The sequence below is a fragment of the Motacilla alba genome, chromosome 10 (genome assembly GCF_015832195.1).
Source record: "Motacilla alba alba isolate MOTALB_02 chromosome 10, Motacilla_alba_V1.0_pri, whole genome shotgun sequence".
Classification (NCBI taxonomy): domain Eukaryota; kingdom Metazoa; phylum Chordata; class Aves; order Passeriformes; family Motacillidae; genus Motacilla; species Motacilla alba.
This window is the reverse complement of record NC_052025.1, coordinates 14,960,990-15,105,168: the sequence shown is the minus strand read 5'-3', so window position 1 is coordinate 15,105,168 and position 144,179 is coordinate 14,960,990.

The following is a 144,179-nucleotide window of genomic DNA, read 5'->3' as shown; positions in this document are numbered from 1 at the left end:
CCAGAGGTAAATACATGAAAATGCACCCCAAAAGTGGGAAGTCCGAGCATGGCACACACAGGGCAAAAGGAGAAGAAACCAAGCCCTCCTTCTCCCAGCTTTCTGATCCCTTAGAGAATCAAACAAGTACAAAACCATGAAAACAATAACCCCAGCTGCAAAGGCAATGAAGCAATTTGTTAGGGAGATGACATTTTTAATGAGAAACACTTGCTGGAGGAGAACAAAAGGCTCTGTTTGGTCAGAGAGATGCTCTTGATACTCTTCTGAAGTGCATGAAAAAGTAATTTCATTTAAGCGTCATACACAGAGCAGCTGAATTTCCTGGGGCTCCAGATGTTGTCCTGTGCAGATGCTGAACAAATGGAACTCTGTCTTGATGAAATGAAAAGAAAAAAGCAAGCCTTCCTAAACCAAAACCCATGCACCAGAGTATGTCGTGTCTTAAAAGAAGAAAAAGAGAAGACAAAAAAAGAGAGAAAGCCATGCAAAGTGGGTGAAAAGGAAGTTCTTGAACCCGGCAGCATTGCCCATAGGATGGACTGTTCTTAATCACCCGATGGATAATTGAAGGAGACGACAATCTGGATTTGCAAAATACCAAGATCTGGCTCTGTCGCCTCTTTTTCTTGGCTTTGCTCCGTTTCTCTTTGACAGTTATCTGGCTGTGATTACACTGAGTTTGTTCCCTAAGAAGGGACAGATTCTGCAAGCTTTCATTAGGCCAGAAGTTACTGGAACTTTCTGGGGTGAGTGACAGACTCAGAATCAACAACTGCAAAGCTACAATCAATATTTCACTGTACTGACAAAGGGTAAAAGCTCCTAGTTGAAATGACACAAGTTTCTTCCCTGAATTTTGGGAAGGGCAAGGGGTTTGGTGCCTCAGCAATAAAAGCTTTTGAAATAAGAGATCAGACCAATATCAGCTCTCACGGTAATGAAGACTAATGAAGTATAATGACCTTGATATTCAGACACTTCATTCCTGAACTTTGGGGTGGGTGACAGAAGTGGATGGAGATGATTCCTAGGCTTTGGAAGCCTTACAGGGCCTATACAGATCCTGATGCAAATCAGAATAACCTTAGGCCTGCTGGCATATGCGCTCATTTTTTTCTTCTGCCTTTTTAGGCTCTGAAAAAATGGACACTATTCACTCTTTCTTCTAAGGCACAAGTCTCCTTCTGACACAACATTATCCCTCTGCTAAGTGGTAGCAGATGACAGAGTCCAAAGCACTGCACAAACACGAGAGCATTCCTGCCTCTTACACAGGGCCCCTTCCCAAGAAGGCAATGCTGTCACAGACAACTCTGCCTTTGAAAAGAAAAAAAAACCAAAACAGTAATAAAAGCCAGGTTTGTGATGCTGGTCCATCAGCAGGTGGTACTGTGTAGTCAGTTTATAGTGAGCGAAGTGAGAACAATAATATTGTTTTAAATTGGGATTTGGAAAGGTTAGCATCACATCTGACACCTCCCTGAAGGGCAAAACTGAAGAGTGACACACCAGAGTACACACCAGAGGAGGGGCAAGCAGGCAGTGGGTGTGGTAAGCAGATCTGAATAAGAATAGAGCTAAAAAAGTGAAAAAGAAAACAATGTAGTGCATGCAAGCTATGAGAAACTGGGGGGTGACCTTTTGCTTCTCTCTGCTGAGAGGCAGAGACAGGCAGAGAGCAGCTTCTCTCCTGCTCACAGGGAAGAAGCTGCTTCCAGTAAGCCTCACCAGTCATAAAGAAGTGATCTCAGAGTTCAGGCAAGAAGCAGATAAGAGGGTTGAAAAAGAACATTCCTTGTTACTTTTTAATAGCAATGCATCATAGGTCAAATGAGCTAGTTTTGTCCAAGCTCAGTAAAACCTAAATCTTAGATGACCTAATGTAAACATCAGCAAACCAGCCACGGTGCTGGTGGCTCACAGAGGAGCATTGTGCTTTGGAGAAACCTGCTTGAAGCAATGCAATAAAATGAATTGACTTTAGGATGGAAAAATCAATTTTTGCAGAATTATTGGGTGCGATCTAATGACTGCACTGAATAACCCAAATTCCAACAATGGGTAATGCTTTTAAGCACGTTACCAGGTTTTGTTTCATGTATGTGTTGCCAAAGTAATCCCTTTGCGCACACAGAAAGTAGTCAGTGAAACTTAACTTCTGGTGAGCACTCATGAGAGCCTTCCACAAGCAAGCAATCTGTTACTTTATATTCTGAAAAGGTTTGCCTTAAGGCCTGCCCCCACCAGCAGTCAGCAGCATACTGACAGTCTCCAAGGTCTGATTGCTAATGAGGAGAAAAAAAAATCACTGGGGAAGAGGGAAACTACAGATAAATAAGATATTTTGCCCTCATTTTTTCCTCCAAGCACACCCTACAGCAGAGCCACGCTCGAGCCATGTGGGACACAGGTTTGATCCCACTGAGTTTTTGCTGCAAGGATTTTTGGGGCGGGGAGCATCTTGGGATTTCCAGAGCAACAGCCAATGCTGCCACACGAGCCAGCATAAAGGAGACAAACAGAGAGTGGTGCTCAGGGGCTGGGGGCTTCAGGGCAGCGAGAATCAGGGTATTTTTAAGGGTGCATTTTTATGGGTGACCCTCTTATTAAGGATAACAATATTCCAGAGCAGGCACTCTTAAATCCTGCCCATGGGAGCAGACAATGCAGAATGTCACTGCCACCCCATGTTGCCTGTCTCCTGTGTTATTTTCCCCCAGGAATCCAAGGATCATCTGCATGACAGATGCTGGGTCTTCATCTGACAGAAAAGCCAGGGGAAATGGGCTGTGTGCCTCTCCTTAGAACCAAGGAATTATCTCTCCTTGTGCATCTCCAAGCAATGGACAGCCAGGCAAATCTTTGGTAGTGTAGCAGCCTCCAGGGTACCATTAAAAACAATCTGGATTCAAAATCCAAATTGTTCATATCCATCTTTTCAGGGACTTCTTGGCCTTCTCTGTATTTCTTTTGATATTTTAGAATAATTTTTAAAATTCCCCTAGGTGTAAATAGAAAATAATTTCTTAAAATCATCTGGAATACCCAGCTTCCTCACAGACTGCTAAATGAACACGCTTATCCCCTCAAAAACACCAGGGAATGATGATTTCCTCATTCAGGAATCGAATGTTCATTTTCATGGGTCATTAGAGATGGATAGCTCTAAAGGTAGTCTAAACCTTTAAACTCCCCTGTCTTTTAGTAAGGGGAGAAAACCAGGAGAAAGACAAAGAGAAAGGAAATAATGAACATTTGCAAAGCCACTAATGAGCTATTGTGGGTCTTTACTTTTATTTCCAATAGGAATTTAAATTACAAACTGTTTTGAGAATCACTTGCACTAGGCATTTACTTCATAATGAATGTGACTGCAATTTAAAAAAGCTGGTGTGCAGGATGGTAGAGAGGCCATAAAAAACCCAAGTTACATATTGAATTCAGCGTACACATAATGGCCATATTATTTCTAGGGAATTAACTTTTTTTTTCCCCCTAACTTTCCAGACTCTGAATCATTTTCTAATAGGATCTCAACAGGCAATAGTATTAAAAATGTGTTAGATGTTAGCATCTGGGCCAGAAAAAGCATGACAATCTAATACAGAGAATCTAACTAGGGCAATCATCCAAGCCTGCCATCCATCTTTCCATTCTCTGTGGTGTCTCTCCCACTTCGGGGTACATAGATTGAGCAAGTCCTAGGAATAATGGCATTTTAATGAGGTAAAACCTACCTGATGACATTTCCTTGCCAGGCAGGTTGCAGGTCCCAGAGAACTGATACCCAAACTACAATGTCTCCCTGTCAGTGATGCCAGTTTGAACACAGGAGTTGTTTCAATCCATGGAAGCAGATTAAAACCAACAATCTCATTCCATTAAAATGAAAAGAGAACCCCAAAGTGAACCTCAGCTGTCATGATCTTAAGACTTGATTTTCATTCCACAGTGGAACTAAAATGAAACCTTTCAACAATTCTCATGGAAACTTTCAGGGGAGAGAGACAAGCCAGAGTAATGAACTTGCTGGGTGGGTAAGATCAGCAAACTGGAACAGCCACGTTGGGATAAACTTAAAAAAAGAGGCTGATGCAACCTTTCTGTACGCAAGACAGAAGATTCAGATTCAGGATCGTTGTTTATATTAAACAAATCTAATCATGACAATAAAGCAGTCTCATCTGCAAAACTCATTCTTTTCCAGTTTCTGATAAAATGGCTTCTTTGATAGAAATATTTTTAGAAATACTTTTTTTTTCCCCTTTTTTTTTTTTTTGGTTATCCTAATCCTTAAGACTTTGGGGGAAAAAAAACCCCAAAATCTTATTTTGATTAGCATGAAATTCACTGTCTAGATTTAAGATGTCCATTTACCCTCATCCTGTTTTTCACAGTAGAACAAATGAGGTAAGGTTGGGAAAAGAACAGTAAATACGTCAGTGAAAAATACCTGCATCTTTCCAGTATGTCTACTTTTTCTGAGGTATCCAGGGAGGCTAAAAAGTAATCAGTCAGCTGCACAGTGTACAGCTGCACATCATATTTGGATGCTAGGGAGCTTGATTAAAGTCTTACTTCAGTAGGGCAGACTGCTAAGAAACCAAAGCTGTCTTTGAAGGCTGAAAATTGCCAAAGGCAACATAAAGAGAAAGAAGAAAAGGCATTTTAAACAAATTAGCCTGTTCACGTGTTTTAGCTTAGGAATCTTTGCAGAGAATAAAAGAAAGCAAATTACTCAAATACACTTCCAGTGGGTTCAGTATGCAATGGTTCTGTTCTCTCCTTTTGGGGTAGATTTACATAAAGGAGCTGAACTCAAGTTTTGTTCAAAACTTAAAACTAAAGCTTTAGTGTTTAGAGATATTTTGTTTTCCTACTCATACTCACAGAACATGGTCAGAACAATGGACAGGATCTCTTTGGACATTGTGTCCAGTCCCCTGCAGGTACTTATCATTTTATAGAATCATTCAGAAACAATAATTTTTTTGAAAAGCAATTTTAAAAGATCAATATAACATCAAGATGCTGCCTCTTTTTCTAACAGGGACATTCCACTTTATGCCAATCCACCTGCCTGCATTAAAAAGCAAATCTCTTGCAATCATTAATCTATAGGGAGACACAGAGAAACAAGTGAATTTGGCAAACATTTCCCTTCCAATTGCTGGGCTTCACTTATAATTTGCATGTCTGCTTGGATGACCCCATAAACACATTAGTCCAATTGAGCTGGGGCGCTCTAAAATCAAAATCTATTTAACTGAGTACAGATTGTGTGCTCAGTACCCCATTCTAGATGCCCCAGAACAGAAACATTTCTGTTTCTGATATCTCCAGTGGCCAATAGAAAGTAATTTCTGTGCTTAATTTAGTACTGACTCAGGAAATGCCTAAGCAAGACAGAATGGTTTTTGTTATTATCATTATTATTTATTATTTATAATTATTATTATTATTATTATTGTTTTAAGTAAAAGACAAAACAAGAGGGAACAAAAGTTGAAGCTATTGAGAGTGAATGGTGTTTATTTTCATTCCAAAGGAAAAAGATTTACTTCCAAGGCTTGAGTATTTGCAATGTCCTCATCAGTCAGAGTGCATGAAAACAACAGAGAGAGGAAACAACATCTGAGCTGGAAAAATGGGCTACCCAGATGTTACAGGACTTTGAATTCCTACCTGTGTGGTTATTACAGACACTAAGGTAAAAAGCAGTGCTCATTTTTATTGCAAGACAGACAACATAAGCATGTGCTTTATGCTCTAGCATGTTCCATCCATTATTCACTGATATTTTTGATGTACAACTTTGCTTCTGCCATGGATATTTACACCAAAACAACTTGTGAAGAAGATGCTGCATAAAGTACTCAAATTACTGGGAGTCCCAGGAAACATCAAACATTTGGTTCTGCATTTTGTTGAGAGTATTTTCAGAAAAACTCAAATTTTGGCCTGGTATTCTCATCTGAAAACATTCAGGCTCATAATGCTTCATAAGAACATTTACACAGAGCTGCTTTGGGGAAAAATAACCAAAAATGAGCAATAGAAACTTCATTTTGGCTTTAATTATAGTTATTATTGCAGATAAAGGGATATTAAAGTAGTCCACTGCAGACAGACTCACACATATATTGAATCAGAGGTTTGAAGGGAAATATTTCATTGGCAAATTGCCCACAACTCCTTATTGTTACACCACAGGGCAAGTCAGTCAGTAAGACAAAAATTATTAAAAACACTTTCTAAAGTTTTCATTCGGGGAGTAAAGAAGAGCACTCATTTTCTTATATTAATGTTTTATAAGTACACACTGAAGACTTCTCCCTAGATATTTGCTAAGGTGGAGGTGAGTCTCTTTATAGAACATTTTGGGAGTGTGATGCTGTGTCCACACTTCTGGCAAGGAGGGGAGGAAGGGGGAAAAAAAATGGTTTTGGACAACTTTTTGTACCTCCTAAACTATGCAGGTCTTGTACAACTGGAAAGTTGAGCAATAAAGATCTTCTCATTGGGATCTCTCTCTTGAACACCTCTCACAGCAGGAAAATGCTCATTCTCACAGATTCCTCTGTGGTGATTTATGGGGTTTATCTCCCAGCTGAGAAATCCCACAGCAGAATAAAGCATTGCTAGATCAAGTTCCTTGATCAACTGGTCAAAAATCAAAGATCTGGCTCGTAGAACCCCTCTCAAATTCAGATTTCATTACTAATGTGGAAGACTTGAGACACAACCACAGGCCTTCCTCACACATTTTTCTGTAATTAGTTACCTGCCCCCACAAAGAGATCCTTGCACAGTATTTGTAGAAAGACAAAGATGAGCAATGGAAACCACTCCCACACCTGGGGAATGGCATATCTGATTTTAAATTGTGTCCTACAAACTTCAGTACAGGAGCAGTGGATGAGAATTAGGTGGGTAAGTTTGGGATAAGGGAATGAGTTGCTGAGACAGATGAGGATTTAAAGAAAAACAACTTGATTGAGCAATTTGCTCTGCAGGAAGGGTCCAAAGATAGGACCAGAGCAAGAAGTCTGGGAGGTTGTTTTAGCAGATTGAAATAGCCAAACCAAGTCCTTCAGCCAGCATGAGCAGTCAGACAGAGCAATCTGAGAAGATAAATAGAAAAAAAGAATTTACATTTTCTCTCCTTCTGTGACTGCCTTGCTGATGTGATTTTGCATGTTTACTGCCATGCCCAAGCACATGTGGAGTGCAGTCAGAGGCAAAGAGGAGGAGGGAGAGGCACTAGGAAATCAAACAAAAGTCCTAAGAAAAGAAAGTCTGGAGTAAAAATAGCATGAAAGCTCTGTTCTGTTATCATGGGGCCAGATGTGGCAAGGCAACATATCTAGAAAGAGTGTGGGTCTCAGATGGTGTTTATGTGTCCATCTCTGTTTATGCTGGTGATATATTACCTTTATTACTGCACTCATGTGCACCCACAGTGCAGACTCTGAGCTATAGTGCAAACCTGAGTAATTACATTAATTTATCACACACACCTTTGGCTGCCTCAGCACCTCCTCCCTGCTAAATTATCTTTGCCTTCCAAACAACACTTTGTGTGAGAAAGTTTTCAAGTGTTTCAGAGGGAGGAAACCAGTGGGCTTCTATAAAATCTGAATAAGGTATTACAAAATGTACCCTGGAAATATGCTGGCTCCTTCCTTCTTCTCTAACAGTGCAAATCAAGAGTAACACCAGTGTAGTCACACTGCTGCTCCACAAGAGGACAACACCACAGGTCAGAGCCAAGAACCACAGGGTGAAATTGCCTCCAGCACTAATAAAGCTTAATATCTCTGGTAAAATTATTAACCCTAATTAGGGTCATTATAGCTCCTTAGCACTAGCACCTCACTCATTCATCTATGTTCCAAAAGCAGTCCAGTTTTTGTCACCACTGTTGGTGTTCAGGAGTTACTGAGAACACCTCTGTTGATGAAGAACTCCCTTAATTTTTACAGCCTAAATTAGCCATTGTTTTTTTTCTCTTCTTTAAATTGAGATTAAAAAGTGAGCTAATAAAACTCTCACAATAAAAAAAATCCCACTCCAAGCAGATCAGCCTTACACTTGCAACATCTAAGGGCAGACAACAAATAGCAGCACTGAGCTTTTACTGCTGTGGGGTTTGGGCAGTAGAAGCCACAAATAACTGGAAAACTACACCAGGAAGGACAGATAAAATTTGATATTTTCAAGAGTCCTCCCTAGCCCCCCACCACCTCTTTTGGTACTCACAGCTTCCCCAAGGGCAGGACAATGAAACAGGTCTTGCTATCAATTTCACATCTGCACCACAAAGGCTTCCTGGACACTGGCAGCAAGAAAACAGCTTGTTTTGGGTCAGGGATCCTCATCTTCTGAGCTTTCCTTCCACAGCCATCAGGTGAATGAGATTTTTCAATTGTCCCCCATCTCACACAGACCCCAGCACACCTGCAGAGTCATGGCTTTTACCTTTGTAAATCACTGGTTCTGGAGAAGGTCTTGGGTTGCTCAAAGCAATTCTGTGAATAAGATACATTTACATTTACATTCTGTGTGATACATTTACACACATAGATCCCAAAGAGATTTTTGGGTGCAAGGGGGAAAAATTCATCTGTTTCTTTGAATGCAAAATTATCTACAGACTCTTAGGCCTGCTTTAAATGTTCAGACAACCTTCCATACAGATACATCCTAAATTTCATTTTCCTCTGAATCATTAATCCATGATTCTGCCTGTAGCATTCCATCACTGACCAACATAATATTTTACACTCCAAAAATCAAATTAGAAACTTCCACAGATATCATTATCATTTTCCCCTTTTTCCTCATATAACATCTCTCCTTCATCCCTTTTTGAAAGTCCTTTTATCTCCTCTTAACAGTCATGAATGCAAACACAGAGAGAGGATGGTTCAGCTCTCTGTGCTCATGCCAGTTGAATTCATCCCACTTTTAAAGAAGTTTAATTCCAGTTCTAAAGAAGTTTAATCCTACTTTTAAAGAAGTTTCTTCTACTGTTCTCTATCTGCTGCAAGGTTACGTGACTGAAATTCTGAGATAAGAACCAGACACAGGAGCAATTTACTCAGCAAAGCAAGGGAACTATTTTAATATAAATCAAATATAACAGAGAGTGTGATTAGGTATCTAGTTTAATATCACACAGCAGGAAAGAAGATTGAATAGTAAGGATTTTGCATCTGAAATACACTGATAATTCAAATTCTTTGGGTTCTGATGGCTGGGCATGTTTGTGTATAATTTACCTTAGTCTGGCAGTCTCAGTTTAAGAAGAAATTAAAGAAGTCAGCCTATAAGAAACTAAGATCTTGTGATTTCCATCATCTTAAAGGGGAGATAAGGTGACAATTTGACAGCTCCGAGACAAGCAGGCACTTGGTTTAACATCAGTGCACAGAGGTCTGCCTCAGCTGGTGCTCAGGGTCACCCCCACAGCATCGCCCACCCAGAGGATTTCTCCTTGGGGACATTTAAGAGACAGGTGCTGGGGCCAGCTCAGCTTTCAGTGGGAAAAGGTCCCCATGGGAGAAGCAGGCACAGCAGAGCTGCACAGGATGGCTCTCAGTGCCACCTACAGCAGATCTTTCAAAAACATAGACTTTTAGCATCTAAACACTTTTAATCTTGAACAGTAACTTTCAAAGCTGATCAGACCGAGCCAAGGAGTTGTTTGATGCCTGAAACACCTGGAAGAAATTCCTGCTCCCCCCATTTGGTCATCATATTCAAGATGTTTCTCCCCTTTTCTGACTCTGTTTAGTCGTTAAACAAGAGAAATGCCCTTCAGTGATGCCATCACGCCGTGCTGCTGGATAAAACCTGGCAGCACAAATTCCAAGAAATCAATTTTGCACAGATGAATCCTGCCACCTTTGATATGCAGAATTTGTACATAGCAGAGGGGAAGTCTGGCAATGAATTCCTACTGCTTAAAATCTGATCTCGATGCACAAAGCGAAGCCGTGAGATTAGAAAAACGCATTTGCTTCTGGGAAATATTCTACATGCACAAACGTGCTCAGAAGGCAGCTTTTCCTAGCACAGGATTGTGATCTCTATCTGCAGCCCTTTGTTCAGAAGCAGAAAAAGGAGGGAAAAGTGGAGAGATCTGGGTAAGAGGCTTCAAACTTACTGATACAGCTCCAAAGCTTTCATAACTTGCTCCCACTCCTGCACAGGCAGGAGACCCACAGAAGCAATTCTCCAAGTGAACACTCAGAAATCATCTAATTAAAATCTCTTATGATCCATGTAATCCAAGAATAGCAGATGACAGAGCATTACTGTCCGCCTGTTTTAGTGTATAAACAGAAGTGGAACAAAAGACAGTTCAAGGGAAGATTTCCAAATATAGAGACATGCCCAGGTTCTACCTGATGATTTCTAAAGGTTGATTTAATCAGGGCTGACACTCTTTTAAGGACCCAGTCAACCTTTCTTAAGCGATGCAAAATAAATGGGGGCAAAACTCACATTAATCTGAAACTGAACTCATAGGCTTTATGAAAGCTGACATCTGCATACGAGAAAATTACACATGGGTGATCAAAGTTTCTCTCTGACATGATCTATTTCCACATTTATAGATTTGAGGATTTTATGTTTGCCAGCAGACACACATTCCTCACACATTCTGGGCACACTCCTCAAGGCCCATCCTGGAAAGATGTTCTGCAGACTCCAGGCCTGACCCTCCTGCTGCTGCCTGGACTGGGGAGCAGGATTTGGTGAGGGAAGGACTCACATTTGCTTCATGACCGTGTCCATCAAAGTGTCCATGCAGATCAGAGTCACTCAAGGGCTCAAGGTGCAAGTGCAGCATTCCCCAGCAGCTCACCTCCTCCAGGGTGACAGAACAGAAAACTCAAACTGTTGCCTGCAGAGGTTTATATTCACAAAACAGTGGCCAACTACTTTGAATTGATGTGAGCCTCCCGGTGCCAATGAAGATATTTAAGCAACCAAACCCCTGCAGCCAGGAATTACAGCTGTTTTCCTTACCCTGGGGACAATTAACTCCCATTAGCTGAGCAGGAGCTCAGGGAACAGGCAGTTTGAACAGAAAGGTTGTCCTGTGATGATGGGATTGATCTGTCTCTTAGGGCATGATGTCCCAGCAGCAACGCACAGAGCTCATCCCAAATTCCCTGAGTGACAGAAAGGCACAGAAAGGAAAACACCTGTATCTATCCAGATCCTCCTGAGCAGACACCGAAAGTCCTTCCAGCATCCTGATCCTGAATTCTGAACAGCCTCAGGAAACACACACAGTATCTAAGAAATCTCCCAATATCCAGCCATCCACAGGCACAAGACAGAAGCGTCCTGATGAAACACGCTCAAACTGGTCTCTCCAAAGTGTGCACAAGCACAGATGTTCTGACAAATATGTGCTGCAACTGGCAAAGTTGTTTCCTCTGCCTTCAGTACCACTGCATCCAAAATTACTTCCATATTGTTTTCTTAGACCAAGACCTTAAGGGAGAAATAGAAGGGAAGAAGTGAGGGGAGTGTAACAATCTCTCTGTTAAATCCACCTCATGTGCAAGCACATAAAGCCAGAGGAGTTTGCTGCCTCATGCTGTGAGTGTGAGTCTCAGCTTTTGGCAGTGGAACAAAACCCTGGGAGCAGTCTGGAGGCATTCATACGTTTTGCTGCTTGCTTTGGCTACTGTCGAAGCAGCCTAAGCCCTGTGTGCTCTTTACAGAAATATGTTTGCATGGCATTTTTCTGAAAAGGGTCACAATGAAAATACCTGCCATTTAGACACCTCCACCCCCTCCTTTAAAAAAAAAAAAAGTTAATAAAAAAGCTGATTTTCACATTTTTCAAATAACAACGGCAGCCTTATCCTTAAGGAAAATCAAGACAACTGGTTAAAATTATTCTTTTCCAGACTACCCTCTGCATGCCTCATTTTTTATTCATCACAGCACATATTCTCTCCTCTGTGAGATCTTACCAGGATATAAAATATATTCAGGCTTTGACTGCCGCCTAAGGAAGGCCTGAAAGCCTTCAGAGCTCTTCTAAGGCCGTGCATTTGACACGGGAGGAAGGCAGCACACCTGAACCAGCTCTTTCAGAAGTTACAAGGCAGCAGCAGATGGCTGTGGGGCATCAACCCAACACTCACTCTGCTTCTGAAGCTAATTTAGCAGCCTGCAATGACTTCTCTGCTGCCTTGGCTGGGCAGCCCCTGGTGTATTCTGAAGTTGTACTTTGACTTTTGATGCCACACTGAACACGTTCTGTTCCAGCTCTCCAAAATGCCTGGATTGGAAGTGGAGCTGCGATCAGCTGCCTAATTACCCTCAACACCTGACACTGCAACTCCCTGCTTTGTCTGGGCAATTCAGGGTTAGGAATGGTCACCAGTTATCTGAGTTAGATCCCCTCTGGAATGAGTGCTGAGGACAGTGGGAGCACATGGGAGAGGGAGGACTTTAATCATGAACCAAATTACAGCCTGGACCACCAGCCACTTGCTCTGAAGAGCTGTCTCAAGAGGGGCAGAAGAAAGGAAGCGAATCAAGAGCACATCACCTTGGAAATTTCCATCATCACCGAGATCACTTTACACCTGAAGTGACAGGAATTAAATTATCCTGCTGCTACTCCCCTAGTAGATCAGAAAGAGCTGTTAAAATGTCCCCATGAGTCCAAACCCAGTTTCTCTCAGTCCTATTCATTGCTGCAACTCCTCAAGTTTGCTCCAGCTTCCACTGGCTCAAACTTTCTCCTCGTGCTGTAGGAAGATGTGAAGTATGGCACAAAGGGCAAAGGAGCTGAATTTGATTGTTCTGGGTCTTTGCTCACAGTCTGATTGAAACATGAGGCATTATCTACTCTTCCTTCAGAGCAGAGGAGCCTCAAACCACTAGCTCTGAAATGAACCCCTTTGAGGCTCTCTGATAATGCACTTCTGCAAGTATTTCACAATCAAAATGAGTCTTGGTATTTCTGAAAGACGCCAGAATCATGCCAGCACATCTGCTTAGGCTGGATGACTGACTCATTTGGCCAAGTCCTGCTGCCTCTGTTTCCCTTTCCTAATAAAATAAGGATAAAAATTAAACCCTCAGTTGACTGAAGTACTCATCCCAGTTCCAAATATTTTTCCCTCCATTTTTTTAATGGCCTTCAAGAAAGAAGAATGCTTGTTTTTTGTTGTTTTTTTTTTTCACTGCTGTCATTCTCATGTGTTGTTCATCACAAAACAGATTGAGGGATTTTATTGATACTGATATATGTCTGATCTTTACTTATCAGAAATCAAGGCAGAAAAGCATTTTGGAATGTGGAAAATACAGGAAATATAAGGAGGGAACAGAATGGAATGGAATGGAATAGAAAAGGGAAAATTCTACGTGAAATACAGCTTATTAAGAAAAAAGCTGAGAGAACTCATCCTAAGCTTGAGATAACAATATGTATTAAATAAAATAAAGTGGCCTCTGCAAGTGGAATATAATGAGGAACACTAGGACCTTTCCTAAGGTATCAGCTATTCAGGAAAAGGACTGGAAGATATCACTCAATGAAACAGGTAGGAGAATATATTAAAGGGACATGTAACAGAGTTTTAATTTAATTACATCATGGCCTGTTGATGGGCACTGGCCCTTCATCTGCATGCTGCCTTGGTTTTAACTCCCTCTGGAAGGCAGAGAGTAGGGGAAATGGATTGGGTAGGTTGTCTTTAAGGCATAGAACAGAGAGAGCAACATCATCTGTAAAAAAAATCACAAGTGCAACAACTGCAAGACTGTCTTTGTTTCCCCAAATCTGTTGAAGCTGTGGTGTGTTTTACACATTAACCTCTCCATCCCATGGGCAGCACAGGGCCAGATGATGCTGAGGTGATAGGTCACTGAGGCAATAAAGCTATGCCTTATTAATGTCTGTGCTCCTAAAAAAATGCACCCCAAATTCCTTCCAGATATTCAACCGCGTGATGGAAGTTTTATTTGTGGGTTAAACCATAGAGCAAACTGCAACCCTTCTGCCCTCTTAAATCATGCAGCCTCCTTGGAATGACTAAAATTCCCTCTGAGTTGCATTACCCAGAGTTTGTAAATGTCTGGAAGGCATAAACCACTAATGCATGTAATTTTTCTTTTCTCTCCCGCAATTTCTCCAGCTTTCCCACACAGATCGCTGCTTTTTCCCAACCACTTCAAGAAGGGGATAGATTTCTGTCTCAAACCCCATGCACTATCTCTCCTGATCCAGGGAGTCAGATTTCACTGAGATTCAAAACATACTTCCTCGCTGAACAAATTGGACATTCCTTTTTGCCCTGCCAGGGGCTGTCTGCTCCAAACCAGGTGTGACTTGGAGTGGGCACCCCCAGGGTTTCCTTCAGGGAGGGTTGGAAAGCCTTGAAGAAAAGTCATTGATTGACTACAGCCAAGAGCAAATACCTCCATGCACGTGCAGTGCCCAGCACTGGATCACCTACCCTATTTCTCTGGATCCTCTCCTTGGATGAGGTGTTCCCATGCAAAGCTGGCTCTGCCTCTTCCCACAGCCCTCTGCAGGCTTCCTTCTGCCCAGCACTGAAGGTTTCCACCTGCAGAAGACACACAACAAACCTGTTCAGCAGTTCTATTCTGCTCCCCATCACTTCTGCCAGGTTCACTTTGCATAATGTCTAGCACTGGTTCCCAAGGATATTTTTCACATACAAGGAACTTCTATCCCCTCTGAATACTCTCAAGTTATTAGCATATTCAGAAGGCACTTATTTCTGTACTCTTCTTTCAAAGTCAGGCACTCAAAAGCCTCAAACACCAAAGCCAAAGTGATCTGGGCCACTTCACCTTTAATTTTGTGTCTCTCCAGCTCACTGAGATGACATGCTCTGTATCAAAAATCTGTAGCTTGGGTTTGAGCACTTGGATTAATTTTTATGCATAAGCTTTCCCTGGATCTCTCTCAAAAATAATTTTACAGACAACCTGTGGAGGAGCTTAGCATGAGCTCAGGCATAGCTTCTCATCCTTTTTAATGCAAACTCTGGTACATCGCAGACCTGTGTGCACCCAAGGCTTCTCTCTTAGTCACCAAATCCCTGCTCCATGCAAGAGTTATTCACAACCACCACACTAAAATCACTCTCACCTCTGAAGAGCACAGCTAAGAATTCTTGCATAAAATACCTCTGGTAAAAAGCAAAGGGGAAAAAAAATCCCTCTCCTCTCGGTTTTATACTCAGAGGGATGGCAATAGTAAAGTAACAATGTTTTTTATAAATCTGTGTGACATTTTAGCTGCCTCAGCTACTTATCCTTGAAATTTAAAATTCCACCTTATATTTTGTTCCAGGCTTAACCTCCAGAAACCTTTATAACAAGAAATTTACTTTTCTTAACTTCTTGTGGTGTTTACACCTCTGCAAGATGATGGCAGTGATTTCCAAAAAAGACAAAGATGATACTAAAGGTGGGTAAGAGAGGAAAGTAAATGAAACCCAAGATTGCTGATGCTGGAGTAGTTTGATATAAATGTAGCTTGGTGAATCTTGCAGGAGGTTGTTTTCAGCATGTGCTCCTTTGCTCCTGAACCTTTTTCCCCATCTTCTCAAGGTCAGTGATTTGTAACCACACAATCCAGTGTTAGCTTTGAACCTCAAAGCCCCATCTTTAATATTTTAGTTCTTGTTTACTTCAAAGGCAGGAACTATGCACAGCACTGCAGCTCCTGCCTTGGCTCTCACAAGTCTCTACCACCAGCTGGCAAATACCTGTGTGCCAATGAGCTCCTGTGTCTGTTGTATCTGGGACTCCTGTAGTGGATAAATAAACACTGAAGTGGCACAACTAGTTCTGCATGAGATCAGTGAATAGGCCTGATTTGGTATATGCTAACAAACTCTGCTCTGTTCGTTTCCTCCTCCTTCCTTCTGTTAAGAGGATTCCTCTCTCCTTGGGCGCTCTTTTTTAAATTATTATCCTGACTTTTTAAACAAGAGAGGATACTTCTCAACCCTGTGTATTTCTTTGAACCTCTGATCATTGCAGCTAATCACTTAATTGTGGGTTGGCTGGAGATACCAGGCATTCCAAATGAGCTTTTCCATGCACCAGGCAATCAAACCCTGCCAGATTTCCCAACTGCGCTCAGCTGGGTGGAGCAAACTCCGGTGGGTTTGGCAAGTCAGCTGCTCCCACCACCCACACCTGCGCACCCCTATTGGTGCCTTATTCCTTCTTTCTTCTCCCCCTCGTCCCACTCACCGTGGCAGCTGGGCCAGGAGGGGGATTTGTAGTTCAGCAGTTCAAAAGAAAGCTGGTTCATCCTGCCTGAGAGTGCTGTCGGGGCACGGCTGCCCTGTTCTGACTTGCCTGCAGTGAGCAAGATGCTCCAGCTCTGAGCTCCCATCTGGAATCCTCCTGCTGTCACACCAGGCAGTGCCTGGCATTCCAGGGCTGGGGCTGCCTCTTCATCCTGCAGATGAGCAGAATTCTCTGCTGACATCTGAAGGAACTTCATGCTGCCAGGCAGATGGGAACCAAGGCATCAAAAAAATCCACCCTCTCAGCTTTTCCAGAGCAACACAATAATACCACGCAGGCTCCATGGCTACATAAAGCTCCAGTGAATGTAGGATAAGAAACAAAATAAAAGCAAAGGCCTTCATCTTTGAAAGCACCTCAAACAATGTAAGGACTTATTTTTCCTGTTGTATTATTTTTATGACTGTTTTTATTCTCCTTACAAAATGCTCAGCATTCAAGCAATATTAAAAGCACCTGAACATTAAAAATTCAAAAGGACACAGCCAACACTTGAAACTTTTTTTCTTCCCCTTTTATCTACACCTATTTAAAAAAAAAAAAAAAAAAAAAGGAGAATAAAAACACAAGTTAATATTCCTGGAAAACCTTAAAAAAAAAAAAAAAAAGAAAGAAAGAAGCTTTTCTGCCTCTAGACTGCCAGCTGCCTTTCAACACAGCTACAAAAATGTACTACCTGAAGTCCTGCTGACACTATTTGTTGATTATGGTGCACAGGGATTACCTGACCTGATAAAGTGGGTTTCTTCCCCTCCTAGTGGGGCAGTGCTCATTTCTGGATGCAAATAGAGTTTTTCAAGAGAAGCACAGCAAAGACAGAAAAAAAAATTTGAATGGTATATTCCTTCCTACAGAGCATGGAAAATAAACAGGATATATAAGTGGAAAGTCATTCTTTCCTTCTATTTCCTTGCAAATCACCTCTATCTGCTGCAAACTCAGCATTTCAGCTGGCAAGCAGGCAAAAAACTGCCCAAGAAAATGTGATGCCCTGGTGCCCAAGTCATTTGGGCCATTTTCCCCAGGAGGTTCAGGCATTCATCTAAGGTCAGACATGTCCTGTGTGAAACTAATACAGGAAAGTTGGAGTCTCACCTACTTCTACCTCACCAACCATGGTTTGGAAACAAATATAATTAAAACTAAGGGAAGAAGCTAATTCCACTTTATTGTTGTGTGATGGTGTTCGTTTAGTGCTCAGCATTCCGCTCCCTCCAAAGGACACTCTCCCTCCATCTTTACAAGCCCATGGGATGAACAGAGGCCCAGGGATGGTGACAAATCAGACTGAATCCAGCTCGTGTTTATTATGTCCTCATTTACCCCCTGCCTTATCTGTAATTAAAATCTGTCAAATGTTTTGAACTTTCCTTTTCTCTTATCTCAGCCGTGGCACAGCCCCTGGATGTGATGAGTTGAAGCAACCTCTTGGAGGGATTTGGGCTGGCAAAAGGGAGGAATCTCTACCTGCTTATCATTTTTGTTTGGCAGGATGAAAAAATGATCGTAGCCAAGCACCGCTTGCAATCTTTCATATGAATGTTGTTTATTTTGGTCAGCAGGGTGAGCCTGTTTGGTTGTGGTTCAGTTCAAGCTGTGATTTTCCAAAGTGACTCACCAAGTTTCTCTCAGCAGTTTGCTTCTGCAATGATAAGTACATGCCAGTGTAACCCGAGACACTTCAGGGAGGTGTGAGGAGGGCTTTATGAACCAAACCAATCTGAGCAGTGCTGCTCTTGGCAGTGTCAAAATGCGACCCATGTGGCCGGTTTGATTCCTTGGTATGTCCACAAATTCCCCTCCATGGGGACTATAAAGCACAAACCAACATTTTAATTTGTGACAAACAGTTGCACAAAGTAATTTACTGTGAAAAGAGCCAAAGTAACGCAGCACCAGCCCTATTCTGATTTTTTAAAATTTTATTTCTACTATCTGTAATTACAGGCACGAAATCCAGGTAATAAGTGGGTTATATTTTCTGCTAAGAAAATGATGTCTATAATTACAGGCACATGTTCAGCTGAGATACTGTGGTATCCAGTGCTTCCACAAAGATGATAATTGTCAACCTTTGCACTGTAATTAAGTCTAAATGGGAATCCTAATCATTTTTCAAATGAGCAAACAGTAAGCCTATCTTGATTGGCTCTGTTGTGGCAATGAATGAAACTGATTTACTCTATGAGTTAATTAAGTTTTATGAAATCCCATGCCCCCCTCTCCTCAAAACCCACGTTGTCAGCAAATATTTGAGCTAATTAGTTCTGTATTGTTTTAGTGCTGTGTGGTAGTATTACCTGCATTATCCCATTAATTATCCCTTGGTTTTCTGCAACCTTGATTTCATATTTTCTCCCTTGGAGCAACTCCTTTGCCTTTGATTCACCTGTTCCTTGGGTTCACAGCCTTCCTTTGCCTTTGAGGCTCATGATTTCAGCAGGGCCCACAAACAAAAGGGGATGCTGTGCACTTTGGTGCTCAGCTTTCCTAACAAATGCTCTTTATGCCTCTAACAGTGACCTAAAGGCTCGGTGTAAGTGATCACATCTCCAGGCTTGCTGTACCCTCCCATCCATGGGGGATACTTTTTCCTATCAAATGCCAGGGCAGGCAGCCCAGCAGGACTCTGCTCAGCTGAGCCAGCCAGAACTAATGGAACCTGCCCTTGCCCTCTGTTCCCACATTAAACACAACATAATTGTTTTGAAAGCGTTCAAAACTTGTGTGGAAAACTTGGCGCTTGGGGATATGGTTTGGAGGTGCTGGGTTAACAGCTGGACTCGGTGATCTCACAGGTGTTTTCCAACCATAAAGATTCTATCATTCCATGTCATTAAATCAGCTGCAGTTAAAGAGGCCATTTGGAGTCTCAGGTTGATTTGCTCCATGCCTAGTAATTAGCATGTAACTGTGCAGAAGAGTCAAGAAACTCTTCCACATCACATCCTCAGTCTCCCAAGAAAGCCACAGACAGGTATGGGTTCAGGTAGAGGTTGGTAGGAGCTGCCACAGCTGAGGGTGGAGAAGAAGAGGAATTTTGGATACTCTCACCAGCCAGTACAGCAAAGGCACACTGAGGCAATACATGTACACTGATTTACTATCTGTGAAGACCAGGTTTTGTTTCCTACCATCTCTGCTCCCGTTGCTTTCTCCCCCCAGTTTTCCTACAAGAACATATTTATTCTTCCTTTCACGAAGGACTTCAACTGCAGAATAAATGCAGAGTAAAATGTTTCCAATGCACTTGCTCAAACATAAAGATTTGTGCAATTTAGTGGAAAAAATCACAGAGCTGAAAAAATATATGTGCTTCCTGTGGCAAGAGCACCTGAAAGGCAATGAAATTCCATTACCTGAAACAAGTCCATAAACAGCATTACATAGCAGCCACTTGTCAGTGCTGGATGCTGTTTGTGGGAAGCCACTAATTGCAGCTTTCATAAAAGGGTTTGACTCCCTTCCAGGCTGATGCACAGAGCATTCCAAGTGGGTGATTTAGGAGCTGCAGAAAGCCAAATGCCCCAGCCACAGGGGAAAGCTGCCACTTTCAGCCTCCCTCAGGAGAGCTCCCCAGCTGAGCAAGGTGTTGGCCACTTCCTGCCAACTGCCTTCCATCCTGTCAGGGTCTCCTCCTCCACCAGGGCCACCCTAAAAATCAGGGATCTGGGGGAGCAGGAGTGGTAGCAACCACAAGGGGCAGCCTGTGTGTCCAGCAGATTCCTGGGATTTAATATTATGGGAGAGCTAGTTAGAAAGACTAAGATTGCCATCTATTTGCCTAAACAGAGACAATTAACATCCCCTGAGATGTGATCCTCAAGAGTTTGTGGTACTAGCACAGAGAATACTGGACCTACAGAGACATCCTCCTTCCTGGAAAGACAGCTGGAGGTCAGGTGAGCATCCCAAGAAGTTTGGGATGGTTAGGCAACACCCATGGCACTAATTACTTTCCCATGGCCATACAATGAGCCTGCAGCAGAAGTTGCTTTTCCAGTCAAAAGACCTTTCTTCCTGATTACCTTTCTTCTTATGTAACCTGGGCTCCCTTGGAGAACAAATGCGGGAAATGAAATTCAAGTCAAACACATTATCTTCATTCTGAATCCAAAACACACAGGCCTCACCCCTGACCCCAGGATTGCTTCATACCTTGCCCCCTGGATCTATAGGGATGACACAATAGGACATGCCTGACTGGCAGGTGGGGAAGCTGGCATGCAGCAGTGTGATTCATCCATCCCTTCAGAGCACACACAGAAGACAATCTGCTGATGTTTGGATAGTTTGAATGTTCTTATCTCAGTGGAACTTGTTCACACAAGCAAGGTTTGATTATTATGTTATCTTAAGCCTTGCCCTATACTTGTCCTAGTAGCTGAAAACAAGTTCTTTTAGCCAAAGGCTCTGAAATTCTCACCCTTTTTTAAAAAATAAAAATAAACTGATCAGTGAATTTAAAAAAAAAATTAAAAATGAGAGAGAGGGGGGCAAAAAAAAGAAATAAAAAGGAAGAGAAAAAAACAGAACAGTATTTTCAGTGGCTCATGAGCTGGAAAACCAACATTTTTTAATGAGGGGAAAAAAAAAGATTAAGGCCACTCGGCAGCTGAAAAAGCAAGCACTTATTAAACCAAAATATTTAATGTTCACAGCCGTTCAATGGTTGGAAAAGCATGTTCTAATGACCATGTTTAATAATGTTTAGAGCCACCCAGGGCCTTGAAAAGCAACTTCTTGCCTAACTTTACAGAGCTGCTGATCCTAATAAATAACATGCATGTTGAACCCACATGTAGTGAATCAGATTCCCTGGCTCTTCTGGGGAGAAAAGGGTTAAAAACCTGAAGCAGAAGATGCCCCTCTACTTTACAGTACCTGGTAGAGAGAGGAGGGGAAGGAAGCAAGTGCTGCAGAAAGAAGCTAGAAGGGATTTTTGCTATTCCAGGATCCAGTCCACCACATTGACTCCATGTGAGAAATTGTAGAATAAATACAGGTTTTCTACTGCCAGGTTTGTGGTACTGCAAACACCCCCTGTGTTTTCACAAACAGGGAGCACTGGGGATTGCAACTGAGCAAAAGAGGCCAGGGACAGATTTTTATCCGTGTTCCTAAGCAACCTATAACATGAAATTCTTCTTCAGTTTGATAATCTAATGGCTTGTCCTGAGGCAGAGTCCCAGGTTCATTCAAATTTCATCATATTGGCACAGAGGATATTTGCTGGGGAATGGTCCTGCTTTAGCTGTTCCTTACTCAGAAACAGCCTGTACATATTGAAAATGGTCTTAATTCTGCTGCTCTGAAAAAAACACTCAGGGTTTGAGTATGAGCTGAGGTGCTGGGGACCTCTGAGCATTTCAGCAGCATGACTGCCTTGCGTTTGAACCAGTGCTGCAATTTGTTGTCAGTATTTCACACTCCTCTAATTTTCATTTGTGGAGAATGAGCGCTCAGAGCCTCGCCTTGTTGATAGGGATGCAGGGAGTCATTCCCATCCCTCTGGGCATCTGGAGCCTTTCCAGCAGCTCAGCGTGGTACCTGCAGAGCAATTTGTCTTTGCAAATACATTTTGCCATTTAAAGCCACTAAGTGGCAGGGAAAAGCAAACCCTGAACTACAGAAATGCACGTTGTGCTTAGCACTGGTTCACACTGAGGGTTTTAAATGTGAGGCAGAAACTCCTCCCAGAGACACCAGGCTGCTGCTGCTCAGAGCACCCTTTCACCAGCAGAAAGAAGAGAAATCAATGGGTGTTCATAAAGGTATCAGATGGGAGGGAGATCTATCAACAGACAGAAATTGGACCGGTCTGCTGGCACAGCCAAGGCTCTGTGCAGATCAAGGCACAGCAGAGACTCCCAGCACAGCACCAGGGTGACAATCACCTGCAGGGTTTCAGCTCATGCCCACCCCAGTGACCAGCCCAGAGCTCAGCCTGTAACTGAGATGATGGCAAGAATCGCTCTGAACATCTGGCTTCAGCTGCCTCAAAGGAACTGACATTTCTCGGGCAAAGCTGGAATGTTTAATTTTGGGTGGCACTCATTTGCAGCGTCCCAGCTCATAGCAGTGACCTCCAGCTGAAAGAAGGTTTCCATTAAGGACAGGACACACTAACCTGAATGCTTGCAGTGGCACAGCCTCACCCTCCAGCCCCAGGGACACAGGTTTTTATTCAGAGGGAGAACACTCTGGTTAGTTTTCCAGTGCTGAAATGCTGGCTTTGTGTTCCCAGCTGAAAGGCACGTGCAGCTTTGGTGGAAAGCCATATCTGTGAAGAGACAGCAAGCAACACGAAGGCAGTCAGTGATGGGGGCACCCCCACGGCAGGATTTGGGGTTCCAGGCGTTGGAGAAGAGGGCCACAATAAATCAGCAAGTATGCAGCTGAGTGAAGCTTTCAGAGAGCAGCACACTGGATGATCACAGCTGGGTGTCACAGATCTGACACAGGGCCTAAGACATTTACCACAAGAGATCATTAAAATTCATCTCTACATCACTGTGTCCTGCCTGGTCCTTTACAGCCCCCCTCAGCCCTAGGAGAACACTTTTCCTTATGAACAAAGAGTTTAACACAAAACTAGCTGGGTCTCACTGATGCCAGGATATCACACAAAGGAGTTTCACTTGCAAAAGGTAAATGTGGGGAAGGTATTCATTGCTGTGGATCAGCCCAAAAGAAGGATCCTGGAGGGAAAAAAAGAAAAACCAACACAAAGGACTAAAGGTAGCAGCTCAACAGGACACATCTGTTGCTGCTCCCAGCAACATTCAAGCATCCTGTAAGAAATTTGTGGTCACTTCTCATGGGACTTTTTTCCCATTTTCTGCAAACATCCTGACAAAATCCTACAGCTTAGCGTCCCCAGCAGCTCCCACCACCTGCTCTCTCCAGCCTCCAGCCCTGGGCTTGTCCAAGCTCTCACAGATCCTGTGCAGATGAGAACAGGCTGCAGGAATCCTGGGGAGGAAGCACATGTCTGTCTGTACATCTAAATGAAAAATGCCCCGGATCCAGTTTCCTCCTGTTAAGACCGTACCAAACACTGGTGCTGCTCTCTCCTCAGGAGCTCCAGGGAGCCACCTTAAGCCCTGTGACAGTTTTGACAACAGCTGCAGCAAGATTAATGTTCTAACTACATTAGTATCCTTAGTGGTACTAAGTGGTTTTTCATATATTTGCTCTTCCACAGTGGTACTACAGGATATTTACCCACTGGGAATGCTCCACTTTAAACAATAAAAGGACATGAGGCTGTTTTCTCCCATACCAAAGTTTCACTCACGATTCACAATGAATTTATTGGGATTCATCATGATTTAGAGTAATGCAAACAAAGCAAAAGAGAAATAAAACTCTGGATCTGGGGAGTAAGGATGTTCAAGTTCAGCAGGGAATGCTCTGTTGTAAAAGGAAGCCCCAGCACCCTCCAAATTTCTCCTGCTCCAGGAAATTTTATAGGGTGAGAGCTGATGAGTAAACTGTATGGAGCAAGTTGAAAATCTCATGTCAAGAGAAGCCAAACACAGTAAACTGAACTGGCACGGTTAAGGGAAATTAAGGAAATTGAGGATAGATAGGGCTGTTGGTGTGAAAGCTGCACTTGTGCTGAGCTCCAGTGGTAATTAATAAAGGGAATGGGGGCTGGCTGTAGTGGGAGATAAACGGAAACAAGTAGGATCCATGTTGTCCCAAGGAATAAGAAAATAGCCTTAGAATCTGCAAGTGTCATTACAGTGCAACAGGGGCTCACAAGAACACGAGGAGTTAAATCTTCCATTCAGTTGACAGGACATTTTTTTTCTTCTCTCTGAGAAATAACCTGGTTAGACTCCTTGGAACAGCTGTTTTCTACCATCTTTGTCATCTATTTTTCAAATTACCCAGATATTAAGTGATTATTTCTTATGATTTCAGCTCGAGAGCATCTGGATTTCTTGAAAACTCCCATCACTTCAGATTTCCCCTCCACCTCCTTTACATTCTGTCTTCCTCTCTTTGGTCTCAAAATTAATTTTTCCCATAACATGCTCATATTCTTGAACTCCGAGATCTGGCAGGGTCTCAGTTCCAAGAGTACAGACACACACAAAGAGGAAAGGGTGTTAATTATTCATCATGAATACTACTTCAAAATCTTGTCCTTCTATTTATAGTTCCAAGGGAAAGGACTATCTGAGTCAATTGTAAAATTTCTGTTGTTGTACTGTCATTCCTAAAAGTCTTTAAGGAACATAAACTATGCAAGCAGTGCTCAGCCCTGTGCTGAAATGAGGAAATTGCTCTCCTTCCCCTCCCATCTGCTGGATCTCTGACCTAATGGTCAAATCCACAAGTTTGCTAACAAACCTGAGGCATATTCCAAAGGTGAGTTGCTGTCCAAGATGCAAAGGACAGGCCTGAGGAGCTCAGTGCTGGAACATTTACCAGTAAGTGTGTGACCTGAAACATAACATCAAACAACAGGGTGGGCAGCATCAGCAAGGTTGCAAAGGCATAAATGATTGTACACATTAAAGAAATGAAACACAATCTCCCAGTTCACAGCATGATGCCCCTTCAAGGTTTGTAACAACATGGCATCTTGAGACTTTAATTGCAGCGAATATATTTTGCTAGTTTTGTAACAAGATATTGCATCTTCTGTTTGCCACCTGCTGCCCATGTTACTCCATGTGCATCCTAAATCAGGAATCCCTCCCTACAGCTGCACATTTCCTCTCTCCCCAAATCACCAAACACCTCTGTTTCCCCAGCTAAACTCACTCATTAGTTTATCACATTCTCCTCTGCAGCACAGCGATAAAAAAGGACTTGGGATTTCCCATTTGGTTTTCCAATAAAGATTCCTTGATGGAATATACCAGGGACTCAAAATGAGTTTTATTTGTCTGCCTTCAGGTCATTTGTGGTGATTGCTTGGTCTCTGCAGAGGTTCCAGCTGTCAGCACTGGCACCCAGAGCAGCACACTGAGATATTTGCAGTGCCTGCAGCTGTCACATCCCACCCTCATCACATCACCAAGGACCTTATCTGCAAGCCAGCCCTTCTCCCTGTGAGCAGACAGGGTGGGTTGTGTGGCCTGGGTTATCACCTGCCACAGGTGACAGCAGAGGGGTCTGGGATCCCCCATACACAACAGCCCCAGTGCTGGGTCCCACTGCACAGTTCCCAGGGCTGAGCTGCTCAGAATCTGCCTGCCTGGGAGCAGAATGTGGGAGTGATGTGCAGGGTCTGGGAGTGTTGCTGTCTCACTCATGCTCACACAAAAGTCTTCCCTAGAATCAGAATCATTAGAGCTGGAAAAGACCTGTAAGATCATCGAGTCCAGCCAGGGCCAGCACTGCCATGTCCCACCACTAAAACATGTCCCTAAATACCACATCTGCACATTTTTAAATGCTTCCAGGGATGGTGACTGATCCACTCCCCTGGGAAGCCCGTTTCAATGCTTTACCACTCTTTCGGTGAAAAAATATTTCCTAACATCCAGCAGATCCCTCCACTGGCAGAACTTGAGATAAAATCCTCTTGTCCTGTCACTTGTTATCTGGAAGAAGAGTCTGACCCCCACCTGCCTACCTCCTGTCAGGTTATCACAGAGATGAGGAGGTCCCCCCTGAGCCTCCTTTTCTCCAGGCTGAGCCCCCCAGCCCCCTCAGCTCCTCCTCATCACACTTGTGCTGCAGACCCTTCCCCAGCCCCACTGTCCTTTTCTGCACACTCCAGCACTTCAATGACCTTCTAGTAGTGAGGTACCCAAAACTGAGCCCAGGGTTTGAGGTTTAGACACCACACCCTGAGCACACCGTGGCCTGTGAAGTGGCCCATCAGTGGCAGATAATCTGGGCAAAGAGCTGCACCAAAGCACCCACACTTCTTTCAGGGTCTAAGGTGGGATCTCTGTGTGGAGGTGGGCTGCCTTCCTTGAAATGAGGTTTAGCACCTGTAGCACATCACTGCAGACAGCCCTTAATGGGACTGCCCTGGGTCAACCCTCAGAGGATGGCCTTGGACCCTGGGTCACCCTGGGCCATTGACTCATGAGCAATTGAAATTAAATATCCAGCGAGGAGCACAGACTGGAGAAGGACCTTGAGAAGCATCTACTGGCCTGATTGATGTGGACTGGACCACGCTGGAATCAGGAAATAAACTCAGGACTGAGGTTTTACTGCTTTTCACAGCTATCTGACACCATTGCTGCTGAACTGGCACCACTGAGGCCAGTGAATGATGGGTTGAATTTTTGTCCCACCTGGATTTTGAACACTCAGCAGCTCCCAGGCACCTGTGCCCTTCCTCACAATCACATCCATCATGATTGGCATTGATGGATTAGCCAAGGACTGACTGGACATGAACTAATGAGCACCACTGGGGTGAGGCAGACATGTGCTAAAAGGGCAGCATAATAGGAGCTTTCATTCCACAGGGTGCATCTGCACTGGAGCCCTTGTCCAGCCTTGCAAACCCTCCAGCCTGTGGTCTGTTGAGGATGCAGAACCTTGCACAGCTTCTGACAGCAGGTGTAGGCAGTGTCCTTCCTCCATGTGGGGTTAAATGAACACTTCAGCCTCTGTGGAGGTGTCCAAACCCACCCACACTCCTTGGGGTAGGATCAGGGCATGCCATGAATGGTAGTGAAATATCTCTGATGTTGACACCAGGAGCAGGGTGGGTGGAAGCTGTGATAGCTGGATCCTGTTCTGAAAAACAGTTTAAGTGACAAGCAGATAGCAGAGACAGTTCCCAGGACCACAGGGGAAAATGAGACTCAAAAGACACCCAAGAGCATCTCAAGCCTAAGAGCAGAGCACCTCTAGGATGGTGGTGTCTCCTGTAAGGACAGGTCTCTCCTACAGCCTAAGGCAGCTGTTCCCCGAAGCTGTGCTCTGATCCCAGTTAGCATGCTCAGATCTGCTCCAGCCCTGCCTCATTCCTTCTCTGAACTGCCTTGCTGTCCTCTCTTCAAGGTCTACAGTCATGGATCAACAATCTCCATGCACTACAGCAGAAATCTCCCCTTTCAAAAATTTCTCTGAACTAGAATTACCTAAAAAACTCAGAAACACACAGTTTTATCTGTGAAAAGCAACATTTTCCCTCTCCACAAGATGCTTTGCAGAGTATTTTCCTTAACACCCTGGAGCCTGCAGCAACTGTTTCCCATCTGTAGCATCTTTTATTTCCCACATGACACGTGTGACCAAAACCCTGATGTAAATACTGTGGTGCTGCATATCTTCATGAGTACACACTGACACATTTCCTTTTGAAGATAACTGGCAGCATTACTGGATGCAAAGAGCAGCTGGAAGTAGGGAAGTAAGAGGCAGATCAGATGAAGCTGTGAGTAAATACCACGGAGATTGGGTAGTGTGGGTGTGAGCTGGGAGATTCCTAGAAAAGAGCAATAAAATAACAGCCCTTGCCTTTAAACGTTACTTACTCATTCCTCTAGACAAAGATTTCAATTGGTAGGGAACAGCCAGGGGCAAAAAAAGGATATAGCCAATGCAGTTTTGATGGTTGATTTGTCATAAAGGTCCATTTCACACCCATCAAGTATTTAATTACCCACACAGCTTTAGGAATCCACCACAGGGTTTCTCCTCCCAGAGTTTCAAATGGGGAGAGGCACGTGACAGCACAGATCTTCCTCAGCGCAGCATCCAGCAACAAAATGGTAATTGATGTCGTATAAAAAATAGATCATCTGTCTGCTATTTTCCATCCTCCTCAGGAGGGAACCTTTTAATTGGCTGATAATGTCCCCCCTTTAGTCTGTCCTCTGAGAGGCTTATATAAATCAGGCATATAAAAGGTCAGGGGATTCCCATGGGACGATCCATAAAGAGCAGAAAGTTTGTGTTGCTGCCATCCTACTGCCTCCCCCCAAGACTCACAGAGCAACCACAGAGCTCCTACTCTACCCCTCACATGGCCAAGAAGCTCCTGTTGAGCAAAAATGAATTGATGTCTTCCACTAATGAACATTTGCTTCTGTCTCAGTAGGAAAATCCCAGTGAGTGGCACCAGTGGCAGCCAGTTCCAGTTCCCAGTGGGTTAATGACAGAACCCACAAGTCAGATCAATTGGTGGGTTTTGCCATCAAAAGGGAAATTAAAAAAAAAAAAAAGGAAAAAAGAAAGAAAGCAAAAATAAAAAGAGCATCTATTTGCCTTCATCCGCCACATTGATGAAGTTGCTTCCAATACTTGCAATTATTCTCTTGTTGAGAAAGGAATTAATTAGCATCATAATGTATCTTCAAAGTTCCAAGAAGAATAAAGGAATCTGGCACAAAGCAGGATTCCTGGCATGGAAATCAGCCCCTCATCTAAGCAGCAGGGGTGATTGTACAGGCATATTAGTGTGAAATGGGGATGCACTTCCATTTGCTGCTGAAAAAATTTTGATGAATAAATCAAAATCTTTATCATGTCTGAATGCACTAATAAGGCTTCTGGTGTTGGAGGAGGATCAGCAACTGTGATAAGCTGTGTGATAAGGACTTGATTCAGCTCCTTGGAAAGCTACAGGAATGTTGTCCCAGAGTTCAGGGGGACAGAGATGAGGCAGAGAGAAACATGCTTCAGAAAATGCTGCCTTCTCCCGAGGACTAATTCAGCAGCCTTCAGGCAAAACATGCAACTCCCTTCTGAGCCACTCAAGAGAAACTTAAGTTGGGCAAAAAACATTTATAACCTCAGACAATTTCAGCTCCTGGCACGGCTGTTAAAATATGATGTTCTTTCTGCCCTATTTATCGAGGCATTTCAGTAACATATCTGGAGACAGTGTGTAGACACATTAAAAAAAGGCATCCCTGTGTCAGACAGCACAGGCCACAGAAATGAAAGATGATGTAACAACAGATGAAGGCACTTCATCACAGATCTGCTGCTTGCAAAACTCACAAGAGTAATAAGGTGGTGGGCAGCAAGACTCACAAGCTGCCACACATCCAGTTGCCACTGTAGGAACAGGAGTTCATTGTAAATCACAGCAGGAGATGGCTCAGAGGTGGTGCTGAAGGACAAATAGCCATTGCTTCATGGGCCACTGACACCCAGGCAAGCCATGGCCGTGGTGGGCTCTGTTACTCAAAAAATGATGGATCAGATAATGAAAGCATCAAATGTAATAATCCTCACAGTCCTACCTGACCTGAATGGAAAATTCTGAAATAAAGACGTTGGAAAGAAAGAATGATTTTATGTATTCTTGAAAAATAATGACTGGCATCTGTCAGTGCATCTCACATTCTTCCTTGAAGGTTTTCGCTGACATTAAGCTGCAGTGTAAATAATTCTACTAATCTCACCCCCAACAGAAGGGAGGGTGGAAACAAAAGAGGTGAAGGTGAAATGCAATTATGTTCTGCAGGGAGGATGAGCAGGCAGGTGCAAGCAGCTCCTGAGCAGCCAGAGCCATTCGAGATGGCTGCACTTGTTATCTTCAATCTGTTTACAGAGGAGTAATTGAAAGTAGAGATGTCAGTCAGGCCAAGTGTAACAGTTTGTTCATGCTTTTCTGCCCTTTCAGTGTAGCTGAAACGATGGCAGGAGTGATAAAGGACGAGGATCCAGGGGGTGTGAAACCTATCTGATTGGCACTGGAGAGGCTGTGATGTGTGTCAAGTTCACCTCCACAGCGATGTTGTTTTTACAGCTTGTGACTCATTCGGGTTTGTGCAACTGCTACAAAGCTATTCCTGGCCACGGGGACATGCATTTGACCAGAGTAGGATTGAGGATAGATTTTGTGCAGGTCACCGTGTCTGTGAGCCCTGGGAGCAGAGCCCCAGAGCTGCTGGCGCAGGACTTGCCCAGGAAAAGGGGCTTTCTAACTCCATTTACTCCATTTTACAGTTTCCCCTGCTGTTTTCTTAGTGCTGTGACAGGAAAGCTCTGTATTAGGCACTTTCAAACAAAATTTGGTGGTGAGTGAGACAAGCAAGTTGCTTTTATTTCCCCTCTTTCAGACCAAGAGCTGTGCATAGGGCATTTTCCAGAGTGTGCTGCAGATTCCCAGAGTGAGAACTGTGGCAAACATTCCTGCAAAAAAATGTGTGCTGACACAACAGATTTGATACCGACACATGTAAAAATGTGTGAGAAGAATATTTCTGGGATGTGATTTTTTCCTAAAATGCTGAAACTTTTCTACTTGGATGATTCCTTGGAGCCAGTGAAGATAAGTATAGAAGGAGAGCGTAAGGAAGCAGGCTGTGCTTAAGTCCAGCTCAAGAAATAGCAAAGTCCTCTCATCATGCAGCTCTATCAACACTTCTCGCTGCAGACAGGAAAAAATATTTCCTATTCCTATTGTGTTTCCCTCCACACCATGTGCATAAATTGCTCACAGCATAACCTACCCTGGAGAAGCAACAGGCAAACCCCAAAATACTCAGGATTCTCCTGTTTGATGCTAGTCAAGGACAAAAATGTGAGGAAATTACTGGAAAAGCTGGGAACAAGAGCATCACAGGGTAGTGGCAGCAACAGCCAAGCAGAAAAATAAAATCAGCACCTGTCACCTAATGGAAAGTGCCAGCCATAAGGGAAGAAAGAGAATATTTGGAAAGAGGTGACACAGGGAGGGTAAAACTACTGCTCTGGGTGCAGACTGCTAACTGCCAGGGGTTTGTTCAGTGCCATGATTACTGGGGAGCACCACTCAAAGGACAAACTAGAAAGTAGCACAGAATACTGGAAGACAAGGAAAATTAGGTATTCCACAGCCTTACCAGATTTAGAAGAACAAAGTCAGGCACAGGAAACTTAAATCTTCTTTGTGGTGTTTAACCCATGGCTAAAAGGGCATTTATAAGGTTATTTTTTACATGGAAGAAGAATAAAAGCTGGCACAAAGGAAAAAGGAGAAGAGCTCCTGCCTGGGCCTCAAGAAATAAACTCAACAGCACTCTATGGGAAAAGCAGGTGAAGTTTAGACTAAACATCAAGTATCTCTTTGCTTTTGGGATGATCTTGTCATATTTGATTCTGGGCTGTGTTTAGTAGAAAGCACCTTAAAAGTGAGAAAACACCATCCTATGTCTCAGATATTCCAAGTAAAGTTTCTTAGCCTTGCTTGAATGATTCAGACATTCTCAGCATGCACACACGTAAAACAAAACCCAGCCATGCTACCCCCAAATCCCATTTACTCCTTTTCATGCTCTGCTGTCCTTGAGCTCCAGCTGGCACCAGCAGTGGCCACAGCAAGTCCCAGGGAGCATCCCCCTGCCTCAGCAGCCTTGGGGGAAGGCTTGGGGGAAATCTCAGTAGGAAGCCTGCACAGCAAAGATTTTTTTCACCCCTTTTTGAAGGCACAATGTGACTGAAGAGTTTAGATAAGGCTCCAAATGCATCTGCCCCTTGGGCTGAGTACTTGCAGCCAGAGCCTGTTTTACAGGCCAAGGCTGAAGATTCCCCCTGTCACAGATAGGAACTGGATTAGGCTTTGCACATAAAATTTCTCCCCTCTCCTTTCCATGACTAAGAAGCAGTTCCAGCTACAGGGCTGCATTCTCTGCTGACACAGATGATTGTTACTGCACTGGATTGCCCCACAGTCAGAGAAAGGAAAGTGAAGAGAACCCCTGGAGTTTTTAACCAATTTAAATAAAAACCAGCATGGATGAATGTGACTCCTTGTGTCCTATTAAACAAACAATACAAAACACTGCCAAACCTACCAGAGGCTTGAATCTGGGGCTGAGATTTGTGGCTAGGCAGAACCCAAACCCAAACCCAGACCTGGTTTCCACCCAAGGGAGTCTGAATTTCACATTTAGTTTTTCTAACACTGTTGCTTATGCAAAGCATGAAATAGTCAACATCTTCACAGTAAGTTTGGTTTCCTTCTTGCTCTGAGGGCCAAGGAATGGCAGAGCAGAGCACAGAGGGTTGTCTTTTGCAACCTGTCTTCATCTCCATAGATCAATTTGGCAAATTAAATTCAGGGCGTGAACGGCCGCGCCGCCCAACGGCTCCGGGATCGATCCGGCGCTGTCTGTGCCCCTCAGAATATTTATGCCAAAGAGCATTCAAAATAAATAATTAAATGCTGCTTCTCCAATATACTCTGACATTCAGCAGAAAGAGAAATGAAGGCGAGGTGGGGAGGGGGGAGGAGAAGGGGAAGCAGTCAGTTCCCAGAATGAAGAGCACAAGGCACGTGTGTCAAACGATTTTGTCTGGAGCAGTGGGATGGGTGGCAGGAGGATGCTGCAGTGGGGAAAACACTCAGCTTTCCTCCCTAGCAGGCAGATCTGCATAATTGCAATTTGGGAGGGCAGTGTTGGTCCCCTACATGCTTTGCTGAGGCAAAAATCGCTCAGAGGTTAAATTATTTAGCGTGGCAGAAATGAAGGGAAGAAAATCAGGTTGAAAGTTACCTGCTGGAGGGGATTTTGGTAGAGAGGAGTCGATCAGTGAAGAAATAAGTATAAGTAAATCATGTGCCCAAATGTTTTCTCAGGGTCTGGATGCTAATCTCACATTGCATGGATTACATGGATAATCTGAGCAGGCAGATCCCCAGCTGGGTGTAACAAGGCTGCTCTCCACAGGGAATTTGAAGCTCAGCCCTGCAGTAGCTACACATGGATTCCCAAGTGTTGGAATCTGCACGAAACCCAGAGCTGGTGGGCAAAGACCTGTGTTAGCGCCCAGACCCAAACCTACTGCTCACAAAACAGACACAAAGTAAATCTTTGCAGGATTTGCTCTAAGGTTGTAGCTCTGAGCCAATATGCACCAGGATATCCAGAAGAACAGGGAAATACTGTTGTATTTCTCATTTACCCACGCAGAGCTCATCAGCTGATTTTACCAGGGAAAGGAAACATCAAAGCAGCTCCTTGCCCAGGCCAGGCAAGGGCTGAACACATCCACTCATAAGCTTGGTGGCACTGTTATCTGTGTTTTCCCTCTTGCCCTCCATTTGCTGTCTGAAATATTCCAATTCACTCCAATCTTTCAACCACTTCCCCTTTGTTCACCTCTCTTTTGTGTTTCCTTTTCTGTAAATACTCCAGTAAATGAGGTCCCTGGAAGGAACAAAGACGTTTAAGGATAATATTGCTATCCTGCAAGAAAATGGCTTTCAGATTTATCATCATAAATAGAGCTAGGAAATATTTTACAGACTTGACATTTTTTTCTTTTGTTTTTCCATCCAAAACATTTCACAAATTTGGGCTGATTAATGTGCAATTACTTTGTCAGAAAAACGGGGAGTAGTGGTGGGGAATAAAAATGTTTGGTTTTAGCATTTAGAGAATAAAACACTGGCTTTCAGCTGCACTTAGATTGTTTTTTGGGTTTTTTTTTTTTTTTGCTTCAGTTTTATATAGCAGATCTTTTAAAGCCTCTGAAATAAAAAAGAAATCAATTTCGGTTAAAAAAATCTCTTTTTTCATCTGACTTCCATTTTTCTTAAATAATGCAAAAATTATTTCCAGTTGAAAGGAGTTCTTCCTATTCTCATAACAGTTATATATCATTAATGCCTTGTAAGAGCTACATTTGGCCAATGAGCTAATACAAATAAACCATGTGATTGGCAAAGACAACTCTAATTAGAAGGACTTCCAACAAATTGACCACAGATGAGATAAAGGGCAGGATAAGTAAAAGTGCTATATAAATTACTTGCCATGAATTATCTACCAGCTCAAGACAACTGACAGTAATAGACCTGGGCAGCACATTGTGTCACCTTTCATTTCAGATCCCAATTTTTCCACTGAAATCAGGAGCAAAAATTCTGTTCTGCTCACTAGGGAAGCACACAAGACATACATTATAGCAGGGTATTTTTTTGTGTCAGAGAGGGTTCTTTGTGGCAATTGCACTCCCCTTGCCTTGAACCCAGAATTGTGAACTCTTGAGGGTTTTGGTGTGATCCCTAATGGAGGCAGATTCAGGTTCTGAGCAGGAGGGAGCACAGCAAGCATTTCATCAGGGGTGGGGGTAAGAGAGATAAAATCATCATCCCCAGATGGGTCCATCCAAGGAGACAAAGCCCTGTCAGCCTGCTGTCCACTGAAAGCACGGCTGGTGTGCAGGAAAAGGCAGGAAAAGATTCCTAAGGTTGGTTTGCAAGTCTTTGGTTTTCATGTAGCCAATAACATTTACTGCACTGGACAGCAGGGTGTGTACAGCATTTTAAACAAAACCTCGTAACATCTCTCTGCAGGGATTGATTTAGATGGCATGATAAATCATTTCAAATAAAGGTATGGGATGATATCCAGAGACTTCAGGCTTCAATCTAATTAGGAGGCTGGGAGCAGCACAGAGCTGCTGGCTGAGCAGGGCTTTGTGCACAGATCCACAGCCCTGTGGCCAGCACCTTCCTTTAGGGCACATCCAGACCTCCCACCCAACATGGCCGTGATGCTGCCAATACCCACATTGCATCCAGGTTCCCAGCAGATCAGTGGTCCTGGTGGTCTCAGTGGGGAGGAATGAACGGCATAAGTGCCCTACCTACCCTTAAATCAGCGTGCAGGGAACAAAAATCACCTTGTAATACAGTCCCAGCACCAGGAAGCTTGTATTTCTTCTGGTGACACGTCAAAGCCCATGACATCATGCCTCAGTGTCATGGCCCCACATCATTTCATCATGAGGTAATCAGGTCAGCACCAGAGTAAGGACCCTTTAAATCAAGCCACGAGAGCCAGAGGCTGTTTCTGATCCAAGGGCAGCCGCGGGGAGAAGGTGCCATTCACAGCCTCAGAACGCTCTGTCCTGCAGCTGCAGAGCTCAGGGAGGAGAGGGGAGGAGGAAAAAACCCCCCAACACCCAGGTGTTTGTAGTTTGTCCTTGCTTGGAGGCAGCCAGATGCTTTAGCATTTCAGAGAATAGGTGGAAGAAGGGGAAGGGAAAGAAATCCCCTTCGCTTTTCACAAGGAGACAGAAAGAAATGAGAGAGTCCATTAGATGTTAATAAATTATCCTGCAATACGCTGGGCAGGCAAGGCCAGCTCCTTAACTCCAGAGCTGGCAGAGCTAGGCAGAGATGCCAATTTATCCATGTCTGCAGTCCTTTGCAATAATATGCCAGACTCTGTGATACTTTCCCCTCCTGCACCAAATGCCTCCTCAGGGCCCATCACCAGCAGCACTGTGATTTAAGACTGGGGTGAGTGTGTGACCTGCAGGGCCAGTTAAAGCACTAAAATAAATTGCCAGAGGAGGGTATGGAACCAGCAGCAGCAGCAATTTCTAACAGCAGGTTTGATATCCTGCCTGCAGCCAGAGGGATGGAGCAAAAAAACCCTAGCAAAGTCCTTTCCAATGTAGTTTTTAGGGTTTCACAGGTTACAGAAGCAGCTTTGAGAGTTCTGAGCCTTATTCCACATTTGCTGCTGCCTGACCAGAAAAAAAAAAAAACCTTAAATATTGTAAAATCTGCTGGACCTTTTTTTTTTTTTTTTTAGTCTTGGTTTATTAAATGGCCTTCAAATCCAATTTTAGAGGTTCTTCCTCTATCAAGAGAGATGTTGCCAATTGCAAAGGTTATACCAGCCCCACAGATTGCTGCCTGCTGTGGAGCAAATGCCCTGGCAAAGGTCTCAGGGCACTCTCTGCTCCATAGACTTGCAGAAGTAGCTCAGTCCCAAACTGCTGTCTGAGGACTGTCCTCTTTCAAATCCACCAGACTGAGAGCTAAATCCTGAAAAGGGCTCTTGCTGCTTCACACAAAGAGTGGTGGAGTTGAGAGCCTAAGTAACAACCTGAATGGATAAATTAAAAATAGTTTTAATTGTTATTAGAACACCCATCCAGGCTTCAGAGCCAGAAGGTGAGATGCAAACCAATCTTCTAATCATCTCAGAACTTTAAAGTTCAGCACCTGATTTTTGCAGGGTGGATGTCTGAGGTTTGAAGGTCTGAGTCTGGCAAAATTGAGACAGTGCCAGGGCAGAGCCCAAAAGGTGAGGTACAAAGTATTTCCCTGGACGATGCTGAGCACCCTCACCTTGGCTCTAAAACACTTCACTGGCTGCCCCTGGGTGCACTCTGAACCTCACAGGACTGACTTGAAAGTTCATCAGCTACACCATTTACCCAAATCAAGATAATGACATGACAAGTAAAATCAATTTTCATATGGTTTCTAAGCTGAGAGCTGTTTCCAGAGGTTAAAGACACCAGGCAATACCCTTCAGGGAAGCTAAACAATTTATAGCAGCTGAGGATCTATCCTTCAAAGCTTAACTGCTAAGAGCAGGGAGAAATTAATTTCTGAATCCAGTGCATGTTCAGCCAAGCTTAAAATAAATGGGGATTATTATTCTTTTCAGGTGAAAAACAGATTATAAAAATAAATATACATTGCAAGTTTAAAATCAAGACTCCAGGGAGACAGCTGGACTCAGAGAGAAATTAATCAGAAAGCAACTTCTGAAAGCATTGAATATTCTTTGCCATTTCCCAATCGATTCTTAACTCAGAGAGCAAGAAACCAGCCACTTCTAATAGCTGCTTTTGGAAGTGCAGTCTGCCCAGCAGAGTGATTTGTGGGGCCTTCATGAGTTCCTGGCAGGCACTGCAGATGAATCAGTGGTTTCTTTTTTAACATCATCTGTGATAATAGTCTGGCAGTAGGAGAAGCGTTGCTTTCCTGCAATCCAGCTTTGCAGGATGCTATCCTATCCTCTTTGGTAAAGCAGACATTAAGACTCAAAATCTGAGAAGGCCCTAATGTAGAGAATATGAGCTAAATATATCCACTCTGCAGATTGATTTTCCCCTTGCCAATGTGTTAACATGTTTTTCCTTTTTATTTTCTTTTCCTTTCCTTTCCATTTTTTTTCTTTCATCTGAGATCAGTGCCACATTCTCAAGAACTTGGCCAAATTAATAATACCCCTTCATTATTTCAGGTTCCTGCAGTTTTAACCCCCTGGTCTGCCTTCTCAAAGTAAATGCAGAGAGGCTGCATAAGCACAGGCTGCCTCTGGGGTAGAAAGAACCTGGGAATCAGACCAATTTTCTCCCCCACTTCAGCTCTATCAGGGAATTTTCAATCCAATCTCAGCTTTCTTCCCCACCTAAAATGGCTAATCTGGGCCTTGCTATTAAGAATTGCATCACTACAGGAATATAAATGAATAAATTCTTCTGTGAGATCACTGCTCACCAGCAATCTTTCTATCAGCCAGTCTTCTCATTGATTAAAAGCTGCACAGGTTGGACCATTGAGGCAAATCACAGTGTAGCACCCAAAGAGCTCCCACTGATCTCTCAAACCAAGCCTCAGTGATTCCTCAACAACTAATGAAATCTGGCAGGGAAAAAAAAAAAAAAAAAAAAAAGTGGGGGGTGGGTTGGGGAAAGAAACCAAAACAAACCCTCTCCAGTGTGCAGGGAAGTTTTTTGAAGTCTGTGCATTAGGAGACAAAAGCCTGTCAGGCTCAGCTCAGCTTGACACTGCTGAGAGCCAAACCTTCAAACCTTTGCTGCAGATTTCCCTCAGATTTTCCCTGTCCCTGACGCGTGTTTATCACCTCAGAGCAGCAAACAACAAAACAACCCAGCACAGGAGTCACTTCAGGCCTTAAGATCCAGCCATGGACTGCAGGCTTCACCTTCCACCTCTACACAAACACCAGCCAAGGCCTGCACAAACAAATCAGCTGGAGAATGGATTGGGGGGGAAGAAAAATCCTGGCAAAACACTAAACACAGCTTTCTTCTCACCTCCTTCAGCACTCAGCCAGTGGATGTTTCCCTAGGGTAGAGTAAGGAGGGTTGAATTAGTGCTCAATAAACAGATGAAGCACACATCCAAACCTGTAGTTTTTTCAGGTTAAGGGTAAAAAGGTAAGTAACACACCAGTACATATCCCCAGGATTGCTCAGGAACAACCAAGGATGTGCATAAAAGCATCTGTTAACCTGCTTTACCTTTTCAAATGCTTCAATGTTTGACACTTTTTGCGTGGCTTGCTACAAGGATTCAGTAATATTTTGTCTTTATGCTTTCTTTAGTTTACTATTAAAAATAACAGGGAAGATCAGTTCATCATCAGCTCCCCTGCCAGGAAAAGGCACAGTGAAGCACATAACTCTCACTCAGCAGAGACCAACAATTCCAAAGCAGAGAAGAAACCAACCCTTCCTTAAGTCATGTCTTTCCTTGACCTTCCCAACAGCAAAACAATTTGTGTGCATTAATGACGCCCCTCCTGAACTCAAATGTCCTCCTTTTCCAGCAATACCTGGTTTTCCATCTGACACCCAGGGGAGGATTCCAGCAGGAACAAACTTCCCTTGAAAAGCAAGTGCCAACAAGGAAGAACCAAGGCATTTTTTCCTGCACATTTCAACATATGAGAATAAGTAAAAACTAAGCCCCAGTCCTGATCCTGAAATCTCTCTACTTTTACTCCTAGTCTGGATCTCTAGTCTCTATCAGAAAAAGTAGTGCTGTTATGAGCACTAGAAAATCCAGTTCCCAATGCACAGCTCAAGGACTTTCTTCTTAACCAGGGCAGAAAGTAAAGATGGAAAGCTGGAGTTCAAACAGAACCAAGAATGGCTGTTGTTCTGTCATCTGCTTTGGATTTTTGCAATGCCTTATTAGGAGCTGATTGACAAAAAAAGAAAAGGAATAAAAGGAATAACAAATCCATAGCCTGTCTAGCAGGGAGAAGGGAAGAATGCAACAATTTTACAAGACTGATAAATTGAAATGAACACAAACTCCACAGCCATGACCTTTTAAAGTGTCACTTTTACTGAGAGCACTGGCATGGAACGGTGCTTTTGATTTGTGCTGAGAGCAGAAACAGTCAGAAAATCCAATCTGCACTTTGACATTGGCTGAGGCAGATCAGCCTTTGCCAGATCATTTAGAAAAGCCCAGGATGGTTTGTGCTGCAAGGTAAGACTGAACATCTGCCTTCCTTCCCCTTGACTGCCCCCTGAATCCATAAGATCTCTTTAGGGGCTATATAACATGGCTGTGACTTTCCCAACCACTCCCCAGCCTAAAGCTGATTTCCCCAGCTGGGGAAGTGTGTAGGGGTAGTATGGGGAGGTCATTGCCAGCACTACTGCATTCTGTCAAAGTGCTTCCAGAAATATCTGTCAGGTTGGCAGCCTCTCCATCAAAAACTTCAGCTCCATCAGCACTGCTGTTTTCTCTTACCATCACCTACCTGACCACCCTAGCAAGGAGTGCCACCAGGCCAGGTGATGTCCAACCAGCCAGCAAATCTTCCTTCTGCTGGACACTGCAGGTCGTTCGTGATATATAGAAAAGGTTTAGTCCTGCCTAAAGTCTGAGATGAGATCACTTCCCTCCAAAGACACCATCCTCCAAGACAGGTAGGGTTTGAATAAACATGGGTGTATGTTCTTGCCCAAGCCTGAACTTGTACAGTTATGTTACATCCACAATGGAAAATCAGCCTCTCACAGCTCTGCTTTCACATGGAGATGAAGGGAGGGATGAAAACATGAATACAGATGTGGCAGAAGTTTTAGGGGGCAGGTAAAGTGAGCCATAGACCACTTGAGGATCCTGTGTCATACCTTGTCCTGCTAAAAAGGAAAACATTCCCTGCATTAGGTTTTACAAGGATTTGGGAAATGAGCAGGCAATGAAAGGGAAGGACCACCACAAGGTACAAATTCAGGCCCAAAAGCTCATTTACTCCTACACTTCTTCCCAGCTGCTAACCAAAGATGGGACTCTGGTTAGTGAACATCTAAACTATTGGTTTATTCTAACCCAGTATGTCTGGCTTCAGCTGAGAACAGTTTGTGGCACTCCCTTGTTCATACAGAAACAGAGCCCAGAAATTGTTAAAATAAAACAAAATCTGGCATTTCTAGACACGCCAACAATCAATATGCCTCGGAAAAACACAATGAGCCTATCTGCAGCCTGACTCTATAAGAGTCTTTGCTCATTTGGAAAAGCTCTTCTAGGCTGAACAGCAGCTCCATACCTTTGGAAGTTAAAGCACTATTCCTTCTGCCAGTGAAGCAATAGAAAAGTGAAGAGTTTTGTCCCCAAGTAGATTGAGTAACGAGGTTTGCTTTCTATTAATGCAGTGTAGGAGAGAGGGCAGGAGGGAAGAAGCACTGGCAAAGGAAAAGGGCTGTTGAGCTAACAGAAAAATCTGTACAACAGCACAGGAGACATAACTGGCCACAAACTGGACAGGAGTCTCCAAAATTCCTCATTACTAAAACAAATGGCCCTGGAAGGGCCATTTCCTCAGGCCACATAGGACCTTTGGGCCCTCAATTCCCAAGTTATATGTTAAAACATTATTTTCAGAGGATTACATTTGGATGGGTTTGCCTCCGTGGGCATACCAATCAGCCGGGAAGGATAGAGAGTTTTTGCAAAAAAGGCCATTGCACTGGGGATTATTTTAGCAAGAACATGGAAAAGAAATCCTTGCCCTCTTCCCTTACAGCCAACTCTGTTTTGGTCAGCACTGATCTTCCCCTCTCATCTACATAAAGATGTTGCAAAGATAGTAAACAATCAATTGATTTCTCAGAGGACTTTTTACATTTATCAGCCTGGAAGACTAAGATTAATTCAACTCCAAATTAAAGCAAAGGCATGGGCAATGCCTGGAGAGCCCTGCAAATGCATCTTTCAGAACCCTTTTTCAGCTCTATGTGGACTTGATGAAGCTGCACATTATTTAAAAATGTTTAGAAAATTGTGGGGCTATTTTTCAATTACCAGACATTTGTCTTTTTCACAGAGATTTCCTCTGCCCTATTTCAGATTGCCTAAGAAATGGAATAAAAGCCTGCCATGATTCAAGACCTCATCCTGCAAACCCTGCCATTGTGGCCAGATGACTTTGCCCACAGCCGTACAAGTAATACCTTCCTAAATTAAAAGGCAGGTATGATACAACTTTTTATCCCCCTTTTTTTTTTTCTTTTGCTGCTCCTGAACTGTGAATAAAGAGAAATTCCTGAGCACAAGTAGATAACCCATGAATAATTCATCACCCTGTGCTCTCTTCCAGATGTAGAGACCCATGTGCAGATTCCTGTGCCTTTGAGTCTCCTGGGGGGCTTGGATACAATTGAGAGACAGGTTTCTCTTATGCTAAATCTTATTTCATCTCTCAGACCTGAGCTAGCAGCTCTCTCAGGCTGCAAGCAAACTCCCTGATGAATTCCCTCACCTCCTCCTCTTTGTTTGCTCTTCCTTTCATTTGCTTTGTCCCAGTTGCTTACACACAATCACACCCTGCTTCACCACTCCTGCAAAAAAGGAATAAAACATGGAGAAATGTTTTACATTCACCCCAGAAACACATCTCCCTTCTCCCAGATGTGTCTTGCCTCAGGTTTGACTGTGTGCATGCACATCTGATTGCACAGAGGAGAGTTACCACCTTCAGCTTTGCATCAGACAGGTCAGAAAAAGCCCAGAGTCCTTCACTGGCCAATCTGCTTTTTCATTTTACAAAAGGAGCTTGGTCTGCATTAAAGGAATAGCAGAACAATGCTGATAAAGTATTTATTCCTTCAGTTTTTAGGCTGCCTCATGTAATAGAGAATGTTAATAAAAGCACAAAAGAAAATCATATGCTTCCCCAGCCACAAATGTCATTAGAGTAACTTTCCAGCTTTAGAAAGTTCTTTCCAAGTTGTATCTTGAGTGGCAGTTGCTGAATTAGGCTGAAAGTCATGCATCCATTCTATTTTCTCCCCAGAAAACACATTATATTAAATTTATCTCATAATGTTTGGGGTTTTTTTTAATATCTTTTTAATAATGCTAGGGAAAAGAAAGGGAGGAAGAGCTTTTTTTTTCTCTTGATTTTGTTTTTATCCAACAGTACTTAGATTTGAGTCCTTTTTCACAGTGCATAGAACTGGATATTCTAGAGGTCTGCTTGTTTCAATGAGAAATTCAATTTTTTCCATTAAAAAAGTGTTTCAATCTGCTCAAGGGAAAAAAAAAAAAAAAACATTTACTGAAAAACTGAGTATTAGACCCAGCCACTGCTCATTGCCAGCACTGATAAGGGGTCACCCAAAGGTGTCCCTTGGCCACACAACCAAGAAAGTGTCACAACAGGGATGAGAGCTCCACAATAAGAAGAAAAATACAACACAATGCAGAGTTCTTAACTGAACCCTTCTCCAAAGTGTACCCTTACACCCTAGAGTCAGCAATGATAACATTTGCTTCCAGCTTTTGGACTGAAAAGGTGATGCTGCCCTGGGTCACAGCATCATGAAAACAGGTAAATAGAGGGAGCACCTCACTGCTTGCTCTTCCTTGAATTTCATCCTTTGTTTCCCAAGGATTTGTCGAAAAACACCCTCAAACAGCCATTTAAGAGAAACAGCAGGACTGTAGAGACAGAAAACAGAACAACTGGCCACGCACAAGGACTGTCAGCTGCAGAAAGAAAAATTGAGAACAGATACAGAAAAACGCTGCTCTTCATACTCATTTATAGCCATCTTTGGAGAGTACAAGGAAAGCCAGCACGCAGGCAAAGGGTCCATCCCATGCCTGCCTTTCCCATGGATTGGGTCTTGCTCAGTGCTCACACCACCACCAAATATTTGGAGGGTTTTAGTACTCCCTACCTCCACGTGAAGGGCTTGTGAGGTCATCAGCTTTCATACATGAAAAAAAGTCCAAATTCAGCATGAGGGAGTTTTACAATTGAGTTAATTTGGGAGCATGCCGGTTCAGGGAAGGGAGATAGATCTTGTTTTAAGATGTGTTTATTTGCAATCCTCACACCTACACACACACATTTGATTATTAATGTGGGTATCATAAACAGGGCTCTGTGCATGCCTGTTTCTCTGGGAAGAAGTTGAATGGAAAGGAAATGACAAAACATTTTCTAGAGTCCCTACCATGCTTAGAAAATTACTATTCCAACTGTGAAATGATGCTGGATACCACAAATAAAAGTTGTGGGTGTCAATGCACCACCAGAACGTGTCTAAGTGTTAATTTCTATATAACATTAACACCAACAGATTTTCTTCAGTCAGACTTGAGTCAGACCTGCTGGGCACCTCCACTGACCAGAGCCACACTTGGTGCTCAGCCTGGCTGTCCACGTTGCCACAAGCAGAGGCAGCAGTTAACACTTGGCAGCAGGTTATTAGAGTTTATTGGTGGAAGTAGTTTGTGCTGTGGTGAGTCAGCCCTGCTGAGAGCATGGCAATATTTAGGTGTATTACACCATGGTGTGAGCTGGCTGCAGAAAGACTGATTTGCTGCTTATGGAGCTGGAGAGTTTGGGGCTTGGCAGAGTGGTTGTGTGGGGGTGACCCTCAGGAACAAGAGCTGGAGGTGCTCACATCACTCATTTAGCACATCACGAGTTTTAGAGGGTTGGGGGAGAATTGTTTTTTGAGGAAATCGGCAGGACATCAACAAGTACTCAGGGTCTGACCTCCCTGTGCACCTCTGAAACCCCCAGGAGAGCCCCCAGCTGCAATTTAAGGCACTCAATTACTGCAGACACTCCTGGGTGATTCTGTGAGAACCAAGTAAAGATATATTTCCCTTTCCTCCATGGACCAGAAACTAAACAAATGCTTCATCAGCCAAATCAGAAGAGAACAATAACATGAAATGTTTTCCAATTTAAAACTCCTTATATCTTCCAATAAATAAATACCATCTTCTTCCTTGCAGTTTTTATAACTTGCCACTATATTTTGATAATTAAATTATCCAACATTTGACATGGGATTTAAAGCAAAAGAATTAGAATACAGAGGGACAGGCAGGAGGAAAGGAAAACATTGGAGCCAGCTACTACGTCAACAGAATGACACCCTAGAGAAAGAACCTGAGATATCCATCTATTTTTCATCATCAAACTAGTGATACATCATTTGGCAATTAACTGAGAGCTAAAAACATTAAGTATTGATTCCAATTAGCTCTGAGGTGTAATTAATTGTTTTCTTTCCTTAAGATCTCCAATGTAAAATAACAGTTTGTAAGGCTGTGCCATGAAAAAAAAACACAATAGCTGGTAAGAGCAAGGAGACTTTGGACACTAAAGGAGAATTCAATGCATTTAGTCTGGTTGAAAAATTGTCCCTGCTTGTTATTTAATTATGTGCAAAATAAATTTACATTGTGCTTGATTTTTGGCAGTAGTTATTCTGTGCTCTCAGGGAAGAGCCAAACAATTCTGAAAGATTTCTGATCAGCCTATTGACACAGAGACTAAAACTGTATTTTATAATTGCCCACCCAGAAGGTTTGCCCAGTGTTTGGGGTGGTGCTCCAGGACTGAGGACCAAGGAGCGTTTTGCTATCCAGAGTCATTTATTGCTTTACTCTCCTTCACTGCTTTGTTCTTCAATTTAAGGCCAAGAAACATATGGGTGGTGACTGAAGTAATGTCTTTTCCTGAGCGTGTGCCAGGGCAGGTGTGTAATTCAAGCTACAAATGGGAACCTTGTGCATTGCAATTTGAGAAGTCTTGGGCCAAGCCACAGGTGCAGTAAATCCCCAGAACTTCTCTGACTCCTGCCCCATAGAAGCATCCTGCATCCATTTTCTGCTCACCACAACTACACCAAATTACCAAGCAAGCCCTGACAATAGTTGAATAATTATAGAATTAGCTGTGATTTAGACAGCTGGATTTTGCACATAGAGGGATGCTTAATGAGACTGTGCTGGAGCAAAGGGGGCTGATTGGAATTTCAGCCTTCTTCTGGCTATTCCACAAGGTAAATCCCACCTCCACAGCAGCATTCACATGGACTTGCTCTTTGGAGACAGCAGGGAAGTAAAGCAGGTGAAGAAACCCGACAGAATTTTCCACATTAGTGGCTCAAGGGCTCAGCTGCTCTGTCTCCTGGTTGCAGTTTTCCCAAGACCATTGTTCTCATCATAAACAGTTGACTCAAAAGATTTCAAATAAAGCAATCCCACCCCATCCCCTGCTGCTCTCTTCCCAATACACAGAGATGCTTAAAACAAACCAGATGTGCCACATAAGGCTCTTTTGTGATAAAACCCTCAGAAGGCTCCTGCTCTCCCAGCCTGTCCTCAAGCATCAGAAGTGGCCAGTTCATTTCCGTAAGTTATTATGCAAAATAGCCCGACAAGCCAGGGTGCTGGGGAGATGATTTCCCTTCTCTAATGTGACTTTCACACTTTCCTGATGATATACAACTTTAATAAAAAGCATAAAAAGAAAGTTCAGCCGAGTTGGGCATGTGGTGCGCGACTCAATCCCATTCCCCCCTCAGGCACTAATTTAAAACACATCCCAGGATACTGATAGGAGCCCAACGTGCTGGGAGCCTGGTGAGAATGCACACAAGTTCAGGGCTGGAAGGTCAAAAACTGGCAATGTCATTTTGCATAAGGATTCCCAGGTGGTCTTCATTTCCAGAACAAAGGTAGAACAAATCTGACGCAGTTGATAAAGAGACATGAGGTAGTACTAATTGCTTCTGTAGCAGCACTTTTAATCCCTTCAGCTTCTAGATAAGAATTTTTCTGCTGCATTTTGGAACTGGGGGATCCCAAGTGGCCTGAGAGGTCACCGACACAGTGCAGAGCCAGACACTCTGATAACTCAAAGGTTTTATCAGGCAGTACCAGATTCAAAACAGCACTGCCAGCCCACCACAAGCTCACCTGGAGTTTGACCAACCTTCAGCAGAAGGCAAAATTACCTCCTGGCTTTTCAAAAGCCCTGGGAGGCACAAATAGCACCTTGCAACTGTACCCTAACTACCCCCACCAGCCCAAGCATGCCAGGTGCATGAGGAGATGGGTACAAGGTAGGAAAGAAGGTGATAAAAAAGGAGAGGGAAAGGGGAGAAGGAACAAAAATAAATTCATTATCTTCTTGTAATTGCTTGAATTATCTGAACTTCCCTTTGCTGAATGCTATTATTCCCTGTAGTCCTCCTCTCCATCATCCAACCTTAATATTGCTAAATCCTTCATGCATGTGTCTGCTCAGGTATAAAGGCCTTCAGGACATATAAAGATCTTCAGGACAAAGCACAGGCCAGGCTTGGTGAAAGGTTTCTCATTCCCCCACCTCTAGAGCCAGCCATGCAGAAGGCTCCCATTTGTCAGAGGGATTCAAATCCCTCATCAAAATTCAGCCAAATGGTGTTTGCAAAGTGATGACCCTCCTCTGGGTCATTATTATGTAAGGAAATAAATTGGAAAGAGAGAATGAAGAGGCCCAGGTGGACAAACACACAATGGGCAGACTGCAGTGATCCCAGTGCTGCCACGTGCAGACTGTTCATCCTCAATGCTTTAAGGGACCATATTCTCCCTTTTCCAAAAAACACAGCCCCCTTTAACAGAAGAACAGCTTATGAGCTTCCCCATTGAGAGAAAAGAAGGAAATTGTTTCATTAGAGCGAGGCTGATTTTCACTCTAGCTCCAGTAACACTGGGAATTGATAATTTCTATATCAGCAAACACAGGGGTTATACTGAAGAAATTATGCTGAGGAAAGGCTACTATCACATATTTCATTTTGGATTTCTGTCGGGATTTTTCCAGTGCAGTTCTGGCACCATGATCAGCACCCCATTGCACTGGGCATTGTATAAATGCAGGTGGAAATAAGGATCCTCGCCCCCAGCCCCAGATAAGGGATATCAGGTGGACACAACTGATGGGGAGAAAGAAATGGTAGAATCAGCATAGGCTGCCATCAGGGCACAGTGGTGAGGATGCTCCCTGCTCCTCAGGTAATAGAAAGCATGTTTGTTTTAATACATAATCTCTTTAATGAATCACATTGGGTGAAGCCACAGATGCTCCATCTGAAGGGTACAGGGGGTTCAGATCACAAAGCAATCTCATGCTGTTCCTGGTGACAGCATTTGTCTTTGCTTCACTTTACATTGGATTGAGCAATGAAATTGGCAACTAAAATAATTTCCAAGAAACAAATATTTCTTTGTTGGATGGTGTTTGGGGGGGTGGGGAATGGGAGTGTTTCCCCAATTTAAAACACATTATGTCTTTTGAAAGTAAGAGTCTGGGGGGAAAAAAAACAAAAAACAAACGCTAAGTTCAGCTACAGTTGATTTATATCTCCAAAAAATAGAATTTGTTTTCATTTGTTTTCCCTACTCCTTTTTGAAGGGGCATCTTGACATTTGTAAGAGCAATCTTTGGATATGTGAATGCCATTACTTGCTTTCTCCAAATCTGAGCTCTCCCACTTGTGAGAAGTGGCAGTACACAGAACACAAAATGGGCATCCTGTCCCAGGAGTTGTAGCAGAGGCTGGAAAGAAGAGGACAGAGGAAAAACCAGACAAAGGGAGAAAGAAAAGATTTGGGGCTTCAGGCATCTTGGACTCATATGGCCATTCACCAGCAGCTGCCCAGCTCAAAATATCATGATTCCCAGTTTGTCAGGACTGACATTACCTTTGGTATTCCAAAAAGCCAGGCAGCTAAATAAGGATGAAAAATTCACCAGAGGAAAGAAAAGAGTGATGAGCCAAGTGATGTTAACTGTTCAATATGTTTTGGTCTTGTGGCACAGAGGGTTCAAGAATAAGCCAGCTGGGCAAGGGGCCTGTGTTCATACCTTGGGGTTTTTTCCCCTCACAAAGATGAAGACATGAGGAAATGGGCTACAGCAAAGCTCCCTTATCACTCTCTCTTCACCCCTCTCCTTCCCCTACCCCCCCATCCTGAGGCTATCTGGGGACATTCATCTCCAAAAATACATGGGCACATTAAATAAAAAAATAACAAATCCTGAGGATCCAATATCATTCATCAAAGAGACAGCCCTTGCTCTTTCTGATGACAATGGCGCTAATCTTATCCCCTGGCTGCTGCCCAGAAGTGACATAATGCTTAAAAATGTGTGTTTGTTTTAGAGGCTATTTACCACAGGAGGGGAGAGGGGGAAGAGATGTGAAGGCAGGAAAGGAGCTGGATTTGTGGTCACCCCAGAGCAGATCTTCATTCTATCACAGCCCCTTTGCACAGCTCTGTGTCACTCTTAGATCCATCAATACAGAGGGGAGCAAAAGAATCCTTGTGGAAAGGAGTTTAAGGTGGTTTTGATCCCTTTGGAGCTGAATATGCATGAGCAAGAGAGTGACACAGAAAGTACCAGCTGATCACAGCTCCCTCTTCAACACCCAGACTGAGGTGACCCCATTTAGCAGCAAACAGAGATCTTTTAGTCATCTTTTGTTTCGAGACTGATTTTATTTCTTCAGTGTGAACTCAGGAGTGATTTAAAAGCAACAGGACCTGCTCTTTCAGCATCACTCTGATAAAAATAAGTGGTTAACTGAAGAGACATCGATCTGCATGAGCTTTGGTCTATATTAAGAACACTCCCATCAGAAATCCCAAGTGCAGACATGCTGTACTCATGCAAAGCAAAGCCAGATTCCTAATAGGAAAATTATTTCAGCATCTTACCAGGTTAAACCATGCCACTATAAAGCTTTCCTGCCAAATACAGGCCCCTCACCCAGATCTGTTGGAGGCAGTGTAGTCCAACTGGTTGTTAAAATCACAGCCAGCTCCCAAAACACTTGTCAAAGGCTCATTTCAGAGCACCCAGGTCCCCCCTGGCCCCAACATGGGGCTTTCCAAGATGCTCATTTTGGAGAGAATTAGAAAACTCAGTCCCTCTAGAAACAGATCTGAATTTTACATGCATTTATTCACACCCAAATACATAAATATACATATATATGTGTGTGTGTTATATATATATATATATATATATAAATGTGTATATATATATATATAGTGCTACCATAAGACACAGCACCATGGGTAGTCTGTAGTTTCAGGGTCCATTGAACAAGAAATGAGGTTTGCACTATTTATATCCTGAAATAGATATGTAGGAACTGAGAAACCAAGGAACAATTTAAAATCATGGTTCTAAATACACATTTCATGCAGATTTTACTAATCCACTGTTTCCTAATTAGTAACATGTGAAAACACAGAAGGTTATTTTGAACTTTCACAACATAGTAGATTAATCACCATTACACAGTGATTTAAACTCCCAATACATTTGCAAACAATAAATATCAGAAAGCATAAAGTGATGGCCTAGATCTAAAGTAAATATATTTAATTCAGTGCTCCACTGTCACTATAGGAGCAAAAGGAGACCCCACACATAGCTGCACCAAAGCACGTTGGCTCCCAAGGCAAACACATCACCTCACCTCCCCAGTTCTTGCATTTCCCTTTGCCCATCAGAGAAACAGCCACCAAGATCTGACAGGCTGGCCTTCCTAAGGAGATGCTGGACGTTTGTGTAACAAGGTGTATCTGGGTGGAAAACCTGACCTGTAGAAAGCCTGAGACTGAACCTGATCTGGCTGAAGTGCTGGGAGTGCAAAGGGAGAGAGAGCAGGACATAAGAGCGCCAAAAAGAGAGCCCATTCTCTGACTCCAGGATTCACCAGCCCCCTGCCCAGCATCTCCATCAGTACATGACACATCAGGACACAAATGAACACCAAAAAACTAATCCTGATAGTACCTGACTTCTAATCACACAGGGCCAATGCGCTGGGGTTATGCTTTTAGGAGGAGTCTTTGTTGTTAGGAGGAGTGTTTCCCACTATGAATTTCATTGAAAAAAGCAGAATGAAAGGTTGGTAGTGAGGGAGCCAAATTCTCCAGTTACAGTCTTAGCAAGATTGATAGCCAGCCTCATTGTCCTGGGCTCCATAAAGAGAAATGGGCTGGATAAATCCTGACTTATTGCCTGATCCTCCCACTGTCTTTCAGAACAGTTTTGCCTGCCTTTGTCCAAATAGACTGATATGACATGTAAGAATTACTTTTTTATTCTTTGAATGCTTTGTGTAAAGATTTGCTCCGCAAATCTGGCTTAAAAGTAGGACAGAGGCAAAAAAGAATAATCCATTCTTCAAAGAATAGAAGCCAATCCCTGAATCCAGCCACTTTTAGGTACTTGGGCCCTAGAAGGTTACAGAAGGCCAGCTTAACACACAAAATCTCCCTAGAACACTAATCAGTGCCTAGCAATTTGACAAGATAAAAATTTGATAACACATTGGCCGGCTGTGATTGCCCAGGGAAAAACATCTCCTTCATAATAATCTTATTATAGGCGAGCAGTGCTATTTTTTTGAGCCTATTCTTTGTGCGGAGCAATTTATTTTTATGGCTGGCAGAAGGAAATAAATTCCTCAGAAATGGCTCCTCGGTGAATCAGGGTCTCTGCAGCTCATTTTACGTTTATAGATAAGCAAAAGGTCAATTGAATGTTATGTCTTTTATGGCACGGTTTGCTAAGCCTTCGTGTAACAGGAAGGGAACACAAGCACTCCAGTGCTCCCTCCAGGAGCCTTGGCTGAGGGGAGCCTGCTGTTTCGTGAGGTTGGAGCAAGATATGGAAGATTGGTCACTTGTCACAGGGTATTTGTCTTGCTTGTGAGGTTTAATAGAGTGCACAGTGTGAGACAGAGTAGGTATTGCTGATGTGAAGGTAGGAATGCGCTGGCACCCTCCAGTATCACATGATTCTCCTCACACAGAGATGCACCCAGGAATATTAACTTATTAGAGGGCATTTTCTGTGGAGTTTTCATCCCTGACCAGAAGAAGCTGGAAGCATATTCCCTCTCATGTACATGTGATTTAAAGCTCGGATCCTCACAGCACTACCTGGCTCCAGTTTTACCTGCTGAGAGTCACCCTGCAGAATTACACCTCACCCTTTTCCCACCCTGCCTTTTCTTGTGCTGTGCTTGGCATAACAGGGGCTGTGATCTCAACTGACCTTTAAGAGAAAAGATAAAGGTGAAAATGGGTAACGCAGCAAGAGCAGCTGCAAAACCTCACAGCATGTTATTGTACTTGCTGGAGGAAAAAAAAACCTTCAAGAACCAGGTTCGGGTAAGAGAGGCTCCTGTGAGCACCTAGCAGCACGTTCCTGACATTTTGAGTGTGTTCACAGGCACAGAGGGCAGTGAGTGCCAGAGCCTGGTATTTCCAGGCTGTACTGTTTTCTTTGAGGATATAAAACAAAAGTACAAGCTGAACAGATCTAAACAATTGTTCATTTCACATGCACAGCTCTCATTTCACTTTCATCCTATTCTCCTTCTAGGAATCCTTGCTATGAGCCCTCTCTCTGCCCTCAAGCTCTCTACTCTTTAGAGCCCCATCCCTTCACTCCCCAGCCCCATGGTGTACAGAGAAGGGCATGGCCTATTAGTGCTCACCAAATCCTCTGACCCAGTGCTTGTCCCAGCCCAGGTGGAGAAACAGCACAGACAAAAACCTCTCATCTATTACTGGAGAGTTAATCAACCCATCAGAGCATATTTTCTGCATGATCTTGCTGCAGTGCTGAAAAAGCAAGTCCCAGCTATCCCTTTCAGAAGCTCTGCCAGTTTGATAAACACACTGATTCTCTTGCTAATAAAACTGTTTGAGGAAGACAAGCCTTGTGCTCCCACCTTTGCTCTGATGGATTTGACCCCCATGCTCCTGCATCTACAGAGACACAGGGAGAGCAAATGAGCTATGACTGAGCCCCCATTTCTGAACAAATAACACTCCCAGCTCACTTTTGATGTAGTTAAATATCTTGACCAGGTATTTAAAGCTAATCAGAGAGAGCATTACTCAGCCTGCTTTTTAGCTGTTCTGGAAGTTCTGTTTGTGTGTGCCTTGTCCACGGGGCTCAGCACCTGCACTCTGCACCCTTCCTGCTCTTGTTTATTGTTTGATATCTGAATTATGTGCCAGCTACACCGTTAAAATGAGCTCTTCGAAACAACCTTTTCCTCATCCACTGAAGCAGTTACAATTCCCTGACATAACTCATCTAATCACCACCTCAATGAGCAGGGCTTAATCTAAATGCATGTACTGAGCACCTGCCACATGTACTGTTCATTTATCTTACACAGCTTTACATTAAAATCTAGCGTGGACCTTTGATACATTATAGATGACTGTATCAGGCTGTACACGGCGTAAATTAGGAGCAGCCACTCAAAGGACATTACAATTATCTCCTCTCCAATACATAGCTTTAATTAAGCTACTGCCACCTTGAGGGATTAGCAATCAGATCCCAGGCCGTATATGGCAAGAGCATGAAATGCAAAAGCTTGATTATTTTGGCACCCTCGGAGCACTTGAGCTGTAAAAATTAAAATGCCTTGGAAGGAAGAGCCCGTTGTAGCTGAGGGATTGTGTTACCTGCCAATGCAGCCCTCTGCACAGGCACTGCACTCCAGAAACATCCCTGACACAAGCCTGAATTTTTCAGCAGGGGAAGAGCAGACAGAGTTCACTGTTGACTTGGCTAAGTTGGCTGTTTTTCACACGAGAGGTAACTGGAAGTTCAGCCTCTTTTTTTTTTCCTATTTTTTCCTCTTTTGTCTCTGTTTTAAAGATAGTCTATGACAGAGTTTAGCTTGTCTAATCTCTTAAAGATTTTTCTATACATCTTATATTCTGCTGTTGTCTTATCAAGAAGAGCTTGTTTCCTTAGGGAACAGAATTGGTTGAGGTCTAAAGGACTTTTTTTCCATCTTCCAGCCAGTTTTTCCAGAGAAGCAGCAGCCTGGTTGCAGTCTCTGTATCTGCAGCAGGGCTGCAGATTGCACTGCAATTTTCCAATTCTGCCCTTAGGATAATGACTGTGACTCATGGCAACAGGCTTCCACGCTGCGCATGTGGAACTGAAAATTCCAGCTACAAACCAAGCCCACAAAAGTCTGCAAAGGTTTTTAAAAGGGTTGAATGTCTATGGCAAGTCCTTTCCTTGTGCTCATATCAACGAAGCTGTTGTACCACTAAATTGGTGGATTTTAGACCATCCTGTGCTGGCAAGGGATTTCAAAATAGGCTGTAAAATGCAACTGCTAGGAGCAACACCCATGAACTCAGCTTCAGAAAGGGTACCTCGTGGTACTGTCCAACAGCTCTTCCCAAAGATCCCACCCCAAAACACAGTTTCATTTCCCTAACAAATGTTCTCTATGAGTATTGCATGTGCCTGCATATTTGGGAACTTGGTAAAAAAAGTTCTGATAAACAATCCCAATACTAATGATATTTGTCTCTAGATATATAGAATATATCTTAGATGGGCAAGAGGTAAGCAATATTTTTGGTGAGAGAAGGCAATCAGTAGTAAACCAGAAGAAAGAAGAATAAAAAGAAAAATAAAACCACCAGAAACCTCAGGACGTTTCTTAGCTGTGGATCTCCAGCAGAGCTATGTAAATATTACTGTACTGATGATCAGCTGGCCTCTGTGGCATTGCTGAAAATTAAACAAAACCCCAGTGATGCTAATGACTTTCTGTTAATTTCCAGTAGTATACCGCAAGATTTAAAACCTCCTTTTTCACATCAGTGACTACATGTACCTCTTCTCACTGGGAAAACCAAGGATGGACTCCTCCCAAAAGAAATGGAGCAGAAAAAACATGGATTTCAAAAGGGTCAACTCTGCATTTTCCAACATATACATGAATTCATACAGGCAATAAACCAGATTATCTTTTTAATTTTCGTATATAATAAATGTAATAAAAGAATCTTTCTTTCCTTATGCAATATTTGAATTCCATGAAAGAGAGAATATTAAAAAGGAGGGGAAACTGGAGACAAAGCCACATTATTTTGACAAAAGCAGCTATTACACAGATTGCCAAAATTGAAGTCAGCAAATACTATACATAAACAAGATGAATACACTTCCACCTTCTCTAAGTAGACATCTGGACACTCATCACAGAGACATTAGCATCACCAGATGTGCAGAAATCTCTAAATTTAGTTCAGGATAAGGGGGTTTTTGTTGTTGTTTCGGGGTGGGCTATTTTTTCTTATTTTGCCTTTTTTTTTTTCCAAAAAGATCATTTGCTTTCCTTAGGAAGTTGAAAAGAAGGTTCTGAAAGGTTTCTGAACTGAGTGGTTGTCAAATGCCCAGCATAAATCAAACCTGACAGGGTAACAGGGAACGCTGATTTAGCTCCCCCCAGCACCAGCTCCTACTCAGATCAATATAAATTTCCAAACCTTTAAAATAAATGTAAGTAAAATCATTCCAGCACCATAAACATTCCTTTCATTGTTTTTCCCCCCTCTTCTTTTCCCCCAGATGCCATTTGGATGGGGCTCTGCAAGCCCTCCTCCATCTGACACTCTGCTTCCCCAAGCTGGCTGTCAGAGTTTGATTAATGGTTCAGATCCTGCACACCACATTTGCCAAAGACATGAAATACTCTCTGCAGCCCTGACTTTGCAAGGCACATTCTCCCTCCCAAAAGCTGCTGCAGTCCCACAGTATATTTTCATGCTTTGCTTTCCATGGGACCTGTGAAATTTCTCCCCAGCAGTCAAGCCACAAGCTGAAGTTTTTCGTGGCAGGTGGCCCAAATTTTTTATTGTTTAAACTGCACCATGATGAGGATGGAACCGCATTGGTCACGTCTTGTACATCAGTGTTACATACAATAAAAAAAAAAGATAATGTTCCCATGGTGTTGGAGTTCATCTTGAAATTGTAAATGGAAAATGAATGAGTGTGTGTGTGTCTAGAATTGTCTTTATATACTGAAAAAAATATAGAGTTATTGTGGAAGAAATATCTGGACTGATATGTTTTCATTGCTGCTCAGACTCGAGGGATTTTCATCCAAGACTTTTTCTTCAGGCAGCAATCTAGCAAGGGAGATTAATCAGAGTCCTTGAAAACACTAGTTCAGATGGCAGGTGAAGAAGAGCTGAGCACATCTGCTGAACTGAATCCAACCAATAACCCAGTCCAGGTTTCCATGAGATACCTTTCCAACCAGGTCAGAAGAATGAAGTTTGAGAACTTCTTCCTCCTTTTTTTTCTTTTTTTTAGGATGTTGCAATGCTTTTTACTTCTGGACTCATGCACTTATCTAAAGCATCTTCTGTTCCAGCAAGTCAGACAACCTAGTGAAGAAGTCCAGCTGGAATAAGCTTTAGAGCTTAATAGGTGCTGCCTGGTTTGACATAAAAGAGACTGAACACCACAAAAAAGTTCCAAACATCCATTACACTACAATCATTTCACCTAGGACCTTCACAGGATTTCTATAATTGGGTAGACACAAAAAAAGGCCAGTGATTCACTGGAAAACTATGCATAGAGGAAGACTGTGGCACAGAAAAAGGAGAAATCATTGATTTTTCTTTTTCTTCCTCATTTTTATGCCTCATAACTTGGAAGAAAAGAGAAGTCTGAAGGTGTAATCTGAGACATAAAGCCAGTTCCAGTGTGAGCATTTAAAGACAGCAGACTCACAAGCATTTAACACCAACAAAATTAAGCACAGCCCCATCCTCACACAACTCAAACAGCTGGATTAAGTTCTGTTCCATGCTCAACAGAGAACATCTTGAGTCCGTTCTGTCCTTGTATTTTTACTAATTGTGAAGTTTTCTAGGAACAAGTGTGGCTAAAGACCCTTAAATTTACCAAGCTGCAGATTTAAAATATTTCAAAAGAGCACATTTCTACACAAATCTTTATTTTTGGAGTGGAACTTGTTGCCACATAACATTTCACAGAGCAAAGCAGTGCGGGTTGCAACTCTTGGCACTTTGCTGTGAAATAAATCAAACACTATTTATTTTCTGAATGTTCTTAGTTTTCATCAACCCTTTGGTAGCCTGAGCCAGTTCAGCCATCTCGAAAAACAATGACAGGAATGTCATGCAAAGTTCCAGCCCTCCCTGCAGTCTTTTCCACCCTCCAATTCCAGAACCTCACCTAGACTAAATGTTTACAGGATGGAAGAGTTGTCAGACACTTATCCTTTGCCATCTGGCAGTAATTTGCACCCCCCAAAATAATCTCTTTTTAGGAGTTCAAACACCAAGTTCAAAGGAAAACCTAAGAATAAACAACATATTTCACCTGGTATTGAAACCCCAAGAGAATTTCAGCATTACCTGATTTCATCTTGAAACCATAAATCTCCCCAGGTTTACACCAAGGTTCAGGACTTGCTTGGGACAAACTGAGGCTTTTCACAAATTTTTCACACCAACTTCACATGATCCTCATCAACGGCACTGATGGGTTTTTCAGAAGGGGAAAACAGACCTGAAAATCCCAGCTTTTGAGGACACTTCTAGTTTAAATCTCAGCCCACATTTGAACTGTTTCCATTCATCTTTTTTTGCCTGTAACAGGCTAAGACAAATCAGTACATGTTCAAGAGCACAGCATGGAATCAGAATGGATGAAGGTGGATCTTAGGAGGTGGATACAACTCCTGTGCAACTCACAGTGGGAATGCAAGTATTAAATCAGCTAACACATTTTAAAGAATTACAGCTATTTTTCATTAATATTTCAAAGATTAAAAATCTTATAAGGAAGCCCAAACCCTACAATCCCAGTTTTCCTACATGTGCCATTTTATTGTTCATTAGTACCTGCACTCCTGAAGTTCTAATTAGAAATGTCACAGATCTTTGAGAAGGATTGATTCTCACTGTGTTAGATGGCCAAAGTCTGAGGCATGAAAGACGTCTAAGGCACTTAATCTTGAAAATTAAAATCCAAGCTTTATAGTTTTTTGGGTTTGTTCTTAAGCAAACTGCTCCTTTGTAATCTGCCCATCATTCCCAGCTACTAGAGTTTACAAACACTTTCATTTGTTATCACAAAAAGGCACTTTGAGGATGAAAATACTCCTAAAGTAAAGGTTTATTAATATTCACATCACTTGACATTTGTGCAGAACCATTGTCCCGAGTTAACAGAACACAATCAAGTTTAACCTTGTGATTTTATGCTTTTAGCAAGTGAACAAATTTAATGTTTTTCAACCCTTATCAACTGCTCTTCAGTCCTGCCTTTAGAGCATAATCTCCATCAAATGCTGCTGCAAATATCCTCCAGGTGACCTTGAAATGAATCAGAATATGCAGAGAATCCGTTTTGAGGAGCATAACAACTTGTTTCGTACTCTAGGAAAACAGACATCAAAACCAAAGAGGATTATCTGGAGCTGCCTGGGGAGGGTGAAGCCTCAGTCACCTCCTACTAACCAATTTCATTAAAAACATGACACAGTGCAGAATAACACCACTGAAGTAAGTGCCCTGTCCTACATGCTTTGAAGGGGAGAGAGCAGTCAGCTGTGTCACACGTATCAAACAAAGAATCTGAAGGTGCTTTTTTTCAGGAAACAGGAGCCTGGGGGGGATTAGAAAGAGAAATGAAGTATTTCCCATATGTGCTCCCAACCTGCTTGTTGGGCAGATCCATATCAATAAAACCTGTCTTCCAAGTTCTGGCTACTTAAAATTGGTTCTATAGGCCTTGTTGCTAAAGCCCCAGTAATTAGGAAAACAGGCTTGAATGGCACCCCCTCATTGATACACTTAGCAAAAGAAGGAAGAGTTTAACAGTGGTGGAATTGTTGTTTCTGTGGCCTACTCCTACTCAGGCCTCAGTTTATCTTGGAAGGGGGAAAAATAATTGAAGAAGGTCTTTATATAAGCAGTTATCAGCCACATGTTCTGCTGCAGCAAAACCACCAGAAAAATTAACAACAGGCAGTGTTGGTCCTGGTCACAAGCAAAAAAAAAATATTGACTGTTGCATTCTATGCAAGGAGTTCTGCTTTCATCAACGTGGCTCCCCAGTGCCCCCTCCTAAGACAAATGAAACAGCATCACAGCCTGAAAATTATAGAACAAGACCATAACAAAAATACTCTCTACTTTTTTAAAGAAGTCTGAATCATTAGGACAAGCAAACAAGGATATTTTAGGTCCATGTTTATCTCCTGCATTAGTTTTAAGTTATAGTGGTATATTGTGTTTGTTGTTCTTTGGGCACATAATATCATAATACCATGTCTTTTCCCTCACATTTAAGTACTGAAAACTTGGGAGATGGGTGAGTGTGGGAGTTTCTCTCACCCTTCATAGATTCTTAGGCCAGAAGGAAATGTGTTCATGGAATCACACAGTCAGAGAAAGGGTTGGGTTGGAAGGAGCCTAAAAAAATCATCTCGTTTCAGCCCACTGCCATGGGCAGGGACACCTTCCACTAGACCAGGCTGCTCCAAGCCCCATCCAACCTGGCCTTGAACACCTTCATTGATAAGGAGCCCACGATGTCTCTGGACAACCTGTTCTAGTGCCTCACCACCCTCACAGTAAAGACTTTATTCCTAATTTTTGATCTAAATTACCCTACTTCACCTTAAGGCCACTCCCTCTTGTCCCACCTCCACATATCCTTGTGAAAAATCCCTCTCCAGCCCTCTGTTCTCTTGCAGAACAGAAGTCAGCAAACTCCACCTAGTCCTTTCTCTACCGAAATCACAGCTGCTGCTCAAGACAGTGTATTTTACACGGAGGAGGGACAATCCACAAGCAGACGTGGCTGAGTTGTTAGTTACCTTCAGTGTCAGAAACAGCAGAGCTCGACTTCAGGCAGCGTTACCTTCCCACCACTGGATCTCCTGACAGGCTTTCCTTCCCACCTGGAGATTAATGGAGCTGTCTACTATCTGTTAGTGGATCAAATCACCTCTTAACCTCCTCTTCAATAAACCCAATAGATTGAGGGAAAGGAGACATTTAGCTTTCTCAGAAGGGTGTGAAAGGACACCAGTCCTTCCTCATCCCCAGGACAGGGTTGATGAGGGAGAAGTGATCAGTGGCAGGCATTGTACCAGTCCCCAGGGGCAATGTATTCATTCTAAGTAGGCTGGGAAGTTGAGATAAATATGGGTTTAACTGGAAAATTTATGGTCAGCTATTGAAGATTTCTTCCTTTAGTTAGCTCCTTGGATAATACTGCCTTTGATATTTCTCAGTGTTTGAAAGGCTTTCCAGCAAATGCAGGAATAATGGAGGTTTTCGGGGCATTTTTAAACAAGCCAGATTCATTTAAAAAAAATTCAAAAATAGTACACAAACATCACAAATGTATACAAAAAATTTCCATCTTTTCAGTCCATTCCAGAAACCTATAAAACCATATCAAGCAATTGGTAATTATGCCATGCACATTATAATAGAAATGCACTGTTTATCATCCAAAGAGCCCAGAGCAACAGCTTCCCTCAGGATTTAAGAGGGGGACTAAATTCCACTTGCCTGCTAAAATTGCAAGCAGTTGGCTGGACTATAATCCACCTGCAGCTCAGCTGTGCATAAGCCTAGGGGCTGTTACTGTATTTTTATACAAATATATTCACAAACCTCAGAATATCTAATAAGAAATCACCTTTCAAGGCAAAGAAAACAAAAAACTATCATATTATTACTGTACTATGATATTAATACCATTTTGGAGAGCCTAGATGTCTCATGGTTGTTTTGAATACTGGTGAATCCAAGAGAATAGGCTGGTTTCCAAGTATTTTCCCAGTTCTCCTCTGTGATTGGCATGGGTAAGACCAAAGCCAGCTTCAGAACTAACCTCACAATTTACTTATAATATTTCACCACCATTGTAAACACAGCTGAGAACAGATTATCAGAATTAATAATCAAGTTCCTGGTATATGAATATGTATACAGTTTTTATTGCTTTAATATTCCAGTCTTATCATTCCCCAAATCCCAGAATATTTCTGCCAGTAAACATGTTCATTCAAGTGCTTGCAGAGAGCCAGCATGCAAGGAGCATGAGAACTGGTGAAATAAATGAGTTTAGAAAGAGGAACAGGGGAAAAAGAAAAGCAGCTTGCTTGTTGAGCACTCCTCTCACCATTTTGCTTCCACTTGTCCCCGAGCATTTATCACATTCCTCAACTGAACACGAGAAACTCAAAAGCTGTAACATCATCAGAAGCAGCAGAAGGGGGAGAGGAAAGCAGGAGGTGGAAGGAGCCTCAGCACTGTCTGATTTGCTTGAAGACAGAGTTGCTCCTGAGGAATAATGAGCACATCCTGCCCAGAGATGAGACTCATCACGACTGTTACCTTTAATAACCCTGATTCCTCAGAAGAGCCCTGGGTGCTGAGGATGGGGCTGAGAGCTGGCAGCTTGAATTATTCATGAGGGCTGGTGGAAAACAATCATCTGCTCTGGCATTAATGGTCTGTAAAGAGTTGCTTTTGACAAAACCATTTAACACCAGCAATAAAATAAATAAATTAATAAGGGGGAGGGGGAGAAGGGGAGCATAATAATGATAATAATAATGATGTACTGATGTCAGCCAGCCTAGAAAATATTGGTGTCTTGGATTGCAGATCACAGGCTCTTCCATCTCATCAGGGAGGAAAGGAGAAGGGGGAAGAAAAAACCCAAAACTAAACAAAACAAAGAAACAAAATAGTAATTCTTGCTCCCAAGTGGTGAAATGCTGGAATGTAAATTTGGGTTGGAGCTGGACAAACAGCAGATCTTACAGAGGAAAACACACAGAGGCCAAAGGAAGATATTATAGGTAATTAAATCCCTGCTCTGAGCAGGGAGGGAGGCATGGAAAACGTGGAATGGTTTTCTCAAGTTTTTGTTAATGCAGCAGCAGAAAAAAGATTCACAGGGTGAATGACAACAGATCTTCTGGCTCCACCTCTACCATAGCCTTGGTAGATTTCCATGGCTGATTTCTACATGAAAATGTGACACTTGTTCTCTCCTTGCTAAATAAATAGGTTTAACACATGGGGGACTTGAGAATTCAAAGTCCAGGTAAGAGTTTGAGATTTTTAAGAGAAGGATTTTTCATTACTTCACTAGAGTAGATTATGTCTGTCAGATCCCCTTCACAGCAACTTACAAAAGAGCATCTTTGTAAAAGGAAATTATTTTGCATCATTTTCTTCTATTCAGCACATTCCAACTCATTTGGGAAGGGTGGCTTTTTGAGAAGAAAAAAAATAGTAGTACTTTGCAGTATTATTGCGGCCCTTGAGTTGTTTGACTCTTGTCAGGAAATCATGTCAGTATAAATTTTCATTTTAATCTGTGTAAAACAGATTACCTCTGCAATTGGGAGGTAAGATTCCAACAAGACAAATAAAATAAATATTAAACATTTGGCTGGCTAAGAAAATCAGTCTACACACTGCTCGTGTCACATTTCATTTATTTCCAGTGAGATTTCCTTTGTAAAAAAGGGAGAAAAGAGATCAGAAATATTTGCACTCTTAGTTTAATGATAAAACCACTGACATGGGAACTGTTCAGATATTCATCAGTAAAACTTTTTTCCAGGCTCAGGAATCAAAAGCCAAAGTCTCAGGTCTCCCCAGAGCAGGGCTGATTTTAGTTGTCACCCATGGGGACACCATCCTGCTCTTGGACACCTCCAATGGCAAGAGCTCCTCAGCTGATCGTTTCTCACATTTTCCAGATTTCTGACCAATCTTCTTGCCTTTTTCTAATTCACCAGGTCCACAAGCAAAAGTCTTACTGAGGACTCCAAGTGCCACAACAATCAGCCCCAAGAGTAAATTGCAGCATTTCTATCAGGTCATTTGTACCACAGAGTAAATTACAAATAAGTGGCTCTCCAAGCCTTACTCCAACAGCCCCGGATCCAGTAGGGCTTTCCAATGTGCAGCTAATTTAACAGGCTATTTTTCATCACCAGCCAGGCAAAGCAATTGAACACATGCTTAATTTCAAGCACACACCTAAAACTTACTGCTTCTAGTGAGACTAAAGCATTTATTGTGTTTTGATGAACCAAGCTGTTATGCACAGATCGAGCCAGCAGGATTATTCACGTTCTAAAGTCATACACCTGTTAAGTGCTTTATTGGACTGAGGGCATAATTAGTGCAAAATGTAGCTATATTTATTTAATTACAAACAGAACTAATGACTAAAATTATTTTTAAAAGAGCAGGATATTTCCAGAGGCCAACTGTGAAACCAACTCGTATTCCAAGATCTAATTCTGCATCCTCTTTGAATCCAAAGGGAGACAAAACAACTGCTGTGTTTTTCTCAGCCCCACAGAAATCATACTTGAATCAAATTATCTCTTGTATTTATCAGCTAAATAATTCTGTCAACTGTCCAACAACTGCAGCAGCCCCAGGAGCTTTTGTAAACTAGCTGATGAATGATTGGTTAAATAAATCTGCAACAATTATTCTGGTAATGAAAAACAAAAACGACAGCATGTCTTCTCTAACACAAGCTAAATCCCATTTGCTGCTTTTTGGTAATGGGATATATTGTATTTTCTTCAACAGTGAGGATTTACATTTGTGGTTAATTGCAAAGCTCAAAATAGCTAGAGAGTCTTTTTTTTTTCTTGAGATAGGATCTTAAAAAGCTAACATTCATATTGTCCAGGCTTATCATAATGTAACATCTGATTTAATGAAACTCACGAATGACTCAAGCTTCGCTGAATTTATAGACTTTTTGTGCGTTAAGAAACAGACATGAGCTCAGACTCTGACCATAATGAATAGAGCAAGAGCATGAACAAACAGCTATTTATATGAGGCCAGTGTCTCCACAAAAAGCTACAAGGTCCCTGGGTCAAACTTTCAGCTGATGTAAATGCCTCTTTGCATTTTATTAGAAATATGTTTTAATAAAAAGCACAGCAAGGTGTCAAAATGGAGCCAAACAACTCATCTTTTCCATAATCCTTCCATAATCCATCTATAACCTGTCTCAGTCACGTGTCTGCAAGAGACGGAAAAAAATAGCAAGTCTTTCATCCTCCTGAAATAAATTTCTGATAAATTAATAACCACGAGCAAGCAAAGAATTGATGTGTTCCTGCCATTCCAGGATCTCAAAATCTGTGTTCAGTCATCAAGTCAAAGAGGTTCATCTCAGGGAAAGCTGTTGTTTATCCATTGTCTGGGATGGATGGCACAGTTTGATTATTTTTTTAGTTGTTAGAAAAAGAACATGAAGAAAAGAAAGAAATAACTTGGGCTATTGTGTGGAGCTGGGTTTTCTCCAATAATTATATACACAGATATCCATCCTCTGCAGGGGGAACAAATTCTGTTGATTTTTTTTTTTCTTTTTGTGCCTTGGCAGGCCCAAATCCACCACAGTCTTTGCAGAAGGAAAGGCATCCAGGGTTGCTTGCATGTGTTCTGACCTGTGTTTTGATCCAGCATTTGTTACTGTATGTGTTCCGCAAGTGTTTATACAAGCCAAGCTGTATTTAAACAAAAAGCAAAAAACAAGATCCATGGGCTAGCTGGGCTTTATTTTAAAACTGAAATTATTTTATCAAGAGAAGAAAGCTCACCTGCAGTTTAGAAAAGCTGTGCAGGGAGAATAAAGAAATAAGCCATAAGGAAAGGTTGACTGAATTACTGTTGAAGGGATAAGGGAATCCAGACCTGCTATGTGAATAAGAAATCACAGAATTCTTTTACAAGCAGAACTTTGAAACTTGCTCAAACACACTTGCCTGGCAATTTTGGATAGGCAGCAATCCATAAAAAACATGGGTTCCTAAATCACAATCTAATCACAAGCAACTCATGGAGTGAGAAAACCCTGGATGAATGCCACACAGGTGTACTTACTTCATGAGCAGGTGATGTTATTTGGGCTGTAAAGTGCTCAGGAAAATCTTAGTTGGCAATCCTGCAGTCCTCGAGGAATAAATTTGTTTATTTGTTTCAGTTTGTGGACAGTTACGTTTGCTCACCACAAGTATTGCAATACCATGGACAGAGCACTTACATTTGGAAAAATGGAGGAAAAAGGTTGCTTTCAGTCCAAACAAACTGCTCAGTTCTTCCCATGCTCTGTTGTGACTCTGGGAATATTAACATCACCAGTAAGAACTGAAGCACTGTTATTTTGCCATCTCCAGTAAAATTGTGACCACATTTTCCCTTTTGGAAAGGAAAAGTTGTGTTTGACTTCACTAGAGCTAGAACTGGAGGGAAATTCTAAACCACAGACACAAAAATACTGAAGCACAGGGAGGAGCAGACAAAGTGTCCACAAGCAGAGTCAAAGATGAGATGGGCTGAAGAATTCAAGCCTCTGCAATTGAATGTTAGAGAGGCAAAGATTCTGGCAGAAGCACCACCTCAAACGAGAGCACATTATAAAGCAAGCTACATAAGTGTGTTTATGTTAAAACATGGAGACCTTTTTCTTCTTCAAATGATTAAAAAAACCCCACAGCTTAAGTTTTAATACACATATATGCACGTGTTTGTGTACTGCTGTCCTTTTGTTGTTGCAATTTTTTTTTTCTGCTTCCAAGGATGATCAAGGTCAGTCTACAAGGTCTGGGGATCTTAATCAAATGCAAATTAAAACATGAACGCACAGAAGATCATAATATTCAATAAGGCAACTTTGGAAATAGAGTAAGTGAATTAGAGGGTTGGAGGCATAATTCATTTTCAATGGATAATGTAAAGCTACACAGGAAGGAAATGCTTGTGCATTCGCAAAGCCCAGAGTCAGCTCAGAATAAGAAACTGGATAGATGGATTTAGCAGGTAACACATAATGTTTCCCTGAGGTGACTAAATTTCCCTAAGAAATGAACCAATTCTTGCACCTGTGCTACAGGGTTATGAAACCCTGGGGAATGAAATACCCTGTCTAGAAGTTAAAATTTGTTATTGCATATGCAAGATTTAATTCATGAATATCTGTGCGGAGAGAACTATTTTCCATAGAACTGCAGCTGTGTTCCGAGACAAGCATCCCAACGAAGAGAGAGCAAACTCCAGTGAGGCTGGGAGAAGAGTGTGTCAGCAGGAGGCCCTCAGAGGGAGCAAAGTCCTTACAAGAATGGCAAAATCAAAGCATATCTGCACTTACAGCAAAAAAAACAAATACTGATGAGAGGCTGATACTGATGAGAGGCTAGTGAGTGACGGTGGTACAAGGTGATACCTGTAAACTTGTCTGCTCCTGAATTCCTGCACTATTTATACACAGAAAATACCAAAAATGAGCAAGGTAATGATTTTTTAAAAAGTCTTGAAGCAATAGTTCATTGTCACCCCTTGAAAACAAGTAAAAAGGGAAATTTGTGAGCATTTGTTTCCTTTTGAGATGTTTTTAAAGTGAAGTATCTGATTTAAGTAAGTTTGCAATCTCAGTTCTCTCACTGCAGTTAACCAATATTGGACACCCAATTCCTCACCAGCCCTTCATGGAATCTGCTGAGTGTATAACAGAACAGAAATCTCTAAAATATGCATCTTGTGAGCATCAAAGGCTCTCTCTGGTTCAAAAAGGCATGAGCTTGTACCACCTGTGCATGACTACCTGAAGCCCTGGAGGTGCAGCCCTGCTCAGGTAGCAGCTCCCATTGCTGACAGAGGATGCTGCTCACCCTCTTAGGCTGAGCTCAGCACAGAGGACAAGCTGCTAAATCAGACCTTGGCAGATCCAGCCCCCAAACAATTGTGGTGCAGCTCAGTCCCTGGTGGCACCAATCCATAAGTAGATCACGGTTGCTTTGTGAATTTGGCCCTCTTTAAAATGGGTGAATACATAATCTCATGCTAATTCTTGCAGTAATTCCCTTGCACACAGCTTTCATATTTCTGGATAATTAGAAGAAAATGTAATCCCTTCCCAGAGACACATTGCTCTCAGTGTTTCCTCTTCTATAATAAAGATTTTGCAATTTTACTTCCTTGGCAAACGGCCCAGCTCCGTGACCTTGTGTATTTTACCTGCAGGATAAGCAGCAACAGGAACGGAGCACAAACAGCCTGCATTTAAATCTTTGGAGGAAAACAAGAGCTTCTTAGAGCAGGGCTGGCTTCTGTGAACACTGCACCGTGCCATCCCTAGCTATTTAACCTGTCATCAACACCACCAGCTTTTCTTCTCACCTTTGCCGCTCAGCAGTAATTAAATTGCCCACATTAGAGTGCACTAAACAGTGCAATTTCTAGTAATCCTCTTTCAGAAGCATCAGCTTTCCACTTCAACTTATTCTTTCTCCTAAATCCACTATCAGCACCAAACTATTCCCATTCCTGTTGTAAACTTTGGTGAAGGAAAAGGTCTCTAGAGTACTGAGGAAAATAAAAATACATTAGAGGTCCAGAGTCAAGGATATCCCTTGTGATATCCTTGATATCCCTTCACTACCTGAACACACAGTTAATTTATTTTACTATGGCATAAATATCTATCTCCTTGCAGCCTGGGAACTACAGAGACAAACCTACTTTTTTGTTTATATGAGATTTAAAAACTGGGACATTCTGTGGCTAAGCTTGTGCCAGGGAAAAAAGCCCTTTCCACCTGTGAATCTATAAATACTTTGCAGATAGTAATTCACCTTTGCATCACCCCTGAACAACAGGTTAATACCGTTTCACTCCTTTGGGACTGAAAAACTGAGGTGCAGAGAAGCTCAGTGATTGCTCAACATGACACAGCATTTTAGTGTTGGGAGAGACAATAAAACTGAGTTATGGCAGTCCTTCCAGCTAATAAATGCACGTCAGGGAGATGTGCATGTTGGGAGGCTGGCTGGCCACAGATTAACCCAGTTTTATCCTGGTGCAGCTGATGGTTTTGGTGGAACACAGGACGGCAGCAAACATGACCAAAGCCTAACAATTCTTAAGGTCTGGCCTCATTCCTCAAAGGCAGAGCAGAAAGAGACCTGCAGGTATCAGATCAACTCTCAACTGCCTGTTTCCACTGTTCACAGTGTAATTAAATTATAAACAAAAGGAGCAGTTATTGATCAGGTTAAAATATTTCGCCAGGAGAGATGCTTGCTTTGAGCCAGGGCATCTTGAGAGATTTGCAACCCTCAACTGCAGCAATCAATCTCACCACTGCACAGCAAAGCCCTAAAAAACCTTTAATATACTGAAACTGGGGGTGGGGAAAGCCAAATACTGGCTTATCCTTTCCCTTCTCCACTCAGAATCCACCTGGGATCCACAAAAATTTCCTTTTCCCCTCCACACAATAAACCAAAATGACCTCCAAATGTCCAGCTTATCCCTGGGTCAAGAAAAGATTTTAACTAACACCGTGGTAACATCTCCTGTGTTAAATCAAGGTTCAGGCACCAAAAACACACAGCAAAGTAGTCGTGATAGAGCTTACAAGGTTAACAGCTGACAACTGACTGGAATGGCATGGAGGTTAATTGCTATTTGCAAAGCACTTTTCAGGTCTCTTCAGATAAAAGGTTTTCTGTCTCCATTAAGAAACTTTGAAGCAAACTGCAACCAGTGAGTAATCAGCGCCCAGTGCCTCAAAATGCTCAAGACAATCAGATCCTAAATGCTGTCAGACGAGAAATGTTTTGAAAGATAACAAGGTGAGAAAACACTTTTTTTTTTTTCTTTCATGTGAATATTATTTAGTGCAGCCCTGAGATATGGGGAGGAAATGCAGCCAGGGATTCACCGTCCCCAAACACACGGAGCCCCCAAGGCTGGTTTGTCCCACTCTGACACCCCACAGGGGATGGATGTGGTTTGCCTGGGGGGCAGGAATAAAGAACATTAAGAAGTTAAACCATCCCTGTGTCTCATCTCCCTGCCTGATCCGCTGACAGTTCAGAGGTGCCACAAAGGGCTGGGACAGTGGAAGAGGAATAAACCAGGAATGTGAAAGGGGAATGACCAGAGAGGAGAGGAAAAGAGAAATGAAAGAGCTCTTTGAAGCCAAACCCCATCTTTCTAGGGTAGCTACACAGTCAGGAACAGTGAAACATCACTCAGTCCACAGCAGTGTCGAAAAGCCCCTTTAGCTCTAAGGTGGTGTCATCTGTACTGTTTGTACATTCCAAGGAGAAGCATCCTTAGATCGAGATAATCCCCTTTCTTGCTGGTGCTTTCAGGCTGTTCATTTTTTTCAGTGTCAGCAAGTTCGGGATGGTTTGTAAGCCAAAAAGTGACAGCAGTTTGATCTTAGTTCCCCCAGTATGTGCTTGGGACATGTGGCTCCCATACACCAATTCATTTCATTAAGGTGCAGGAACTGAGAGCCTGAGATGGTCCTGTGACTTCACCCCCAAAGAACTTTTTTTTAAATTCTTCTCAGGCTTGTTAACCAAAATAAATTAAAAACAAACAAACAAACAAGTCCTTGCAACTTTAAGGAGCAACTGATTATGGGTTTGGAGTTTTTTTTAAAAAAGAAAAGCTTATGAACATGACCAACCCAAGTATTTTCATTGAAGTAGAGTATGGGAGAAAAGTTCTATTTATTGGTGTATGAGGGAAGAGAGATAGAAGTAAATGCACACCCAGGGACAGGACTGTGAAAAGCTTGAATTCTCCCTAAAATAATGAAAAGCTGAGAAGTGTGACATGTTTGCAGATTATTTATTAACAGTAGGACAGAAGCTATTTTAGGCACACGTCTTTAGACCATTAACAGAGTAATTTACTCTCCGGAGTGCCCTTTCAGGAAACAGTAGGAACTAAGTAAACCCCATATATCACTCAGAACCAGGAACAATTCTCATTGTTTCTTTCCTAAATCTATTTCCTTTCTCAGAACTTTGTCACCATATGGTCAACAAGGAAGCAGTGTAACAGGATCTGATAAGACTGAATTATATATTTTAGCAAGCTTCAGGAGTTGAGACAAGGCATTTCAATAAATCAGTTACAGAATTGGGACAAATTGTTTGGCACCTTCTTAAATGGAAAGAAAAAACACCCACAGAAAGGAAAGGCTTCACATGGGATCTAATTCATGAGGGGCTTCATAGACATGATAGCAATGAAGGGTCAGGCACAGTTGTTTCTCACGGCAGCATGTTGAAAATGGCTCCTTACTGAATATTTTTATTTAATTCCTCCAAGAGAAGCAGGCAGCAAATATGACATAATGTGCACCAAGGCCTGACAGCAGACAGGATGTGTTGCTGTTCTCCATCGCTGCACGTGTTTGGTTTTGTGCTGCTCCAACAGCTGCGTCCTCTCTGTCTACACATCTTGTGTCACATTAAAGAAAAATCAATCTGAGAAAGAACAAAAGTGCCCCCTCACACACAAATTGCACACTGATGTGTGCGGGGTGTGGTGTGCAGAGAGGCAGCACGCCGTGTGTGCTGTGGGTTTGGAACTGGAGGTTAAATGGCCTCCACCACCACCAAGGCAAACGGGAAGAATGGATGAAAACCCCAGAGAAAAGGAAAAACGGAGCCTTCTTCAGCAGGTTCTAATAACATTAAGTGGGACGAACAATGTGAACAAGAAGGAATTTGTGTTTTGGCTTTCTGCTCAGAGAGGTCTCCTTTGATTTCTAAAAATGGGAGCCCTATATAGTTTTTTGTTCTCTGTCTTCCAGAGGTAAATTTAATGCTATGAAAGGAAACAAGTTGCTAGATACATAACAATATTGAGTTGTTGCTTCCACAGCCTTTTCAGTATCTTTTTTCTATCCCAGCTCCATTTTGACACCATCCCTTTCAAGCCTACAACCATAAGAACATTCTCCAATGTGATCACATAGGACATATCAAAACCTTTTGTGGAGACTGATGGTCACTTTGAAGCAGAAGAAAAACATGACAAACCCATCCAAGTGCTCTTTTGAATCTCCTACAACAAAGCTGCAAATTGATTTTGTCAGAAGATGAGTAAGAAGCTACAGCTGGTGCTGAGGTTTTGGAGTGTGGAAGTGACCCTGATGCTGCACTGCTGGGCTCCAAAAGCCACCAGGAGCCTTCCTGGAGCCTGCAGGGAAATCCCTGCAGATGTGGGACCCTCCTCAGCACCCAGGGGAGCACAGCAGTGGATTGAGGAACAACCAGATGATGTCAAATGAATGCATTTATATGGGGAATATATGGAATATATATATATATGTGTGTGTGTGTATATATGTATATATATACACATATATATATAAATGTATATATATACACACATATACACATGTGGAATAGTATTCCGCAGTCAGAAACTAATCCTGAAACAGTGGAAACTGCTGAACTGCTGCTAATTGTGCATTTCCTCACTGTATTAGCCTCTCAAACTCTGCTTCCATTCCCATTTCTCAGATGTTGGTCTTTCCAGGCCCTTGTATCTTTTTGGAAAGCCTGCAAAGGTCTCTCAGCTCATTGGAGTGAACGGAATGAAAAGGGGAGTGATCAGCTTTCCCAGCTGCAGCACTGTGTATCCACACAAATTATCTCCTGTTCTTTCAACTCCAAAGCCAGGGCTGCCTTACACATACCACCTTTTATTTTCCCTGCAGAAGGAATTTTTGAGCCCTCCATTTAGCAAAAACATCACAGAGAAAGTCTGAATGTAAAACCCTGCAAACAAACCCTCACAATTCTGTACATCTTGAAGAATTTCTCCTATTGCCAATAAACTTTGTGTAAGCAACAAGTATTTGTGTGGAGAAGGACTGCCTGGGAGTCACATTCCACTATCAGCAAGCTCAGGTTAATTTACTTATGCAATATGTATATTTTTTTAAGAAATTCAGCTTCCTTTAAATAAAGCAGAGAAAACAAATAAAAACACAGTCCAGATGGAAACAAAGTCTGTTCCTTCTTCATTAGCCAAGCCACAGACAAGTTAAAATTCACATCTCCCTTGAGTCTCATCATTACCCGAATTTGGAAAACAAGCATAAGGGTTAGGGGGTAATGGTGGGGGGCTGGGAGGAGGGGGGTGCAGCTTGCCAGCAAATTACACGCTAAATTTCTTTGCTTTTAATTGTATCCGAAATAAATGAAAAACTTGTTGTGGTGCAAGTCATGGGATTCCTTAATCAAGAGGATGGAGCTGGGCTTGCAAAACCAAAGTCCCTGGGGAAATGGCTTCACTACTGAAGGAAACAAGTGACTCAGAGCCCCATCCTCGGGCCCCAAGCTTTTCTGGTCATGGCAAGGATTGCCCACGCACAGGACTGGGAGCCTCACACATTTCTGGTAGGGAAAGTTCTAAGGGCTGAAAGGTAACATCACCCTCTACTCCTAGCAGATGAGGTGCACTGTATAGTTATTATCTGTAGGGGAAAAAAATAAAAAGTATTATCAAAAGATGGGTCTGTTTAACAATGGCTCCAGCCTTCTTAACAATTAGAACTGTTAAGGGTAGAATTGTATCTTATTTGCCTGATGAGTCTCATTTTTAATGCAATTAGGCAGCCAAGGTTTGACAGACTAGACTATCAGAGAGCCAAAGGGAATTTGCATATATTAGAAAATAATTAGAATGGCAGGGTAAAGTAAGAACTAACCTGACCTAAGCCTTCACTCAAACAGAATTGTGTGAATAATTGATTTTCCACATTCCTAGCTGAACAAAAAATACAAAAAAAAAAAAAAAAGTTCTTAAGAAAGAACAGATTTTCTAATCTATGACCAAAAAAATTTTAAAACCACCTGAATGTACAGAAAATGCTAAAACTAAATGCCTGTTTGAAACAATATACTGAAGCATTTAATTTATAAGGTAAAATATTTGCAGCCAAAATAAGCCAGCAAAAATGAATATTTTGAGGGGGAAAAAGTTTGGACTGAAAAGTTTCACACATCTTTAATTCAGGGTAAAAAAAAACCAAAAGGATGCTCAAACATTCATTTTTTCTCTCCACAGAAAAAAAGAACAGATGCCAAAAATATTGGTTTTCAGTAGTTTTAATGACACTCTTGTCAAGGATGCATTATCAACTGCAAGATTTCCAGTTGAATCCAGAGAGTTTGGAAACACGTCCTACACAGCCAATATCAGACATTAAAATCTCTGTCTCCCACAGCAGCTGAGAATATCTCCCAGCTAGTGACTGCTCCTCAGCATGGCACCCCCTCTTCCATTCCTGAGCTTTGAAAAGTTCTCAATGTCTTCTAGATTCATAATAAACTTGGCAGTCTTCAAATGATAGTTGTTTGAAGAAAACAAAAAATCCATTTCCTCCTTGTGTTTATGTACATTGTTTTGCTTTCCAAACTGCAGCCTTTATACTCATGTCTAGGACAAGTCCCAAAATATCAGGAAAAAATGGATTTTGGCAAATTTCCTACTCTCATCAGAGCTACCAGAAGAGGGGGTTTGGGGGAGGGGGAAAAAAGGGGGGTGGGTCAAAGAAAACAGAGCTGATGTCAACCAAATGTACTGAAAGGAAGCACCTGATCTTCTTTACAACACTTTAGTTGGACCTGAGATTTTACATTTCACCTACTTGTTATTCCAGGACATAAATAGAAGGTAAATCCACTTTGCCAGACTCCTTGTACCTTAACTCTTGACTGACTTCTGGAGCTAAACTGAAGCATCCATTATTCTGCTCATGCAGCTTAACTCTTCACAGAGGTCAGAGCAGCTCATACTATTAAATAATGCAGGCTAGACGATGCTGACTTAATAAAACTCACGTGTCATTTTGTGTTGAAATTGATTTTCTTACTTGAGGGCCGCTTTAGCTTGCAAATCAAAAGTGTCTTGTGTTGGTGCTTTCAAAGGGATGCTGCTGCAGCCCCAGCTTCCTTCAGAAACAGAGATTGATGGGCCCAGGCCTGTGCTGGGTCAGTGTCTAATGGCCTCCTCTCAGGGGCCTGAATTATTCATCAGTGCTGGAGCATCTCACCACAGCATGTACCAGGGAGGATGTGTCATAGCTGCAGCATCAAACTGCTGCTCCGCATTTTGAAGGCAGAGTTTTCTCTCCCCCTCCCTCTCTCCCATTGCAGATCCAACAAGCTAACTTATTTTGATGGCAGGCACATCTTTTCCTCACCCTGAGTCATCCCTAGGCGGGTAGACCTGTTTCACTAATTTCATTTGGATTCTTCACACAGTTCATATATTTTCATTTTCTGGCTAATTTCATCCCAGGCTTCTTAAACAATGGCTCACCTGTATCCACCTGAGCTATAAACTTGCTAAGATCACCAGACCATTCCACAGCAGAGTTGAGAATACATTCACTGTTCTTATAAAAATAATCCTCTCCCCACTTGCCCCCTTTCATCCACCTGTAAATTTTCACCGGTTCTTTTTCAGAATTTAAAAAAGGGCTTGCAATTCACACATAGGATCCAGTTGCACAAGATGTGAGACCCTTGCTCCATAGGCTGTAATACCCATGAAACAGGAACACTTTTCTCACCTTCCAGCCCTTTTCCTCTGGGCTCTGCCCACTGCCAATAGCAGAGCTGGACTTCAATACACAAATCCCACACCAGTTGTAGGCAGCTGTGACTATCAAACCATGAGCCTGTTGGCTCAAGAAATAAAGCCCAAATAGAGCAAGAACTCTGAAGGGGAAAGCAATTAAACCACTTCTAGAATTAATTATGTGGCACCACCATGCATTTCTGTAAAAGGCAGTGAGTTCCAGCCCAGGAACATGCAGAGTGGCCTGGGTCTCCCCAGAGGTCTGCAGGAGGTGGAATGCAAGGTACTCTGCAAACAAGGTCTGCAGGTATGAGACAGGATGGGAGAAGGAATTCTGCTCTCATAAAAGAAGCCAAATGTGGCTGCTTGCAAAGGCCTCTGGAATCTTTGAGGAGCTAATACGCAAACAAGTGAAGAAGCCGTTCTTAAAGCAGAGGTGAACTGGCTGCAGCAACTTGTTTCTGTTCCCAGCTTTGCTACAGACTTCAGCAATGTGAGTTTGGGAGAATAATTCCAAATTTCTGCACAGTTTTATTTTTGCCCCCCAACACATCCCATCCCAGATCTAGAGGCACACTGCAGCAGGGGTGAGCCAGGTTTGCAGCAGCTGACATTAATTAACGCACCTCACAGTTCTGCTCACTGCCGCAATAACTCCAAACCTCATTTGGAACAGTGAAGCAAGGAAAATGGCAATGACAGAACAGGAATCAATGTTTAATGCCATCCATTGCAACAATGACATTGTGTAATTGGAAAAAGCAAATTACAGAAGACAGAACGGATCATAAGTCCTTCCTCTGATGATCCACACTCAACTTTTGGTTGATGGATTAGTTATGTACATAATTGCAGCCACTTAAATTCTGCAGAGCTGAATCTTCTCAGCTTCAGTCCAAATTACCCTAAGAAAATTCAACCTATTAAAAGTAATATCAAATTCTGAAGAAAAACATGAGTAGATATTGAGGTACAAATTAGAAAGAGGAAACTACTTATTCAGAGAGAATCAGCAAATTAACTTTCCTGTGTGCTGAAGCGTGCTTTGCCTGAATTTGAAATGACAACTATGAAGCTGAAATGAAAACCCCAAACCTATTTAACCTATTTTATCTCCACCAAGTGAAATCCTTTGCAATGCCTTCCCTGACCCACCAGCCAGGTAAGCAGAGAGACTCCAACACAAGCCCTGGGTTGAAGAACCTCATTAGCAATTCATATTTCAGCATTTCTGAGTTTCTGTTTATTGTCCCTAGAGTTCATTCTTGATGCACTAGGCCAACCTCATGAATTCATGAATAGACACAAAAGACTTATGGTCATCATTAGGATGTATTTCCCTCCGAATAGCCACTTTTTAAATGTCACTAATCTTTCTCAAGTCTGCAGCACAGAGCATCTAATTTGCTCAGGAAGTTTGGGACTGCAGAGTCCAATCAAAGACAGCATGTTAAGTGTACATGCTTGAATTTTATGAAATCTAAACATTTTCAGAGTCATTTATATTCCACTCTATCCTTGTGACCTTCTGGGCTGACAAGGAAAAAACCTTCCCTAACCAAGAGAGGTTTTCATTTACACTTTCCCTTTCCCATTTGTCTTAAAAAAAAAAAAAAAAAAAAAAAAAAAAAAAAAAAAAAGGAAGAGAAAAGAACAAATATCAAGCTGGAAATCTTACTTAATAATACAACTTTTAGTAAGGCTATGCCTGTGTTTAGGATGTGAAGCTACTTCTTGCTCAGTCTCTACTGAATTTGGTTTAGTAATTTCACCCACTCTTTTCTGCTGAGGGGTTTAGATTTGATGGGTTCAAGCTGTCACCTAACGAAGTACATTAAAATTAATTAAAAAGATAAAGTGAAATAGGTGTATTTTTGAAATTAGAAATCCTGAAATAAATTACTGAGCAGGTATAGGTGATCTATAAGGAAAAGATGAAAGAGCACAGAGTATGAAGGGGATATCAGGCACAGAGGGAGCATGAGCAGGGTGTGCAATGAAGCAAAGATGCCAAAGGAGGAAAAAAATGAAAATACAGAAAGATAAATAGTAGGGTCACAGACTACCCTGAGGGGAAAAGGAGCATGAAAAAAAAAACAAACAACCCATGTCAATGTGAAAAGAATAAGCCAGAAAGAAGGTGGGGGGGAAAGGCTTCAGGAAGATCAGAAGAAAATCTGGTAGAGTGACAGCAAAGGGTCTCCCACCTGGCAAGGATGATTGCATTATTAAATTGATGACTAAAAAAAGGAAAGTATTCAGAAGGGCTCTGAAATTTCCAGGAAGATGCCACAATAGCTAATGCAGCCAAGCCTGGGAAATAGCAGGGGCAGCCTCTTTAGCCAGGGCAGGAGGGAGGAGGGAGCAGCCCCTGGGAGGGAAGGGGCCATGGGTGATCCCAGCCTGTCTGTGCATCCTCACCCCATCTGCCACTGCCACCACACCTGCAAGGAGCTGTGGGGGCTTTTGATATGAGCATCCCCCAAGGAGAAGGGGTTTACAGCACCTTACTGTAGGGAGGGAGCAAAACCCATAAGGGTGATGGCAGTTCAGGCTCTGCTCAGGGCAGAGACCCCATGGGGCAGAGGGACAGTGGGACAAGGCTGGGGACAGCCCCGAAAGCTGGGACTGCCACCTCACAGATCAGGCTGTGTGCTGCACACAGGTTTCCTTGGGAGATGGAGGGAAATGAGAAAGGCAAGAGGTAAAAGGGAGGCTGCTGCTTTCTCTGCAATATAGGGACAGAAACATTTCCCAAGGAGAAGATTTGTTCTCAGAACAAAGGCCTGGTACATCACTGTCTCCAGTCAGAGCATAGCAATGGATGAGAGCTTTTATTTCTTATCAGGTGCTTTTATTTTGTTTCTAATTGCAGATGACAGCTTGGAAGCTTTCAGCTCAGTGTCTCGGTGCAACAGGAAAACTGCACCACGCTGTACTGTTCTGTCTTAGCTGGGCAGGGATTTTCATGTCATCTATTATTCACATCACAACTTGCTGCAGTGATTCCAGGAAGACCTCAGAAGTGCTCTGTTCTCCTGTCAGGAAAAGGAAGGGAATATGATTTCCCCATACAAGGGGTCAGGAAACTGGAAAGCCAAACTGTGCCTTCTCCCTGTGCACAACCCCTGTGTTTTACAGCAGGGACAGCAACACCAGGACCAAGAGAAGCATTTTGAAATTTAACTATGGCATCAGGCAGAAAGAACCACATGATTCATAAGTATTAATCAAAATAGGCTAAGAGACAAACTAACTTCTTTCCTACACTGCTAGACAGGAATTTGGGCATGAGAAGACTCCTGTAGACCTCTCCCCCTAAAGATGAGACATGAGCAATAAAAAATGACTTCGTCAGCCTTGCTCTGAAGGAGCTGAGGGTGCTGGTGCCATTCACCCATCAGTGCTGACAAGAGAGGCTTTAATTGATGTGGTGAGGTGGGGATGTGATCATGGCTGCCCCTCTCACCTCCCTCTGCTCCTGTTTCTGACCCTTTCCCCTGCTTATAGATCACACGTGACCTTAACAAAAAAAAAAAAACAAAAAAAAAGTCAAAAGCCAACACACAGGCTTGCATTTGTGTTTGGGATACACTTGAGAGCTCCCAAGGAATCCAAGCCCTGTGCTGTAAGGCACAGGCTCATTTAAGGGGGGGGAAAAAAACCAAACCAAAACAGAACATACTCTTCTGGCTTTCTAAAATACATGTTTTATAACCTGACTGTGCCCTAATTAACCACTTAGTTAATTTAAATTGATAAAGGAAACAGAGTGGTGGGCAAAACTAAATACTTCAAGTCCTAATTTACTTTAGCTTTTCAGGAAGTTTTCCTGCTTTGCACTTTCTGCACCCACTTTTTTTCCTACATTCCCATTCTGCATTTGGATCAACTCCATTTTCACTGAAGCAAAATTCCCTTTGGCTTCAACAGAACCTGACTTTAAAGAGGCACCAGTCTCTGTTTCTCTCTCTGGCTCCAGGAAGGCAAAGATTATTTTTAATGCTGTTTTTGTCATATTTGGCTTGTGATTTTTCAGGAGAGGGGAAGGGGTCCCAGATGAGGAGTAGATCTGTATTGATTTCTGCAAGGAAGATTTGGGCCCATAAATAAGTGCCATTTTAATTTAATGAGAGCATGGAGAAGTTTTGTGTGCTGCATCGTGGTGTTATGCACTTCCAATCACTACAACCTCATTCAGTCCTTTTAGGCAGGACATTTATTGCTCCTCTTTATGGCTATTTGTAATGAAAATGTTACCCATGGAAGAGTTATATGAAAAGGAAAGAGCAAACATGCAAATACACACAGGAGAGCCAAAGTATAACAGCATAACTTCTTCCAAGCCCAGCTGCTCCTGGGTTATGGCACAGAACCCTACAGAGTTCACACTTTCAACAGATAAGATGGGGGAAAACATCCATTTTGGGAAACAAAAGCAGGAGCACTGGGAAATAGCAGCCCAGGTCAGGGATTGCCACACCTGAGCTGCCACCAGCTGGGAAGCTCAGCCCTGGGCCTCGCTGCTCCCCCAGGAGCAAGGTGAATTTGATGCCTTCACCACCACTGCCAAAACAACCTTCCTTATTTGTGAGGTGTGATTGACTGGTGCAGCAAAGCAGGAAACTCCAACCTGCAGGAAACATTCAGCTCCAGTGTTTAGGTAGTAAATATGTAGCAGGATTTTGGAGGTTCTCTTGATTTTTCTAGTGACTTCCTGGAAGACACAGATGGGTTAAAGGCTCATCTGGGTGAGGCTGGAATGTCATCTCCATGCAGAGTCACCCCAGGACATCAGCACAGCTGGGGGAGCAAAGTTCTCTCAGGGTCAGCCATAACCTGACCTGAAGGTAAAAAAAGGATTTTCCTGAGGTTTTTTCCCAGAGCTGACAACATGCTGCTCAGTTAGAAGGGAGCAATCCTTCAGCAGATGTACCAAAATATAATCCCCTTCCTGAAAAATAGGGCAGAGACTCCACAGCTGCACTTTGGAATATTTCTTCTAGTTCAATCATGAAAACAATAAAATAAAAATATCCAAGCCCTCTTCAAAAACTGCTAGAGGGAAAACAGCAACTGGCTTACAGCAGAATAAATCCCTCCTCCCACAGACAATATTTCATTATAGCAGCAGCAACTGGCCCACTGCACAGGATTTGATGATACTTGAAATTATGAACACGGCACAAAAGTTCACAAGCTGATTAACACAATTATTATTCATTTGATCCTGATTGCTGCAGCAGGGACTTCTGATTAAGTCAGGCTCTCCTGCAATTTCCCTGGATTTTCTTCCGTGCTTTGAATACCATGGGGCAAATATCCCAAATGCATCCTAGTTATTTCACTTGGTGTGCAGCAGCCTCAGCAATCCCAATTAGTGCATTTATAAGCAGCCATTTAGTTTTGTTCCCTACAAGCTACACATTCATTAACATCCCTAAGGTTAACTATGTAAATCACATGTCCAGTCAGTCCAGTCTCAACTGGAAGTTTTCACCATCTCATTCCATACACTTTGCTGAAAACAGAGGCTCAGTTCAATCACAGAGAGAGATTGCAGGTTCCAGTTAGGAAGGAAAGTGGGAATTTTCTCTGAGATTCAGGGGAAGAAAGGAAAAAAGTAAAAAGAAAGATTTCTCTTTGCATAGTATCAAACCCTTCTTAGTTTGTAGATCCCCACTAGTTGTATTTCCACAGAATTAAAATAGAACAAAAGTAATCAATCCTTCTATGCCATCAGATAATAACAAATTCCCTCCATTTTACACCCTTCCCTACACCCACAGCTGTTTCAGAACCAAGGTTTTGCAGTTCCAAACACCTTCCACGCCCTGCAAATTGAATGCTGAGCCCTACTCAACAGCACAGAAAGCACAGGGACCTGGGAAAGCTTTGAGATGAGATGGTTCAAAAGGAAGAAAAAAACTGGTGTTCCTCTTTATTGTTCCTTGTTTCCCCCCCTCATTCTGCCCCGTGTTTTGGCTGTGATGGTATCCTGCAGCCACTGTATGTGGAACTGGAGCAGCTCAAGACAAGGACAGAGGAAATGGTGTCCTGGAGCATCCCTAGTGAGAAGGGATGCAGTAATTGCTCACTGCCAGGGGAGCTGTTTTATTGAGCCTACCTGCAGTTAAGTTCAGGCACGTGTGATAAACCCTGTATTTTAATATTCTTACCTTATTCCCCACTGGGACATTACTGCCTCCAAAACTGTGCTTCAGCTGAAAGCCCAGAAAGCTTCAACCAGCTGGAAATCTCTTGACAAGTACTAAATAATCACACTACAAAATAACTGAAAAAATGGAATGCTGTTTTCTTGGCCTTGTGTATCTGGTGCTTTAACAACAATCACATTTTGCCTGTAGCAAATCTTGTGGAGGCTAAGTAAGTATTGTTTTATTGTAACCTAGAGAAAAATTAGGCTTAGGTTTTAGAGCTGATGATCCTTTTCCACTGCATAGAAGGTTTTGCCTTTTTTTTTTTTTTTTTATTCCCTGCTCTGCATTATTATCACTTCAAACCTCCCATCATCCTCCCAAATACAGGTGTGTGTTTGATTCCAAGGTCTTAGCAGCCAATTGTTTCACTTAAAACTAGCTTAAAAGAACAAAATACCCTCAGGTAGACCAGCTCCTATCAGCAGCTGAGGTACCAGATCCATCTACACCATTTCTATTTGGAGCAAAAACCTTCCAGGATTATTTTCCCTATCAGCTTTTCCTTCTTCTAGGTAAATCATGCAGCCTATCAAAGCCATTTCTGTGATCTCCCTCAACAATGCATTTGAAGGTGATATCAAAGAATTGCTGCTGGTGTTACACATATTACAGTAAGCCCCTGATAGCAGATGTTAATGCATTTTATGATTGGGAATGTTGTCTCAAGATAAAAACAGGCAGTCTGTGGGAATCAGCAAAAACCCACTTAATTTCACACATGTATGGCCACTGACGTGTGTGCAATGAGATTAGGCGATGCCCTTGTCGGCAAACTTATCACAACTTTCTCCAAACAGCAAATCCCTAATTAGTTTATCCTGTGGCTTTGCAGAGGGTAAGCATGGCTGGAGAAGAACAAACCAGCTGATTTCACAGGAACATGCTTGCTTGGCCATTGTAAGAAGGTAAATGCTGCATTAAAAGAAAAAAGCGCTCAAACTGAGAGATTCTTCTGGTTTGTTTCAGCAAGGCTTGCAGATTCATCTAGAAACTTCCCAAATCCCCAGCATCTTAATAAACTGGAGGTGGACTACATCATTGCCAGAGGCTGTCTCTTAATTTAGATGCTATGTTGTTGGAAAACCTATTGAATTTGCTACTTACTGGTCATTTTTTCCATCCAGTGGCATGGGTTTTTATTCAAGCAAGTTGATGTTGTTTACATCAAATATCTGTAGTAGCATCCTGCTTCTGAGGAAGCTATGGCAGGGGCAAAGGAAGAGTCAGAAAAGAAAGGCTGAGCTCATTTCCACAGACAGCAGAAATTAAAATGAGGGGGCAAAGCATCTTTCAAGACCTTCCAGTGTCATCAAACCTGGGGAGTGAAGTGCACAACTAATGGGGGATCAGTGGTTGGAACAGATTTTCTCAAAGAGAACTCCCTGGAGAGAGGATATAAAGGTTGTGGTGGTTCTGCTAATGAGTTGTTGAGGTCCAGGATGTACTGGTCAGCACAGCACAAGAGATCAGAGCAGGGCCAGCAGCCTCAGTGACCAGCAAGAGTATGAGGAGAGCAGGAAGATAACCACAGTGAATTACTGAGTGAACTCCTACATGACACTCACACTGAGTTGCATTTAAAAAAAAATATGATTTTGCCTTGAGGCAGAAAAAATTTAAAACTTCTGAGTATTCATTTTAAGAGTGAAAACCATCTTGAATAACTGTTGCAGTCAAATGTGAAAAATCCATCCCTCAACATCATGAAATCAGCTCCAAGAGGCCACTCCTCTGCCTTCCTTCAATTTCATGTATCAGTTAATATATATCAGATAACTGACTTCTAAATTACTTCTCATCTCCCTGCATTTTCAGATGCAAACTTATTCCCTATGGTCTTCCCTTTTCTAATACAAACAGAACTCTATGAGACATAATAGGGAATTGGAATGAAAGCATTTGCTGGGCTATTTATAGATTTATCTACAAAATAGTGTCCCAAATGTTCTGATTGTCCTAAATCTACCTCTCCAGCCCCAGACCTTCACCTCCATTTGTTGCAACCCTCAGTCCACCTGTGCAATTTCATCCTGACTTTTCCATATAAAATGCAATAAATTTTAAAGTAAATTTTAAGAAATATTAAGTGCAACATTATTTTTTTAATCAACCTTTTTTCTTCAAATTCCTGTTCCACTCCTGGAAGCATCTCTTGGAAAGGTAAAAACTGTATATCCAAGGAAGTATAATTTCCTCTAGTACCCCTCAGTCTCTACCTACAGAATCCCTTTAAATCACAGTGAAGGACACAATGGCTAAAGGTCAAATGGTATTTATTTACTCATTAAAAAATTGTTCAAAAGGTTTATTTTTTTCTTCACCATGAGCAGTGTAATTTTTTTTATACTGACAAATGTACAATATACTTCTATGTAAAGAATTTATATCTCCTTTAGAACAAAGTAGTGATAGGCTGAAAAATTTCTATTCTACTTAAGACTGAAAGAGAAAAAAGGACAAATAATCACCTTCTGGTTCACTCAAGACCATGAGCAAAACCTTCAGCTGCGTCCAACAAAAAGGTTTTTTAGCATTCTCAAAGCTATAGCATAGCTTTTGAGAGGAGTTTACATTTGGTATTTTTACCCTCCAAAAATAAGGGGGTTTTAGAGCAATAATGCGTTCCTGCACACCCACTGAATTTAAGGAAAGACAAGGATAGTGATACAACAAAGTAACATCCACAAACACAATTTAATTGCATTTTAAGTACTGTAGTAATAAACCAAGTTCAACTGTAAGATACTGGAATATTCTTCACATATTGTCTCTACCCACGTCTCTCATGTAATGGTTCTCTGGAGTAACTTCCCTTTTTTTATTATTATTCCAAGTCATATTGCTCAGTACCAAGGGAAAGAATATGTAAATCAGAAACATAAATGCACCAGTTAAAGCTGCCAGATTGAAATAATGAGGATGTTATAGCAATGACACAGCTACATTTTGATATTTTTAAAGAGCTAATTAAGGCTTCCTAATTACCCCAGCCAGTGAGAGTATTACACTCTTGAATTGCTATGAGTAATTAAGTTAAAGCAATTTTCAAAAGAAAAGTAATATAAGCTTCAGATAATCTTTGAATACCCCAACATCAGCTAATAAATTATGTGGGAGAAGGAGCTGTCCTGGCAAGAGCTTCAGTTCCTGAGAGGGACACACAGGAAATGTCAATTCAACTGCTTGGGGAAGGTGAATGTGGCCTTTGAACATAGATTGAGAACTGGGTTTCTGCTCAGTTTTCAAAAACAGAAAAAGTAAAAATTCAACCAGTAGCATAAAGTCACCAGTGGGTTTCTGTGAAAATATATGAAGTACAAAGAATATTCTCCATATCAAAGAATTTTAGGATTAAAAGGACACAAAGAACCCCCTTGAAAGATGACAACAAAGGTTTCATAAACGCCATCACGTTAGATAAGAAAATGCTGCAAGCAGAGCATTCAGAACTGTCACAACAGAAGATGCCACAAGGAGTCTGGACAAAGCTCTTGTCTGAGTTATGGTGAAGGAAGTCAGGTTTGTCTAAGTGTGCCTCACTTAGAGCAGCCAGGTCCCACCTCTACTCTTGCATCAGCCAGAGCACCACATGCATCCAAACCATTCACTTCATCTGGGGTTAAATACTCATGGCAACAATCCAAAGCCCTTTCTGAGTCCTACAAACCACATAAAAAGCCTTCAAAGTCCTTCAGGAAGGCCAAAAAATACAGAATATTTAAATTAGCAACTTCTTAATAAAAGTTAGAATTGGCCCATTGGTGAGAAACTGCACAACCAGGCATTTGTATCTGTGGCTTCTGCCCATTCAGTGCCACCACAGCTCCTCTGGGCCACCACCTGCAGAGCACCTCCAAGTCCTTGTGCTCCCTGCAGCACTGTGCACCAGCAGCCAGAGCAGGGCAAGGCTATCAAGCCATAATTCTCACAGAAGGACTTACCCCAGGTCGCACCAACAGTTCTGTGTGGAGCCAAGCAGGGAATCCAGTGTCACCATGAAGTCATCCTTCTTCAGAGCCTTACAAATGCCTCTCCCCCTACCAGGGCTGCTGTTTAATTTCACTCCTAGCTCTGCTGCCAGCCCACAACCCTTGCCATGCGCACAGCACATAAGCCAAAAGGCCTCGTCTCTGCTAAAGACATTTCTGGGAAGATAATGTTTTCTTCCCTAAAGCAAAACAAATTTTACTTGTGAGTGGTGAATGCTTCAGCTCCTACCCTGAACCAGAGGAATAACCTTCTCCTTTGCTACTCACAGACAATTTGCAGGTCTCCCTGCTGCCCTAATCCCAGCTTTCCTGAGTTACCAGGCTTGTTCACCAGGTGGTTTGAGTTGCTCTGAAGTTCAGGGCAGCAAAGGCTGATGTTTTTGCTTAGTCCTGGGTATCATTTTGAAGGCTCAGGAGAACCTTTCCCCTGCAGCTTTCTCTGAGCTCATCCACAGGGCTGGTGTAGGAGATGATCACATTATCATAGCACTGGCTGAGCTTTACTAAAGGCTATTTAGAACATGAGGAGGGGCTACCAGCTAACTAGAGAGTCTTTCAGGGTATTTGACATGGGAATAAGCCATGTAGGCCAATTCTGGCAGGAGGAAAAGTTTTAATATAGAAGATGGAGCTTGGGAGACACTGTGGAATAAGTTTATAGACATATATACACACAGACCTTTCACTGGATCTTTCAGAGAAGCTGGGGGCTGTGAAGAGCCCAGCAGAGCTCTCTGCCAGAGTGATGCCACCAGAAGACATCATAGAATGGTTTGGGTTTGATGGGGCCCTTAAAGATCACCTAGTTCTGGCCCTCCTGCTGTGGGCAGGGATAATCTATAATATGACACCCATGACATCTGTGATATTGACTGTACAGAAGTCACATGCCTCACCCTGACACCTGCTCATTTTGGCACATCACTGCACACCTCTGATGAAATCTGGTTAATTGATGGGAAGTTCCACACTACCACTCCTGCTCTGTCCAAACGCTGTCACACCCAGCCCTCATGCTCAAACTAAGCACCACTGTGTCGTGCCAGCTCTGAAGCCAGGTGCTGGAGCAAAGATTGGCACAGCGATTAACAGAAAGAAAAATCTGAGATCCTGCTGTGGAATGAAGAAAACACCTGAAAGTTTGCCCTGTAAGCAAGGAACAGCTGCTTTTATTTTGGGGTGCTGCAGCACAGTCCAAAAGGTCTCTTTTAGGTCATGCCTGGGGTATAAAATAAAGAAGTCAGCTGCAAAGAAGGAATTAAATCCAATGATATCCCTCTTTTCTCATATACCTGGGTCCACAACAAACAAATGAGTCAATCTGTGAGGGAAAAAGCTCAATAAGCAGCCCTGCACCAGTGAGTGTGGCTCATGCATATTGCTGCTCCAGGGGTGTTATCAGCAAAGCCTGAGTGTCCAGTCACTGCAGTGCTCATAATTGTTTTTATCCCCTTGAAAACAACCTGGTTAGGAGCAGAATTAAATTGATTTGTGAACAGTGTTTACCCTTTTTCCTTGCCACCAAGCAGACAACCAATTAATGGCATTAAAGATTAATTAACAGGGAGGACCGTGCACTACCTGGCAGACTAACAATTGTGTGTGGTGTTATATGTTCTGTTCTCAGCAAGACCTGCACTTCTGCTTGAAGTTTCTCTTTTGAAAAACTAGAGTGCAGCAAAATCGTGGAAGATGGTTTAAAGAAAAAAAAAGAAAATAAAAATAAAAAAAAGGAAGGAGAGGTTAGGGGATGGTGGGTTTTCAGCTGTTATTTGCCAGTGCCTCATTTGCAGGGAAAGGTGCAGAGTGCTCAGTGACTTTGGGAGGATTTGGCCTAAAATGGAGTGGAAATGTGGTCTGAAGAGCTGGGTGTGTTTGTGTAAGTTGGAAGGAGGGAGAAAGTATATATTAGGCATTTCTCATACACACATACCCCACACCTGCTCTTGACAGCTTGTTCCATGTTTCCTATCAAATATATAAATAAAGTATATACATTTTACATATAAATGGAGTAACACAAGCCCTGCCAACTCTCCATCTGTATACTCAGACACAAAAGCACAGACAGAGCTAGAAATTCATGTGCACAGGGATATACAGGCACGCACTTAAGATTTAAATCCTTCCCATCCTGTGAAGTTGCAAAACAAACCCTTCTTTTCCCCTGAGGTAATAAGTCTGTTAATTATATTTCTTGCCCTGCTTTTCCTTTTTATTTTCAGACCAATCTGGTTTTTCTTTTTCTTCAGATGTGTGTGAAGTGGAGGGTTTATTGTTTTGGGGGTGGGGGGGGGGTTGCTGCTGAAGGATGTTGAGAAAATTTTGTTTAATTTCTTGTGAAGTACTAAAGAGACTGAAAGCAAAATCAGATTGTGCCTGCTGCTTTTGTGCTCCAATTTTTCTATGCTGACTTTGTCCAATCTAACAGGTTGCAGTAGGAATCTTTTCTCTCTCTTCCTCTCTGCTTTGACCCAGTCCACCCTTGCTCAGAGCTGTTCCCCGAGCACAAAAAGTAAGCACAAAACAATTCTTGCTGTTTGAGGTGAGGGAGACCAGGTCCTGGCTCCCAGCCGTCTCGCTGCAGCTGCTTGGCAGAGCCAGTGGAGTGGGTAGCAGAAGTGATTAAGAAAAAAAGGAGGGGCACAAGAATTTTGGACAGGATATGAAATAGCTGAGCAGGCAGCCAAAGGCTTGGTAACCCACTGCAAGTCAGCAGCAAAGTGATCTGGGGGCTGGGATCAAACAAAGCCAGCTTGACCCACTCCTGCAGAGGAGGCTCCGATTGTGCAGAGAGTTTTGGAGAGACTCACCAGCTCCACAGTACAACCAGCTTTGAGCCTGGCTCCAAATCTTCATTCCTCTTTCCCTTCCCCCACCCATGATTCTCTCCTACTTCCACACAGGGTAGACTTGTCCCAAGTTCTGCTCAAAACATGATTCCCCCTTAGCATGTTTCCCTTCCCTGAAACTTCCCTGCTCTCCCCATTTGCTCATTTGGCTCCTCTCTCTCTCCACCAAGGTCTTGAGGCTCCACCAGACCCCAGAGTGTATTTTTTATATGTCATGTGTGAAATGGGGAAGTCAAATATATTGCAATTCTGGGCTGGAAGAGAGATACTCTCATGCCTGGAGGAGAGTTAGGACCCGGTGCAGGTGCTCGTACAGAGCTTTCACTGACTCAGGCTGGCAAGGTATAGAAGATTCCTCTGTGGAGCGAGGGCAATGACCTCAGGAGTCAGCAACAGGTGACTCAGAGGCTGTTTCAACATTTTCCAGGAACACAAAGAGAGAAAAACAGCAGCTGCCATAACAATTTCATTTTTCAATTAAGAAATGCATGCATTGATCCAGCTGCAAGCCAGAGGACTTGAACAAGGAGTTGGGTGACATCCCATGGCTGGCATGTGCCTCAGGAGACCAGCACAACAGTCCTCTCTGGCTCTGAAAATCTCAGTACAGACTCAAGGTAAGTGTCTCTGAGTGTCTGACAGGGACTTGAAACAGAGAAAGCTGGTTTGGTAATCAACCTCTAAGGCATCACAGCTCTTCCCCTTCTGCAGTGGGACACCTTCACCAGCACAAGCACCACAGAATGGTTTGGGGTCTTAAAGATCATCCAGTTCCACCCCCCTGCCATGGGCAGGGACATTTGCCACTAGGATGAGGTTGCTCAAAGCCCCATCCAGCCTGACCCCATCCAGCATCTCCCCTCACTTTGGTTTTCTGGCTCTGGAGCAGAGGAGCCATGCAGGCTTTCTGTCCTCTCTTTGTATTCATCAGCTGGAGAGATATAAAGACAGACTATGGTGATTGCTATTAATTATCAACAATTTTGTGTTCATTCCTGAGACATCTTTCAGGTTTGACAAGAATTGCCCACTGCTGATCTGAATAGTGTGAGGGTCACCTGGGCCAAGGGAACATTTATCACTTTCTCTCTCTTCTCCAGGGAGATAATAACAGCCAAGATTTTAGTTTAAGCTTATTAAAGTGCCCAGTTATCTGTTTCAGCACGGATAATTTAATCAGACAATTTAAATATTTATGAGGCTGCACGTTATTGTCGACGAAAGATAAAAATGTGCTTTAAGTGCTATTCAGAATAAGAATTATAATGATGATTAAAAAAGCCATTGGTAATGACACTTGATATTATTATTGTTAGCTCCTAGGATTACTGAAGCATCACAGAGGACTGCAAACAAGACCCTGGACTGAAACACGCTCCCTATCTCTGTCCATGCAGGTCTTGTGAAGAGATCCAAGGCTCAGCAGCACCCAGGCATGCAGCCCAGAACTGCATCGTGTGTGCTCAGAGGATAAAGCCAGCCCAGCAGAGGAAAAAATCATTTCAGCCCCTCCTGCCATCATTTAAAGACAAAACCCACTCAAGTGACCCTGGGAAAGGAGCACTGCACAGACAGGAGCCACAGCTGTGGGCTGCCAGGCACCAGAACTGCAGTGACAAATCTGAGTCCAGCCGTGCCTGCCACGCCTCCCATCCCTATCACAGCAGCCAGAACTGGCTAGTTCCACACACTTTCCAGCAAGGAATTGCTTCATTTTCACCCTGGATCCGCAGGAGGGGATATTCAGCACAGGTTCTCCACTACAAATGGAGCCTGAGCTTTTCCCAAGGTGAGCAGCTTCACTCCTGGGGGTGCAGAAACTTCAGGGCTTCTGCCAGAAGAGACCTTGATCAGCAGGGTGTCCACACACCCAGCCAGCACTGAGCACATGGACAATACCCATTGATTTAAAACAATGGCAGAACACATTATTTATCTGAGGTCAGAGCTTCTGAACCGAATATTTTGCTGGAAGCAGACCCATTTAAAAAAAAAATTAAATTAAGAAAATGTGTGTGGGGAGAGCCCTGCTTTCTACTTCACTGGATTTTAATTTTTTCTAATCTTTGTGACCATTAAAGCTCAAACAATTTGAAGGCATATAAACCCTGCATGCAAGCTGAATACACAGAAAGCAATGCAGCCTGCCAACTACTTTTGTTCCACCTCACCTAATTTCAACATTTTAAAATTATATTCACTCCCTTTCCTAATGTTCAAATTCTGCTGGGTCACTATTTTATTTATGAGTGCCAGCTATATAAGCAGGTGGCAAAAAGATATATTTTATTTATGAAATATAAATAGGCAGCAAATCTGAATTAACTGGTAGAAAATATCTCACTTTGGGAATTTTTTTATATTTGAGCTCTTATTAATGCTACATTGATGTCATGTATCATCTTAGCATATACTTCATGGGCTTGGAAGTGTGACATAAGTGGAAGATGGATATTAATATTCCTACCATTATTTCTACCTTCCCTACTCATACTGAAGACTACCACTTCCACTAGAACAGAACAGACAATAAAGCCATTTGAAAACAGCCTGTCATTTATTTTATTTTCATTATTTTACATCAGAACCAACAATACACATTATCTAAAAATTTTGGAGGTATGTCAGGTAATATTCCAGCTGTTCATTAGCTTAGGTTGGATTTTGGGGAGGGTGTCTGGTGTTAATTTGTTTGACAAAAGACATTATTAAACACTTAGTACAAAAGGTATTTCACCTTTTATTCTCTGTCTCAAAAGCAAACCAGCTACCTCATCCTGCCTGTCACACACATGCACCAGGTGTCCCGTGCATAATTATGCAGTGCTTCTCAGAAACACTGAGCCTGAAGGAACTTTTAATTCTTTGGAGGTGGAGAGGAAAATTCTCTTGTCTTCCTGATCAGATGAGGAATCCACTTTCAAGAAGGAAAAAAAAAAAGAGAAATCATTTTTTAAGATTTAAAAGCTTTGACTCATTTTCCAATCAATCATTTTCATTAACAAGTGCCTCTAAAATGCTGCTGCTACAGAAAAATATTTCAACCTGTCAAGGGCTTTCTTTCCTTCCTCCCTCCTGCACCCAATTAAGGCTTCTCCTGCAGTTATTCCACTGTCTACAGAAGGCTGAGCCTTTTTCAGACACATCCTTCCCTGTGGAGAACTGCCATTTACTTGCAGCTCTGAGACACTAAACCACAACAACTCCTATTTAAAAGCTGTGAAAACCCTTGTGGAGGCAGAACTAGGGAAAACACAGCCCAGCAAACCAGTTGTTCTGTCACATACTGATGGGATAAAGCTGCATGAAAATTTGTTTTAAAAAAAATAAATTACTGGAACCGAATTCATGTGACTTGTTGAATCAAATACTAATAAATAGATATTAATACATAACAAGCTCCCAGTAAAGACAATGAGTTAATGTGTTGTAGTCAAGTGAAACTGAGTCCCAAGAAGCACTATCCTAAATATGTGAAAAGTGATCAGAGGAGTGTTTTCAATGTAGATTCATTCAAAACTGCCTTCTAACTTCTGCTTTGCTTGTTTATTTACAGGTGCCTCACTGTGTGGTTCTTGATCCCTTAGCAGATGCCATTATGCTTCTGAAGCAATTTGGGAATTAACAAAAGATTTTTTTGGGCAGCAAAAACTCATGGAAGTTTGCAAAACTTGGTTCCACCAGCTGTCATCTCTCTCCCTCACCCCCAGCTTCAAAATGTTGAATTAATTGAAAATTTATTATTTCCAATTTAATAATTTCAGTGGTTCTCTCAAACACTGCAAACCACTGAAACCTCACAAACATTCCCTTGGGTCCAACAAATTCTCCTCACACCATCTTTCTTCTGGCTCTTCACCAAACCTTAGCCCCAGTGGGGATATTTGGGGTCACCATCTCCACAAATGAGGAAGGAGATGCTGAGGAACAAATCCTGGCTATCCCTGAGACCAAAAGAGAGCAAACCCAGCATTTCCCTTTATTCCAGCTCCTGTACAGAGCCAGGGTCTGTCCCAAGCCAGCAAACTTCACGTGGTCTCCTTGCACAAGCTGTGTGATTTCCCACCCTAGGTGAGGCTCTAAGAATGTGAAGGTGAAGCAATACTGATACAAAATTACTGGAAGAGTTGATTTAATATTTCCATTACTATGTGAGATAATAACTTGCTTCTGGGTAGGGAAAGGAAGAGGAAGGGCAAAGCTGGAGTTGACTCTGACTGCTTTGTACATGTTTTAGCAGGGCCTTTTATGATAGGACAAGGGGCAATTGTTTTTAATTTAAAGGAGGTCAGTTTAGAACGGATATAAGGAATAAGTTTTTTACAATGAGGCTGGTGAGGCACTGGCTCAGGCTGTCCAGAGAGGTGGTGGATGCCCCATCCCTGGAAGTAGTCAAGGTCAGATTGGATGGGGCTCTGAGCAACTTGATCTGGTGGAAGATGTCCCCAGTCACAGCAGAGGGCTTGGACTAAAAGTCCTTTAAAGATTTCTTCAAGCCTAAGCCATTCTATGATTCTAGATTTTAAAAAATAATAATTTTATATTTTTTTAATTTTTTTTTTTGTACAAGCAGCTCAGGAACTCTTTCTGTCCCATCTCTAATCCTTCACAAAGTACACAAAGTACAGAGCACTGAGAGCAGTGAGCTTATGCATAATGGAAATGAGGCATGAATAGAAAAAAGACAGGTTTGTCTTCTTTGTTAACAATCTACCTCTCCCCCTCAGAGGCAAGATGTCAGCTAGATAATTTATTAAAAAATATCACCATTGTGTAATACAGTATGTACTGTCCTTTGGGGGTTGAAAATCAAATATCCACTTGTCACTGGGAGGGCTGATTTAATTGATACACATAACGATTCACCTCATGGCTTTAAATTTGTAAAGCTATGTGGGCTGGATTTTCACAGTAAGAAGAGGTGGGGTTTAACCCAGATAACTGGGAGCAATCACCAGAAAGGTTCACCAGCTTCAGACCCCAAACACCCCAACACCAAGCAGCACCTCCCACTCACACAGTGCTGCCTGCAGCCACTGGCACCTGTTTGCCAGCCCATGGATCCCCCAAAATCAGCAGCAGCTGCAGCTGGCAAGCATCAGGCACTGAGCAATTCCTCCTCAGCCCCATGGCCAGGGAAACAAGGCCAACAGGCCACGCTCCTGAAACCTGAGATTTCAGCAAAACCCAGAGGATTTTGAGCCCAAGTGAGACCTCCCACAGCGGGCAGAGCGCCGTGTGCTCTACACCAGCAGGGATTTGGGCTTGGGGAGGAGGGATGGGCCTTTTTGGGGTTTAATGAGTTATTTCCTAATTTCCCAGTAACCGCTTTGTCATTCTGAAGGCAAAGACACAGCTAAAAGCACAGATCAGCCTTGCCAGGGTAACCAGACCTCCCAGAGCAGAGTGTGCTGATTTGGTTTGTCCCATAACCCAGCAGGGCTCATCCTCAGGGAGCAACAAGTGACAGAGAGTCACAGCAAAGGGTTCAGCTTTCCTATTTCTAGGGATCCACTAATTCCCCAGGGATAAGATGGATGGGGGGAGGAAGCTGTGATGAAAAGATTTTCATGAGCAGGTGTCTTCCTGCCAGCAAGATGAGCCTGAACTGGAAAAACTCCTTCCCTTTTGCCATGGGCAGGCATAAAATAATCCTGGGTTTCACCTGCAGAGCTGGAGACCAGCAGAGCCAGAGCCTTGATTTGGTCTCTGACCAACTCAGAGACTAAACTCAGGGACTGTGTTTGGCAGAGTCAGCCAAACCAGTATCTGTAACTCCCTTACAAATGTGTATTTCAGTTAATCAAAATTAAGCTGCGTGTTTCTGTCAGGGTCACTAAGTTGTTTTGATTGTGGAAATATTTGGTGTTAAAACAAAATCAAAAAATCCACCCAAGTGGAAACAAAAAACATTTTAAATACGCTTTTTTTTTCAGATAGAAGTGACCATCATTTTGTAGTTTGTGCTTAAAAAAAAAAAACCAAATATTTCATTTTGAATATATAAAACCTTAGGCTTGTTTAAAAACAGTGTAAGGCATTTTTTTATAAGGGAAGGAACAGAAAACCCAAACAAATCCATTTCACAGTAACCCACAATGAAATGTATTGCCAGTTTTTCATTTGGCCAGTGACCTTGAAAATCATAACTCCAGTTTAGGGTCTGTCTGTGTCTCCTCTAAGTGACAGCCAATGAATCAGATATGTGTCCTGGCACAGAATTACAACTACATCCTTTTGATATTACAACTTTTACAGACATTACTTATACAAACTCACATTCTTATGCTTCTTGAGGTAGTAATTTTTCTGATGGTGTTGTTTCAACCCCGTCCTGTAACCAGCTCCAGTATTTATCTGGTGCACTGTGTTTAAGGAGGGAACTCAGCTGCATTGTTGGGCTTTTTTACAATCCCTTTCCAGGCTGCATCTGCACTGCTAATGAATAGTGACATCAAACACATAAATTAGACTGTAGGCTGAAGATAATTAAATTGAGAAAGTTGACAAAAATAAACTGTATCAACTAAATCCCCATTTGCAAATTATTGTATGCAGTCTTCAAGGTTTCAGCAGAACAATGGATACAAGGGGAGGAATACAGCAAGGTTTAAATTTCACAGGGATAATTTGATATTCTATCTGCGCTGTGAGCAAGTCATGTTGCATCAGATCAAATCCCGATTTCATTTCATTGTGAAAAAAATCTATTGTTGCCACTCTTTCCCCTACTTCTTCATTATGAGGATGTAATTTATCGAAGTACCCCTGAGAGCTTGCAGCAGGGAATGGCTGTAGCTTTATATATTTCAAATAGCTTCTTTGTTGCAGAGTGCTAGTGGTTAATAGGAAGATAATGAAAATATGGAAATTAAATTAATTTGGTGCCACGGCTGAAAAGAATACTCTCTTTAATTTGCAGTACAGCAAGGTTATGATCAAAATTTGAAGAAAGAAAAAGGAAATGTGATTGCTGCGTTCTTCTAGGGAAGCTGGTAGGGTGGGGATTATCCTGCATTATCCTGAGCTTGGAGAGAAATCAAGTGTTTTGCATATTGCTTACTAATGGTAAGGATCTAGTTTTGTATAGCATGGGAAAAAATGTTAGTTAAACAGCGTGATATGGGAAGGCAAGATATTGATCAGTGACACTCCAAGGAAGGAAACCAAAGTTTGAGTCAATAAAAAGCAAAAGAAGTGCATGGATTATCCTAAACCCCAGCAAGATTTATCACCTCCATGAAACATAAATTCTAATTAAAGGCAAAGCTCTTTCTGGCTTTTTCAGACTACACCTAATTAGCCCAGGGAATTCAAAATTCATTATTGGTGCCAGATACTAGTTTCTGAATTGAGAAGAACTTTGCAAGAATGTGTGGAGTCTTATTTCTGGGTGTGAGCAGCAGTGAAAGAGAGAGGACATCCCATGGGATGCACTGGGGGATCAGCAATTCCTGCTGGTCAAGGCCACTGCAGCTGGATGCCAACTCACACTCGAATGGTTCCCTTCACTGGGTCAGCACAGAGCAAGGAGCTCAATTCCAGCAAGTCAGCCAACCCCTGCATGAGCCTGCTCCCACTGCAAGGTTGTGGATGCTCTAGGAGTCCAACAAGTTCAGATTCACCTCTGAAGCCCCATGATGAAGATTGAAACACACCAACTCACCCCCACAGACATCAAAGCACATTTCTTGCTTCCCCAGTATGATCACATTGCTCATTGAGGTGCTTAGCACAACATTTCCTCACCCTCTGATTAAATAAATATCCTAACGGTCTTGGAGAGAGATATGACACACCAGCTTGCATCCTTTATGGTTCTGGCAGGCAGTTTAACAGAGTGCTAAGTGAAACACTAATCACTCAGGCAGACAAAACACTACTGCTATCCAAAATCGTGTTTTTCTCATCGTAGACACAAACCAGCTATATTAAACCTGTAAATATGATGATGATCAATGATGCTGTGGCTTCATGTCTGCTCCCAGCTGCTGTTAGGAGCCAGCCCCTGCCTGTTGGGGCACCTGTGGCTGCAGCCCCCTCACCTCAGGCACGTTGGGTTTCCTCTGTTGCTGTCACCTGGCAAACCATGGGTCTGAATTCCCCAGTGCTGCACTTACCTGGATTTATAGCCCTTTATTTGACTATATAAAAGGTATGCACCCATACCTTTTATATAGTCAAACATTATAAACGTGCCAGGGTTTCTAAAGCTGGATCAGACTGTCCAAACAACTGCCTTGCAAAGATTTCTTCCCACCATTCCAGAAAATGAGAAATGCAGCAGATTAAGTTTGACAGCTTTTTCTTTCAAGTATGATTTCTCTATCTTGTCTTCCCCACAGGCTTCCAAGAAGTGATGCATAAATATGAATAGTAAAAAAATCTCTAAACTATGCCAATAGAACAAAAGGAATATAGAGATGATAAAGCATTGTACTTCAGAAGGAAAGCCAATGACTTCTAGCCAAGTTTTCAACAGGGCAACAAACAGAGCAATTTGTTTCGGAGCTTCAAAGGGGACATGAGCTCATCTCAGAAAGCTGGCCTTGGGGGTGAGGGAGAAATCCCCTCTTCCCTTGTGGGCACCCAACACCATCCACGAGCACATCTGGGACTTCCCATGGTTGAAGCAGGATGAAACAGCAGCTGGATCCATGTGAGCAGAGGTATGATTATTCCTGTTGGCAGCAGAGGTGGAAGTGCAGGATAGAGAGCTGAGCTGCCTTTCTCCAAAGGGGAAGAACACACCAGCCCCCAGGCAGCAGGAATCTGTCACCACCTTCAGGCACAGTCCCAGGCAGGAGACAGCACTCGATGGGACAAGAAGCTGAAAAGTGAAATCAAAGCAATTAGCAATTAGTGACTTTGCTAAACTTGGCAAGGATTGCAGAGCTAGTTATTTCCTGATCAGCCACAGAAACAGCAGGACCACAAGTGGTAAACACGAGTCTGTGGAGAGGGTACAAACAGCTATGAAAATATCACAGCAGGTTTTTTTTCCTTTCTCTCTCCATGATTTTCATCCTCATTTCTTAGAATTTTCCTCAGAATAGTTTTGATATGAAGCAAGCACTGGCAGGAGCTCCTCTGTACTTTTTCATTCCCTTCATGTGGAAGAGCTGCTTGTACAAACTTCATTACACATCGGTGGAACAATCCCGGGCTTTGCAGACTAGAGAGAACCAGCGAAATCTTGACTCCATCAAAACTAATTGCAAAACACTTGCTGCTGAAATAAATCCTGGGCCTATCTCAAAAGTTTAAAAAAAAATAAATTATGGCAGGCAGAAATCTCATGTCTGGGAACATCACATATCAAGAGAAAACCATACAAGGGTACTATGAACATGAACACTGCTGTCACGATCATTATGATGAGAAAGAGAGATTCTGATTTACCTAAATCAGGCAAAGATATCTATCTGGTTAGCATACTCGTGACTGCAGTACAATATATTTCAACACTGCGGTTGCAAAATAATCTTTATTTTTTTTCCATGGGAGATTGCTCAAACCGCGATAATGCATTTTTCCAAATTAAATAGATAACTTTACAGACTGCTGGGTAATAAAATACAAATAAACATGGAAGACATACCTTATTAAAAAATTAGCTTGTCATTTTTCAGGCTCTTCTTTTGATTTGCAAGTTAATAAAAACCACAGCCAGTTGCCATAGGGAGGATAATTAATTATCCATCTATAAAATTAATGTGGGGGGGGTGAGGAGGCTTTCATTTGAAATATTCATAGCACATATATTCAAGCAGTAGAGATGGTGTTAGAAGTCTCTCACAGAGTCTGACAACTAAACTTAATCAAGTGTAATTTGAGTGGGTTTTGGACTGAAGAACTGTTCTGATGGTGCTAAAAGGTGGTCAGAAGAATGACTCAATTTACCAGCTCTCCTGCTAAACGTAGCCACGTGTCTTCATCTGGAAGCACAAAGAATTGCAGAGCTGGCTTCAGACAATGAGCTCTGCAGGCTGCAATCCCTGCTCTTCACCACGTGCCAGTCCCAGGTCTCCCTGCAGCAGCAGCACATCCAGAACCATCTGAGAAAGCTCCTGCTGCTCACAGGGATACCCCAGGATCAGCTGCACCCAGAGAGCCCCTGGGAGTTGATTCCAAGCACAGGGCTCCCAGAGATGTATCTGAGCACAAAGTCAAGCAAATCTCTGAGGTGCATCCCAAAGATCAGCTGAAGAGAGGTCAGTGAGAGAATTCAGTTCCCAGCCCAGTTTTGAGTTTCCCACCCAGGCAAACCAGGAAGCCAGAAAAGAATTAATAAGAGGAGATAATGTCTCCAAATGCTGTGTGAATATTTTAAAACTGAATACTTATTCCAAAGTGAATTAAGGCAATTTTAACTTTGCATGAATGCTTCCCCCCAGAAGGTTTGAATAATCCACTAATGTAGAGATTTAGTTAATCTGAACCCTTTTCTCTGTATCCTTTTCAGAATGTTACCATGTCTTTAAATTTGCTCTGATGCTGCTAGTGAGGAAGTGGATAGCTGTGGAGTAGTTCTTGTGACTGAATGTAATCCCACATCTCCTAAAAAACTAAATAAAAGACATATATACCTAACTCATTGTCTCATAGGACAGCAAAAATGTGCTAAATAAGTAGCTTGGTTTTGAAGTCTTATTTGGACCAAATTTAAGATGTTAATATAATGAATATCAATATTCTTTATCTTTCAAAATTCTTCATATATCATCGTTACTAATTTTGTGTCACCATCACACGATGTACTGAGGCCACCCTGACCTGAAAGAGCTCACCATCCAAAGGCAAGAGATGACAGGAATGTGCAGAAAGAGGAAAAATTGCAAGGAAGTGATGAGATGAAGATGAGGACTGTGGCATGCACCTTCCACAGACCCAATGATTATCATCAGGCAATGGGGTAAAAAGTATGGACTCCAAGGCTGATAATGGCACCTCTTGGGGGGAAGGGGGGGCTGATGGTGGCTTTCTTCCAAGAGTGGAGGATTGCCTGAGAGAAAGGAGCAGAAATGTGTGATTGAAAATGTAATGAGCAGGTGATGAAGGGCAGCATTATGGGCTGATTGGAGGCAGGAACTTTGATCTTGTTTGATACAGACTGCAAGATAAGTGGGGAAGAGTCTGTGAAAGCTCTGGGAAATGAAGAAAAGCCATTTGGAGGATTAGAGAGAGAGGAATGAGTACACAGGTAGCACAGTCACAGTGATAGATTCAGGTCCTATAACTGAGCCACACGGCACCTGTCAAAGTCAGAGGAAAAATGATGTTGCTGAAATGAAATAAAAGCTACCACCTGGACATGAGTCTTATTTAAACCAGTAGATAGCACAGTCTGCTGCCTCAAATATTACACAGGACCTAGACAAAAAGTGGATGTAAGACTTTCAGAGCTACAGGAATCTAAACACTGCCTGGATGGGAGACATCTGTAATGAGCAAAAACATGATGGTGATGTTTCAACCATAAAGGCATTTGGGACTGTGAGTTAAGAAAATTTCAACAATCTTGATCTGATGTCTAGACATTCACAAGGAGCTGTCGGAGGCCCACATTTTAGTTTGGCAGGCAGGTCTGCAGAAGGCAGTTGGACGAGCTGTCACACAGAGACAACAGCATCATCCTGTCCACGCTTCCACTTGCGTGACTGCCTTTTACTGCCACAGAACTGCCTGTGCCCAGCCTGAATCAGCCAGAGCTGCTCTTCTCCCCATCATGTTTTCAAGCTGTCAGGGCTTCACTTTGACAAATATTCCAGTGGGAATAGCATCACTGTGTCTCACAGGAAGAATAACTGCAATCATCTGTGAAGTGCCTTAGGAAAAAAAAAATACAAAGCTCTACTGCACTGTTTGGGCTCCTTCTGGAGAGGACATCAACTGCAGTAAGAGTGTTATTAATTATAGCTCATAAAAGAAGGAGAACTACTCTGGATGATAAAATGTTATTTTTTTCCTGGAGTCTAATAATTTCACACTATTTTAAAAGTAAATAAATGAGGCTGCCATTCTGAGAAAGAAGCCACAGTTTATTGCCATAATTAAGCCTCTATTTATCACAAAACTTCTGGTTCCCCCTCCCCTCAACACTAAAATTATGTTGTAAATAAGAATCTGAAGATCCAAATCCCACTTAACTCTGCAGTGATTCATTTTGCTAAACTACTGTTACCTGAGGGTAGACATATTTTAAACCACACTGAAATAATGACTTGGTCCTTGTGGTGTTTCCTGAAGTTGAAAGCAAAACATAAAAGTTGACATTTGCTCTACAGCAGGACAGGTAAGAGCATACCACTGTTTCTACAGGAGCCAGCTTCTTAAGTGAGAAATTCTCACTAATCAGGAGCTGCTTGGGTGGACTAAGTGAAGCAGGAGAGAAAAATTGTGTGATCCATCACAGATCCAATAGATCAAACAGTGTCCAGCCTAGAAAATACATTGCCCTGGGGATGTTTGCTGTGACAGTCTCCATTTTTGCCTCTAAAAAGGCCTCTATTCATTTACCAAAAACATTTCTGAGCAGTACCTCATCCCTGATTGTTAAGGTAGCATTTACAAAATGCCACAAGTCCTGTATGAAATGTGTCAGGATGACAGCTTCACAGATGGAAATCTCCTTTTCTGACCCTTCAGATTCATATAATCTGGAAAACAAAGATATTAAGATGATGAGGATTTGGAAGTTTAAGTACCTGATTTGCAAGCACAATTAGGTATTTACATTTCAGAATATCACAGAATTTCAGCCTGCAGACAAAGATAGTAGCAGAAAGAAAGGCCTTGTGAAGACAGATAACAGGAGGCTAAAATTTGTACCATTATTTGGCAAGACTATCAGAACCCTCTGCCCAGAACAGTACTCACATCATCATTTTCTTCTGCTACCTCTGAAATCCATGGCCAGCTACTTCTATCAATATTTTTCCCAGCTGACAGTTGCTAGATCCAGCTCAGGAAGAAATTAATCATTAACTATGTGATTACTCTTTAGTTTCTTGTGCAATAGCTTTTCCCATTTTCCCATATTCTTCCAGCAATGATGTCGCTGGAGATGCCCAGCCTGCAGTGACCAGGGCTCTGTGATGTGAACCTCTCCCCTGAGAAATGAAAAGGTGAAAACAATGGAGTCTGTATGGCAGCATCACTAACCACATTGCTCATCTGCTGCTCCTCTCACCTCCGTGAAGGATTCTCCAAAGACATGGTGAAGGTTCATTATCAAGCACTGCATGGATGAAAAAACCCAGAAGCCCACAGTTCATCAGCTTACAGTTACACTGGGAGCAAATAGAGGTCTTCAAATATCTGCCTCAGCTACTCAATCAACAAAGGATTTACTTTAAAAAAAAAATTAATTTGCAGGACACTGTCACATTGTCCTGCAAGGACACAGTTTTGTTCTGCTGGATTATAGGGTGGCTGTCCTTGCTCACTCACCCCTCACAGCAACACACTCTCACCTTCTCTTGGCAGTAACTCAGCAAGACAGGCCCATATTGAACACTGGTTACGCCAGACAAGAAGAAATGGAAACATTACACTGTGTTTTCTCAACAAATTAAAATTTCACTCCTGGTTCTCTGAAAGCCTGAACACCAACTACTCCATTCACTCTGCCCTGCGTGGCTAATGGGTGCAGATAGATGTGAGCAGCAAATCACAGTATCCCTCAAATGGGATGGATGCTCAGCACTGCAGAGCTGGAGCATTTAATTTCTCATCCACAGGCAGACAAAGTCAGCAGAGAGAGCAGCCCTCCCTCCCCACCTTCACCTCCTTGGCAGAAGGGACCAAAGGAGCCTCATGCTGAACCATGGCTTACTCTTCTGACTGAAGAAGCATGGGATGAACCATGGCATTGACTTACAAATGTCTACAGGACTTGCCAAGCAGTGATTTGGTTGGGGTGTATCTAAAAATCTAAGTTCATAATTCAATATTTAACCTGGACAAGGAACAGCTCAAAAATATTCCTTCCATGGAGGCCCAAAACATACACGCTGTTAAATCTAAAAATGGCATTCCCCTGTGTTTTGTTTCATGACTGACAGATGCTGTTCATCCTCCCAGTTCTATTAGCCAGGAAGAGTTATAAAAAGAGGGACTAAAAAAAGATGAGAAATTGGCAGAATAAGGTCTGGTGAGAGTTACCAGTTTGTCTTGCATGGGTGAAGACATGGCTGAATTATCATAAACCTCTCTATTTTTGATATTTCTGAAAGATTTCTGTATTACATTCTAAAGGCTTTCAATTTCAACCCATTCTTTAAGGTTTTTTAATTATTATCATTATTACTATTAAAATAAATAGATCTGTAGTTGAGAAAATCCCCCTAAGAGTAATACCTCCAGTGTTCAATCAGATTTTAAGTTGTGTAATTGGCCAAATGAAAATAAACCATGTCTTTATTTCAGCATTGCACTCTCTGAGACAATAATTCATACATGAGTTTAATCCTGTTTAATACGATAATAGATTTGTATGTGACCAAACCAGTGTAATGATATATCAAAAAACACTATGGTGAAAAATGAGATTCCACAGTAAACATGGTTCCCTTTATACACCCACCCCATAGGAAATATCCATAAAAAGAATAACAGTTTTTTATATAGGAAAAGAGTACCTTGGATAAACTGGTTTAAAAAAAAATCTGCCATCCTCAGTATTTCCAAAAATCTTGCAGATTTTTTGCTGAAAACTAAATACCCACTTCATTTCATGACAGGCACTAACAAGCTTGATTTGCTTCTTTATAAGTGTCATCAAACCCAGAAATATTGATTTCCAGTTTGGACAACGGTGTCAGATACAGCACTGTGCTTTCATGTAAAATTCATCACAGAAATCCTTGCAGCCTTCTCATTAAGGTCTGTATATATCTGCCTACTAATAAGTGAAATTACTTATCTCCCTCAGAAATATAAATAGTTGTTGACTAAACATCAGCTTTTAGTAATCAAATGCAAATAATCTCTTCTCAATATGAAAATTGTTTCTGACGTGAAGTAATGTATGAATCAGGTTCCTCTAAATGAGCATTTTTGCACTCCAATTCAACATGGAGAGTTTGCTGTACACACCGTAATTACACCTGCAGTAACTCTCCCGTTGGGTTTGAAATCATATTTACTTTGAGGGTTTATGTCCATATCCACATGGGCCAATCAGATGATCTCAGACCTTTAGTTCAGGTCCACCTGATCACACATTTTGGGTGCCCCAAAATGTTCAAGGTCACGCTGGATGGGGCTCTGAGCAACCTGGGTTAGTGGAAGGTGTCCCTGCTCATGGCAGGGGAGGTAGAACCAGATTATTTTTAAGGCCCTCTCCAACCTCTTTTTAATTAACTTAATAATTAACAAACCTACTTTAATTATGTTCCAGAGGTTTAAGCAAAAGAGGAGGGAATCAGAGAGGCAGAGTTAGCTTCTGGAGGAATTACCAAACCAAAAATGTAACTGTCTCTCTTGCCATCTGCTCTGAGAATGCAAAAAAGCAGCTCAAGCGTGAAAAGAATAACAAGAATTCCTTTCCAAGAGCAGCAAATAGGACACCCTAAAAGCACCCACACCCAGAAAAGCATCTGTGTAAACCCTTAATTCTTTGTGGATCTGCATTGCTTTCCACTCCATATTCTGGCTTTCATGTGCTGCTCTGACATCCCAAGCTCTCCCAGTGCATTGCCCTGCAAGTCCAGGTATCTCCTTCAGAGCTGTGGATCCAGAGCATCTCAGCATGGGTAAAAAAAACAGGGCATTATTTTAGTTTCTTTGGTGACTTGGCCCTTCCATTTACTCAGACTTTTACCTTCCCATGCAGAAGTGGTGAATATCTGACAGATATTTATGAATAATTTCGAGATCTGCAGATAAAAATTATAATACAGGTGCATGTTGTTATTTCTCATAATTAGACCAAAGGGTTCCAAGAGTTTTTAGGATCTAAAACAGCTGCTAATCACCTCTGGCAAACCACTCATATTTGCTGGTTTCCACACATACACTTAACATGATCCAGAGTTTTAAGAGAGAGATAGAAAGTGGAACCAGTAAGTAACAAATAGCTCAGTAAAATCTTCCTGAAAGTAGACAAGACATAAGGAAATCTAAATGGTTTGAGACCATGAAATAGCTGGGGAAATTGTGAGATGGTTCAAAAAGAGATTTAAAACCTAGATATAATTCCTGACTGATGGATACTTTGTTTCACCATTGCAAAATTCCACAAGGAAAGAGGCTCAGCACTCATGAAGGAATGGGAACACCTCAGTTTGCTACCAAAAGCTGATGTGAAATGGTTCACACAGATGTGTTAGCAGATACAGGTTTGCATCAAGACAACATCTCTGAATGCATGATCTCACTGCTATAAAATTACCTTGCAATAGGAGGGAGGGAGAAGGAACAGGGAGGAAGGATGACTGCAGATTATCTCATGGAGATGCTCAGAAATACTAATCAGGTTCAGCTACCTCACCATCCACTCTGGTTTGCACGAGAGAGTTTTCTCAGTGCATTAAAATATATATATAACCAGAGGGGAATCAAATGAAGAGAAATTAGATTAGAACTGGAGCAGAAAGAGATGAGTGGCCTGCAAGAGTGTCCAGCCACAAGAGAGTCTACAACACAAGACATTTTGCAGTGTCAAAGAGGCAAGTGGACTGTGTGAGATAGCAGGAGATAGGATCATGAAACCATCAGCAATTGTGTGCAGGTGCAGGATTAGGTAACCACCACCAGTTGCACATAGCTGCAGGGAGAGGCTCTTTGTTCCTTTAATTACCTGTGGTGCCCATTATCTTTGGGATGAATTTGGCTAGAGACCCAGAGAATGCAAAAGATGCCATCTCAGCTAAATGAAGAGATCCTGTCGGTCTTCCTGTAGCTTGTGTATAAAAGAACTGGTTGGTATTCCATGGACTCGCTCCTCTCAAGACTCTGATCAAACCCTAAAGCATTTCTGGAAAGGGAAAAAGAGATTTAAAAAGCATACATACCTCCAATGAAATCCCATGCCATCCAAAAATGTACTTGGTAGGTGCCCATTCCCTGCTGGTAGGCTGAGAGTCAAGGAGTAGCTGAGTTAAGGCTGGATGATGAAAACTCTCCCGAGTACCTGGATGAACACAAGACACAGAGAAGATGGATTTCAAATGAAATTTCATCCAAGTAGGAACTGGAATTTATCTTGCAGTTTTTCTCTGAAAACGTTGTTTCCAATCATTATTAAATGAGTCAAAGGCCAATGGTGAAATCTGTTTTGTGAGCCCAGAGTTGTTTGCCACAAGCTGAAGTTAAAACAATTTGTGACAGAAGCAGCATTGTTATATCAACAGCCTAACAGGGTTTTATTAACACATACACAACCTCATTACAGCCTGAATCAATCTCAGCTCAATCAGATATTGCATATTTTATAAGACAGACCATCATAGAGAGAACACCCAGACAGCCTTAGCAGAGCAAGCAATAGGGCAGGTTTACAGGACTATCATGGGATTACTTTCAAAGAAATAACCCTAAAAGCTTGAGGGACTACTTCACACCCAAATCCCAGCGTGGGACACCATAAATTCCTTCTCTTGACTCCACTTTCAACATAACCTCATAAGCCAACTCTCAGTCCTGCTCGTGTCAGGCACAGGCAGCTGAAGAAGCAGTGCCACGCATTCTCTCCCCATGTCACTCCACACCATTCCAGGATTTTAGCATGCAGATTTTTTCCCCAATTACTATTAATACATTTATTGTTGCTATATTTTAGCAGGTTTTTTGGGTTTGAAGTTTTGGGGCTTGGTTTTGTTGTCTTGTTTTTTGTTAGTTTTGGTTTGGTTTTGGTTTTTTTTTTTTTTTTGGAACTTCTTAAGTACCACTTTAGTTACTGCCTGAGAGGGCCATCTGAATATGCAAGCTCCCAAAGGCAACTCCCTATTTTGCAGGTCACTCAGCCGAGTTTTGGCTATAAACCCAAGTCCCTCATGGTTGGGTTATTCTCCCCTTTTCTGCTCCTCTCTCAAAGCACTTCCCAGATGAGAAGAGAAGCTTATCCAGGAGATCTTTCCATGAGGTCTCTCCACCCAGCTCTTCCCTCCAGCTAGGGCATACTTCACTCTGGTGCCAAAAACAGCAAGATGCAGCATGTGTAAAAGTACAGTTTATTTTCTAGGGGAATGACTGCAACCTGTCTCCTCACTTCCACCCTCCTAAAGGCTACAGACATCCCAAGCACCCACTCACGCCTTTCCAACTGCACTGAACTCTGCTGGAGGAGCCACAAGAGGGTTCTGGGAATGGGTGTATACAAGAAGAGCTGGAGTCCACTTGAAATATCTGCAGGGCCCTGAAAATTTGATTTTTGTACTGAACTATTTAGGAAATAACTATCTAGCATACACCCATGGCTATGTCAAAAGACAGATGGCACACACAAGAGCTGCAAAACATTTTCTCTGTGAGCATTTATGCTGTAAAGCCTTGACTGTTTATTGTAGAGGTTAATGAAGCTGTGAAGAGAACGTGGTCTTGCTGAGATTATTGCTTCTGGGCAACACAGAGCACCAGCCATTCTTAATCCAAACGAAAGGCATGACAGATAGACCAATTAAAAGTGTTTCCAAACAAGCTTTAAGACACAGGGCAGCTGTAACGTGACTATATTTTCCTAATCCCCCTATCCTACAAACACTATCTAATTGCAGTGCCTAGTAGCCTCTGAATTCAGCACCCTCAAAAAGATTTGCAGTGCATTGCTCACAAATCAACCCAGTCCAGTCACATGATCCAGGCTCATAGAGAAGCCAAAAAATCCCCATCAGAGCAAATTTGCTGCTTTTTTATTTATTTCTTGCCTCAGCAGCCAAAGATTATTTCTGAATGCTGTCTGGGAAAAGCACAAGTATTCAGAAAAGTGCTGCTTATCCAGTCCCCATGGTAGCTCAGTGTTTTTCTTAAACCATCACTAAAGCTTTTTATCCTTCAGAGAGAGTCCACATGCATGCATGGCTGTGCACATATATACACACACTGCTTGGGAAACTCTCCCATCAATATTTTCTCTGCTTTGATATAATATCATACAAAGGTACATAATAAAATTCTCTCAGAGGGAGAAGTTTTGTTCTCAAGTCTGTGGTTTGCCTTAGTCTGTCTGGATGCATAGAAAATCCATAAAGGGGAGGGGACCAGATACAACCTCTATTTATAACCATCATGGGTTTATTGTTAAACAAGCAGAGAAAGCAAAAAGAAATAAAAGTTCTTCCCTCTTAAATCTTCAGTAATCATTCATATTCCTTTACAGATCCTTACCTAGGAGTAGAACAGGCACCTTTAGGACAGAGCAGGATAGGGACCTCTACTAGGTGCAGAAATTGGAGCTACGCCTGAAACTACATCATTCCCACCATCCCCGAATTACAGACTAAACTCACTAAATAGGTGTTGGTCAGTGAAAGGCAGGAAACTACATTCTCACCCTTGCAGTGAAGTCTACCTACTGTTGGTGAACCATAAAGCACAATAAAATGCTTCCAACTCTTGCCTGGCTTTTTTTTTTTTTTTCTTGACTGTTCATTCTTTTGCATCTATTTTGCAAGTATGGGCTGCTCCAGATCTCACTGGAGAAGTAGAGCAGAGCTCAACATTCCTATTTTCAAACAGATATTAGTACCAAAGTACCGAAAGAGGAACAGACCAACTTCACAAGGTGTTCCTGATCCTGCATGACCACACCTGAAAATCTTCAGGAAGGACTTGAGCCCAGGGGGAACAGGCTTCAAAGGGAAATCTGTGCCTTGGAACTTGCCTCAGACTCCATCAGTGTTTTGAATCCAACAGGGCAAATCCTGGGACTTTTTCTCTGATCAGGACATTCATCAGTGACATCAGTTCAGGATATCACTGAATCCATCACTGGAATATGCCTCTATTCTCCTCAGCTCCCCTGCTGTGCTGCTGCTATATTTACCTGTGCTGCTGTCACTCATTTAGGTGTCAGTTTGCAGGAACAGGACTGACACAAACTGCAGAGTTACCATGTTCTTTTAAAAGTCCTTTCTCGAGCTGTAGCTTTGCATTTTTTGCAATTGCTTTAGCATTCCTTCAGAGTGGCCTCAAATGATTGTGTTTTGCCACAGACTGGGAGACACTGCTATGGGAATATCAAGAATGTGGAATTTAAACACCTGGTCTCCTCAATTCACAGATTAACCAGTCACAGAAAAATAAAACTGGCATCTGAGCTGCACACTGCTGTTGCTTTATGATATGTTTAACCCAAAAGTCCCCAATCTCATATTCCATTAATAGAATAACAAAGATCATAATTTGAGGGAGCTCCAAAGACAAAAGCTTGCTGGCTCTAGGTGCTAATGGGATATTATTTCAGTGAGAAAATTGAACAGATATATAGAGAAAACTAAGTAAATATATACAGCATTGTATTCATTTTACATGGAGATTTTTCAAGGAGAAAAAATACCTTTTTTGGAGAGCATGTTGGTTTAGAGGTGGATTTTTCCATGAAAATATATTCCCTCCCTTCTTCCTGGCTCTTCTCCTCAGATTTTCTAGTTTTCTTTGCCCAAAGGTGTTGGCTCCTTTTCTCTGGCTTGGCCCTCTATGGGTTTCAAGATTATTCCAAGTTGTTTTTACACAGCCTTCTGGATCATGTTAGGAAAAGGTGCTTTAAAAACATGTTAAAATAATGTTATTTTTAAATAGAGTTCAGGACTGACAAAGGCACTGGGCTGACTGATGATCCAATTTGTTTCCATTAGGAATACATTACCAGTGGGCCGGTCAAAAGCATGTAGAAAATGTTTATTGACATTTCCATGTAAATATCTGTCATTAGCTTTTCTTGAATACAACCAGGCTCCAAACCACGTGTACTTTTCAGCTCCTTCCCATTCAAGCAGTCATTTACTCTGCACCTTGCACGCGTGTGGAGGAGCACCAAGGCCAGAGCCAAGCAGGAGAGGCTGTGCACAAGCTGCCAAGGAGCCCATTCCATTCCTTCCTGCAGCAGGGCTGGGAGCAAACTGGAGGAGAGACCCTCAGAAGAGTCTCCACACACACCTCTATGCTTTGGCCAAACTCATTTGGTGAGGTTTTACTGAAACAGGAGCTGGATCATCACAGGAGCTCAAGTAAAGGATGAACTTGTGCCCTGCTGCTCAGGGGACAGCTTCCCCTGCTTAGCCTCACACAGTTCAGCCATAATCAAGTCTTGACAAGACAGGTTCAGGCATGAAGACACAGAGCAGGAGGAAATCCATCCTCAAAGAGGGCAAATGCAAGCAAACAGAACAGCCCTAACCAAAGAAATGCCAAAATGTCAACACAATTCTACCCAAATCATCCTTGGGTGCTCCTGAAAGCAAACTTGCTCCCTCCTGTTCTCTGCTATGGGTTTGGGCAGAGAACAGCTCTCGTGGCTCACAGCTGGGATGTCACATCAGCTGTGACTTCAGCTGGGTTCCAGAGACAAAAAAAGACTAATCATTCCCTGGAGGTCAAGTCCCAAAAGGAGCTGGGCAGGTTTCACACGCACACAATGGCCACAGCAGGACAACGCCTGCTCTTGGCCATCAGCTCATCCCTGCAGCAGAGAGAAAAGCACAGAAATCCCCTTCACACCCCTGGGTTTTTCAAGGGTGTGTTTGTTCCTGACTTGACTCCTCTCCTTTCAGATTACACAAACCTGAACTTCCTCCCTGGCTGTGTGTTCAGTGTGTGTCATTGTGCCTTCATTGTTGTGGATTGTTTGCTAATTTCTGGGCAGCAGCCCCACTTTCCACACCACTGGGGTTATGTAAAGGGGGCAGAGATGATGCAGAGCTTTTGGTCATTCACTTCTCAGCAGGGGAGCTCATTGATTTAACTACAAAAGTTTGCACTGTGCTGAGAGCTCTGAATTTCTCCACACCACAACTTCAAATTTTAAAAAGATTACTATCAACATTGCTATTAAAACACAGTTTCTGCTCTCAGAAGAAGAGAAATCTGTCCTAACACAATAAACTACTGATTGTTTTGAAAGCTTGTGTTGAAAGATATAGCACTGCTAGCCCCAGGACAAAACTTGGAGACCTAATAGTCTCAGTATTTCACATGCCTCATACTGAGAAAAAAAAAATACACTTTTTTCAAATAAAACTGGTCATTTTTTAGAAAACAATTTACAAAGACGCCAACACAGAGGGTAAGATTCAAGCCATGTGCTGAAAAACTGGCTTCTTGATATTTCCTGAAGTCTCTCCCACTTCCTGATCTACACTCCACCAGTTCCAGTTGCGTCAGAAGAGATACCCATCTCTCTCATCAAGGGGAAGCCATTGCCATGCCTAGCTCTAAAATGGAGCCTGTATGGTTAAAAAAGGGTTCTGAATGTACATAGAGAGCATTCAGAATCTGCACTTCAAAAAGTGATATAAGGAAGGAACAACCACATATCCAGCTACAGTAAACCCAGGAAAAAATTAATCTCACTCCCCCAAAACTCCTTTGCATTGTTTCAGCAATTTTAAAAGAGAGAAAAACTTTAAATAATGCAATTTTAAAAAATATTGATAACTACTTGGGTTACTATATCTTTTGGCTCCTGAGTGCATTTGCCCCATCACATCCAAGGTGCAGCTCTGAGCCCCATGGCTCCAGCCAGCTCTCCTGGCTGTTCACTGAGTGCACAATCCCACACCATCCACCCAAAGCTCAGCCAGCTGAGGACTCCTTTAGGGCTCAGAGGCAGCTGTACTGCCAGAATCTCACACAATACTTAGCAAGAAAACTTATTCCAGATAATCAGTGCATCTGACAAACAGGAAGAGGGTCACAGCTCTGAGAAATGGGTTCCCAGTGCATTCCCTTCACACACGCAACCTTGCTCTCCCCAGCCGAACAGCTGGGAGCCAGCTGAAATATAAGAACCTCTCCCCTCCAGACTGGGCTCTCTATTCGGGGTTTAAGACAATTACACAGTTATTTAGTGTAAGAAAAGTCAGTCAAGGGGGAGACAAATTGTTTTATTTCTCACCCAGCTACATAATAGATTTCAAGGAGTGCTAACTCATCTGTCTTCTCACTATTTTACTTTCATTATAAGGTTGGGAATGGGAAGTCATTTTTCACAAGGAGGATCTTTAACTGGTTAGAAATTAAACTGCCCAAACAGGAGCATCCTGCAGAATGGAACATCCATTATCTGGGGCCCATGGCTTTGGTTGCACCTTATTTATCATCACAGCAGGTCCTGCTCCAAACCCAGCCTCATTCACCAAGCTCCCAAGACACAAAGACAAGTGAAAGACATGTGACAACAAGACAAAAAGGTCCAAATCCAAAGTATAGAGTATAGAGTAAGGCAGTAGAGGATCCAAACTGAGCAGCTGTGCTGAGAGAAACAAGACTGTCTCCCAGAGCAACCCCATCCTCCCAAGCTGAGAGGGCAGATCTGTCTTTCATCATCGCCAGCCTCTCCACCTCAGTACATCCTCCACTCCACTGCTGCTGCCAAGCTCCTGTCCTGTCAGTAATAAACAACACGTGGGCATCCCTTGTCACCAGTCCTAAGCAGATGAAAGCCATCAACATTTCCACCACCACTTTCCTGCCCCAGCATGATGGTACATTTCACCATGCTGACTGTCCCCATCACTGGTGAATGTCCCAGGACCTGAGCTGGAATGGGTCTGGTAGCTTCTGCAGTGCAGAGGGCAGAATTATCCAAAAATGCACAATTTAGTCTTCCCTAGTTCTCCTTCTGAGGCTGCCCAGAAGGGAGAGGGCACCGTCACATTTTTACTCCTGGTATGTAGGGAGCATTTTACTTTTTCTTGGCAATTTATCTATCTTTATTTATTTATTTTACTGCTTGTTACAGCAGGCAACTGAGCTGTGCTTCATCCTCTCCGATGTTTAAAGCATGAGGTGGCTGCAGTGGGTGTTTCTCGTGGGTAACACTTCTGCCATGATGCTGTGCAGATCTCTGCACTCTGCTCATGGTTGAAATAGAAAATTAGATTCTTAGGAAAAACAAACACACGGGATATAAACATTTCCCTGTGAGGATATTGCCACCATAACCAATTTGCTCTAATAGCAAACTTCAGCCACTGGTAAAAAGTTGCTAAAATAATTTTTTTTTTTAAACCACCCTCTTCAGCTGCTATCTGTGGATGTTTTGGGGTTTTTTTACCCTTATGGCCAGTCTTCTGTTATGCTTTCAAATAGATAGCTCTGGGTTATTGATTTTCTTCAAAAAGTTGATGGTAGTAATAATCTCAGATTTCTCACTAGGGGATGAAATTTTAAGACTCATTCTTGTCATTTCCATTTTTTTACTGCTACAGCTTCCTTTAAAGAGCAGGAAAGCACTTCACCTACATGTTCCAGAGGCAAACATATTTCCAATACCTCTTTGCTTACATGACATGCAAGCACATCTACCCTCTCACCCACCCCAGACCTCTTCTTTTCCAGTCTCAGCTGAACACCCTAAAGAACCCAGAGGTCCAGGGCTGCTTCCCTTGCTGTTTAGCAGGAGTTTCACTAACTGCCATCTACTATTGATGAGACTAAAGCTCCAAATTAATTACTTCTATACACCATCATCACAATCACCAAGACTCCTTTTAAGTAATTACGTGGATTTTAGAGCCCATAAAAGAATAAAAAAAACCCAGAAGTCAAACCTTTTTGCACCAAAAGTTTGCCTCTTTCTTTTTTCATAGGCAAAAGAATCCCACAGAGAAACAGGCTGAATTATTGTGACCTTTCTGCCTTCCAACTTTTTAATTAGTAGAATTGCACAGCTATGGCTTAAAATACTGTCACCCTGAGACTATGGTGATTGACTTTGACTTTACTGAACATGAAAGGTGTATTTACTATATAAATTGCAGGTCTGTGCACTTCTGAACGACACTTGCATTCATCTGAATGTCACCCATCAGACCACCTTATAAACATGTTATTTAAGACTCACAGTATGCCAGCAAGCGGAGGCAAAGGTTGAAAACCTTCTCTACTGCAATTGTTTCAATTGCTGTCTTCATCCTCTATTTTACATCAGGAAAAACTGGAAATTATAGAGCACCAAAGACTCAGGAGGAGAGTGCAAGGCTGTGAGAACAAAAAAAAAAGTAATCAAGATAAAAAAAAACAGGATACCTATTGCCAGGAAAACCTATCTTAGAGTAATGGGGAGAATTGTTTTCACAGCCCAAAGACTAACTTCCGAGAACAAATCTCAGCTCAAATAAATTCACCTCTCTATACAAAGGTTCACAGCTTACACACCTGCACATACCATGACAGCTTCTCTTTCAAAAGGTACCTCAAATACGAGTCCAACACACTGCTCAGTAAAACAAGAGCTATGACAACCTTTTGTTAAAAACCTTTTCAACATGTTGGTGCCCTGCTGAGAGAAGTAAATACCCAAGCACAGAGTTGAACACAATGAAGTTTCCTCAATATTTCTATTTTTCACTCTGTCACCTTTTGGCCATTGAAATCAGTGTATACACACAAACAACCTGAATAAAACCCACAGGTGCAAAGCTCTGTTTCCAAACCCCCTGCCACCAGACCAGGCTGCTCCAAGCCCCATCCAGCCTGGCCCTGAACACTTCCAGGGATGAGGCATCCACAGCTCTTTTGGTGTTGCAAGTGTCTATCTAAGCTGTAAAATGAATGAATATTCTTTAGGCAATGCTACTGGGTTCACTGACTCAACTCACAAACATTTCTCACGCTGTCTCCAGTGCTCAAGCCAGCTTTGAGTTAGTTCATATATCTGCCAAAGCACAGGTATTGCCTTTGCTGGGGGGACTCATAAAATTCATTACCAGGACCTCGAGGATTTATTAGAATTTTTTTCACAAGGTCAAATCAATCAGAGGGATTTGTGTGAGTTTCTCTGAGCAGCACTGGGGGTGCTGGGGCCCTGGCTCAGCTCCCCTTGCTAACACAACAGAAACCCAGTATCTGATCTTCCTAAAGGAACTGAGTCATGGTTTCAAAAACCCCATCCAAGCTCTACTGCTCACACCTGCACCGAGCACTCAGAGGTGTGTTCTGCACACATACCTTTGCCATATCCTCAGCATCTTACTCAACACACAAAGTACCCAAAAGTACCCAGCTGGCACCAGCACGTTCCTTTGGAAGCCAGACCGTGCTGCCATGTGGAATCACTCCAGGGAAGACAACTTGTATCTGCTGAGAGCCTGACCTAGATGTACCTGCTTAACTTTGGGCACCCTATAACTCTGTGTCTTCATTTGCAACAGCCTGATCTGTAAATTACGTCCCTGTGCTCCAACCTGCTAGGAAAACTCATTTTTAGTTCTTTCCCACTAAGTGCATAATCAGGTTTTTGCCTCTACTGTGTATAGGGATGGGTGGGGTGGGAGGAAGACTGAAAGAGAGGATGTATTTTTTTTTTAATAGGTGTGATGTGATTTTTATTGTATGACTATTCACCTGCTTTCTGTGACCTCCTAAGCATATTTAAGAGGGAATTTGACACTGCGACCAAACATGAGGCTGGGGGAGAAGTCAGCTAACAAAAACCACATGTGCTCAAGCATTTTGCTTTGCCTTGCTAATATTGAAGAGATTTGTTTTGCTCGGTAAAGCACTTGAATTTCAGCTCAGTCCTGCAGGGAAAAAGCTAATCCTCAAGTTATGGCAATGCAGGCAGTTGATATGGGGAAGGAAGGAGGGGGCCAGAGAGCCACGGGAAGGAGAAAGGAAGGATTCAGCATTTTAGCCTGACCTGACTCCAGGTTCACACGAGAAGAGGTGAAGCTGCAGCTGTCATGCCGAAGGGAAATGCAGTCATTTATAAAACCAAGGAAGTCTCCTGGGAAAGAGAAGTAACATAAAAAAAAAAAAGCATTCCTCAAGACTAGAGCTAAGGGCAGGTTTTTCCCACCGTGGGAGAGAGCCAGTGCAACCAGACCACACTCTGGCACTACTCTCAGAGCAGTTCTGGCCAAACTTCTTCCCTGCCCCAGCAGGGGCAGATGGCACCAGCCTTTTCCACATCATCTCTCCAGAAGGCCTCCTCCAGTGTGAGAAACTCCACCATCAAAGCACACAAATCCATCCCTTTGCTGATCTCATGGGAGCAGCTACTGTCCAAAGTGGCTGAAGGCTGAGAAAAAAACCCAAATTATATCTCAACTCTCCTTCCCTCTCCCCATCCTGAATATCACTCCTGCTCTAGGTTTGACTCATGTCTGCTTTTGGTGAGCATGTGAAAATTGTTGTCTGTGCAGCTGAATGGGGAATAACCACTATGAATATGCATGATCTGATATTGGTATCTCTTCAGGTATTTCAGCACATCTCAGAGGTGAGAGACAGAAGCAAGACTGAGTGCTCAGGAGGTTAACATCCTCAGCAAACAGCAAATCATTCAGAAAAGTGTTTGATCAACACAGAGATAGAAAATTGTACAGCAAACTGGTCTGTGACCTATAGGGCAGAACAACTCAAATTGCAAGAGGGGCTCATGGGGAAGGAGGAAAAAAATACAGCCAGCAGGATTCCCAGGCTAAAATAAAAACTACAGCTGCCAGCTGGTTTGTTCACATCGAATATCCAAACTGGGCTTTCTGGTTTCTCTAAAACTCATTTCATGAAGAAAAATAAAACTGGGATAAAAATAAAATTCCTTTCTTATGGCAGCTACTTGGGTTCATGATTTCTGTGACACTGAGAAAGATGTGATGGGAACACTCCTCCTTGTGCTAAGTGCTCTGGCAGCAAGTGCTTAGCCTGGCAGGGGAGCCCAGGGTTTCACCAAAGGGCAAATTATATCCTGCTAATTGAACCAGCATCGTTTTAGAGTCTCCCCATGAGCCTGTCAGGTTTGTGCATGGGCAACTGTGAAGATCTTAATGGACCTGGGAGGCTGAATCAAATAGAAGGACCAGGCAAGAGCAGAGAAAATGGGAACACAGCAGGAGGGTATCAAATCCTTTCGGGTTAATAACGCACCTTCCCGGGATGTGAAGCAGATGCCCAGAACTCGGGGCTGTGTTAGTTAATTACCGTACATGAGAAAAACCCAGCAAGGCTCCCAGCACACACAAAGCTTTGGCAGAGAGAAAGGAGGGGCAGGGGAAAGAATCCAGCCCTCCCCAAGCAATGCAATTAATACATTTGCTGCAGCTTTGTGTCACGTTCCCTCAGCAGCACTCAGCTCCAGTTGTCAGCATCTGTCTGGAACGAGCTGCATGGAGAGGCAAGGGATAAGATTTCAGGAAAGGCTGGACTCCTCTGCTAAGGGATTCGTCCCATATAAATTGCCTGTCAGCTACAGCTGAAGTACAATGTTGGCTGCCCTTCTCCTGGTGAGTAATAGCAGGACTTTGCTGAACACAGAGGTACCTGATTTCCATGGAAACCAAAGTTTAGCTCTGATCTGATGAGTAAAATGCAGCTCACTTCCTTGTGAGAGGAGGTACCAAGGATGGAACATAAAAGGGGACTTGAAGGAGTACCTCTGCTTTTGCTCCTGAATCATCTCTGGTCTGCAAGAGTACAAAGCAGAAATGCAACAGCAACACCTGAGTGTTGGTAAAGTCCTAACAAAACCAAGTGTGTGCACAGAGAGGCAATTCCTTTTTCATGAGGAACCAGAGCAGAAAAAAACAGATAAAAAGGATTTCTTTATTGTCCCAGATGTACTCCGCAGAGGATCTGAGGCCCAGAGAAGCTAAATAACTTGCCTGAGATGAAATAAAGGGTTGGAAGGTGGATCTAGCATATAAATCCATATGTTATTTGAGCCTATTCAGTACTCTGACCCTGCTTTCTCTCTCATATGGTAACTCATAAATAGGCTTGGGTGTATACCTCATAACACCATTTATTACACACATACATCTTCCAGCATAGGCAACCAAGCTCCTTGTGGGATTTGAATTTTGTGTTTAATTGGCAGGCCTGTTTGTGGAACCAACAGGTGCATTAGAAGCGAACAGAGAGCACATTCTCACGTCACAAAATATGTGCTGCAATCCATGTTATGAGAGACTAAGCCAGGGAGCAAAGACAAAACCATCCAGCACCATCCAGCCCCTCTGGATAGCCAGGAGCCTGGGGAGGAGCTCCATGCCCTCCCAGCCAGCAGCCTGGGATGCCCTAAGGCTGCCCACACAGGCACTGAGAAGGGCTTGACTCATTTGAACCATCTTTTCCTTGCCTCTCACACCTCTTCTCGTCAGTGCTTAATCCCAGTGAGTGAGTAACAGGGCTTTCATACTGGATTCACTATGGCCACAAGAAAAAAACATGCCAGGAGGAAGAAGCAAGAATTTGGAGAAGGCTGTGGCTAATGCGGAGTATCCACATCGCTGGCCAACCATTGTTCCTCACTCCTTTCTGGTTGGTTTGTATGAGAGCAGGGAGCATCTGATGCTACCACTCTGTGCAGACCCACCTATACCTCAGAAGATGCAGGTTTTGTGACAGGGGCTAGAGAGAAATTTGTCTTTTAATACCTTCCTCCAACTCATTTTGATTCTGCTACCTAGTGCAAAAATCTGGTCTGATTATAGCTGATTCCAAACCCCTCTATAGGAAGAGCCACATTAAAGCAGCTGAAAATTTCCCTTGTCCTCACCTTACCAAAATGATTTTTTCTTTTGAAATTTGCTACAAAGAAAGAGAATGGTCCAGATGGAAAGAAATTATCTCCATTTTGATTGAAAAAAAAAATTAATGGACAACTTTGGGCCAAAGAAACGGTGACATCTTCAAACTATGCATGAGACTGAAATCTTCTCTTACCAGACCCAGATGGGAGTGATGCCTACAGGAGTATTTAAAATTAGTCTGGGTAACAGGACTGCTGCTACTGTTGTTGGGAACTGTCCTATAGCCAAATTTATTTCACTCTCAGTATGTTTTTCCTGATGTTCAGCCAAAGTCTGTCTCTTTGTTTCATTGTTAAGTGTGCCTGTACCTCTGTACCACTCAATGCCTCCCCTCCTGGGAGTTTTTACCCTCAATAATGTATAGTTTATTTATTACCGTGACTCTTCTCACAAATTTAATCATGGCAGTAGGTGAAAAGGGTTGGGACAGGAAGATAAAGCTTATCATGTGTTTTTTAAGCCTCATCTCTTGCTCCAACAGAGAGGTACTTTCTCATCTGAAGACTAAAAATCCCCAGTCTGACACAGCAGCTTTTCAACAATCCCAGGAGGCAAAACAACATCTCATGAAACCTGGGACTACATCCCACTCCAAAGGACAAAATGACACACTCTAACAGGATTTACCCTGTGCAGGACTCAAGTCAATCGTTTTTTCCCTTGAAAACAAGCTGCAAATAATTGGATAAGCAGTCTCCTATTTCCAGGGTATAGACCAACATACTTGGAGTTGCTCCAGCTCTGCTGCTGTGATAAACTCAGTTTATATTCTCCCTTCTGCACACAGAGCTCACAAAGAGAAATTGGATTGCTGAAAGCAAAGCAAAGGTAAACACCAGTTTTGGAAGTTGCCCTAGTGCTATCCAGGATTCCTCCCCACTTAGGAGAGGAGCCACCAATTGTTGGTTGATTTTTAGCACACATTCTTCTCTTTGCTGAAACATCCAACTGCTGTTCAGGAAGGCCCAATTATGAAAAGAAAACCTGCCCCAAAAATATCCAGTAAATACCCACAGAAACCATTTTACAATGGCCCCAGGTTAGTCACACCTTCCCAGGATGGAATCATCCCCAGCTGTGCTGTGGTTGTCCAAATCATGCTGCTGGTCCCAGTTAGACAACAAACTCCTCAAGGCTTGAATCCACATCATCTAAGTTTGTGCAGAGGCCAGAAGGTTTCTCACATCCAGCAAACTGTTTCCCTTGGGCAGAAGCCTGACCACACTCCTTATCCACCACTGCAGCCCCCAGGGTGGGTTCTTTTGGGGGGGACACCATTGTCTGTCCCCAGGGGGCCTTCATTCTGACAAATACTGATTCAGTCCACCAGGCCAGTCTTCCTGACACTGGCTTTCAAGGGAGCCCTAAGACAAGGATAACATAGCTGGGCTTGCAAAAAGAATATTATCCAACAATTGCCAGTCTTCCAAACATTCTAACCCTTTCTTGAACAAATCTTGGAATTTTTTCCCCTGACTCAATTAGAAAGCTCCAGTCATTTTTTCCCCTGCCTTTAGTATCTCCCTTTGGTTTCTCCTTCCAAGGTAAGTTGCAGTATAAGCTGGCAGCCCCTGTTAACAGGAAAAAGAGCACACTCTGTGATCTTAGAGGGGTTTGGACTTGTGATGTACTCTGAACACTGCTATAGAGAACTCTCTCCAGGTGGGCTCTGCTAGACAGAGATGCTCTCTAAGATAGGGAGGACAGCTGGTATTTAAAGTGCTTAAAGCCATAGGATGGCACCAACCAGCTGGTCAAACAGCCCAGTGATGAGGCACCAAGAGAGGTTTGCAGCAAAGGTGGAAGTCACCTTGCTGAGTTTTGGGAACAACTGCATGTATAGAGTTATGCCTCAAATGCCTCCATCAGCACACAGAAGCAGTTTTTTCTAAATTTCTGGCTTTCTGAGTGGAATGCAGCTGGGTTTGGCTTCTCTGTCCTGTCTGCTGGGCGAGCAACCTGAAGAGGAGCTAAACCCAGCCAGTCTGGAGCAGCCCCAGGAGCTGCCTTCTGCTGGGGCAGGCTGCATGTCCCATGGAAATCATTCCTGCCAGCCTGCCCCAAAGTTGTCTTCCGAGGTCCATACACAGAGAAAAACTCAGGGAAGCTGCCTCAGTCTAGCCAGGCTGTTCTGGATGCCTTTAAGTTCTCTGTGAAGCCCTCAGGGCAGTGGTAGCCCAAGGATTCTCCAGCAAATGGAACCCTTTTACAGGAAAGTCTAGACTTCCTAATGACCTTGGAAAAGCAGCCAGGTGCTCCTCCACCCAGTCAATGCTGCCTGCAGGCTGCTGTCTCTGTCCCACTGCCTGGGGAACCCTTCTCCTCCCACTGCTTCACATTCTACAGCTGCTTTTGCTCTTCAATGGGACAAATCACTTTTTTCACAGACTTTCCTCCCCTGATACTCCTTATCTCCATGGTTAACATAATAATTCCATGTATCCATCACCAAACAGGTACCCTAGGAGGTACCATACTTCATGCTGTTGACTAAACACATTTATTTTCTTTTAAAAAATAAATTCAAGTAACTAATACATTTCCTGACTCGTTTCTATGTGCACCTTGCAACACTTCCCCTTTGCCAGTATCAGCTACTCAGCCAGCACAGCTTCCACTACTGCTCCCCTCCTCACACAGGCCTCAGACCAAATCCCACCACTCAGCAAGTAGGTTTTATTCCCATCTTACCTCCTCAGCAGCACACCAGATCACTTTTCTCAGCTTCAACAGGAAAACTAAAAAAAACTAGAATGCAAAAAACCCCTTTGCAATCTTCCCCTCAGCATCCTTGACCTTCCCTATCCGTGGGCTTCTAACACGAACTACACAGAGCAGAACCATAGGATGGTTTAGGTTGGAAGGAACCTTAGAGATCATCTCATTCCAGCCCTCTGCTCTGGGCAGGGACACCTTTTTCTAGAGCAGCACCTCGAGGAGCTGTGGATGGTCCCTCTGCACTTGTGCAGGACACATCCTCACACAAACCCCTCTGCACCGAGTGGTCCTGACCCAACCTCTAAGGAGGAAGGAAACTCTCCCTGCTCTCCTCCTGCCTGTGAGGCTGCAAACCTCCACACACAGACCCCTTCCCTGCACCTTTAAACCTGCTGAGTGTCTCAGTTCAGCCCAGGAATGGAGTGTTTGACTTCAGCAGAATTTAATCAAAGAGGCACAACTTTCTTTGGCTCCTCGGGCACTGACGCACAGCTCTCTTGCATTATGCTCCCTAATGAGGGCCACCTGAAGCCCAAAACGGTGTCTGAGCACAACACAGAGCTCTCTTTTCATCATGGGCTAGCAGAAAAAATAATACTCTGAGTATTTCTCGCTCACAGATAAACTTGGCCATCGCACTAAGGAAATTAAAGCAAATAGAGCCAGTCTGTCAACTGGAACGCTCTGCCTGCTGCCTGCCCTGGCTGTTACTTTGCATGGGTCTTAAATTAAATGTCAAATAGTGTTTGGCACAAGAGCCTTGTGACTGCCCTTAGAGAAAATCTGACACCTTTGCTAACTGTTTCCCACTGCTCTCTACTGCTTGGCAAGGGGTAGGGGAAGTACAGACTGTCTTGCTGCTCTCCAATTTTTTTCCTTTATTTTTCTCCACAAAGAATGCATGAAAACAAAGAAATGTCTTGCGTTTATTCAAAGTGACTGCAAGGAGTGCAGTGTTAAGTGACATCAGGCACAATTTGGGGCATTTAATTTCATTTGTCTTCCTGGCACTTCCACCTCAGTTAAGCTGACATAACAAACACCAATCAGTGTTTTCTCATCTCTACCTGCTCCAGTTTCAGTACTTTCAACTGAGTTTTAGCATCTTTTAGCAAACAAAAGCCTAACAACTTTAAATGTAAGGTCACCCTGTCACCTTGCAGTGCCATACACCTGTGCCAATCTGGTGAGTCCCCCTGCCACAACTTTACACCAACTGGATGTTCCTTCCTGCAGCATCCCCAGGAGATAAGCCGTGCTCAGCACACTGGAGACCTCCCAGGAAGTGGCATTCCCTAACACCAGATGAGAACTGGGCTTTGAGACAGCAGTTGGGTTAATATAACGAAACAGCAGTGACAACTGAGCCACAGCAACTCTCCATGAGCACACACAGAGCCAAAGGGAAATGGAAATGGGATTGCACCCAGCTGAGACCACCCAGGCTGCCTGCACCATGCCAGCCTTTGTGCAGGGGTGAGTCTGTCCCCTCCTGCCATTCTCTAGGCTGAGACACCAAGCCAAGCAAACCTATCCAACTGCAAGGGTGCAGAATTCCCTCTGTCCCATCAGGAATTATTGAGGAACAGAAAGTGTTTATAGCAGGACAACAGTTCAGGGAAGCAGAGCACCTGCCATGAAAGGACAAAAGCAAAACTAAGTTATCGTTAAGTGTCTGGATCTTGCTGCCTCCTGTTTGTCTCTTACACCAGAAATGTGCTTCCCTTCAGGGTCTGGAAGGTTCTGCTGTGTCTCTGGATGATAAAGAGCTAACTGCCAATGGCCACAGATTATGTAAGTATATATACATATCTTAAATTCAGCTGAAGACTGAGTACACCGTTCCTCATAGACACCTGGAATCCAGTTTGGGTTCACACACACTTCATCTCCACCCTGTTGCTTTAATCCCTGCAGAAAGTTCCTGGCAGCATCAGTGAGGGTTTCAGCTCTGCTTCTGTGCTCTGGGAAGCTCACACTGAGCTCAGAGTGCTGCTGCAAGGGCTGTGAGAAGATGAGCCTTTCCCATGGACTTGTTACTATTCCATGTCTGCACCCAGCTGGAGCTCAGGAGCTGCAGAGAGGAAAAACAGGAACCAATATATTTATTGTTTTAACCCCTCACCTCCCAGAAAAAAAGGGAAAAAATAGAAGAAGCCTGTGGGTTGAGGTGAATTCTGGGCAAAGGCTGAAGGGATGTGAAGGGGAGGCAGTGAATGGAAAATGTGAGGAAACAAGAGAACCAAGAAAAGGTATTTTCTACAGTATTCCAGTTAAACTGTACTATTTTGGATCCTGCATTGATCACACTGGCAGGCAGAACTCAAACAGTGATGATGGTACTGGGTCTGTCCTGAATTTGTCCCTGTCCCAGTGGAAGTAGGAAAGATTGCTAGGGATGGGGAGCATAAGGGGCTCCTCCTCTTCTGTGGAACTCCCCCATCAAGACCAAACCGTGCAGAGCTAGTGCCAGTCAACGTTCAGTTCAAGGGATGTGTGAAGCTGAAGGTGCCTGAAGGCAAAGGCATAAAAATGGCTCCAAACTCTGCACTCACCTGCAGCAGGGAAGGCTGAGCTCTTGAAATAAGCTGAAATACATTTGTGTAGTCAGCAGTGCCTTTCATCTAACCAACTTGGCTGATATGCACAGTGTTAAGTACTACACACTCCAAATCATAAGCCTGATGCAGAAGAATTAAGTGACAATTATCCAAAGGTTCCCCAGCAAGCTCTTGGAGCTGATGAGAGAGCACAGACTAGTAGACACCTACCACTTGCCAGCACTTCCCTATCAAGGGCAATCTCAAAACCCATTTCTTCTGCTCAGCAGTTTTTTGCTATTACAGAGAGATGGCACTGAATCATCAAGCAGCACAGTGACAGCTGACTGGAAACACAGTAGAAAATAAGTATTTTCTTCTTCCTTTCTTTTTTCTCCCTCAGGCAGCCTGCAGCTCTCTGTGATATTCTCTGCTGATGGGTCAAGTAGAGCAGGAAAGACCCTCAGTACTTCCTGTGCAAAAGGGAAGCCTAGTGGGATAAAAGAGATGCTCCACTTTTTCTCATCCTTACCTCTCCCACCATATTTTCCAACACATAACTCCTTGTTCTGAATGAACTCCTGAACTGCTGCAAGGCTCTGCTTAATTTCCTACATGCCCCTGAGGCCTCCTAGGGCTTAAAAGAAAAAGACCTTTGGAAATGATCAAGTGTAGGGCAGGGGAGCTTCCATCCTGTGAAGTACAGTTATTTGTAAACTGCTGTGCAATCAAAGTGCTGCCTGGGCACAGCAGGAGCTGAGGGAAGTGTGCCATGAGCTGAGCCTGTTACAGTCACTCTGCTCCCCAGCTGACTGAGCTGCTAGCACTGGGTTGTGTCCCCCTAATGGGAGAGTGTCACCGTAATGTTTTCTGAAAAATCTCTTTGCCCAGGACTTTGCTCCTGGGAAGCTGAGAAGCCTCAGAGAAAAATGAAAACAATAATTCTCTCATTTGCTTCTCCTGTGTTTTGCTGCTTTGGGATGTGGTTTGGACATTGTTTACCAACTGGTCATTGTTTGATTGGTTTCATGTGAATTGTTTTGACTTCATGACCAATCACGGTCAGGCTGTGTCAGGACTCAAAGGAGTCACGAGTTTTCATTGTCATTCTTTGTAGCCTTCTGTCTGTATCCTTTCTCTATTCTTTAGTGAAGTTTTAGTATAGTATTTTTAATATCATATCATATCATAAAATAATAAATTAGCCTTCTAAGAACATCATTCCTCCCTTCATCAGGGGATCCCAGAAAATAATACAGGAGAGAACAGTCTTATCAAGAAAGGGGTTAGAGGGGCAGAGCTGTGTGAGTGCAGCATAGGGTGGTATGTAGCCCACCCTCATCCATAACTGCATAACCCTCATAACTGCAGTTGTCTCTCCATGGAAAAAATCATCTTAGCTCCAGATATTTTGCTCAACCAGTGACAGACACTGCTATGAGACACTTCACCTCCAAAAAATCAGTTTCCATCCAAAATGCAATGCAGGAGCAGGAAAGACCCCTCCAGCACCATCCCTTGCAAGCCCCACTGTCCCAGGATCCACAGAAAACACAGCAATTTTCATAGCACATTTCCACAATAGCAGTGAGTGGTGCTGCACAAGCAGAGGGTCATCACTGGAATGAAAGTGTGGGCAGAGGAAAGTTTGGAAAGGGAAAAAAAATGCCTCTCCTGCCATCAACACTGTATCTGACAGAAGAGGAAAACAGGAAGAAGGATGCCAGCTGTTTTGATAGCTGTTCTCAGTCTAATGTTTCCTCCAAGGTAAATATACTCTCCTAAAGGAACAATTGGAATTGGGCCTGTGAAAATTTGCCTCTCAAAGCACTAGAAAACCCAAAGTATTGTACCACTCAGCCAGGAAAGAATGGCAAAGATAAAAAATGCTGCTCGAGGGCTACAATATATTAAGACCTGACAGGAGAAGAGACATCCCACACAGCCAGAAAAGTCATTGGAAGAAGAGCCAACAACAATTACTGAGGTGATGTCTCAGTCTGTGAGAGAGGACTAGAGAAAAGCCTGGAGAACAAGCTGACTCCTATTTTGCAAAACAGACCTCAGTCCTGATTGTGTTTCACTTGCTCCACGGGACAGTTGGCAACCCACAGCTGGGCAAGACTGGCCAAGGTCCACCAGCATTTATCCAGCCTTGCCCACTGGCACTGGCAGCCAAGAGCCTGAGCATGGGGACTGCAGGCATTTGCTGCTGTGCAGGGCCAGCCCTTGACCACTGCAACAACTGAGAACCTCAGAATGCACATTCTCTCCTAGCACCTATGGGCAGCAGAGGATTTAACTGGAAAATGCTAATCCCTTTTAATAAGATGACCTTTATGGTCTGTACTTTGCTAGTTTTAATGAGCCCGCCTGCAAGGGTTGATTGATTTACTTGCCTGGTGCTCTTAGACTCAAATTTATTATAATTAAGTTGTTAGTTAAAGAAGTTTGCCTTGCTCACCGTGCCTGGGACCTCAGGTCATTATTATTAGACTCTCACATGCATCACCCCCATCATTCTTCATCTAGAAATTAATGAGAGATTGGCAACGCAGCTCCCCTCCCCTGCACCCCCCCCACGCCGGCCCTGCCATGGTTACTTTGGCAGCAGAGGGGCATGAGCGAATGGAAAGGCAGGGTGGAATATGGGTTTCTGAGCGAAAGCAAAGCGCCTGACTCACAAAACCACTTGGAGCAGAGCGAGCAAAGGTGAGGGCAGCCCTCCAGCTGCAGGCACTGCCTGCTTTCACGGCACTCGGGGGCAAGGAGCTGAGTGGATGGTGACGATGCGCAGAGCCTGGGCAGATTTCTGCATGCTGGATGAGGGAGGAGGACTGGACAGCCATGCTTTTATTTACTTAATCGGTAAAACAGCTGTTTCCCCCTGCCCTTGTCTAGAGAAGAATGGGGCATTATGCTCTCGGTGCAGAGAAAGGGGCCGTGCTCGCAGGATTACATCACATCGCCACGCAGAGCCAGGGACCAAGCTCAGGAAGAGGCAGCAACAATTGCTGAGGTGATGTCTGCAAGGCACAGACCTGAGGAAGACACAGGACAGAGATTGCTCATGTTTTGTGAGCTCCACCAGAGGCCAAGGGCTGGCAAACCCAAACCTGCTCGTGCCTTGCTGCACTCCAGGGATGCAGTGCCAGAGTCTGTATCCATCAGGGAGCACCTACTGTGTGTCCCAACCCTACTCTGAGCCACAAAATGCCTTCATTTCCCCATTGGCACTGTGTTTCTTTCACAAAGCACACAGATGCATGAGTTTATTGCTGCTGGGCTCAACCTGGAGCTCCCTTGCTATTGAGGGTGTGTGACATCCAGATTATGAATTCCTTTAGACACACACTGTATTTCTGCTGCTCTGTTTGGAGTATCCCTACCTTAGTGCAAGCTTAATTAGTGATTAGATTTCTCAGCCATTACAGCAAGCAACTAACAAGATTTCATTGTTAGGAAATAATAATAAATAATTTTCCAGAGACATTTACCCATCTTCCAACCTGGCCAGACACAAGGCAGCTCCAAAAGTGAAGTTGTGTAACTGGATTATGCAGTGCCCTCTGCAAGCTAATAAATTCTGCTCGAGTTAACTCTGGCCACGTGGCGTTTGGCCAGGTCAGCTCACAGCAGGTCAGCTCAGAGCCTGGGTCCAGAGAGCTCTTGCTGGGAGGAACAGGCTGGGTAAACCCTCGGAGCACACTTTGAAGGTGGATTAAGCCAGGCCACAAAAGGGTTTGCACCATTCACCCTATGGCAGTCTGTTGAAGAAAGAGGACAGAACATACATGAAGTGTGTGCTAACTTCTCTCTCTGGCAACTCCAGCAGGAGTCATCTAGCTCACTATCACCAAAACCTCTGGTTGTATCTAGAGAAGAGGATACATCAGCATATTTTGACACAGAACTACCAGTGACAAGGTCACCATATCCAGTATCGTCCAGAGAATGACATTACCCTTGAAAGCAGGCAGAACTTGAGGGGTAGAGCAGCCAGACCAAACTGCTCTGTAAAATTCCTGAAGGAATCATATCTGTGAAATTGCCTGCAAAGGTGAGAATCTCAAGGAAAAGCCCAAGCAGAAGTCCCTTGGTGTTCTCTTGGTTTGGACACCCTGCTCTGAATGAAGCAGTCAAGATCTCAATCCCTCTTCTAATCTAGTCATGGGGCTACATAACCTTTTTTCTGACCCTAAGCAAGGCAATGTTTTAATGAGATGCTCTGGGCCACGGTTAAGTCTGCAGACATGTTTATGCACCCTTGGTGAGGAGATGGAAATGATGGGAATGAGTCATGACAGGTGATGGAATGATTCAGCCATCCATCCACCCGCTTTCCATGAACTCTATCACTTCTGACTGCAATAAATTGCCCATATAAAAATAATGGGCTGTTAAATTCCAGGGCATCTCTCAAAGTCAGAGACTCCTATTTCTAGGATGGTATTTTCAATAAGCAGATTTATTTGAGAATTGGAAAAAATGCTCCTTGGTACATTTAAGCCCAGTGCAAGCACTAGTGCTGCTCTTTAATTAATTAGATTTTAACTTTATGGACTCCCAAGTTAGCCCAGCTCAGGGCAGGCGGAGAAATACAGAGAGCCACAGAAACGTGTTGCCAGTGAGGTGAAGTTCATAATCAGGCTCAACTATCACACGTGTTAATGGCTGGAAAAGCTGTAACTGTTAGTTCATTTCAGTGCTTTATGAGATGTATTTACATGTTAATGACCATGACAAGTACAGGAATCTCTCTGAAAATTAGAACATTCCTGTAGAGAGGTAGTGAGGTCCAACAAGGCTGACAATGTGTTAAGGCCAACAAAGTCATCAGAAAAATATGAAGAAACGTGTTACAGTCACTTATGTGATGAATATTCTGGATTTCAGTAGCTTTTATGGATGTCTCTCCTGATTCAAGATGAGATTTTGTGAGCATGCTATAAAAAGTAGTCATGAGTTATTAAATTTATCCTCACTGGTTATTAAGGACTGTGAGTAACAATCAAGGGAAGGTACTAAATATTTTTGGAGTCAAGGACTCATGCACTTTCAAGGGAAGAAGAAAATCTCCTTAGTGTTTTATAAATGAGAAAATAAAATCCTGACCTATGGCAGATGGTGCTCCAAAGTGCTCTACACCACACTTGACATACGTTTTTCAAGCCCTTTGTAGTGATGCCCCAGCCGAACTCTAAGTGGTTGCCCACCTTCTAACTCAGGTCAGCTCCTTGTTTTCCTGCCAGGAAAAGCCATCCAATAGTGCTGCTGTATTTCCTTTAACAGCATGTCCTACCCAAGGTAAAACAGCAGAACATGGTGCAGCTCAGTGCCTCCTTTAATGCCTTCAGTACTCCTCACTCACCAAGTGCAAGTTCACTGAGGATATATCTGTCCAACACCTCTCAAAACACCTTAAAATCTCTCAGCTTATCTCAGGGTAGAGTCTAGTCCTTACACTTATTTCCTGTGTGAAAGCTTTCCATTTCAGAGGTGGCTTTTCCCCGAAGATCCATCTACCTGCTGTCCTCACCATCCACCACTGTCATTTTCAAGTTCAGGTCCAATTCAGCAGCAGAGGTTTTCTGTTGGTTCCACCACTGATGCAAAGGCAAACTTTGTCTGCAGCAATGCTGGATTTCCATTCTGGAACACAGGTCCCTCTGCAAGCCTGAACCATCCTCCTTTATAAGATATTTTCAAAGCACACTTGAAATCCCTTTAATCTTACCCTGCTCTGAAATAAAGTCCATGATGTCTTTCCCTGCCTATCTGAAAAGCATTCTCGCCAAGAGAGTCCGTGTGAGTCTCCCACAACACGTGTAACTGAATTATGCTTTCAGAAAGTTGCTGTATTGATCTCTCTACTGATAAAAGAAGGCATGTTAAAAGACATTTTTTACTGCTGACATGACTGCACAATAAGCAGAATAGGATAAAAAACCTGTTCTTCCTTGCTAGCAGACAAAGAGAATCCCTTGACCACTCTCACAGCGGAGAAAAGCAGATCCTAATGTAAAACCAATGCATTAATCATGTTTGATTAGGTAAACAGCAACTATGCTACTGTGGTGACCACGTGTCATTTGTAATATAGACTCTCTGGTCTGCTTAAATGAAAACTAAATTGGGCTAAACAGCTAACTCCACTGTCTGCTTTCAGGCAAATCCAAGGTGGGAAATTCTGCTAAAGGCAGTTGTTTATCTTTCCATCCCAGCTGAAGTTAGTTTATATATTTGTGTTTACACATAGCCAGGTATGCACATTAATGATGGGCTGTGTTGATTAAAATGTGGGGCTGAGCTGACCAACAAAATAAGCGTGGGGAAAGGAGGGCAGGGTTGGATCCCAGCCCAGGAAGATCTGTGAGGATCTCCCTTGTGCAAAATAGAGATTGTGCCAACTTTGTGGTCAGCTAAACCATGCTCTGCCTTTAATCAACGCATTTATTTTAAATTCCCCTGACACCCTGAACTGCCCAATTACAGCTCCAACTGTGACAGATCAGACAGACTCAGAATCTAAAGCTAACCCAAGCCAGATCCAAACCTGAGGTGTTTCTCAGCCCATGGACACACTCATCCTTCCCTCCCCCAGCTTTTTCCCCATGACCCCCATGCCCAGGGCACCCAGCAGAGCAGTGGATCCCAGTTCACACTCAGTGCTGGCTCAGGAACACCAGACATCCCACCTGCCTCTCCAGCTTCCCGCCCTGGCACCCAGACTTTAGGTCAGGGCTGCCACACACATTCTCCCACTGTGTCTTCCAGCCCTGGGGCAATGCCAAGGACTCCAGTCCACTGAGGTCAATGGAAATTTTCCTTTTGGCTTGAAGGAGTCTCCTAATCCTCAGGGGTGGAGGTGGGAAAAGAAGCCAAGTTGGAGAGATGCTGACCAACACAGGACCTTCTCTTCTTCCAGAATCAGCTGCCAGTCCTTCAGAGACTCCCTCATGCCCAGCTTCTCTTTCCCTATTACTCCATCATTTTTTCCTCCCCATCTATACTGTCAACTAAAAGCTTAAAATTTTTAATTCAAAGCCTAAAGAATTCTTCCAGAGAAAAATGTTTACTTCCCTATTTTAAAAAAAGGGAACTCTGGAAGACAGACTATTGTTATAATAGAAGATGGAGCTATTAATATTCCAATAAATTCACTTTCCCTTGAAAATATCTACCCTTTTCCTCTATTTTGACACTTGAGCATCATCTTTGGCAGAAAAGGGAAAATGCTGCTGTTCTAATTAGGAATTAAATTGTGACTTCTGTACTCTGATGTAGATAATTACAGATCTAGCAGAGAATTATGAATCAAGAACCCACAGTATAATAGATGAACGGAGGAAAGCCTTTCTTCAGAAACTGGTGGATTTTGTATGCACACATAATGATCTTGATTATTTCTGCTGCAGAGAAGGGAATCCACACTGCCCAACCTGCACGGCAGTTTAGCTAAAGAAATCACTTTCAGCTTCAAAACCATCTGAGCAGAACAACAATCATCATATAAATAAATAAACCTCTTGAGGCAAAAGCTATCTCAGTTTTAGCATCATTGATAGAGAAATTTCAGCCTCTCTAATTTTCCACCCTCAATCGCAGGTTTCTGGCAATTTCTCTCATTTTCATGTGCATTCAGTTAAAGATGCCTTGAGATAAAGTGCAAGATTTCTGTGAAGCATTTGCTGAGCTCCCCCTCCTATCCCTGCCCTGCTAGCATCACCCTGGGAAAGGAGCTCTGCTATCAGGCTGAGAGAAAGTCAATAGCTGACAGCAAGGAAATAATCTGAGCCATTGATCCTCACTTCAGCCTTCAGAGTCAATACAAACCAAAAGGAAGACACATGCTTATAAACACACACAAAAGGGAGTGAATATATTAACTCCCAGAGTGCTGCAAAGACTAGGAATGGCTAATGTGATTAATGAGCACAAGAAGCACTGAAAAAGGCACATCCAGAGAATGAAGGACTTGCATATCAAGTCACTAAGAATATATTCTGAAAGGCAAGAGTCAGAGAACAAAATATTCTTCCATAAAGGTCAGATTTTCTATCTGAATGTCCAAATCCCTATGCATAGGATACAAGAATAATTGTCTATATACCCTCAGAGATGGCCTATTTCATGTCTGCCTAGGGGCAAAGGTGGCAAAAAGTCAATTTTGATTGATACTCATCCCCTGAGAAAAGCTGAAATCTCTTACCAAGTTCCTCACCAAAAAACATTCAAAAGGAAAGAGTTCAGCACTAAGAAGGGATGTTATTGCACATTTGAGCTTGCCAAGGATGCCCTGATCCTTGGAAACAGATTTTTCCTGGAAAACAACTACATCACTCAAAACAATGTGACTCACTTTTAAAGTTATTCTTCATTCTATCATCAAACTCATCTTTAACAACTCTGTTTTGCAGATTGGTATCTAATCCAATAGTGAGGCCTTTTATTTTGCATAGACCTCATTTCTCTGTCAGATATTCACAGAGAATTTCAGTGTGCCATCAGAAGATGAACTACGACACTGAGACTATTGACTATATGAAATATTCTTCATAATTCACAGAGCACTCTGAAAATGAAGAGTCTTGAGGATGTATTATGGTCAGACAATACCCACCACCACTGAAGAGTTTGACAAGAATAAGGCAATACTGATGAGGCCACACTCTACCTAGATACACTAGTATTTACTGAGAAATAACAATTATAATTACTGGAATGATATAAAGCATGCTGAAATCACATCCATAAACCTGATATGCATTGCCCAACTATCAGACACACAAGCCTTCAGCATCAGGATCCAGTCCTGCTCTGAGTTTCATGGTCAGACATAGCTCAAACAGCCCTAGGTTCTGCTCTTTTTCTTCTTAACCCCAGATTCCCCCCTCCAGGGCAGTCTCTAGTGGCTGCACATTGCCAGATAAATCTGGACACAAACTTTCTTTTGGAACAGAGAATCAATTAAATCCCACTTTCCAAAATGATCTGTGCACACATCTGTGTGCACCTCACCTGTGCTACAAATAACACCTGAAATTGGGAAAGATCTTGAGTGATATTCTTGGCAGCATTAATCACACTGCATTATTGACATCAACTTGTATTATACTGATCTACACCATCTGGTCCCAAATTTAATTTGCTTTTCACTGCTGACTTGCCAGCAGTTTACTTTCAATATTTTCCTGAGCTGGTGGAATGAGAAAAGACTGGTCTGCTTCAATTTTAATTTGTAGTCCGACTGCCTCCTGTCAGCTTCACTTCTGCCATTCCTGCCCAGCATAAAGTTGCAGTATTTCTTATGCCAACAAGCCTTACTTCTCCCAATTAAAAGGAAAGCAATGCTAAAAAGAACATGCCAGACCCGCATATTGTGTTTGTGGGAGAAGGATAACATCGCAAAAGTCTGAGTTGGGACAGAACTTCCATGTCCCCAGTCTTGGCAGCTCTGTTTAACTTGGACTGTGCTGAGTTCTGTGTATGACACTGATGTCATCTGATGCATCCTTCAACACCCCTATCGCTATTTGGGGTTGAACCTTTGCAACAGGTTGGCCATCCAGGCATCAGGAATCCACTTCTGAATTACTGTCCCATTAATCCACCCCTGAAATGGTCTCTAGCAGCAGCACAGTTCCCTCCTGCCTGTTCATTTTCCTGTTATTTCAGATCTCTGAGTGCACTACTGGTTGATGGACTCCCAAATTAATGCCTGCCAGTTTATCAGCCCTGGGGAAATTCTATCCATTTTCTGCTGAATGCAACAGTTTTGAAAATGGTTTGTGTGAAATATTACTACCCCTTACATGTGAAGTAATAGGATTAGGTCTTTCTATGCATAGCTGAAGAGATTATAAAATAGTTAAAATACGTTAGCTCTATTTCTTTCAGCATTTTTTACCAAAAACAAATACACCTTCTATTTACAGATTTTATAATTGCTAAATCCAAGACCTGTTTTTCAAGGCTAACTCAACCTCCTTCTTATGAGTCTCCATCTTCCTTTGGCTGCACTTATGTGAGATGACAAGTTTATGATCCTCAGTGCATTCCAATTCTCCTTCTCTGGGATATTATTAGCCCCTTTGTTACAGAGTCTTTCCTGTCAAAATGAGCTCATAAGTGTTTGAGCAAACTGGATCATCTTTATTCAAGTGAGTTAAAATCAGGAACAGCCCCACGAGGGGCTCTGTGGAAAGTAGCAGGGGATAGACACATCTTCATCTCACAGACTCCAGCAGAAAAACATAGAAAATGGGTAGTTTTATGGGGATCTTAGAGCATGGTTCACCTCCCAGTTCCACCTTCAGCTTGCAGGGGATCTTTTCCATTCCATCACAGCCTCCCGAGCCAACCTCTGCTCCCACCAGCCCATCCTCACAGCAAGACTCATTTAAAGATTGCGTAGGAAAGGGCATGCCCACATGACCCTTAAAACTCTCCAGGACTGGGAAGGGGTGTTAAACCAGGCCCAGCAACACGCTGATTCTCCCACCCACTGCTGGGGTCATGCTGTGCAGGCAATACAAGCCATGAGCAACCCCTTCTAAATCCAAATAAAAGCAGGAGATGAAATCAGGGGCTGTGAAATCCTGCCTGAGGGACCACCTCTCTCCAAAAGAGCATTTACAGACTACCCAGGCATTTCAACATGAATGGGCTCCTTGGCTGCTCCCCACCTGCTCAGCTGGCAGCACCTCTTTGAACTCAACACCAGTTCTGTGGGGCATGACAGCCTGAATGATCATATCCCACAGTGACAGAACCTGATAAGAGGCATCTCTGACTTTAGTTTGCCTTCAGCTCAATTATTCATGCCCCAGCTAAAATAACTCCTAATCTTGGGCCATCTACTAACTAAGCATTACCCAATAAACTCTGACCCTATTACACTGCACTCCAGGGAAATTTATTTCTGACAACTGCTTAGAACCATCTATGTATTGCCTTTAGCCTTTTAAGTTTAGAGACCAAACTAAAGCCTTTCCAAGACTACAGGGTATATGCTGCTGCGATTTGGAGTGAAGACAGAGAAAAGCAGGTCAAAAATCCTGTGTCTGAAAGGGAAAAGGAACACTCCCAGGGAAATCAAAACCCAACACTGCATAGCAATTAAGTGAAACTGGTCTATCAGTTTTTTCTTGGCCCAGCTAAATCAAGTGTGCCCTGAACAACTATACAGCAACTATTGAGTAAAGCAAACCTCACATTAAAATTGGGTTCTCCAGAATAATTTGCAGCCTGATTAATTATCACCTTCATTCAGCAAGGTACTTAAACAGCTGAGCAATCCCATTAACCTCCCTAGGACTACACAGAAGATTGATGCTGGGTGAATGTGTGTTGCTAGACCTTGTGAGGGTTTTGCAGCTAAGAAAAAGTCTGTAGGTTATCCATCCATCTCCCCTGGCCCTCCATCTTGTGAATATATGGGCACCCACATATCTCTGTGCTGCAGTATTGCCCTTCCAGTCAAGTAGAATAGATGTCCCTCTGTCTCCAGGTGAGGAAGAAAGGAAGGAAAAATGGATAAAGGAAAAACGTGTGGCTGAAAAGATCTCAGCTGCTCGAGAGGTTTATCCAGCAGCAAGGAAGATCTATGGGCTTTACTTGTCTCTCCTAGAGGCAAGATTTCATTTTTAGATTAAAAACTTCAACACCCACTTGCTGTATGTGAACTGCACATTTCTCCTGTGGCTAAAATTGATAGTATGCCATGTGCTGTAAAAGGTTAGCACCAGCACTATTGTAATCCTTGGCCACAACTTTCATTTCCTTAATTTGCTGACACAGGGTAATGGAGGGCTGTGCTATATGAGAGAATACTAAACAATCTGAGTTACAAATTTTCTCTGAATGTCTAAGCTGACCTTTGAAGCTTTCAATAAAAATATAATTTAAAGAGGGGGAGAAAAATTGTTAACATGGAAATGGAATTACAGGAACAGGACCAAATCCATTCCTTTGACTTGGTATCTGCTCACGTTTGATGTCAGCTATATAATTATACATCACAGCTTGAGTGAAAAAGGCATTTGGTTCCATGCTAAAAGCAGGCCACATATAAATGGTTTATTAACTGGAAAGGAATCAACAGTGCTCAAGTGTTTGGGGACAGCACTTCATTAACAATCTGAGCATCCTCCCTCTCACACAGCCCTGGTTTCTCATTTTGGGCTGTTTTACATTATTCTGTGGGAACACAAAGGGAACTCTGAAGGCCATTTTTTATTTATATCTAAACTAAGATGCCATGCATTGCTAGAGAGGTGAAATGGGACTTTTGTGTACATGATAATGTGGCCTGTGGTATTTTAACAAAGAAAACCTTTAAGGGGAGTCGCCAGCATGAAAGAGAAGAGTTCCTTCATGCTTAGGGACATAGTTTAGTGATGGACTTGGCAGTGCTGGGTTAACAGTTGGACTGTATGATCTTAAAGGTCTTTTCCAACCTAAACAATTCTGTGATTCCATGATTAATACTCTCCAGAGATCCCAGAGCAGACAGTAGCTGACATGGGCATGCCTCCTCCAAATCCTTGTCAATTAGCAGTGCTGCTTCAAGCACAAGGGGAGTGTTTTATGTGTGTGTGAAATAAATAAGGTAAAAAAAATAACAGGGAAAACAAAGAAGCTACTCTTGTGACCCTTGTGATAGATGCAACCAAAAAAAAAAAAAAAAAAGGAGGCCTCATTTTGGGCAATGGGGAGAAGAAAGTTGATCCTTGATGTGCAGGGAAAGTTGACACCATAAAAGGTTCCTTGCAGGGAAAACCAATTTCTGCTCATTCAGAGAAAAGCTGTAAGTCAAGATGTTGTTGGTTGAACCAAGTAACAGAGAAAAACATCCACTGGCCTTGAGAGGGAATAAAATCTTGAGAGTCAATATCCCAATCCCTTCCTCAGAGCCCTTTTGGTAAAGGTTAATATGATCTCCTTCATTTCCATCACAATTTTTGCTGCTGTTCTCCAGTAAGAACAAAGCTAGAAAAGGAAAGGAACACATGTAGGACATCACTCAAGCAAGGTTGGAAGGACCAGTGGATTTAAAGGTCCAAAGCAGCAGTTAATAGCTGTATTCAATCATTCCAGCACAGAAAGGACCCACCTTTACAGCAAAACTCTGTGTTAGCAAAGCTTAGCTGCTCAAATCCTGTTTGTCAAATAATTCCCTCTTGGATCACTGGCTACAAGACCCAGCACTACTATCCTAATGTTTTCTCCCAAATCTAACCTGTTGCAGGAGCAATAGAGAAAACACAACTCTAGGAGGGTTACTCACAGTCATCCTTAATATTTGCCTTTTGGAAGTCCACATTCTGCCACCTGTCCCTAGAACACCATGAGATGCACATGGTAGCACTCAGCTACACAGGTCAAGGTACTTGATGCAGAGAAAGCTCCCTGAAACCATTCCAGTCCTGTGACATATGGCAAGGGATTTTAAAGCTCTGCCATAGTACCTAAGTACACCACAGCCTGCTGTAGCAAGGCAGATTTCCATGGTCCAATGGTAGTTAATTTTCTGAAGGTCGAATTTTACATGTTTATTTTGCCGGGTGCCCTGTGCAGTACAAAGACACAGCTATATTAATAGCTGACAAATTAAAAGCTCAGCTCATTCTAAGAGACTGTGCAGGGTTTTTGCTCTATTTCATCCAGAGTGACATTTCATCCCAGAAAAGGCCAGGGCAGCGTCCCAGCACAGAACATCTGGTTGGCAAACACAATGGAGCACAGCACCTGCAAACACGCTCAGTGTTTGCTTTGCAACTATTTGTTCCCCCATCCACAGAAAAATATGTTTTTAGGCTGTCAAAATTCATTCCTTGCCAGGGGAGTCTGGTGTGATAATGCAGCCCGTTTGTCTTGGAAAGTCCTAATTTCTGGGCCACGCACAGCCAAAATTTCTGGAAGGTGAAAGGGAGAAAAGAAGGTTTTCTTCCCTCTTTTTCCTCTCTGCTTTTTTTTTCCCTAGTTTTTTCAGCTTTTTAGACATTCTGCTGAATGTCTAGTGGGATCAGATCGAGCCAAACAGCACAGTTAAGAAAGAACAGAGATGGATTGCAGCAAGGTCTGTGGTTTAAAATCTATAATCCAGGGGCTAAGGAAGTACAAACAAACTAATAAAAGCAGAAAATTATGAAATCCTGGCCTTAACACCAAGTAAAAGTTCTTCATTTAGGGCTCTCCTAATGGCTGAAACCACCACCAAGCTGACTCTGGAGGACAATCCCTCCTCCTGCCAGACCCTTCATTTGGAATGGAGAAACTCCAGGATCCCAGCCAGCCTAAGGTGTTAGTGGGGGAAGGAGGTTTTCAGGAGGAACAAGGCTGGGGGAATGCAATAGTCTTATAAAAAGTCCTGCCAAAAGGGAGGTGCAGGATTATAGCTGAAAGTTTGAGATACATTTTGTAGGCTTTGGTCAGTTGGCCAAATTCTCCACCACTCCATAGAGGCTGCAAAAATACAACAGGACTGACCACTGGAAACCTACCCAGTGGTCTGGAAGAAGTTTCCAGAGGACCAGACCTGGCTGAAGAGGTCAGCACTGTGATGTGTCACAGCCTGGGGAGCAGGGGACACCCAGGTAGGAGGAAGGGACAGTGAGGGGAGATGAATGAGCCCACTGCTGGCAGCTCCAGCAGTGCCAACCATCTCTTCCCTAATTTTATTTTCTGTGTTGTAAGAAGCATTTACTTCCAATGAAGAAATAATGAACAAATAAGCCTCTTTTTTTTCCTTGTAATATAAGACAAGCCACATCTGAAAGGCCATTTCTTCTCCTACCCTACTTTTTAAACCTGTAGGAGTTGCTGACACTTTGTGCCACTGAACACCTGCCTCAGCAGTGGCAAAATATCATTGTTATAAAGGACATTTACAGGAATAAAAACCTATGCAAAGATATTCCTCCTGGCACAGCCACTCGCTGCGAGGCCTTCAGTAAAACAGTTCACCCCTTCACAGCATAAGCTGGAAAACTGAGTGAGAAATATTAATCCCACACAAAAAAAATCCCCCCCCCAAAAAAACAGATGCTACATTTTAGCTGAGATTCTTAATAACCAGCTTCCCCATGTTAAATAGGACAGAAATTTGAAGGTACACCGAGAAGGCAAAGCTTGGCAAAGCCTTCACTTAAGAAGAATCCAGCTGATAAGACAGAGCTATTGAGCAAGAGCTCAGGTCAAACCTTAGGTTCAAACAGTTTCCTCCTTTTCTCTTTATTTCACATTATCTCACCTCAACCACCCCAAGAAGCTGCAGACCACACGGGAATGACAAGTTGTCCTCACATGCACAGGTAACACCTGCCAGCACAGGGGGGTGAGTAGAGCTCCCTGCACCCATCCCATGGTTTCAATCCATGGCATGGCATTGTCTCTGCTTTGTGTTGGGAGCTCTTCTTTGTGGATGGAAGATGAAGCAGAATTCAAAAAAAAAAAAAAAAATGCTTACTGGGGCTGCCAAAATGTCATTTGAAATTAGATTCATACTTCAATTTGCAAAGACTCCCCATCTCAGTAGCCTGTCTTAAGCACTCTTCTAAGTAAGCATAGATTAAAAAAGGCACAAGTCAGAGCAAAGTGTCAAATGAGTTGTGACATCTATTTTTAATTAAAAATAGCAGTAATTGAAATGTATTTAGCTCCACTGAAACATTCTGGGCTGGCAGCCTCCGGGAAATATTCAGCACAGGCAATGAAAGAGCTCAGAGTCATTAAATTCTTACCTCCTTCCTGGCCTGCTCCAAACCTACCCAGCAAACCTCATTGTTACAAACAATGAGAAGATCCATTTAATGCAGTCCTTGGATATCCCACAGAGGCCAATGGCCAGAGTGTCCATTAACAGGCAAGGACAGGAGAAATGCCCTTTTAGCCTTCTTTGTAACCTCTCTTTGTCTTGCCCCTGCTATGTTCCTTTCTTCCCATCCTCTCATCCCCAGAGGCTGGAGGAACTGACTTTTCAATTTCCAGCTCCTTCCTGAGCATATCTGCTGTTTGTCAAGCACAGGCATTAAAGTGCAGCACTCTTTTGTCTTACTCTAGTGAGCGTGTTTTGGAGGTTTCATATGAAAGGTAGGTACATGTGTGCTTAATACAGTCATTTTTCATAGCAAGAAAGACATCATAAGTGATTAACATAAATCAGATATCATTAATTATATGGACAGGCTCCCCAAACTACTGCTGAAAGAACGATGAAGAGGAAAAAGAGTTATCCCTGTAACAGAAATGAGTTAATGATGTATATTTCCTTCTTGTAACATTTTTCAAATTAGAAGTTTGCACAGAATTGCTTTTGACCTGTAATTGAACCATCTTTAAATTCCCAGGGACAGAAAACTTAGTTAAATTCTCAATGCTTCTTCCCTGTATCACGAGAAAGCCAAGCAGCCCTGCTCACCACAGAAATTTACATGCTATAACACAGATACAGGGGGAAAAAATTGATTTCTCCCAATGCACAGAATTTGCAATCCAAGCAAACTGGAAAAAAAGAAAGCAATTGTAATCAAACTATCTTATCTGAAACACAGTCTGTTGATGCAATGAGGGACATAAATTTAGGAGCATCCACTCCCATTGGCATCACTTTGGTGAACTGACTGTATTTAACTCTTGAGTTGTGCCATAAAGTATAATACAAAAAATCACTAAGCAGATAAAGAAGGACCTACAAAAACAGTTCCAAATGCTGTGATAAATATTTAGATTATTGACTATAGTCTTACAGCATAATAAACCTACATATTTTAGGTTAATGTAAATGCTTATCTATCTCTTCTCTACTATCTACAGATCCTTGAGCAGAGATGCTATAGGTATTTTCACTTTGTACCTCTGTGGGGAGGGCTGCCAAAGCGTCAACAAGAGCAGTTTTCCAAGTCTCAAAATTCCCCTAACCTGCATTATTTCCACTTGTGATTTTAGCTCTCAGTGTCCCAGCCAGACTAAAACCAGCCAAACATTTAAATGTAAACTCCTCAAGATGCCTCATCTCTGTTATTTTCCAGTGAGGTGTGGAAATTAATAAACTCCTGTTTCTACTGGAGCCGTGCAGAGAGAGAAAGCTTTCATATCCCAAGCCTCAGGCAAAGCCACCAGAGCAAGCTGGAATTACTGACAAAATCCATGGGCCAGGAGACAAGGTGGGGCAAGAAGATCAGAGCCCTCAATGCTCACTTTGATCCACACAGTCTAAGGTCAAAATTTATTTCCTCTGCTGTGTTGGACACAAATGTCAGCAGATACTTTGGCATCGCTGGCACAACAGAATTTCACTTCTCTGCAGCTGCAGGAATCTTGAAATGATTTGTCTCCCAGAGCAAGTGTAATTACCTTAATAGTCTTTAATGCAAATGGGTAGTGAGGAAGGAGTTCATCACCAGCACATATGGTGTTGGGAGATTTCTGTTAAAAAGGTTTATTTAGGAGGGTAACAGGAAATGGCATATAAAAATATACAGAAGTAGCATACAAAACAAAAATAGGGTAAGAATGGAAGATGGAGAAGCAAAAATCCCTGACATCACTGGTGTGCTTATCATTTCCCAATGGATTCTTTCTGATAAATCCCTTTGCCCATACATCCCAGTGACCGGGGTGCACTTTTTGGGATGATCTCATGTTGGCCAGCCCAGGATTGGAGAGAAGTGGCCAAAATCCTGCAACAGCAGCTGAGGCAGCTTCTTGCAGGTGTAACAAGCATTAGAAAAGAAAAGAACAGGAAAAGAACAGTGTGCATTGCCTCTGGCCTTCTCACCCTGGGCTCCTACACTCCCAGTCTACACCTCAAGCTCTCAGTGTGGACCTGGAAAATCCTGTGGTGATGCTCAAAAATACTGGGCCACAATCTTTCCACCACTTCCTTCATGGGAAGAAATGGATGCATACACTGAAGGGTCAGAGACCAGCAGAGGTGATCTCTGATAAGGACATGAACAGCTCTATTCAGCTCCAAGCAATGAGCAAGTCAGCAATGTTAACTCCTCCTCCATTCCTCACTAAAGCAGAACATTTATCATTAAGTGTAATAATAAAGAATAATAATTAATTCCACGGGATGCAGAAACATTGGAGTAGCACAGATGGTAAAAACATCATCTTTCCCCCCCCAGGCTTGTTACACCTGCAAGCATACCAAATTTTAAAACAATGATGGATAATATTAGGTCCTAAAAGACATTTCTGTGATTCCATCTGCACAAAAATGAAGCATTGAGCAGGATATTCACAGTTCTCTCTTTTCCAATGGCACAGGAAAAAGATTATTTAAATAGACCCAGCAGTGAAATGCTACCCAGGCCTGTCATTTGACCAGTAGGGAATTCTGATATTTACAGTGACGCTTCAGGTCTGAGCTTTCTAGCCCACTCAGATCACATTCCTCCTGAGCTGTCTGCCTTGCTCCCTCCAGCTGAAAGGGCAGTTGGTAATCTATGTATGCAGGGCTGACAATGAAGGCAACCAGATCTGCTCCGAGAGAAAACAGCACAGGCCTTTTGGACTGGAAGCCTCTCTGTGGCACGTTGGATGCTGCTGGAAGGCATCTGCAGGGCTGGCTGTGCTTGCAGAGCTGCTGAGTGGGGATGGCTGGCTGCCTCCTGAACGGGAGCCAGGCATCACCACGGGTGTCTGCTGCTAACGAGCGAGCAGAGGATCCTTCTGGGGCTCTTGTCAGGCTGAGCTGTGCGCACAATTGATCCCTGCTGCAGCCTCCCAGGGTGGCTGCTGGGTGCTGAAAGGGCCCGCTGAGCTGAGGGTGCCCAGAGAAAGGAGGGAAGGCAAAGAGCATGAGGATCTGTTGCATGGCACTTAGGTACATCTTCCTTCTAAAGTCAGGATGACACCACACATTTCAGAGAGGTCCAAGGAGCCCAACTCCTGCCTGCACCAGGTGCTGAGCAATACAATCCACCTTCTGCATGGTTTGAAGCCCCTACACAACATTTCCTTATGCAATACATTTAATTCAGCATTTTGATGTGCAAGTATCAAGGAATGGAACCCCAAATAGGACAGTGAAGAAGGGCAGGGCCGATGGGTACCTCTGGTTGTCCACAAAACCACACTGCAGCAGGCCCCTGGGAAACCCAGAAGTAATCTCAGGGCAGAGAACATGAAATATAATTTCCACTGTAGCCAACTACCCAGTCCCTCTGGTCACAGGGGCTACTGGCTGCTCAGTTGCAAGTGCCACATGTGTGTCCAGTGTACAGTTAATTTTGTGTGAGCTGCTGAGTTGTACAAGTGTAAAGAGAGGGGAAAACCCCTCTCAGAATTGGTCCTGTGTTCTTACAACTGGCTAACAATGGTTCTAGAACTCCAACAGTTGCCTGCAGCCAGCAGCTCCCCTGATTACTCCCAAACTGCACACGTCAGGCTTTTGGCATGGGACCCTAAGATTGTTAATATCTCAAGTTCCTCTGAAGAAACTGGGCAAACAAGCAAGCTTAGAAAATTAGTGGTGAATTTTGATCGGTTTTGCAGGTGTGAAGAAAACATAACAGAAAAAAAAAAAACCACTAGGAGGTGAATGAACTCCAGGCTGATACAGAGGAAAGCAAAAGGAACTTTCTACCATGTTGAAAACTTCCCTGCAGCTCCAGGAAAAGGCTTTAAATCTCCTAAGAGGAAGTTCTCTCCCCAGCTATTTCAGACTTCTCAGGTAGTTCTGTTAAATGATGTTTTAATACTTCCAAGTCCAACCACAGCCAGAATTTAACAAAACAGGCAGTATTCAAGGCATTAAGAAACAAAGAGGAGAAAAAAAATCAACACATTGGCTGAGGTTTTCAGAGACCTCAAGAACAAAACCAGAAGTGAGCAAAGAGCCCTAATTCCTGCTTCCTGAAAGAACTACAATTAATCATCAGTAGTAAAGAATTGAACAAGACCTACAATATTCTTTTAAAATGCCTAATCCAGGCAAGGGTGATGTGGATATTCTGGGATTACTGAGCTGGGAATGGGAACAGGTGAGGTCATTGACTCCAAGGCCAGAAGAAGCAGCCCATTACTGAGGAACCTGAATGTTATCAACAGTTTCTGGAGTCACATGTATAAACTGCTTTCAGGAACAGACTTCTGCTTCAGCACCTCTTCAAAACTCACTTTGGGTTGGAACCTTTGAGTGTTTAACCAAATCTGTGGGAAGCAACTGACTCCAATTAAAATTAGGAGCCCACTTCTTCTTAAGAAGGCTTTTCAGCTGGGAATGAAGAATGAGTGAGATATTTGATGTCTCTATTTCAATCCATTCAGCCATACCAAATAACAAAGGAGGTTCAGGGAGAAAAAGAAAAAACAAAAAAATAAAGAGCCTTTATGGAGGAAGTTTGAATGTTTGAATTACATCTAAAGCCAGTCTCACCTCACTTCCCATTGTGAGCCATCCCCAGCTTTATGAGGTATTGACAACCCCAGCTCTTCAGTATTATTTGACACTGCAAAGTCAGCAAGGGCTCTAACACCAGCTCAAACCACAGACTATAAATAAGCAACTAGCAGATCATCTTAAGGGCTGGGTGGAGTACTTTCCTTTCCATCCCCAGTACCTCTCTCTATCCACCACTCCTACAGCCAGGGAAAAGAAATTCTTGGGATGCACTGCAGACTTTGGATTTATGCAACAAGAACCCATAACAGGGAACAATCCTGCCAACTTCTCCTTGCAAATCTCTTCCTTTGGCCCACTGAGCCCCTAGCAGAAGCATCAGGAGCCAAAAGCTCCTTGTTGTCTCACAGGTGAAAAAAAAAATTACTTTTTGTTTTAAATTTAGTCCCTTTTCTCCCCACTGCAGCCTTTTGACAAATTTGACTTTGTGGTAACTAGAACCAGTCAAGCAGTCACATTTCAGAAGTCTCTTGAAATCCACGTCCTTGGCAACCCAACAGCTCCCACTACTGACCTTCCAGACAGAAAATTGATGCACTTGACCTTACCTGAGGCAGTGCAGAACAGGGAAGGATACGGGTCATCTCAACCCATCACTTCTTTGCCTGCATTTCATTTCTGGAGTTAATTTTATATCACACAGTATCAACAGGCACCGGGAATTTCTTAATACCACTTTCTTCACCCAAGCCAAGTGTTCTTGTAGGGAATACATATGAAAAGAGGTACACAGAGGTTTAGTATTGCCAGGTCCCCTATATGAGCCCATGCCTTATTTCACCACATGGCTCCAAGCTCCAGTTAAAGTGCCAAAAGATTTTAACTGGTTGCTACCATGGCACTAATGCAGAGCCACTTGTCTAAATATGAATTTTTTTTAACCTCAAAAAAAAAGCAGCCCTTACATTTTCTCCATATTTTCCCTGAATTTTGAGCTTAATCCCTTCGATCTTCATAAGGGTCTGTGGGCCAATGTCACACCTAACAAGCTGCCTGTGGAACAACATACCAGCCCAAAAATTTGACATGAGAGAAAACAGGACCTTGGAAGGTAAACCACTCTTCAGTGCTCAAAACTACCTTATATTTGCACAGTGAAAATAAAAAGCATCAAAGTGTTTGATACAAGACAAACAGCATCTATAATTCACTAGCTAGGTCAAGGACACACTTGTTAAAGAAAATCATCTCAGAAAAATGTTTATCTCATGCCAGATCTTTTCTATAAGAGGACCAGTAGGTAATTAAGGCTTCTTTTTTCCAGCAGTCAAAGGGGACATCAGATTTTTTTTTTCTTTAGCTCCTAAAGGAATGATGTCCTTCCACTGATGCTGGAGCTGTACACTGTGACACGTACCATATTCAGCCAACATGTCAACAAATACAACACAGCAGCTGCTAATGTAATTTTATGTTATCTTTTCCTTCAAGAAATCTCAGTCTAACTTGGTTTGCCCATCTGCTTAAAAAAAAACCCAACATAACTAACACCTACGAGAAGAGCATCACAAATGCTGTTCCTTTTCCACGTCCCTGAAGGAAGATCTGCCAGGATTTGAAGGATAAGCTCCACCTTTGCACAGCTGCTCCACAGTTAGCCCTACTCCCTTCTCTGCTTCAAGCAGCAGATCTGAAATATGATGGAAAGTCCTTACATAAGTGATTGAAAAAAGCCACTGGACATGTCTTCCACCCTACAGAGCCTGCAGCTCCAGCAAGGCTTCTCCTGCACAACTAAAACAGGGTCACAGTTTCCACCAGTGCAAGAAAGAGTTTGGTCCTGGCCCAAATGCCTCTGTGTCAGAGAAGACAGAAGGATCCCAGAACAACTCTATCAGCAGGCTGCAGCTGTGAGAAGGAAGATTTCATCTAGTCTGAACCCCCCTAGACTTCTCCCAGCTGCACTTGTTTATTTGGGCACCAGTCAGAGATAAGAAGTCAAGTTTAAATCCAGAGTATTTCTATATAACCATAATGCAAAGGACCAAGGTATTTCCCCATGGTCCAGGCCAGCAATCAGTCCCTAGCCCATTATATTCTCATCCATAACCTCCAGATAGTTTATTGGCAGGTTGGTTCCACCTTAGGAATTACAGGAAATGGAAGGGATTGAGAAATGCAATGTAAATGAAAGGCACATGGCAGAGTTTCGTGGAATTCATTGGAAAGACTCCAGGACTGGCCCAGGTTCTCTGAGCTTATTTTCAATGTGGTGAAATGCTGTGTGATTCAGATTTGGAAAATAGCACCTATGAAACACCAGGATGAAGAGACAGGGGTTACTCACTCTACAAGACAAACCATTTTATGAGCTTTTTGTTAGGGACTGG